The 144,179-nt window shown below is 43.6% G+C and overlaps 7 protein-coding genes across 10 annotated transcripts in view; 6 read left to right on the forward strand and 1 right to left on the reverse strand.

Moving 5' to 3' along the window:
* The first annotated feature begins 1,751 nt into the window (after positions 1-1,751).
* On the forward strand, positions 1,752-45,286 carry LOC106610017 (protein FAM193A). 2 transcript variants are annotated; one of them, XM_082978385.1, is made up of 23 exons: positions 1,752-3,001; positions 5,093-5,167; positions 5,552-5,806; positions 7,019-7,203; positions 16,062-16,229; positions 16,791-17,022; positions 22,804-22,928; positions 23,104-23,251; positions 23,574-23,648; positions 23,875-23,949; positions 24,070-24,182; positions 24,604-24,858; positions 26,003-26,150; positions 26,561-26,704; positions 26,904-27,188; positions 31,073-31,289; positions 32,113-32,397; positions 33,468-33,774; positions 38,060-38,246; positions 38,612-38,917; positions 39,264-40,137; positions 42,261-42,342; positions 44,293-45,286. In XM_082978385.1, the coding sequence occupies exons 1-23, from the start codon at positions 2,783-2,785 to the stop codon at positions 44,384-44,386; spliced, it is 4,854 nt and encodes a 1,617-aa protein (XP_082834511.1). In that variant the 5' UTR covers positions 1,752-2,782; the 3' UTR covers positions 44,387-45,286. The 2 variants fall into 2 exon arrangements, with proteins under 2 accessions (XP_082834511.1, XP_082834510.1); XM_082978384.1 differs by having other exon boundaries at positions 1,764-3,001; positions 32,113-32,442.
* A 6,466-nt stretch (positions 45,287-51,752) lies between these two features.
* Positions 51,753-61,689, reverse strand: tnip2 (TNFAIP3 interacting protein 2). Its single transcript, XM_014209115.3, has 6 exons — positions 60,129-61,689; positions 59,161-59,466; positions 56,894-56,983; positions 55,899-56,231; positions 55,446-55,568; positions 51,753-53,552 (listed from the first exon to the last, which is right to left on the reverse strand). Exons 1-6 carry the CDS (start codon positions 60,468-60,470, stop codon positions 53,259-53,261), a joined length of 1,488 nt encoding a protein of 495 aa, XP_014064590.1. The 5' UTR covers positions 60,471-61,689; the 3' UTR covers positions 51,753-53,258.
* A 17,579-nt stretch (positions 61,690-79,268) lies between these two features.
* On the forward strand, positions 79,269-81,259 carry LOC106610036 (glycoprotein hormones alpha chain 2). Its single transcript, XM_014209152.3, has 4 exons — positions 79,269-79,350; positions 79,482-79,594; positions 79,834-80,009; positions 80,208-81,259. The coding sequence occupies exons 1-4, from the start codon at positions 79,286-79,288 to the stop codon at positions 80,283-80,285; spliced, it is 432 nt and encodes a 143-aa protein (XP_014064627.1). The 5' UTR covers positions 79,269-79,285; the 3' UTR covers positions 80,286-81,259.
* A 37,363-nt stretch (positions 81,260-118,622) lies between these two features.
* On the forward strand, positions 118,623-127,154 carry LOC106609991 (uncharacterized). The gene is made up of 9 exons (XM_082978171.1): positions 118,623-118,631; positions 118,707-119,861; positions 120,160-120,271; positions 120,720-120,841; positions 122,217-122,337; positions 122,578-122,714; positions 123,524-123,672; positions 125,152-125,300; positions 125,541-127,154. The coding sequence occupies exons 1-9, from the start codon at positions 118,623-118,625 to the stop codon at positions 125,567-125,569; spliced, it is 1,983 nt and encodes a 660-aa protein (XP_082834297.1). The 3' UTR covers positions 125,570-127,154.
* Positions 127,155-127,743: 589 nt separating this feature from the next.
* On the forward strand, positions 127,744-133,311 carry LOC106610035 (uncharacterized). Of its 2 annotated transcripts, XM_014209150.3 has the most exons (9): positions 127,744-127,801; positions 127,977-128,030; positions 128,318-128,353; positions 128,605-128,712; positions 129,032-129,211; positions 129,330-129,401; positions 129,564-129,623; positions 131,649-131,702; positions 132,793-133,311. In XM_014209150.3, the coding sequence occupies exons 2-9, from the start codon at positions 127,986-127,988 to the stop codon at positions 132,913-132,915; spliced, it is 678 nt and encodes a 225-aa protein (XP_014064625.1). In that variant the 5' UTR covers positions 127,744-127,801; positions 127,977-127,985; the 3' UTR covers positions 132,916-133,311. The 2 variants fall into 2 exon arrangements, with proteins under 2 accessions (XP_014064625.1, XP_045579178.1); XM_045723222.1 differs by lacking the exon at positions 127,744-127,801 and having other exon boundaries at positions 127,812-128,030.
* A 3,734-nt stretch (positions 133,312-137,045) lies between these two features.
* Positions 137,046-139,831, forward strand: LOC145881498 (uncharacterized). Its single transcript, XM_082978309.1, has 7 exons — positions 137,046-137,322; positions 137,570-137,716; positions 137,950-138,012; positions 138,366-138,437; positions 138,569-138,619; positions 138,804-138,891; positions 138,998-139,831. The coding sequence occupies exons 1-6, from the start codon at positions 137,311-137,313 to the stop codon at positions 138,864-138,866; spliced, it is 408 nt and encodes a 135-aa protein (XP_082834435.1). The 5' UTR covers positions 137,046-137,310; the 3' UTR covers positions 138,867-138,891; positions 138,998-139,831.
* A 3,161-nt stretch (positions 139,832-142,992) lies between these two features.
* The window catches only part of LOC106610034 (uncharacterized), a 2,964-nt gene continuing 1,777 nt past the window's right edge, over positions 142,993-144,179 (forward strand). For both annotated transcript variants that reach the window (XM_014209148.3, XM_014209149.3), the window contains exons 1-5: positions 142,993-143,073; positions 143,216-143,281; positions 143,374-143,418; positions 143,576-143,635; positions 143,957-144,179. The exon at positions 143,957-144,179 is cut by the window's right edge and continues 20 nt beyond it. In XM_014209148.3, coding sequence (XP_014064623.3) covers positions 143,222-143,281; positions 143,374-143,418; positions 143,576-143,635; positions 143,957-144,179 — 388 coding nt within the window. In that variant the 5' untranslated portion in view covers positions 142,993-143,073; positions 143,216-143,221. The remainder of the gene's footprint in view (positions 143,074-143,215; positions 143,282-143,373; positions 143,419-143,575; positions 143,636-143,956) is intronic.

Genomic DNA, 144,179 nt, shown 5'->3' on the forward strand with positions numbered 1-144,179 from the left:
TACTTTAAGACATACATTATATTAGGACCATTTAGACTGAAGAACTGAACTTGATTTCTATTCTTTTTGCAGAGCTCTGGGCAGGCCAGGCTGGCGGACCCCAACCCCTCTGTAAGTCATTGTCATGTCAGTGAGGAAACTGAAATCCAAAAATACACACCTAAAATGTCTGCATGTCGGTCTGTTTCACAATATGTAGACATACAGTATATGTGCACCCAAGGAAAGAAAGCTAAGAGCAATTGAATTGTCTCTCTCTCTCCCTCTTTCTACAGGTCTGTAAGATGCAAAGAGGCACCCCTTTCAAGCTAAGGCAGCGGTGAAAAGCAGGCTGCTGCTGAAGCTGCACCACCTGCTGGAAAATAGTCAAGTCAAGGTTTTGAATGGATGAAGGACATATAGTGCCATCGGAAAGTATTCAGCCCCCTTGACTTATTCCAAATTTTGTTAGGTTACAGCCTTATTCTACAATGTATTAAATTGTTGTCTCCCCCCATCAATGTACACACAAGATCCCATAATGACAAAGCAAAAACAGATTTTAGAATTTTTTGATAATGCATAAAAATGTAATATATATATATATATATATATATATATATATCACATTTACATAAGTATTCAGACCCCGTTACTCAGTACTTTGTTGAAGCGCCTTTGGCGTGGGTATGATTCTACAAGCTTGGCACACCTGTATTTGGGTAGTTTCTCCCATTCTTCTCTGCAGATCCTCTCAAGCTCTGTCAGGGTGGATTGGGAGCGTAGCTGCACAGCTATTCTCAGGTCTCTCCAGAGATGTTCGATCGGGTTCAAGTCCGGGCTCTGGCTGGGCCACTCAAGGACATTCAGAGACTTGTCCCGAAGCCACTCTTGCGTTGTCTTGGCTGTTTGCTTAGGGTCATTGTCCTGTAGGAAGACAAACCTTCGCCCCCAGTCTGAGGTCCTGAGTGCTCTGGAGCAGGTTTTCATCAAGGATCTCTCTGTACTTTGCTCCGCTCATCATTGCCTCGATCCTGACTAGTCTCCCAGTCCCTGTCACTGAAAAACATCACCACAGCATGATGCTGCCACTGCCATAATTCACCGTAGGGATGGTGCCAGGTTTCCTCCAGATGTGATGCTTGGCATTCAGGACAAAGAGTTTAATCTTGTTTTCATCATACCTGAGAATCTTGTTTCTCATGATCTGAAAGTCTTTAGGTGTCTTTTGGCACACTCCAAGTGGGCTGTCATGTGCTTTTCACCGAGGAGTGGCTTCCATCTGACCACTAAAACAAAGGCCTGATTGGTGAAGTGCTGCAGAGATGGTTGTCCTTCTGGAAGGTTCTCCCATATCCACAGAGGAACTCTAGACGAAGGCCCTTCTCCCCCGATTGCTCAGTTTGGCCGTGTGGCCAGCTCTAAGGAAGAGTCTTGGTGGTTCTAAACTTCTTCCATTTAAGATTAATGGAGGCCACTGTGTTCTTGGGGACCTTCAATGCTGCAGACATTTTTTGGCACCCTACCCCAGATCTGTGTCTCGACACAATTTTGTCTCGGTGCTCTACGGACAATTCCTTCGACCTCATGGCTTGGTTTTTGCTCTGACATGCACTGTCAACTGTGGGACCTTATATAGACAGATGTGTGCTTTTCCAAATCATGTCCAATCAATTTAATTTACCACAGGTGGACTCCAATCAGGTTGTAGGAACATCTTAAAGATGATCAATGGAAACAGGCTGTACCTGAGCTCAATTTCGAGTCTTATAGCAAAGGGTCTGAGTACTTATGTAAATAAGGTATTTCTGGTTTTCATTTTGTATAAAACCTGTTTTCGCTTTGTCATTATGGGGTATTGTGTGTAGATTGCTGAGGATTTTTTAAAATCCATTTTAGAATAAGGCTGTAATGTAACAAAATTTGGAAAAGGTCAAGGGGTCTAAATATTTTCCGAAGGCAGGGTAATGGATGAGGAGAGGAGAAAGGAACAATAAGACCTAAGCACAAGGACCTAATAACCAATATTCTGGCATTTGAGCAAAAAGTGAAATGGGAGCAGAACTAATCTTTAGAGCTGGACTGGACTCGGTACATGGCCAGGTTCTCAGACCAGTGGGCCCAGCAGGAGAGGGTCTGAAAGAGGGAGCGGGGAGAGATGACGAGGAAGATCTACTGCTCAGTGCTCACCACCAGAGATATCCAGGATACTCATGAGAAAGTGTAGAAAGAGAAAGCTGAGATGTGGGTAAGAGCTGTAAGGATGCAGAAGAAGCGCGCCTCCTTAAGCGCGCCTCCAAGCAGACCAAGGCTGAGAACGCAAGGGCAGAGACGGAGAAAGCTTAAAATTATCAATACTTGCCCACTCCCCCTTGAGGACACATAATTGCATATACCTGTAGCATACAAATTGCCACTTGCATTGATGAACAGGAGTGGTTATGGTTATGAATGGGATCATGAATGGTCACTTCTGGTGTTTTTCCCAATTTTGGGGATACAGTCAGAAAACCAGTTTGTCATTATCCATCTCACCAGCACTAACGGAAAAAACATCATTTCCCATGAATCCTCAAAGACAGATGGGGGGACGTACTGTTGAAACGCAAGCTCGAGCAGCCAATTCCTGTCCAGTGGCCATATTGAAATCTCAAATCTATTAGGACTCTAAAGGTACTGGGTGGCTGTCTAACTGGAAGTCTTTAAAATATCGTATTTTTATAACAGAGGGATTTGAGCCAGACATTCCACCTGAGACTCTGCCTGTACTGGACGGCAAGTTGTCTCTGACTTTTGTTGGAAAATGAGTCCAACCGATGCTAAAAGAGGAGCTAAACGCAGAAAGAACAAGCGGGGCGGTGGCAGCAGTAGCACTGTCTGCAGTACCAGTGGCAAGGCCGGGGTTTCAGCCACGGCCCTGAGTCCTCAAGCCACGGCAACACCCGTGTCTGCCATGGGCTTTTTGACACCAGGGAGCTCTGGAAATGGGCACATGGTCTCTATAACAGGCCTGAATGGAGAGGTGAGAATATACAGTCGACGTGTTGAACACTAACGTTAGAGATCGCGTTTACACATAATCGACAGACATTTGAGGCCTGACATTCTTCAGTAACGTTAGCTAAGCCACTGAGGTAGATAGCTAGTTAGTTAACGTTAGCAAACGTTAGTTAACTCGGGGAAATGGCAACCTGACGTTGACAACAGCCAACAAGTTCGTTTAGCTGGCTAACTACGTTAGTAAACTTTCTAGATAAGGTAACGCGTTAGTTATAACGTTAGCTACTTGCTCAACTTGAACATAAACTAGCCTGGCTGACGTTTCTAGCCATCTTGTTCTAACTACTCGACAACCACAATGTTGACAGCCCGAAAATAGCATAATTTGCTTACTCGACAGTCGTTATCTTATTAGCTTATTAGCTAACTGTTTGCGACGTTGTGTGAGTGGATGTTTGTTACTTGCTAGATGGATAACTTCGTTTACACGCTAGATAGTTAGCTAACGTTAGCTATGACCAAGCTCACCATCGACACTGCACTGTGCCCTTAAACTGAATAGTCTCTTGTAACTGACTAGCAACTAGTTACAGAATGCAGCTAGCTAACAATTTCGCATCAATTTGTACAGCCAGTTGGCCGTTCATTTCTTGTCTGATGTTTTCATATTCACAATTTTAGCAGGAGTAGTGGCTCACCAGACTAACGTTACAGGAAGTCTCAGTCGTGTCTGCCAGAGTCATCGGATTTACCTGCCAAGTAACAGTAGGCCTATAGTTTGTTTACTCGAACCAATTATTTAATAGGTAGGTCATTACTAGTTAGGTCGTCCGCTGCGTTTACAGACAAGAATAATGTGTAAGATAACTGCAAGTCTACTGTCACACAGCCAAGCGAGCCAAATAACTTTCACAACCACGATCCTGCAATATACCAATGGCATAGCTAACATAACAACATTACATACTTTGCTGTGAAATGGCATATTGAGTGTCTTGTTTTATTCTAGATTTCTTACCACCTCTCCATATATTGTAGCTATGCCTTTGTCAGTCTCTCTATGTCACAACAGTAGCCAGGGAAACGACATCCACTAATCACCAGACTAGGCCTATCATGTGTACGTCACATTGGCTACTACTAGGTTTACCATCTTTAGGGCTGAAGGACTTTCTCATATGATGAGCCAATATTCCCAAACAAGTCCATAATGCAGACTTGTTAATAACTTGCATACCTAGTCACTGTCTTAGCAAATCCAAGGAAAGTCTGATTTGAGCAAAATGCAACGTATTGCACTCACTCATTCAAAGATTGAGTTTCATTAGAATAACTAGCCTATATGCCAGACATTTTCTCCATTATATACATTCAGTAGGCACCATCTCTTGCAGGACCAGTTATGGATCAAATGATTCATCTTGTTGGTTGTGTACTCAAGGAAAGAGAAAGACAGCTGCCAAGAGATGCTGGGTAGTGTACTTACTTTACATGGCATCTGCTGCCTGTCTTTGGGAAGGTTTGGGGTCAGTCCCACTAAAGACAAACAAAGCAGCTAGGCCAGGCTACTAATTGTGGAAGGAATTTGCGTAGATCTGCTCAGCATTTACACTAGTCAGGACTATTATTTTCATCTAAGAAGTAATATAATTTTCTCATAACCTTTTGTTTACCTCATCAATGTCTTTTGATTCATTCTTCAGATGTTTACAAAGTCTTTGCATAGTGCATACATACACTGCATTTGATCTATCAACTCCAAATTGAGACTACACTCTGCATATGTAAAGATCAGCTGTTGAAGACAGAAACAGCAGGTGAACTTGCTGGCTGCGTCAATATACTGCTGCGCTGAGCATTAATATGAAACGTAATATCTGCATATGCTCCTTGCAATATCGCCAGGACACATCATCAACTGCTTTGTGTTTTATTTGTAGTTCAAATAACATAATTTGGAGACAAACCTTAATTGTGTGTGGCCAAGTAGCCCCCAGCCAGGTCAAGTGCTAACATGCTTCAGATGGCCTTGTAATTGACGCTTGGCATCGGTGCTAATGAGAGGGGTGACTCCGGAGGTGTTGGTTCATGTCGGGCCCTTTGTGTCCTCCAGGTCCCTATGAACGGTAACGTTACACCACAATTTTCGGAGGGGCCGGTGAATTCCGACTTCTCTGGAGTCCTTCAGGTAATACATCACTCACTGTCTCTGCAGCTACTCATGTTAGGCCTACGGTAACATAGATCAGCATCAGTTTATCTGCTATGAGTATCACTGTCTGTGTGAACTGAAAAGCCCCGGGGTGGCGTTCAGTATGCGCAAAATGTATGAAAAAAATGGAGATGGCCCATCCTAAACTTTAGGACCAATAATAACTCTACCAATCAGTTTCCAATAAAAACAAATGTTCTACCTGTTTGTGCTTACTGCTCGTGACATTGTCTTAATTAACTTTAGAACCTGCCTGTGTAGGCTTCATATTGGAGGACTAGTTAGTAGCTACTGGTTACTGCCACTACAGTAGTGCTACACACTCGTCTAACTGACATCCACTCCGTCTCCAACCACCAGACCCCGTTCACATTTGGCCTGAGCCAGAGGGCCCCATACTCCACTACCGGTGACCGCTGCCTCCTGTGCCGGAGTGAGCGCAAGCCAGACAGCACCCTCTATCCTGACACGGGGCTCCCCGGGGCGGGGCAGAATGGTATGGCGCAGTCCCCCAAGTCCCCCAGCGCACTGCATCTTCCCCTGTGGGTGTGCTCTGACTGCCGGCGCACGGTAGAGAAGGAGGACCGCCACTCCTCCCTGGAGCAGTCGCTGGTGGTGAGTCACCACGGGCTGGTGGAGGGGTGTGGGTGGATGGAGGGAGAAGTAGGGTGGTGAAAAGGTGATGCTGGACCAATGAACTGAATGACAAAGGCTGTTTAAATGGATATTTGTGTGCACACGTTATGTTTTCATGTTGTGAGTGTGATATGGGGGTATAGAAATTTTTATAAAGAAAAACTTTTATAAACAATAGCAGACAGTTCCATGTTGATCTGAGCTTTGCTGTTAGAAAACCACCACAGTGTCCGACTTTCGGCTGTCGCAGATACCTTCCCCGACTTCACTCGCTGACTTTCGTCTACTGTCAGCTTTGTTAGCGTTACTGCTCGAACGCATCCATAGAGCTGGCGCAAATACGTGATGGCATACTAAAGGTAGAGCACAACAAGGAATAAAGAGGTAAGGAGACAGTGGGCTTGCAGGCGACTGCCGACTGACTGATCTACACATTTCCTTGCCATAAATAACTACTCATTATTATTTGTAGATTAGTCAGTCACCATTTACCCAAATGCATGACAGATTTGATGATGTTGGAAACGGCCAGAGAGAGAGAGACCGACCCGTACCACACAGACGCGTAACACACACACAGAGAAAGCGGGGGAAACAGGCAAGCTACAGGTGGAGTGTAACAAGGAGCAGAAACACCTGAGTCCTGAACAAGCACACATTGTATAACATTACAGATTCCCTCTGTCTGATGACTCAGCATTATAGAGGCTTTAGCTCCTCCTTTCCTATCAGCGGGAGATAATGACCTAAGACAGAAAGCCACACCAGTGTTTAGACGTCTCTTGCTAATGACTTCATGTTAATGGCTGTTCCTCGTACACTGTCTTGCCTCACTCGTAAGAGCCACTCTGTTGGCGACGTCTAGCGGCTAATTGAATTTTGAAGTTGGGGAGAGCCCGACAATTCCTGGAGTGCCTTCTGGCCTGGAATGTGCTTGTTTTTCTTTCCATCTCGTTTTCTGCTATTTGCTTGATTACGTTCTCTAATTTCCCTCCTGTTCTGGAATTTTGTCTCTAGTCAAGTATAACGAGCATCGATTTCTATGTGCACTTTGCTGCAATGAAATAGTTCAGAATACAAACCTAAGGTGACAGCTGGTAAAGTTATGTATGTCACTTTATGGTCACGCTTGGTTGCATTATCACTGCTGTTTTGCACTTTCTGATGCCATGTAATTTCTCATTCCCCCAGAGCCAAGACTTCCTGTTACAAATGCCTGTGGGTAATGGAGGCTTGGGCCAAGAGCTGCCCACCACAGGGGGCAGACTGACCAATGGTGGCACACCCCCAACCCTCCCCACTCTCCCCATCCCAGACCTCACCACCCCTATGACCGCTGACACCGTGTGCAGTTGTGAGGCCTGCAACGAGAGACGGTGAGCTGGATGGACGCATTTAGTGGTGGTCATGAGACAACCACACTAGAAAGGGCGAAAGTGTCTATCGTTTCACATATTGAGCTAGCTTAGTATATCAGCTATGTGTTCAGCAAGTTTCAAGAAGCCGCCACCTGTGCTACCATCCTTTCTAGCATTGTCAGATAATGACTTATCTAGTCCACCAGCCGGCTCTCTCTGTCGAACAGTCTGGAGTGGACGACCAATCCGCTGGTTTTATTGGTTGATCTGTCCATCAGCATCTTGTTTTCTTTTTCTTTCAAATACTTTAACTTCACTTGATTGATTACCTGTTTGCTAAAACTCTAATAGTTCACCTAATTTCAGTTTGTGACAAAATAAGCTAAACTCAGCAAAAAAATGCAGTCCCTTTTCAGGACTCTCTTCTTTCAAAGATAATTCGTAAAAATCCAAATAACTTCACAGATCGTAATTGTAAACGGGTAAACACTGTTTCCCATGCTTGTTCAATGAACCATAAACAATTCATGAACATGCACCTGTGGAACGGTCGTTAAGACGCTTACAGACGGAATGCAATTAAAGTCAGTTATGAAAACTTAGGACACTAAAGAGACCTTTTTACTGACTCTGAAAAACACCAAAAGAAAGATGCCCAGGGTCCCTGCTCATCTGCGTGAACTTGCCTTAGGCATGCTGCAAGGAGGCATGAGGACTGCGGATGTGGCCAGGGCAATACATTGCAATGTCCGTACTGTGAGACGCCTAAGATAGCGCTACAGGACGGCCAGCTGATTGTCCTCGCAGTGGCAGACCACGTATAGCGAGGCCTGTACTCTGGAGCGGTGTCGATTTGGAGGTGGAGGGTCCGTCATGGTCTGGGGCAGAGTGTCACAGCATCATCGGACTGAGGTTGTTGTCATTGCAGGCAATCTCAACGCTGTGCGTTACAGGGAAGACACCCTCCTCCCTCATGTGGTACCCTCCCTGCAGGCTCATCCTGACATGACCCTCCAGCATGACAATGCCACCAGCCATACTGCTCGTTCTGTGCGTGATTTCCTGTTGGATTGGAGGGTGAGGGCTTGGGGCTATTTCCCCCAGAAATGTCCGGGAACCTGCAGGTGCCTTGGTGGAAGAGTGGGGTAACATCTCACAGCAAGAACTTGCAAATCTGGTGGAGTCCATGAGGAGGAGATGCACTGCAGTACTTAATGCTGCTGGTGGCCACACCAGATAATGACTGTTACTTTTGATTTTGACCCCCCCCCCCCCCCCCCCCTTTGTTCAGGGACACATTATTCAATTTCTGTTAGTCACATGTCTGTGGAACTTGTTCAGTTTGTCTCAGTTGTTGAATTGTTGTTGTTGGTCATGTTCGTTTCATATAAAGCAGTAAAAAAGTAATATGTGCTCAGTACTTGTACGGTTTTAAGCCGAATACTTCTCTATGCTGCCTGCAGCATAATCTGTTTTCTATTGCGCACATATGATAGACAGTTGTTGGTCTGAACACGTCTCTGGAGCCACTGAGACAGAGGAGCATGTATCAATCCTTCACTGCAATTCATTGATTTACTGCTGGCCGCAATAAATCAATGAATTGCAGTGAAGGATTGATACATGCTCCTCTGTCTCAGTGGCTCCAGAGACGTGTTCAGACCAACAACTGTCTATCATATGTGCGCAATAGAAAACAGATAAACAAAATAATAATGATTCTCAAATCAGTCGAGTCATTTAAAAAAGAACGACTCGTTCGCAAACTGCACATCACTACCACATATTTCCCTGTTACCTCTTCGGTCACGGTGATCTGGCTCTGCTGTGGTGGCTGTTCGGACCAGAGTATGTGAGCGAAGCTGGAGCGGATCGAAGAGTGGAGCGTGCCCAGTTTGACTGGCGCAAGATTCCCAAAGGCTGGAGCGTCGGCCTTCTTTCCAGCTCCAATTTCGCTGCAGTAGCGCTCACTTCACGAACTCAGGGCATGCCCAGCCCAGGATGCATTTGTAGTCTCCTTGTGTGCTGCTGCTATAGCCCCTTGCTTTAGCTACTGTGATGGAGTTCACTAAATATTTTCATAAAGAAACTGATAAGTCAAGGTGACTTACAAAGATGAAAGAATCTTTGTTGAATCTGAGAAGACACATCCCAAAAGCATGATAGTGTACTTACGTGTACACAGTGGTGGAAAAAGAACCCAATTGTCATACTTAAGTAAAAGTAATGATGCCTTAATAGAAAATGACTTTAGTTAAAGTCACCCAGTAAAATACGACTTGAGTAAAATCTAAAACTATTCGTTTTTAAATATACTTAAGTATTAATCATTTCAAATTCCTTATATAAAGCAAACCAGACTGCACCATTTTTCTTCTTTCTTTTTAACCAGGGGTATACTCCAACACTCAGACATAATTTACAAATGAAGCATGTGTGTTTAGTGAGTCCGCTAGATCAGAGGCAGTAGGGATGACCAGGGATGTTCTCTTGATGGTTCAATTCACGCACTAACATTCAGAATGTAATGAGTACTTTTGTATGTCAGGGAAATTTATGGAGTAAAAAGTACATTTTATTTTCTTAAGGAATGTAGTGAAGTAAAAGTTGTCAAAAATATAAATAGTAAAGTACAGATACCCCCCAAAAAACGACTTAACCTGTTGGGGCTAGGGGGCAGTATTTGCACGGCCGGATAAAAAACGCACCCGATTTAATCTGGTTACTACTCCTGCCCAGTAACTAGAATATGCATATAATTATTGGCTTTGGATAGAAAACACCCTAAAGTTTCTAAAACTGTTTGAATGGTGTCTGTGAGTATAACAGAACTCATTTGGCAGGCCAAAACCTGAGAAGATTCCTTACAGGAAGTGGCCTGTCTGACCATTTCTTGCCCTCCTTGATCATCTCTAACAAATACAGGGGATCTCTGGCATGACGTGACACTTCCTACGGCTCCCATGGGCTCTCAGAAGGCGGGAAAAAGCTGAACGATGTAATTCCATCCCCAGGCTGAAACACATTAGTGCGTTTGGCAAGTGCTCTATCAGAGGGCCATTAGACTGAGGCTCGTGCATGAGGGGATAGCATGCTTTTACTTTCACTCTCTTTGTAATAAAAAACGATTTTCCGGTCGGAATATTATCGCTTTTTTTACGAGAAAAATGGCATAAAAATGGATTTTAAACAGCGGTTGACATGCTTCGAAGTACGGTAATGGAATATTTAAAACATTTTGTCACGAAATGCGCCATGCTCGTCACCCTTATTTACCCTTTCGGATAGTGTCTTGAACGCACGAACAAAACGCCGCTATTTGGATATAACAATGGATTATTTGGGACCAAACCAACATTTGTTATTGAAGTAGAAGTCCTGGGAGTGCATTCTGACGAAGACAGCAAAGGTAATAACATTTTTCTTATAGTAAATCTGACTTTGGTGAGTGCTAAACTTGCTGGGTGTCTAAATAGTTAGCCCTGTGATGCCGGGCTATCTACTGAGAATATTGCAGAATGTGCTTTCATCGAAAAGCTATTTTAAAATCGGACATATCGAGTGCATAGAGGAGTTCTGTATCTATAATTCTTAAAATAATTGTTATGCTTATCGTGAGTAATTTAGTAAATTCACCGGCAGTGTTCGGTGGGAATGCTAGTCACATGCTAGTCACATGCTAATGTAAAAAGCTGGTTTTTGATATAAATATGAACTTGATTGAACAAAACATGCATGTATTGTATAACATAATGTCCTAGGGTTGTCATCTGATGAAGATCATCAAAGGTTAGTGCTACATTTAGCTGTGGTTTGGGTTTATGTGACATTATATGCTAGCTTGAAAAATGGGTGTCTGATTATTTCTGGCTGGGTACTCTGCTGACATAATCTAATGTTTTGCTTTCGTTGTAAAGCCTTTTTGAAATCGGACAGTGTGGTTAGATTAACGAGAGTCTTGTCTTTAAAATGGTGTAAAATAGTCAAATGTTTGAAAAATTGATGTTTTTGCATTTTTGAGGTATTTGAATATTCAGCTTTGATTTCTTTCATCACATTCCCAGTGGGTCAGAAGATAAAAACACACAGGTGTATTTGGTTGCATTGATTTTAAATTGTTTAACTTGGGTCAAATGTTTCAGGTAGCCTTCCACAAGCTTCCCACAATAAGTTGGGTGAATTTTGGCCCATTCCTCCCGACAGAGCTGGTGTAACTGAGTCAGGTTTGTAGGCCTCCTTGCTTGCAGAAGCTTTTTCAGTTCTGCCCACAAATATTCTATAGGATTGAGGTCAGGGCTTTGTGATGGCCACTTCAATACCTTGACTTGGTTGTCCTTAAGCCGTTTTGCCACAACTTTGGAAGTATGCTTGGGGTCGTTGTCCATTTGTGAGACCCATTTGTGACCAAGTTCTCATTTACAACTGCGACCTGGCCGAGATAAAGCAAAGCAGTGTGACAAAAACAGCATAGTTATACACAAACACACGTACAGTCTATAACACAAAAGAAAGGAAAATAGAAACATCTGTGCAAATGTAGAGGAGTAGGGAGGTAGGCAATAAATGGGCCCTAGAGGTGAAAATAATTACAATTTATTATTAATACTGCAAGTAGAGATACTGGGGTGCAAAAGGGTAAGTAATAATATGGGGATGAGGTAGTCAGGTGTGCTATTTACAGATTGGCTGTGTACAGGTACTACGGTGATCGGTAAGCTGCTCTGACAGCTGATGCTTAGAGTTAGAGAGGGGGACTCCAGCTTCAGAGATTTTTGCAATTCGTTCCAGTCATTGGCAGCGGAGAACTGGAAGGAAAGGCGGCCAAAGGAAGTGTAGGCTTTGGGGATGACCAGTGCAATGTACCTGCTGGAGCGCGTGCTACGGGTGGGTGTTGCTATGGTGACCAGTGAGCTGAGATGAGGCGGGGCTTTACCTAGCAAAGACTTATCGATGACCTGGAGCCAGTGGGTTTGGCGCCGAATATGTAGTGAGGGCCCGCCAACGAGAGTGTACAGGTCGAAGTGGTGGGTAGTATATGGGGCTTTGGTGACAAAACAGATGGCGCTGTGATAGACTACATCCAGTTTGCTGAGTAGAGTGTTTGGGGCTATTTTGTAAATTACATCACCGAAGTCAAGGATCGGTAGGATAGTCAGTTTTACGAGGGTATGTTGGCGGCATGTGTGAAGGAGGCTTTGTTGCGAAATAGGAAGCCGATTCTAGATTTAATTTTGGATTGGAGATGCTTAATATGAGTCTGGAAGGAGAGTTTACACTCTAGCCAGACACCTAGGTATTTGTAGTTGTCCACACAGAGCCGTCCGGAGTAGTGTTGCTAGTTGGGCGGGAGGGTGCAGGCAGCAATCAGTTGAAGAGCATGCACTTAGTTTTACTAGCAGTTAAAAGCAGTTGGAGGCTACAGAAGGAGTGTTGAAGCTCGTTTGGAGGTTTGTTAGCACAGTGTCCAAAGAAGGGCCAGATGTATACAGAATGGTGTTGTCTGCGTGGAGGTGGATCAGAGAATCACCAGCAGCAAGAGCGACATCTTTGCTATATACAGAGAAAAGAGTTGGCCCGAGATTTGAACCCTGTGGCACCCCCATAGACTGCCAGAGGTCCGGACAACAGGCTCTCCGATTTGACACACTGAACTATCTGAGAAGTAGTTGGTGAGGCAGTCATTAGAGAAGCCAGGGCTGTTGAGTCTGCTGATAAGAATGCGGTGATTGACAGTCGAAAGCCTTGGCCAGGTTGAAGACGGCTGCACAGTACTGTCTTTTATCGATGGCGGTTATGATATAGTTTAGGACCTTGAGCGTGGCTGAGGTGCACCTATGACCAGCTCGGAAACCAGATTGCATAGTAGAGAAGGTACGGTGGGATTCGAAATGGTCGGTGATTTGTTTATTAACTTGGCTTTCGAAGATTTTAGAACTGCTGGGCAGGATGGATACAGTCGGGGGGGAAAAAGTATTTGATCCCCTGCTGATTTTGTACGTTTGCCCACTGACAAAGAAATGATCAGTCTATAATTTTAATGGTAGGTTTATTTGAACAGTGAGAGACAGAATAACAACCAAAAAATCCAGGCATGTATATGTGCTTTCTTGAGCAGGGGGACCTTGCGGGCGCTGCAAGATTTCAGTCCTTCGCGGCGTAGTGTGTTACCAATTGTTTTCTTGGTGACTATGGTCCCAGCTGCCTTGAGATCATTGACAAGATCCCCCCATGTAGTTCTGGGCTGATTCCTCACCGTTCTCATGATCATTGCAATTCCACGAGGTGAGATCTTGCATGGAGCCCCAGGCCGAGGGAGATTGACAGTTCTTTTGTGTTTCTTCCATTTGCGAATAATCGCACCAACTGTTGTCACATTCTCACCAAGCTGCTTGGCGATGGTCTTGTAGCCCATTCCAGCCTTGTGTAGGTCAACAATCTTGTCCCTGACATCCTTGGAGTGCTCTTTGGTCTTGGCCATGGTGGAGAGTTTGGAATCTGATTGATTGATTGCTTTTGTGGACAGGTGTCTTTTATACAGGAAACAAACTGAGATTAGGAGCACTCCCTTTAAGAGTGTGCTCCTAATCTCAGCTCATTACCTATATAAAAGACACCTGGGAGCCAGACATCTTTCTGATTGAGAGGGGGTCAAATACTTATTTCCCTCATTAAAATGCAAATCAATTTATAACATTTTTGACATGCGTTTTTCTGGATTTTGTTGTTCTGTCTCTCACTGTTGAAATAAACCTACCATTAAAATTATAGACTGATCATTTCTTTGTCAGTGGGCAAACGTACAAAATCAGCAGGGGATCAAATACTTTTTTCCTTCACTGTACCTGGTAGGTTCCTTGATGATTTGTGTGAGATTGAGGGTATCTAGCTTAGATTGTATGACGGCCGGGGTGTGTAACATGTCCTAGTTTAGGTCACCTAACAGTACAAACTCTGAAGCTAGATGGGGGGATCAATTCACATATGGTGTCCAGGGCACAGCTGGGGGCTGAACGTGGTGTATAACAAGCGACAACTGTGATAGACTTGTTTCTGGGAAGGTGGATTTTTAAAAGTAGAAGCTTGAATTGTTTAGGCACAGACCTGGATAGTGGGACAGAACTCTGCAGGCTATCTCTGCAGTAGATTGCAACTCCGCCACCTTTGGCAGTTCTATCTTGTCTGAAAAAGTCATAGTTAGGGATGGAAATTTCAGGATTGTGTGCTAAAGCAGTGAATAAAACCAACTTAGGGAGGATGCTTCTAATGTTAACATGCATGAAACCAATGCTTTTACGGTTACAGAAGTCAACAAATAAGAACGCCTGGGGAATGGGAGTGATGCTGGGGGCTGCAGCGCCTGGGTTAACCTCCACATCACCAGAGGAACAGAAGAGGAGTAGGATACGAGTACGGCTAAAGGCTAAAAGAACTGGTCGTCTAGTGCGTTCAGAACAGAGAGTAAAAGGAGCAGGTTTCTGGGCACGGAAGAATAGTTTCAAGGCATAATGTACAGACAAGGGTATGGTAGGATGTGAGTACAGTGGAGGTAAGCCTAGGCATTGAGTGACGATGAGAGAGTTGTCTCTAGAGGCACCATTTAAGCCAGGTGCGGTCACTGCATGTGTGGGGGGTGGAACATAAGTGCTAGCTAAGGCATATTGAGCAGTGCTGGAGGCTCTACAGTGAAATAAGACAAAAATGACTAACCAAAACAGCAATAGACAAGGCATATTGACATTAGGGAGAGGCATATGTAGCCGAGTGATCATAAGGTCCAGTGAGTAGCTAGGCGAGCTGGAGGCACGGCGATTCAAACACCAGTCCCTCCTGCTGACTCATTTTACTGTGGGGATTTGGATACTTTTGTACCTGTTTCCTCCAGCATCTTCACAAGGTCCTTTGCTGCTGTTCTGGGATTGATTTGCACTTTTCGCACCAAAGTACGTTCATCTCAAGGAGACGGGACACGTCTCCTTCCTGAGCGGTATGATGGCTACGTGGTCCCATGGTGTTTATACTTGCGTACCATTGTTTGTACAGATGAACGTGGTACCTTCAGGCGTTTGGAAATTGCTCCCAAGGATGGACCAGACTTGTGGAGGTCTACAATTTTTTTTCCTGAGGTCTTGGCTGATTTCTTTTGATTTTCCCATGTCATGCAAAGAGGCACTGGGTTTGAAGGTAGAACTTGAACTAAATCCACAGGTACACACACCTCCAATTGACTCAAATGATGTCAATTAGCCTATCGTTGTGCTGGTGTTCCAGCACAAGGTTGCACAGAGTGCAAAACAATTTGCCCCCACTTTCATGTAAAACATTTTTAAATAGTTTTGCACGGCCTTTAACTATGATTTTTGTTGGCAAATGAGATGGTTTCCTGTTCATTGTTCTGCCTGTCAGTCGTTATCTGTCAGTAATCAACCATAGGCTTTACACGCTTACCTGGGGTGGGGGGGTAGAGTTTGTTGTTTGCTTGGGCTGTTTTCCATGGTAACAGTGAACATAATTGCGAACCCTCTTTTGATTGGACACTTGTGCGGAGATTGGTCAAAATAGCGAGCTCACGCATAAATGCGTTGCATTCGTTGATTTTTGTGTTGAATTATGCAATCACAGAATAGTGGAATCCTGGAGGGACTGGATATTAGCCCTTTAAAAGAGGAACATGGATGCACAGAATCACTAATACTTCTACTATATTGGTTGTATTCGTATAGTAAATTAAGTAGGAAACGCTCATTTTTGTTTTCTGTTGCATAATGTTTAACTGTTGCTTGCCCTAATGAACATGACCCTGGGTCCCTTGTCTAAGAGCACCCAGTGACCTCTCACTGATGCATCACAATTACCTCTTTGACCTTCACCCCCTCCAGGGAGATTTCAGCTGAGTCAGAGCGCGAGTCCCAGCTGCTGCAGAACCATTGGTCGGAGGTACGCTACCTAGTGCGGTGCATCTACCGCCAGACAGGCACGCCGCTGGCCGACGACAACGACCATCCCCTGGACCGCGACAAGGAGGGCATGAAGGAGCTGGTGGACAGGTAAGAAGACCCAGCTAGAAAAAAGGCAGCATGTCTTCCACCCTCTTTCCCTCAGTCTGTCTCTGCCTTCTTCCTTTCTCCCCTCTTTCTATTCCTTCCATCTTTCCTTCCCTCCTACTTGACTTTACACACTTCCTACCTTCCTACCCTTCATCTCTCGCTGCTTCCTGCCTCATTCCTTTCTTTCCTTTTGCCCTCCATGCTCTCTCCCATCCCTACCATCCTCTTTTCACTTCCATCTTCAAGGTGATCAGTTATCTGACAAGAGTACCGCAGTAATCATTGAGGAGTGGTTACCTCACTTTCCCTTATTCAATTTTGCCAGATAAGAGATTACCTTCAGAAAATGGTAAGTCATTTCAGAGGCTAAATCTTCCTCTGCTACTACTTGGGTCTAGACCATTTGTTACGTCGTTCCAGGAAAATTAAATCAAATTCAAGTCATTTGAAAGTGTTTGAGATGCATTTGACCCAGGACTGACCACCATAGATAATCACTACAAGTATTAGCATATTGTACGCTGGGTCTTATGATATCCATCTTACCCACCTCCTGTTCAGGCTGTGCGAGAAGGACCCGTATCAGCTCTACCAGAGGCTGGAGCAGCAGGCCCGCGAGTACGTCCTAGAAATGAAGGTGTGCCTGCTCAAGCACCTGTCGACCGGCTCCAAGGCTGCGGCGGCCGCCGCCCAGGGCCCCCCACAGGCCCACCAGTTCGTCTCGCTGCTCCTGGAGGAGTACAGCGCCCTCTGCCAGGCTGCGCGCACCATCAGCAGCTTCCTCCTCACCCTGGTGAGTCTTCCGCTGTTAGCGATAGCATTAAAGATACCATCACATTAGCAATAGTATAGTCTTAGACCAATGGGCTTTTAAACAGTCTTGCTCAATAATTTTCAGGATTGGCATTTCCGCTAGCCTTAGTGTTAGCCTTAGTGTTAGCTTGTGCGTTAGCCTTTATCAAATCAAAGTTTATTTGTCACGTGTGCCGAATACAACAGGTGTAGACCTTACAGTGAAATGCTTACTTACAGGCTCTAACCAATAGTGCAAAAAAGGTATTAGGTAAACAATAGGTAAGTAAAGAAATAAAAACAACAGTAAAAAGACAGTGAAAAACAGTAGCGAGGCTATATACAGTAGCGAGGCTATAAAAAGTAGCGAAGCTACATACAGACACCGGTTAGTCAGGCTGATTGAGGAAGTATGTAGATATAGTTAAAAGTGAATATGCATATATGATAAACAGAGAGTAGCAGTAGTGTAAAAGAGGGGTTGGGGGGCGCACACATTGCAGATAGTCCGGGTAGCCATTTGATTACCTGTTCAGGAGTCTTATGACTTGGGGGTAATAGCTGTTGAGAAGTCCTTTTGTCCTTTGTCCTTTTGTCCTCTCTACTACCGGTTGCCATGCGGTAGTAGAGAGAACAGTCTATGGCTGGGGTCTTTGACAATTTTTAGGGCCTTCCTCTGACACCCCCTGTTGTAGAGGTCCTGGATGGCAGGCAGCTTAGCCCCAGTGATGTATTGGGTCGTGCGCACTACCCTCTGTAGTGCCTTGCGGTCGGAGGCTGAGCAATTGCCGTACCAGGCAGTGAAGCAACCAGTCACAAGGCTCTCGATGTTGCAGCTGTAGAACCTTTTGAGTATCTCAGGACCCCAGGCTTTGTCGTGCCCTCTTCACGACTGTCTTGGTGTGTTTGGACCATTCTAGTTTGTTGGAACTTAAAGCTCTCAACCTGCTCCACTACAGCCACGTCAATGAGAATGGGGGCGTGGTCGGTCCTCCTTTTCCTGTAGTCCACAATCATCTCCTTAGTCTTGGTTACGTTGAGGGAGAGGTTGTTATTCTGGCACCACCTGGCCAGGTCTCTGAACTCCTCCTTATAGGCTGTCTTGTCGTTGTCGGTGATCAGGCCTACCACTGTTGTGTCGTCTGCAAACTTAATGATGGTGTTGGAGTCGTGCCTGGCTGAGTACAGGAGGGGACTGAGCACGCACCCCTGGGGGGCTCCAGTGTTGAGGATCAGCGTGGCAATTATGTTGCTACCTACCCTCACCACCTGGGGGTGGCCCGTCAAGAAGTCCAGGATCCAGTTGCAGAGGGTGGTGTTTAGTCCCAGGATCCTTAGCTTAGTGATGAGCTTTGAGGGCACTATGGTGTTGAACGCTGAGCTGCAGTCAATGAATAGCATTCTCACATAAGAGTTCCTTTTGTCCAGGTGGGAAAGGGCAGTGTGGAGTGCAATAGAGATTGCATTATCTGTGGATCTGTTTGAGTGGTATGCGAATTGGAGTGGGTCTAGGGTTTCTGTGATAATGGTGTTGATGTGAGCCATTACCAGCCTTTCAAAGCACTTCATGACTACGGACGTGAGTGCTACGGGTCTGTAGTCATTTAGGCAGATTTCCTTTTGTGTTCTTAGGCACAGGGACTATGGTGGTCTGCTTGAAACATGTTGGTATTACAGACTCAATCAGGGACATGTTGAAAATGTCAGTGAAGACACCTGCCAGTTTGTCAGCACATGCCCGGAGCACACGTCCTGGTTACCTTTACTGTTGCCTTTGTGTTAGCCATTTTGTTAGCATCAGACTAGCACAGAGGGACAATGCTTGGTGCTGCTCAGTGTCTCTTTAGCGATTTAGCCTGAATTTTGGCGACAACATGAGCTATACTAGACTTGCCCCCAGTACGCGAAGGCTAATAAGTGACGTTGCCTCAGTAACTCGCACAGGATTAACATGGGCTTTAGAATCTCCACAGAACTCCTGGACAAGCCAAAGACGGTGTCACAGAATGACTCATACTTTTCGGAAGCAGCACAGATGTTTGTCTGAAAGTTGTCACCTTAGATTAGGGACAATTGTCATCAGCCTAGACAGCTGCCACTGCTGTGGTTCTGGAATACGGGGTAGCAGCCATTTAGCCACCTGACAATGGTGTCGCTCCAGTTAAATTATACATACACACAGTGAGGTCCAGATTATTGACAGCCTTGATAAAGATGATTTAAATACTGAGCTATATTTTATGCTCAAAGAAATTTGGTAAATTATTTTATACTAATACAATTGCTCAGAGAAAGCGATTTTTGTTTATCAAGTAATAAAAAAAATTCTCTCAAAGGTAGAGGTCAAAATTATTAATGTTTCAATGCTTCACCTTTTGAGAATAACGGCACTGAGCTGAGATGACCATTGCAAAATGTAGATTTTGTGACCAATTTAAGCATTTCTTCGTGGATTTTGATGTGTGCTTGAGCATAGAATATAGCATAGTATTTGGATTTTTCTATAGTCATTTTTGCTTATCTTTATCAAGGGTGTCAATAATTTTGCACCGCACTGTATATTTAAGAATTTTCCGAATAATTATTATTATTATTTTATTTTTAAAAAAGTGTTAACTTAATCGGGGTAGGGGGCAGTATTTTGACGTCCGGATGAAAAGCGTGCCCGTAGTAAACTGCCTGCTACTCAGGCCCAGAAGGTAGGATATGCATATTAGTAGATTTGGATAGAAAACACTCTGAAGTTTCTAAAACTGTTTGAATGATGTGAGTATAACAGAACTCATATGGCAGGCAAAACCTGAGAATAAAATCTAACCAGGAAGTGTGGAAATCTGAGGTTTGTAGTTTTTCAAGTGATTCTCTATCCAGTATACAGTGTCTGTGGGGTCATTTTGCACTTCCTAAGGCTTCCACTTGATGTCAACAGTCTTTAGAACGTTGTTTCATGCTTCTACTGTGAATGGGGAGAGAATAAGAGCCATTGGAATCAGATGACTGAGAAAATGACATGAGCTCAATCGCGTGCGCTCACATGAGAGTTAGCTGTGTTCTTTTTCATTTCTGAAGACAAAGGAATCGTCTGGTTGGAATATTATGGAAGATTTATGATAAAAACATCCTAAAGATTGATTCTATACATCGTTTGACATGTTTCTACGAACTGTAATATAACTTTTTTGCGCGAGCACAGTGGCTTTGATTACTCGACTGAACGCGCGAACAAAATTGAGGTATTTGCATTTACATTACATTTTAGTCATTTAGCAGACGCTCTTATCCAGAGCGACTTACAGTAGTGAATGCATACATTTCATACATTTTCTGGTACATCGTACTGGTCCCCCGTGGGAATCGAACCCACAACCCTGGCGTTGCAAACACCATGCTCTACCAACTGAGCCACACAGGACCCGTTGAACTTTATCGAACAAAACAAACATTTATTCTGGAACTGGGATTCCTGGGAGTGCATTCCGATGAAGTTCATCAAAGGTAAGTGAATATTTATGTAATTTGTCATTTCTGTTGACTCCAAAATGGCGGTTATCTGTATGGCTTGTTTTGATATCTGAGCGCTGTACTCAGATTGTTGCAAAATTTTCTTTTGCCAAAAAGCTTTTTTGAAATCTGACACAGCGGTTGCATTAACCTGTTAGTGCTAGGGGGCAGTATTGACACGGCCGGATAAAAAACGTACCCAATTTAATCTGGTTACTACTCCTACACAGTAACTAGAATATGCATATAATTATTGGCTTTGGATAGAAGACACCCTAAAGTTTCTAAAACTGTTTGAATGGTGTCTGTGAGTATAACAGAACTCATATGGCAGGCCAAAACCTGAGAAGATTCCATGCAGGAAGTGGCCTGTCTGACAAATTGTGTTTCATCTTGGCTCTTTTTATTGAAGTCTGAGGATCTTTGCAATAACGTGACACTTCCTACGGCTCCCATAGGCTCTCAGAGCCCGGGAAAAAGCTGAACGATATCGAGGCAGCCTCTGGCTGAAACACATTATCGCTTTTGGCAAGTGGCCGATCAGAGTACTATGGGCTTAGGCGCGTGCCCGAGTCGACCGAATGCTTTATTTTCTTTCGTCTGTTTACCTAAACGCAGATTCCCGGTCGGAATATTATCGCTTTTTTTATGAGAAAAATGGCATAAAAATTTATTTTAAACAGCGGTTGACATGCTTCGAAGTACGGTAATGGAATATTTAGAATTTTGTCACGAATTGCGCCATGCTCGTCACCCTTATTTACCCTTTCGGATAGTGTCTTGAACGCACGAACAAAACGCCGCTGTTTGGATATAACTATGGATTATTTTGAACCAAACCAACATTTGTTATTGAAGTAGAAGTCCGGGAGTGCATTCTGACGAAGACAGCAAAGGTAATAACATTTTTCTTATACTAAATCTGACTTTGATGAGTGCTAAACTTGCTGGGTGTCTAAATAGCTAGCACTGTGATGCCGGGCTATCTACTGAGAATATTGCAAAATGTGCTTTCACCAAAAAGCTATTTTAAAATCGGACATATCGAGTGCATAGAGGAGTTCTGTATCTATAATTCTTAAAATAATTGTTATGCTTTTTGTGAACGTTTATCGTGAGTAATTTAGTAAATTCACCGGCAGTGTTCGGTGGGAATGCTAGTCACATGCTAATGTAAAAAGCTGGTTTTTGATATAAATATGAACTTGATTGAACAAAACATGCATGTATTGTATAACATAATGTCCTAGGGTTGTCATCTGATGAAGATCATCAAAGGTTAGTGCTACATTTAGCTGTGGTTTGGGTTTATGTGACATTATATGCTAGCTTGAAAAATGGGTGTCTGATTATTTCTGGCTGGGTACTCTGCTGACATAATCTAATGTTTTGCTTTCGTTGTAAAGCCTTTTTGAAATCGGACAGTGTGGTTAGATTAACGAGAGTCTTGTCTTTAAAATGGTGTAAAATAGTCAAATGTTTGAAAAATTTATGTTTTTGCATTTTTGAGGTATTTGAATAACGCGCCACGGGATTACACTGGCTGTTGAGTAGGTGGGATGCAAGCGTCCCACCTAGCCCATAGAGGTTAAGGAGAAGTGTATCTATAATTCTTTGAATAACTGTTTAATATTTTATCAACGTTTATGATAAGTATTTCTGTAAATTGATGTGCTCATTCACCGGAAGTTTTGGAATGCAAAACAATTCTGAACATTACACGTCAATATAAAATGGGTTTTTTGGATATAAATATGAACTTAATCGAGCAAAACATGCATGTATTGTGTAACATGAAGTCCTATGAGTGCCATCTGATGAAGATCATCAAAGGTTAGTGATTCATTTTAGCTGTATTTCTGGTTTTTGTGACGCCTCTCCTTGCTTGGAAAATGGCTGTGTGGTTTTTGTTGTCTTGGCGCTGTCCTAACATAATCTAATGTTGTGCTTTCACCGTAAAGCCTTTTTGAAATCGGACAATGTGGTTGGATTAACGAGAAGTGTATCTTTTAAAATGGGATTTTTGTTGTTTTGAATTTTCCTCCTGCTATTTCACTGGCTGTTGAATAGTGTGTCCCGCAGGTGGGACGCTGGTGTCCCACATACCCCAGAGAGGTTAACAGATAGTGAAAGAGGATGATAATGGGGAAAGACATCGAGGTTGTGTCAAACGGCCCTATGCGAACACAGTAGGCGTGTGCCTGAGGCTGCGGCATTACCGCTAGACCGGCCAGGACGCATGAACTTGGTTTCTAACTCTTTTCTTGTCTGGGTTCCACAGGAGAACGAACACTTACAAAAGTTCCAGGTGACGTGGGAGCTGCACAACAAGCACCTTTTTGAGAACCTGGTGTTCTCTGAGCCCATCCTGCACAGCAGTTTACCTGCACTGGTTGCACAGCTGAGGTAAGACGTTATTAAAGTGTATACTTCATATAATCCCTTTGTTTTGTTTGTTTTAGTATAGCAACATCATTAAACCTGGTCTATCCTCAAACCTAAATAGGCCATTGGTATGATAAACTGGTCTAGCTGTGTGTTTCCAATGTTTTCTTAAAAAAATTATGCGATTTCTGATTAGGCACGGCACGGCCTCCCACGACTCGTACAACGAGGACATGTACAGGACCCTGCTGGAGCGCTACCAGCAGCTGGAGCAGGAGATGGCCGCCGTGGCGGCCGAGTGGCAGGAGTGTGAGAAGAGGATTGACGACTACGTCGACGAACAGGTACACACACACACACACACACACACACACACACACACACACACACACACACACACACACACACACACACACACAGACAGACAGACAGACAGACAGACAGACAGACCAAGAGAAACACATCAAATACACACACAATATCCCTGTCTCTGCTACACTCCACGGGCTGTTCCTTGTGTGTTACAATGGAACTTAAATAAGTGTAATTTACATATTGTTATGTCCTGAAGGTTTTTAACAAATGCATCTCCTTTGAATGGTTTCTTTTGAATGGTTTTCTTTTGGTTTTTCTGATGCTTAACAACTAGTTTTCTCTTTCTGGCAGCTGCTTTTTAAGGTGGAGGGCCAGAATCTCACAAATCAACGGACAGAACCACATAAGTCCTTAATTAGCAAAAATGTAAGTAGTTTATCGCACAACTCAATTTCAAGTCATTTAAGACAATTACTCTAGGTATCAGCATTGGCTATCTTTTCATTCCCTAACCATTACCCCTTTTATTTATGTCATATTATTTATATAGTTCAACAGAGAAAAGGTGGATAAGTGCTCTAACTTATTAAAAAGCCGACACATTTCGACCTCAATCTGTCAAAGCTCATAATTAATGTCTACCCGTTTCCAGACTTTGAAAACAAAACAACGGATGCTGAAGGAAGACTGGGAGTTCTTTAAGCAGAGGAGGTTTATAGAAGAACAGGTATGATGAACAAACAGTCTATAGAAATAGTCGTTTTCTTTGGGTGAAACTGGCCGGACAGATTTTGATCGTGTACGTTTTTAAATCTGCTGTACGTGAATTTTATTTTTCTCTTTGCAGTTAACCAACAGTAAGAAGTCTTTAGCTGGTGACAGTAACTTTACAGACACGATGAGAATGCTCTCCTCTCGTCTCAGCATTCCAGACTGTCCAAATTGCAATTATCGAAGAAGGTGAGTTTGGAGGATTCATTTTGCTTGCGATTTACAGATGGTGCGTTTGTTTCTTTGTAACGTGTAAGGTAAAATACTCATTTTTTTATTTATTTTTTAATTCTATTTTTTTTTAATCTTTTTTTTTTTTACCTATGTGTGTACTGTACGACACAAGTTCAATAAGACGTTCAAACTTGTGTGCAAGTATGTTTTTAATCATCATTTATTAACCCAAAGTAAAACAAACCGATGTTTCTAACCAGTACCCAGTGTTATTCAGTGACCTGAAAGGAAATGGGGTATAAAAGTGTTTAGCATCTCATGAAACACATCAATATATCAACCACAAAAACGATGACCTGGAACACCACCACTGGCCACCTGCGACCCAACCTTTGTGAAACCACCTTTTAATTAACAACCATCGCTCCTCTCCCAGATGCACCTGCGACGACTGCAGCCTCTCCCACATCCTGACGTGCGGCATCATGGACTCGCCCATTGCCGAGGACCTCCACATCAAGCTGCCGCTTCAGGCCACGGAGCCCCCACAGCACCGTGACTACCTGGCTGAGGTGCACACCCCCAGCCTCTCCTCCGGGGGCAGCTCAGCCTCCGCTTCGGCCTCCAGCTCGCCCATCACCATACAGCAGCACTCGCGCCTCATCCTGCCAGAAGGGGTCGCCACCACCTTGTAAGTCCACCAGGGGTGGCGTGTTCTTTGTTGTAAAAATATGTATTTATTTATTCAGCAGATTATAGCAAATTTATTTTCAAAACAAGACCTAAGTATATCATGTAAAGCAATAAAATATCACAGGAAAAAAAACATACAAAAAAGCAATACATTACAATAATGTAAAAATATTTATATATCTATCAAAGATACACATTACTAAAATGAACAAAGAACAGGCTTATGAGTTCATGCTAGTGCTGGGACGATCAACTGAAAATTATCAACACTTATCGTGGATGTTATGCTGATATCGTTAATTACGATAAATAACCTATAGGGCCCTACTAGGCTCGGCAGGTAGCCTAGAGGTTAGCGTTGGTCAACCGGAAGGTTGCTGGATTGAATCCCCAAGCTGACAAGGTAAAAATCTGTCGTTCTGCCCTGGGTGCCGAAGACGTGGATTTAAGGTTTAAATGCGGAAGGCACATTTCAGTTGAATACATTCAGTTGGACAACTGACTAGGTATCCCCCTTTCTCTAGAGAATTATTTTACCTTTATTTAACTAGGCAAGTCATTTCAGAACAAATTCTTATTTACATTGATTATTTACAATGAACCTGGCCTAACCTGGACGATGCTGGGACAATTGTGTGCCGCCCTATGGGACTCCCAATCACAGCCGGATGTGATGCAGCCTGGATTCGAACCAGGGACTGCAGTGACGCCTCTTGCACTGCGCCACTCGGGAGCCCTTAAATGTGAAGTATGAAATTAGTTTGCTAATACGGGTAGTTGTTAATGGGACAATTGATAGCTACAATATTCAAAGTAGGAGTTTTAAGGGTAATATTACAAAAAAATAACTGTTGCACATTGTTATAAAGTTATTGTTCAATTTATTTTGTCCACATTGCCCAGCTCTAGTTCATGCTACCAGCAGGATTTATCCCAATATCTAGTTGTTATAGATGTATTTATTGTGGTTATGGTTACTCTTGTGGTATATGTAGTTATAACTCCTTGTTATCAGGTATGTGCTCTCCAATCATGTAATGTCATTTCCTATAATAATTTTATCATGTTAACAGGGCCACTCCTGTTTTGGTATTCACCTTCATTATTTTCTCTTTCCCTATCTCTCCCTCCTCGCATGGTAGTGACGACAATGAAGTGCCTCCACTGTTGGGCAAGTTTGCGGACATCTACCCCATGGGCGGCTATGAGGACCCAGGGGTGGTGGCCGACATGAACGGCCTGCACAGCGAGCTCAACGGTGGCGGGGAGAACATGGCGCTCAAAGATGAGGTGTGTGGGTGGTTGACGGCTCCGGGGTGTAGTTTACCCTAGGTACAGATCTAGGATCAGCTTCCCCTCCCCCAATCCTGACCATAACCATTAGTGGGGGAAATGCAAAACTGGCCCAAGATCAGAATCTGGGGCAACTTCACCATACACTGTGAGTGATGGTGCCCTTGATGCAAGTTTAACACATTTCACTGCTGAATTGCTCTGTCCAAGTTCCTGGACTGGGAAAGATTTGATTGAGGAAATGTTCTTTGACTCTTAGTTATTCCTGCTTCCTTTCTCTCTCCCATCTCTATCCTCCTCACTCTCCTCTCTCCCTCTGTTTTCTCTCATCCTCTGCCCACTTCCTCCCATCTCTCTTTCCATTCCCCTCACTCTCCCCCCTTCCTCTAATTTCTCTCTCCCCCCAGTCTCCTGGAGGGAGCAGCAGTAGTTCGTCGGAGGGCGACGAGGAGGAGGCTGACGAGGAGAGCTGCGGGGAGCCTCCGGGCCAGCGGAGGGAGCATTCCCCAGGGAAGAGCAACAGCCCTCCGCCCTACTACCAACAGCAACAGGTACAACCACACTACACAACTAGGGCTTGAGGAAGAATTGGAATCAGGTTAACCTACTGAGATATAGAATACCTAGAGAAAGATTCTATTCAATTTGAATAGATTCCAATGCATGGGGAACACAGCCTCCACATAGCCGATTGTATGTCGCCGTCTAAGTAAAACTCATGGTAGGCATCTTGTTTCTCTCTCATTCCAGGTGGAACAGCACGCCTGTGAGTGCCACGTGTGCAACCAGGACCTGTCCTCCTCCCTCCCCCCCCTTGGCCCAGCTCCCCCCCTCTCCCCCCGCCGGATCCACACTCCCCCCTCCGGCCACCACCATCAGTTCTTTACTGAGGGCAACAACCAGACCCCCAGCCATTCAGCCCTCCACCTCTACCCCCACATCCACGGCCACCTACCCCTGCATAACCTCTCCCACCTGCCCCGGCCCCTGCTGCACCCCACACTCTACCCCAGCCCCCCCCTTTCACACAGCAAGGTGAGTGAACACACACATACCACCAACAAGGGTTAAGGGTAGATGTTACCCTTAACCTCTCTGGGCTAGGTGGGACGTTAGCGTCCCACTCTATTCAACAGCCAGTGGAATCGCGTGGCGCGAAATACAAATACCTCAAATGCTATAACTTCAATTTCTCAAACATATGACTATTTTACACCATTTGAAAGATAAGACTCTCGTTAATCCAACCACGTTGTCCGATTTCAAAAAGGCTTTACAGCGAAAGCAAAACATTAGATTGTCAGAGTACCCAGCCAAAAATAATCACACAGCCATTTTTAAAGCAAGCATATATGTCACAAAAACCCAAACCAAAGCTAAATGCAGCACCAACCTTTGATCTTCATCAGATGACACTCCTAGGACATTATGTTATACAATACATGCATGTTTTGTTCAATCAAGTTCATATTTATATCAAAAAACAGCTTTTTACATTAGCATGTGATGTTCAGAACTAGCATACCCAACGCAAACTTCCGGTGAATTTACTAAATTACTCATGATATATGTTGACAAAAAACATAACAATTATTTTAAGAATTATAGATACAGAACTCCTTTATGCAAACGCTATGTCAGATTTTAAAATAGCTTTTCGGCGAAAGCACATTTTGCAATATTCTGAGTACATAGCTCAGCCATCACAGGCTAGCTATTCAGACACCCGCCAACGTCGGGGCAACATAAACTCAGAATTACTATTAGAAAAATTGGATTACCTTTGCTGTTCTTCATCAGAATGCACTCCCAGGACTTCTACTTCAACAACAAATGTTGTTTTGGTTCCAAATAATCCATAGTTATATCCAAATACCTCAGTTTTGTTCGTGCGTTCAGGTCACTATCCGAAGGGTAACGCGCGAGCGCATTTCGTGACAAAAAAAAATCTAAGTATTCCATTACCGTACTTAGAAGCATGTCAAACGCTGTTTAAAATCAATTTTTATGCTATTTTTGTCATAAAATAGCGATAATCTTCCAACCGGACAATGTTGTATTCATTCAAAGATTGAAAGAAAAAAATGGCGATGTCTCGTGGACGCGCATCTCCAGTCTCACTGTCCCCAGGCAGACCACTTACAAACTCTGCTGCTGTACTTTGCCCAGAGACAGGAGACGCGTCATTCCGCTTTCTGAACGCTTTCGAGCGCCAATGGAAGCCTTAGAAAGTGTCACGTAACAGCACAGATGCTGTAATTTCGATAGAGAATGCAACAGAAGGACTACAAATTGTCAGACAGGCCACTTCCTGCATGGAATCTTCTCAGGTTTTTGCCTGACATATGAGTTCTGTTATACTCACAGACACCATTCAAACAGTTTTAGAAACTTTTGTGTTTTATATCCAAATCTACTAATTATATGCATATTCTTGTTTCTGGGCAGAGTAGTAACCAGTTTAAATCGGGTACGTTTTTTATCCGGCCGTGAAAATACTGCCCCCTAGCCCAGACAGGTTAACCACAAATCTAAGGTCAGATTATTACCCTACTTCCAATACTGACCTGGGGTGTCCGAGGGGGCTGGGTGAATGAAATCTGACCCTGTGTCAGTGGTTAGGGGCAGCTTATATTAACTCCTGAATGCTCAACTGATACAGGCTGTGCACCAATAGTCTTGAAAGGCTTCCTTTACTTGTGTCCCTTATTGATCTTACCACTGCTCTGTAAGGGTGTTGATAGGTGAAAACCATTTCAAAGGTCTTGAGGTAGAGGAGACAACGAATGGAAGTCATTTATGGGTATTGGGATACAGCCATAGTCACTTACAGATATGGCTAGCACAGTTATTGTATAATCAGTTATGGACAATGACCATGAACAAAAAAATGATAATCGTATTAGTACATTCATTTTAGGAGAATGGGGGAATGAACTATGTATAGTTTACCCAATAGCAGTTTTTCATTTTTACATGAATTGGGTAAAGTTGGTAATCATTTTACGAGAGGTCGGTCGGAGAAGCTGAATTTCCAAAAGTTCCAAGCAGTCAAAACTATTTGTTTTTGAGACAGTGGTGTCACCAAAGCTGTGTTATATTCATTAGGTATGTTGTAGCAAATTTTAAAAGATTTATTATAAGCTCAAAACATTTCAACAAAACGACAACTGAGTAACCGTGGTCATTTGCATGACAATTGTTACCAAAAATGCCATTGTCACAGCCCTAGTTAGACACTTTATTGGCTATACTTTGTCTAGAAAACTGATGGGGATTTACATTATTTAAGTTTAAGGATATGATTTGAGTGGTAACACCTCTCATCCTCTTAACTGGTAATTTTGGGTGTTTTCACCTTTGGAACTTTTCATTGATGGAGTTTGTTTTGCATGGCCCGGTGCCCCGGGTGGGTGGAGTTTTTGCATTTTAGAACATTCCATTGGTCCTTAAGTGAAATCTCCACCCAACCGGGGCACCGGACCATGCAAAACAAATTCGCCCATTGATGCATTCCCTTCAGGGGATTTACATCATCACAAGGAAGTGATTCAACTCTGTTATACCTTTTTTTTTTGGTTGGATGTTTCACTGTAATTGCATGGATATGCCACAAGGTCGCACTGTATCAAATGAGCTCTTAACTACTATGAGGGATTGCAGCTTGGTTATGCCAAGTGTTGCTGTAAAAAGCTGTCACTATTGAAAATATCCTGTGAGACTAAGGGTCCAAGCAAATACAGTTGGTTCTGTGTCCTTTATTGCATTTATTGGCATTACTTTGGCTGTTTTTTTCACAGACACAGAATTAATATGGGCTGAGGGTCCAAGCACCAAGGGCCAGTTTCCCGGACCCAGATTAAGCCTACTCCTGGACTAAAAAGCAAGATCAATGGAAAATGCTTTTTAGTCTAGGACTATCAATCACATTTATTTGGTTAGGGAAAAACTCTCTCGAAAGGCAGAACCCTAAAGAGGAGCTAGGCTGGAGTCATCAGGCACACAGGACAACAGATAAGACAGGATAATTACACCAGATAGTCTGTGCCAGGTTCAGTCTATCCTATCGCAGCATAGATACTGCACCCGTCCTAGGGACGGCATGGTGGACCACTAGTAAGCCAGTGACTCAGCCCGCGTAATATGGGTGGAGGCAGAGAATCCCAGTGAAGAGAGGGGAGCCAACCAAGCAGAAACGGCAAGAGCGATTCGTCACTCCAGTGTCTTGCCATTCACCTTTGCACCCCTGGGCCAGACTACACTCAATCATAGTAAATAAGAATTTGTTCTTAACTGACTTGCCAAGTTAAATAACAGTTCAATAAATAAAAAATTGGACCTACTGAAGAGATGAGTCTTTAGTAAAGACTTAAAGGTTGAGACCGAGTCTACGTCCTTACATGGATAGGCAGCATTCCATACAATGGAGCTCTATAGGAGAAAGCTCTACCTCCAGCTGTTTCCTTAGAAATTCTAGGGACAATAAGGAGGCCTGTGTCTTGCAACTGTAGCCTACGGTTGGAGCAGTAAAATCTTGAAATCAGCCCTAGCCTTAACAGGAAGCCAGTACTGGAGTAATATGATCAAATGTTTTGGTTCTATCCAAGATTCTAGCAGCCGTGTTTGGCACTAACTGAAGTTTATTTAGTGCTTTATCCGGGTAGCCGGGGAGTAGAGCATTGCAGTAGTCTAATCTAGAAGTGACAAAAGCATGGATTAGATTTTCTGCATAATTTTTGGACAAAAAGTTTTCGATTTTTTTACGAAGATGGAGAAAAGCTGCCCTTTAAAATATTCTTTATGTTCTTCTAAAGAGAGGTCAGGGTCCAGAGTAACGCTGAGGTCCTTCAGTTTTATGAGACAACTGTACAACCATCAAGATTGTCAGATCAAACGGAACTATTCTATCCTGTTCCTAGCCTCTCCCCCCTTCCCCCACATCGAGCCACACAGGGCCCAAGCAGCAGGCCTTCAGCCCCTCCCTACCGGACCACGTCTACCAGAACTGCTTTGGCGGCGGCGTTGGCGACTGGAACAGCTCGCTGCAGTGCCTCTCGCTCAAGTTCGAGAACATCTGCGACGCTGCCATGATGAAGAATTGGAACCCATCAGTGCTGCTGCAGGAGCCCCTGCCAGGTGAGAACATACCTCTTCATCTAGCCCACGGACGACCAACCTTCCTCCTGGAGAGCTGGAGGGTGAAATCGCCCCTTGGCTGGTACTGGGTCCGTTTAGTATTTTCTGCACTAATGGTTACAGTTAAGATTGGGGAGGGAAAGCTGATCCTAGATCTGTGAGGGAACTTGTCCACGGAGCTAGCTAATCTACTGCAGACTTTCACTACAAAACCTAATATAGCCCGCCTGATTCTACTAATCAGCTGCTCTCACAGAATAATTCATCTTAATTAGCTAAATCAGGTGTGGTACAATGGGGGTGGAGCAAAAGCCTGCATACCAAGTAGTTCTCCAAGAGAAGGATGATTCTGCCATCCCTGATGTAGGCTAAAGGAGGGGCACATTTTATTTCAGCTCCCAGCTCCATTGCCTTCAACTACATGCCTGATCTTGTAGTAAGAGTCCCATTCCACTCCCATTTCAGCCTCCTTCCCCCAGCTCCTCCTCCTTCTGACTTGGTCTCTGTAGTTACACAAGGATGGGTCCCGACAAGGTTAAGTGTTCATTCTACTATAGTAGAATTGTTCCACCCTTGTGCCATAGAATTCAATGTACACTTGAACTTTGTGTGCGGTTACAGCCATCCTTATTGTTTGTCCGACGTTCTTTCTCACCCATCTAAATCTTTAGACTTACACAGGATCTTACACATGCGGCGAACTCTTGTTTTTCAAATGTTTTTCGCCAGGCCATCCTTGTAAATAAGAATTTGTTCTTAAGTTACTTGCCTGGTTAAATAAAGGCGAAATAAATACAAATAAAATGTTTGTCTTCATCTCCAGGGGACATGCTTGGATCACCCCACCACCCCGGCGTGCCCCTCACCCCGCCCTCCTCCGGCTATGGGGACCATGCCCACACCGCCTCGGCCGAGTCCACCCCCCTTCACCTCCCCCCCCCCTCGCCGTCGGAGCAGCAACAGCCCCTGCCCAGGGAGAGGAAGAACACCGCCAAGAAGAAGTGTCTCTACAATTTCCAAGATGCCTTCCTGGAGGCCAACAAAGTGGTGATGGCCACCTCTGCCTCCACCGCCTCAGTCTCCTGCACGGCAACCACTGTCCAGTCAAGTAATAATCACATCCAAGTTTCATCTAAAAGACCCAACTCCTTAGGTAAAACTTAGGTAAAACTGAAGAGGAGGAGGAGCACAGCTTTGGGCTAGCCCAATGGCACACTGCTACGCTCCAATATCCATACTAACACACCACCACATGCATATGTTTGGTTAATTCTAAAGGCGTCAGCATGCATAACCGAACTAGTGTGCTCGCGTACTCCCTTAAAAGATCTTCGCTTGAAAAATTTGATAAAAGCAGCAGTAGTACTGTTTGTCCATTTTGAGACACTGTAGTCAGAATTAATCTAAGAACTCAAGAAATCAGTCCATTCATTTTGACGAGAAGATCCTAGTCGCGCAATTTTACATTTAACTAAGATGTTTGGTGCAGCATTTCTCAATTTAAAAAGTATGTCGTAAAAGGACAACAAAGTCTATTGAAGAATATCTACTGTTGACCAATCAGCAACGGAGGGGCGTAGACTTCGGCTACCGACTTCGTTTTGCCTCAACCCAAAAAAATTGTGCCCAAACAAACAATATCACAATGTCTTCATAATAAACTCTTCGGAACTTTTTCAGTTGGGATGCATGCAGAAGCTTTAAGAAGTATGCTAGTGTGGGTATTGGAGCAGAGCCATATCTGTATAGTCTAAAGTCGCTTCATCTCCATGTCTTCTTGATCTGTACATATGTGACAAAATTGGGGGGGTGCTTACGGTTAGCAGTCACTAGCCCCAAGGCTGCGTCTCAATGGCCTGAATTAGCTTCTTCTCATTGACATCTCCTTGATCTGTACTGATGTCACAGGAAAGCTGCCTGAGAAAGGGAAAGTGTTAAGTGTTTGCAGTATTGATTGTCATTTAACATGTTCCAAATACACAATAGACAAGCAGAGGTCAGAATATACCCGATGACCCAAAAACATGGGTGTGACTTAGTGTTGATAGATTTGTAAATGTATTTCCTCCATTGAGGCATTTGAGATGACTTCATGTAAATTGTCTCCGATCTTCACTGACCAACTGCTGAATGTGCATAATTTCGTATGCATTCGTTTTTTTCTTCTGTCTCTGCCAGGTGACGTATTTCACAATATAGGTAAAGAGGACCATAGGCAACAACCTGGCCCCATCGCCCCTAGGAACAGCCCCACGGGCCTGCCCTCCCTCCCTCCCCTCTCGTCTGGCCCAGCCCTGCCACCTGGCCCTGGCAGCACCGCCCAGCACCACTACCCCAGCATAGGCTCGCAGTCCTTCCTAACGACAGCCACCCCAGCCCCAGGCTTCATGGAGGCCCACCACCAGGGCTTGTGCCTGTCCCCAGCCGAGCCGCCTGCCGCTGCCCCAGCCGACGGGGCCATCAGCGCCCCGCCCAGCGTGTGCAGGTCATTCCCTTGTTTAAGTTTCCTTTTTATCACAAATCTAAGATCAGATTAACCTACTCCTGATACTAACATTGACCATTAGTGATGAGAAAATATCAAGGCTTGAGCGTACTGCAAGCTTTATTTTCAAAGCCTTTTACATTTTAATTCAGCTCGTGTCATGCTAATTTTGCTTTTTGCGACCTGCAGAAAACAACTTGGAAGACGATGACCAAAAAATGTATAATCCTCAAAAGTTTCAGCGAGAAAGCTACACTACTGTCAACAGAGCTCGTTGCTTATAATCGGAATTATTAGGTTACAAAATCTGGCGTTTTGGATATAATGATAGTGTAACGACCCTGGGTTTATAAGCGCGGATATCGACTCTGCCGCTCGAGCATGCTTTTGCGGCACAGTCGATAGCGCGCTGGACTTCGGGCTAGAAGGTCAAGGGTTCGAGACCTGCTCTCTGCTGTTTCATTACGTTGGTGTCAGAAGTGGGATTGGACCTTGCATCCACGACAGTGCGTGTACTTGGCTGGTGAGCGCGTTCCTATAAGACGTTGAGTCGCAGGCTAGCGCGAAGACGCGCTCTTTGAAAGGAGGGAATAGTGTAACGACGTTGGGTTTATAAGCGTGGATATCGACTCTGCCGCTCGAGCATGCTTTTGGGGCACAGTCGATAGCGCGCCGGACTTCGGGCTAGAAGGGTGAGGGTTTGAGACCTGAACCCTGCTGTTTCATTATAATATGTTAGAGAAAGAACCCACAGAACGATTCAGAACAGGAAGGATCATATTTGTCTTGGTAAACTGTAAAGAAGGCAAATGTCATCACCAAAGTGAGTTTTCACATACTCTGGGCAGAGTAGGTGGACACCCTAGCCTGTATCAGTGGTTAGGCATTGGCATGTCAGTCTTTTACAGTTTCGTTTAACCACCACAGCTCTGGGATTAGATTAACCTATTCCCGATACTAATATTGCCCATTTTTAATTAGTCTTATCCTGTATCAGTTGATAAAGCAAAACTTCTTCCTGCTACCGCTCCATGACTATATGAGAGCATTGAATTGTAACCACCCACTGATGCTTTGAGTGGGCTTCAACACAACTAGGTTGGAAGCCCATCGCTCCCTTCTATACTTCATAAAATGGATGAGCTACATGCCAACGTTAAGTTCCAATGGGCATACTGAGAGGCCAACCAGATCTGTCTTACTGAAACATGGTTAGATGACACGTCATTGACTCAGAACTGAGCTTTGCTGGATTCGGCGCACCATACAGGCATGACCTAGACATGGGAAAAGCACAGAGGTGGTACATTTCTATGGCAACGAGTCATTCAGAACTGACTAGCTCCGGGTCAGGCAAACTCCATTTACCTTGAATGAAGTGTCTGAGCTGTGGTTTGAGGACCAATGAAATCATAATCCTTCCCTCTCTGAAAGATTGTCATCATCCCCTTTAATTGAAGAAGATGACTGAGTAAATATTGTATTTATTATTATAATTATTTTGTTAACTATAGTAATGTTAGAATACCTAGCACATACATTTATTACTGACAAAATGCCTTTGAAACTTCACACACCTTTGTATCACTAGGCTAATACAATTATTTTAGGAGTGGGGAAAAAAGCTGCTGTTGCATTGATTAGCACACCAAAGACGACATTAAAGCTACGTAATAAAAGAGACAGCACTTCTAATGGCCTATTTCACACCATAGCCTGCTGAATTTGCAAGATAACTCGAATTTCATTTTGATTTGGGCACAAATAGAAATGTGGCACTGACTTGCCCATCGATTTTTAGATTTTTCAGCATTGTCTCAATCAAGAATTCAGTGTTCGACTCGCCACGTGCGACATGCACGCCCCACTACAAACCTCATAGAGTTAGCGACAGGCATACGAGCAATATCCACTGTCGTAGTACGAATGAAGTCTCAGCTGGAGTGTGAAGCTAACTGACGTTGGCTAGCTTTATAAAAGCCTGAGTAGATCTAGCTTGCATTGTAGTATATTGTACCACTCCGGAATCGCACTGCTCATCAGATGTGGCGCTACTATCCCTCTCCTTCAGACCAAAATCACCGGCCTCCCCGATTTTAGTAAAACTGTGTGATTTCAACAGCTGTACTCTCAAAATGACTCTTCCTTATCAGCAATATGTTACATGTGCAACAAGGGGTAGTAAAACACCAGTCTATTCATTAGGCTCCTCTAAGCACTGCGGCTCATAATGCAGTACACCTCATTCCAGTCTACCGAACTAAACTACAGAGAGGGGGAATGGTCTATAAATCAGTCAAACAGTGGAATGAAACATCCAGGGCAGTGCTGCGAGACTGCTTTGACAGTACAGATTTGGACTGTTCTCAGAAAATGTCACGCTGGATGAGACTTTAGAGGCTTTGTCTGATTATATACATTTTTGTGAGGAAACACTGGTGTCTTCAACAAGTGTTTTCATATAATATGCCCTGCATTACAAAGGAACTGAAAACGACATTAAATTAGAAAATAAATAGCATTTTCCTCTGGTAATAGGGATGTAATCAAAGCGTATTCAGCTGCAGCTGAACAGACCAATAAAATAGGCAAAAAGGGTTATAAAGAGAAGGGTGAAGGACTATTCCAGGATGGAAAGATGAGAGGTACTTGGAAGGGCCTAAAACCTCAATGTCCAATCAGCTCAATGTCCAATCAAAGAACATTGCATTGAGTTTTCCAAGAGTCTGAACACTTTTTATTCTAGGTTTGATAGTCTGGACTTCAGTACTGAGGAGGATGAGCTGTTGTGTGAATTTGTATCTTTAGCACAAGGGAAGCTGATTTGGTTATAGAGGAAGCATACGTTGATAGGGTGTTAAATCTAATGTCAGTAAACAAAGCCACTGCCCCAGATAACATCAGCAACTGAATTCCTGCCACAAGGAATTGTCAGGTGTGTTCTGTGAGCTGTTCAATCGCTCACTGAGGGAGCATACAGCACCAGCCCTGTGGAAATCATCCATCGTACTTCCGGTGCCCAAGAAGATCCGCTCTGCTGTCCTCAGCGATTACCACCTTGTTACATTAACGCCTGTCATAATGAAAAGTGGACAATGTTCTTGTGTTCCTACTGTACTACACCTTGCTAAGTCCTATGCCTGGATGGTGTTTGTGGCCTTTTCCAGTGCTCAGAAACTTTTGAATATGAAGTCCAAAACTAATTCTGTGGATTTTATATTTTTTGTCAAATAGACCACCATTGGTGAGCTTCAACTGTGAGTGCAGCATAGGGCTCAATCATCTGTCCTGGTTACACTATACGGATGACTGTAGGAGCACCTGCCCTGAGAGAACATACAGTACATAAAATACTCAGATGACACTGCCAATCTTGGCACTTCTGATGACCTGATTCAGTCTACAGTGGACAAGTTTGACCTCTGGTGCTGAAATCCAAAGACCTAATCATAGACTTTAGGAAGCGGCCGTCGAGCTGATTGCTCCAAGTCAATCACCATCAGTACAATAGTAAACAACAAGCTGAACTTAGGAGCCAACTTTGGGCCAGTGTTATCTAAATACCAATCCAGACTGTACTTCCTTCGTAAACTTAGAAGGCCTGATGTAAATCTGTTTGTCCTTTTACAGATTGTTTTATTGAGGTTGTCTTAACATTTAGTCTAGTTGCCTGGTTTGGCTCCCTCACATGGGCAAGTCAGAATACCCTAGAGAGAGTTGTGCAGGTCAGTGGTAAGATTGTAGGGAGAAGGTAAAAGGCTCTCCTATATTTACAAAGAGCAGCGCACACATAAGAAGGGTAAAGAAATCATTTTGGATCTTACACATCCACTGGACAACCAATATGCAGTACTGCCATCAGGGAACAGGCTCAGGTCTTTTACTTCTTAAAACCAAGAGCGCTACTAACAGTTTTGTATCGGTATCAGTACGGCTTTTAAGTGAAAAATGTATTTGTGACTTACAGTATGTTTTACATGTATAGCACAGCTCTTTAATGAAGTAGATATTTGTGTCCCACATTTATCTTGCGTATACCTTGTAAGCATTTGTATCAGTCATGTGTGAATGTTGCTGGTTATATGTTTACTATAGATCTTTGTCTTATCCGACTTGTCACAACTGAAGTTCCTTCTGGAAAAATAAATGCATTCAATTGGAAGCGCTTTATTTGACAGTACAGAAAGTTCAGATATTTATTGGGTGAAATTCACCTACCGGGGCTTCAACTACTACATATTGGCATGACATTGACATTTTGACCTTGGCGTTTGACCCCTTCTAGTGACCCTGAGTGTGAGGGCCACCGATGCGAGGGAAACGGGGCGTACGACCACCAGGGCTACGACGGAGAGGAGAGCCAGGACGAGGACAGCTGCTCGGAGCACAGCTCCTCCACCTCCACCTCCACCAACCAGAAGGAAGGGAAGTACTGCGACTGCTGCTACTGCGAGTTCTTTGGCCACGGCGGGGTGAGGCACGCACGCACGCGCATATACTCATGTACTAATATGAGTATATTACTATGTATCAACTTGCAGAAAAGTCAGAAACAGAATTCTGTAATAGTGTTTAGTGATATAGACTGACATTATGTAGAATACAATATCTAAATCTTTACTAGAATGGCCTGTTGGACACTGACTAACCAGCAGCTGAACGGGCCTAGTCTAGAGAGCTGGCACTTTCAATAGAACTTTTGATTAGGTCCCCGACACATTTTATATTGTATGGGGGTAACTCACCCCAGATAGTATTGAGGGCTCTGATATTCAACACACAATTCAACTCGATCTACTAGAATAATCTAACCCTATTTCCTTGTTTCCTCCCCTAGCCCCCGGCGGCGCCCACCAGCCGCAACTACGCGGAAATGCGCGAGAAGCTGCGCCTACGTCTGACCAAGCGGAAGGAGGAGCAGCCCAAGAGGGAGGAGCAGCCAGCCGTGGTGGAGCGTGACAGCGCCGCCGACGGGGTGGAGGACCCCCGGCGGGTGGAGGACCCCCGGCGGGTGGAGGACCCCCGGCGGGTGGAGGACCACCGGCTGGTGGAGGACCTGCTGCAGTTTATCAACAGCGCCAGCGACAACAGGCCCGCCTCCAGCTCCAAGGCCGCCAAGCGGGCCCGCCACAAACAGAAGAAGGTAGTGATTTAAAGAGTTTTACAACATTTTGAAGGTGTTTCAAGTGTTACCCCTTTTTGTTTAGACGACAGTGTTGTCATTAAAGTGCACTTTAAAGTAATAGTTCACCCCAGGCATTTTGATCTCAAAAGTGGTCTATAGTTGCGCTGATAATCCACACATATGATATGTTTTAGTATTTGATTTTGGGCTGAACTAACCCTTCAAGGTTTAATTTTAACATTGGTGCAAAGGAATTAGTTGAAAAGGGGAGTTGGTTCAAACCATTGTTTTTTTTTGTTGTTACTAAATGAAGCAAAGGACCAACTGGATATGAACTGTGTCTGTCTGTCTGTGTGTGTCTCAGATGGAGGAGAAGGTGCGTCTGGAGGCGGAGGTCCGCAAGCAGCAGGAGCGGCGGCGTCGGGAGGAGGAGGAGGCCCTCCAACGGGAACTCCTCCGGCTGCAAGAGTTACAGCACCTCCGCGCCGCCAAGAAGAAAAAGAAGGCCAAGGAGCTCGCCACCCCGCTCCCTGCCCCCGTACCTCAGAACAACCCCCAGCCCCTCAAACAGACGGCCCAGAACGTCCTGGAGAACCTCCGCAACGGCAAGAGCCAGCTCCTGCACAGCCTCATGCGCCTCCCTGGCCACAAGGATCCTCGAGTGGAGCACCGACCCCAGCCCCGGCCCCAGCCTCCCCCCTCACAGCACAGCCCAAAGAGCAGCAGGGAGAAAGCCCCTACTCCGGCCCTTTTCACCCAAAATGCCCCCAACTCCCCAGCCCCCTTCCTTCTCAACGGCTCCTCTGCTGCACGCCAACCGACAGAGGCCAATGGCAAAGCCAAGCCAAAACAGCAGCAGCCAATCGGGCAATCCGCCAGCGAGACAACGATGGTCAAGAAAACACCAGAGGCGACCACCACCAACGGTACACCACAACAACCACCAGACGTCAAAGTGACCCGACCCAGGCCTCCCGCAGAAGATCCAGTCGCCCCTCTGGCACCGGGACCCAGGAAGGAGGAGAGGAGCAACGGGAAAAGGCAGCACCATCAGCAGTCGGCGAGCCAGGCGAAAGAGGAGAGGAGCGGACCCTTGATGGAGCCCTCCCCACCCCCTGCCTCGCAGACGGAGCAGCCCCAGATGAACGGCAAACCCCTCAGTTCAGAATCCCCCCAGCCCAAGGCCAAGTCCAAGAAGAACAAGAAAAAGAAGGCTGACAAGATGAACAACTCAATAGGTCAGCATGCTATGCTCTGCTAGGTTATTTCTTTATTTATTTCACCTTTATTTAACCAGGTAGGCAAGTTGAGAACAAGTTCTCATTTACAATTGCGACCTGGCCAAGATAAAGCAAGCAGTTTGACACATACAACAACACAGAGTTATACATGGAGTAAAACAAACATACAGTCAATAATATAGTAGAAAAATAAGTCTATATATGAGGTGAGATAAGGGAGGTAAAGGCAAAGAAGGCCATGGTGGCGAAGTAAATACAATATATCAAGTAAAACACTGGAATGGTAGATTTGCAGTGGAAAAAAGTGCAAAGTAGAAATCGAAATAATGGGGTGCAAAGGAGCTAAATAAATAAATACAGTAGGGGAAGGGGTAGTTGTTTGGGCTAAATTATAGATGGGCTATGTACAGGTGCAGTAATCTGTGAGCTGCTCTGACAGCTGGTGCTTAAAGCTTGTGAGGGAGGTAAGTGTTTCCAGTTTTAGAGATTTTTGTAGTTCATTCCAATCATTGGCAGCAGAGAACTGGAAGGAGAGGCAGCCGAAAGAGGAATTGGCTTTGGGGGGTGACCAGAGAGAGAGACCTGCTGGAGCGCGTGCTACAGGTGGGTGCTGCTATGGTGACCAGCGAGCTGAGATAAGGGGGAACTTTACCTAGCAGGGTCTTGTAGATGACCTGGAGCCAGTGGGTTTGGCGACGAGTATGAAGCGAGGGCCAGCCAACGAGAGCGTACAGGTCGCAGTGGTGGGTAGTATATGGAGCTTTGATGACAGACTGCATCCAATTTATTGAGTAGGGTATTGGAGGCTATTTTGTAAATGACATCGCCGAAGTCGAGGATTGGTAGGATGGTCAATTTTATGAGGGTATGTTTGGCAGCATGAGTGAAAGATGCTTTGTGGTGAAATAGGAAGCCAATTCTAGATTTAACTTTGGATTGGAGATGTTTGATGTGTGTCTGGAAGGAGAGTTTATAGTCTAACCAGACACCTAGGTATTTGTAGTTGTCCACATATTCTAAGGCAGAACCATCCAGAGTAGTGATGCTGGACGGGCGGGCAGGTGCAGGCCACGATCGGTTGAAGAGCATGCATTTAGTTTTACTTGTATTTAAGAGCAGTTGGAGGCCACGGAAGGAGAGTTGTATGGCACTGAAGCTCGTCTGGAGGGTTGTTAACACGGTGTCCAAAGAAGGGCCAGAAGTATACAGAACGGTGTCGTCTGCGTAGAGGTGGATCAAAGACTCACCAGCAGCAAGAGCGACATCATTGATTTATACAGAGAAAAGAGTCGGCCCAAGAATTGAACCCTGTGGCATCCCCATAGAGACTGCCAGAGGCCTGGACAACAGGCCCTCCGATTTGACACTGAACTCTATCGGAGAAGTAGTTGGTGAACCAGGCGAGGCAATCATTTGAGAAACCAAGGCTATTGAGTCTGCCGATGAGGATGTGGTGATTGACAGAGTCGAAAGCATTGGCCAGGTCAATGAATACGGCAGCACAGTATTGTTTCTTATCAATGGCGGTTAAGATATCGTTTTGGACCTTGAGCGTGGCTGAGGTGCACCCATGACTAGCTCTGAAACCAGATTGCATAGCGGAGAAGGTGCGGTGGGATTCGAAATGGTCGGTAATCTGTTTGTTGACTTGGCTTTTTAATACTTTAGAAAGGCAGGGTAGGATAGATATAGGTCTGTAGCAGTTTGGGTCAAGAGTGTGTGTCCCCTTTGAAGAGGGGGATGACCGCAGCTGCTTTCCAATCTTTGGGAATCTCAGATGACACGAGAGGTTGAACAGGCTAGTAATAGGGGTTGCGACAATTTGGGCTGATAATTTTAGAAAGAAAGGGTCCAGATTGTCTAGCCCAGCTGATTTGTAGGGGTCCAGATTTTGCAGCTCTTTCAGAATATCAGCTGACTGGATTTGGGAGAAGGAGAAATGGGGAAGGCTTGGGCGAGTTGCTGTGGAGTTGCTGTGCAGTTTTATTTATCCCTGTAGGATGGTTAGTTTCAGGGCTGCAGAAGTGCAACATCCAGTCATATTGAGACGGGGACAATGTGAAACATACATTTACAATTGTTAACTTGGCATTTTGTGACCGAGTGTTCTCTTATTGCAGATGACGTTTTCCTGCCCAAAGACATTGATCTGGACAGTACTGACATGGACGAGACTGAGAGGGAGGTGGAGTATTTCAAAAGGTACGGGCCTAATTCTATTCACTCAAATGACTCTTGCTTTGCATTGACTCCATAAAGCTTTGTTTAAAGAAAAAAATGCTTAAACCATCCATCCGAAAGCTTAGCTGCGAAGTATTTTTAAATTGAATCTGTCTTGAAGTGAAGCTGGATGGTTTATATACTCAGCAAAACAATAAACGTCTTCACTGTCAACTGTTTATTTTCAGCAAACTTAACATGTGTAAATATTTGTATGAACATAAGATTCAACAACTGAGACAATCTGAACAAGTTCCACAGACGTGACTAACAGAAATGGAATAATGTGTCCCTGAACAAAGGGGGGGGTCAAAAAGTAAGTCAGTATCTGGTGTGGCCACCAGCTGCATAAAGTACTGCAGTGCATCTCCTTGTGGACTGCACCAGATTTGCCAGTTCTTGCTGTGAAATGTTACCCCACTCTTCCACCAAGGCACCTGCAAGTTCCCGGACAATTCTGGGGGGAATGGCCCTAGCCCTCACCCTCCGATCCAACAGGTCCCAGATGTGCTCAATGGGATTGAGATCCGGGCCCTTCGCTGGCCATGGCAGAACACTGACATTCCTGTCTTGCAGGAAATCACGCACAGAATGAGCAGTATGGCTGGTGGCATTGTCATGCTGGAGGGTCATGTCAGGATGAGCCTGCAGGGAGGGTACCACATGAGGGAGGATGTCTTCCCTGTAACGCACAGCATTGAGGTTGCCTGCAATGACAACAAGCTCAGTCCGATGATGCTGTGACACTCTGCCCCAGACCACGACGGACCCTCCACCTCCATATCGATCCCGCTCCAGAGTACAGGCCTCGGTGTAATGCTCATTCCTTCAATTATAAACACGAATCCGACCATCACCCCTGGTGAGACGAAACTCGTCAGTGAAGAGCACTTTCTGCCAGTCCTGTCTGGTCCAGCGACGGTGGGTTTGTGCCCCTAGGCGACGCTGTTGCCGGTGATGTCTGGTGAGGACCTGCCTTACAACAGGCCTACAAGCCCTCAGTCCAGCCTCTCTCAGCCTATTGCGGACCGTCTGAGCACTGATAGAGGGATTGTGCGTTCCTGATGTAATTCGGGCAGTTGTTGTTGCCATCCTATGCCTGTCCCGCAGGTGTGATGTTCGGATGTACCGATCCTGTGCAGGTGTTGTTACACTTGGTCTGCCACTGCGAGGACGATCAGCTGTCCGTCTTGTCTCCTTGTAGCACTGTCTTCGGCGTCTCACAGCGCGGACATAGCAATTTATTGCCCTGGCCACATCTGCAGTCCTCATGCCTCCTTGCAACATGCCTAAGGCACTTTCACGCAGATGAGCAGGGACCCTGGGCATCTTTCTTTTGGTGTTTTTTAGAGTCAGCCTCTTTAGTGTCCTAAGTTTTCATAACTGTGACCTTAATTGTCTACCGTCTGTAAGCTGTTAGTGTCTTAACAACCGTTCCACAGGTGCATGTTCATTAATTGTTTATGGTTCATTGAACAAGCATGGGAAACAGTGTTTAAACCCTTTACAATGAAGATCTGGGAAGTTATTTGGATTTTTACAAATTATCTTTGAAAGACAGGGTCCTGAAAAAGGAACGTTTTTTTGTTGTTGCTGAGTTTATGCATAATCTATTATGTGAATACATTTCTCATTTAAATCCCCCAAAAATATTAAGAAATGACTTATGCTTGTGGGTGTGGAGAGGACTACTCGTGCGCCCCAATAATATCAATTTTCCCCTGAAGTGTGCACTTGTTCACTACTTCCCATAAATACATAAATATAATACCTTTCAAATCAGTGAAGGGAAGTGAACAAATGCATACTTCAGGAGGAAGGAGAGATAATTGGTAGTTAGCTTGAGTGTACTTCCCTCCTCCAAATGCCCCTAGTGGAAAACGTTGCATAGAGTAGATCTTTAACTCCCCATCTCTCTCCCTCCCTCCCCAGGTTCTGCTTGGATTCCGCCAGGCAGACCCGACAACGGCTGTCCATCAACTGGTCCAACTTTAGCTTGAAGAAAGCAACGTTCGCCGCCCACTGATTGGACCTCCCGTAGGGCAAAGAAAAAGAGACTGTGGCAGGAAGCAATCAGCCCCCCCAATGCAAACTGCTATCACGGACCCCGTCATCACCTAGCCCTGCTGTGCCCACCCACGCTGCCTTGTTCCTTGTGTCTGTGCGGTTCTACCATGAACCCATCCTCTGGTCTGATCCTCAAGCATAACTCTTGAGAGAGAATTTTATTTTATTTTTTTCAATTAAATGACACAAGAAAAATTACAAAATGCTACTCTCTACCTGGTTTTGTTTTTATTGCTTGTTTGTGTGCTTTTAGTCTGAGGGGCATTTCTCTTGACTTAAAGCCATGTTCTGAAATTCATTTTCTCTTTTTTTTTGTTGTTGCTGATTCGTAGTCAAAAGATGCTTACTATGTATGCCTTCTGAAAACAGACACACATGGAAAAAATTTGGAGAAAAAGAGATATATCTAATGAAGTAAAGCCTTTCATTCAGTTACTGTGGCTTACTATCCCCTTGTTACCCACGATTCCTAGCACGGCATCTCATTCAGTTAACTGACAAGGGAATGGGCATGGTCTGCCGCACTCTCCCCTCTGCCCCAACAACCTTCACTTCACTGAGAGGAACTTGGCTTAATACTTGACAATGTTCTTTTTTTTTTCAGTTCCATTTAACAAAACCGGTAAGTAAAAGTGTACCAGTTAGTTTTTTTTTTCCCTTCTATTTTTGACTTGTATCCAGCTTGTATCACAATACTTTCAGAATGAAATTGAAGAAAAGAACAATGCACACTATCAATCTGTTATAGAGTGTATATTGTATTAACACTGAAGCCAAACTGGCTACCTTTTAACATATTGTTAAGTAATATTAAAATCTTATCTTTCTTTTTTGAAAGATGGAATACAGTAGTATGGCAGGATGTGTGTCTTGTCTGTGCTTATTTCCTTGGTGGTGCATCTTTAATGCAGTGTGTGTGGGGGGGTATATTTAGTGTAGTTTAATTTAGGAGTATTTATTTTTTTGTAATTTTACATTTTCCCCAAATGTATAGGGGGGTTCCATTCTCACCTTCGTACCTGGATGGACCTCCTCTGGTGGAGATTGTAAATCATGTCCATCCGTACATTATACACCAAAATAGATTCTACAGACTATCATCCCCTCGATACTAAGTGACTAACTGTTCACCATTACCGTCCTCATCAAGGTGATTCATATTTACTGGTTGTGCTCTCAGGGAATGTTTGGCATATAAAGACATCACTGATGCTTCTCCATTTGAGGTGTGCAGCCACACTAGACGACGGGACACTGAGTCACGTGGAGTACCGTGTGCTTTCCTGGATCTTTACCACTGATTGTATCAATCAGTAGTGGAGCTATGACTGAGTCCTGTGGGACCCCATGTTCTCGTAGCAGTGACTGATAAGGTAAGGGGCTGACTTGACTATCATGACAGTCAGTGGTGAAATGTGAGTCTGTGTTATTTGCCCTCAGTCCTCTAGAAGAACATAAGTCGCTCTGGCTCCTCGATACTCACAGAACTCTGGGGAAAACGTGGTTGATGACGGGGTTATGAAATTGAAGGTTTTTTCTTGGACGGTAAATGGGTGATGTGTGTTTGTGGAATGACGTGGTAGTCTGGTAGAAATGAAGGTCCTAGATGCCCACATACCAAACTAATGTATGACACTGTTGGCGTTGTCTGACCCTCTTATTATATTCTTATTAAATTGTATTTACTCTAAATGTAATCTGTGAACGTGCCTTCAGAAAGTATTCACACCCTTGACTTTTTACACATTTCATCCTGAATTTAAAATTGATTAAATTTAAACAAAAATTGTCACTGGCCTACACAAAATATCCCATAATGACAAAGTGGAATAGTTTTTGGAAATGTATTACAAATTAATTAAATGAATAGCTGAAATATCTTGAGTCAAGTATTCAACCCCTTTTTTATAGAAAGTCTAAAGTTCAGGAGTAAAAATGTTCTTAATTTGCATGGACTCACTCTGTGTGCAGTAAAAATAAGTGTTAATTGCTCAAGGATTTCACCATGAAGCCAATGGTGACTTTAAAACGTTTAGAGTTTAATTGATGTGATAGAAGACTGAGGATGGATCAACAACATTGTAGTTACTCTACAATACTAACTTAATTGACAGAGGGAAAAGAAGGAAGCCTGTACAGAATAACACATATTACAAAACATGTATCCTGTTTTAAACAAAGCACTAAAGTAATACTGCAAAAGATGGCAAAGCAATTAACTTTTTGTTAATACAGTGTTTGTGGTGATTCCAGTAACACATTACTGAGTACCACTCCATATTTTCAAGCATAATGGTGGCTGCATCATGTTATAGGCATGCTTGTAATTGTTAAGGACTGGGGAGTTTTTCAGGATAATAAAATAAACAGAATGGACCTAAGCACAGGAAAAATCCTAGAGGAAAACCTGGTTCAGTCTGCTTTCCACCAGACACTGGGAGATGAATTCACCTTTCAGTAGGACAATAACCTAAAACACAAGGCCAAATCTACACTGGAGTTGCTTACCAAGAAGACAGTGAATGTTCCTGAGTTAGTTTTAACTTAAATCTGCTTGAAAATCTATGGCAAGACTTAAATTGTCTAGCAATGTTCAACAACCAATGGTTGTCAAACAAGGGCACTGCGTTCATCCACCTCTGGCCTGCTGGCCTCCCTACCTCTGAGGAAGCACAGTTCCCGCTCAGCCCAGTCAAAACTGTTCGCTGCTCTGGCACCCCAATGGTGGAACAAGGTCCCTCACGACGCCAGTACAGCGGAGTCAATCACCACCTTCCGGAGACACCTGAAACCCCACCTCTTTAAGGAATACCTAGGATAGGATAAAGTAATCCTTCTAACCCCCCCCCCCCCCCCCCCCCCTTAAAAGATTTAGATGCACTATTGTAAAGTGGTTGTTCCACTGGATATCATAATGTGAATGCACCAATTTGTAAGTTGCTCTGGATAAGAGCGTCTGCTAAATGACTTATATGTATGTATGTATATGTTGTCTAGCAATGACGGAGCTTGAAGAATTTTGAAAAGAATAATGGGCAAATAATGTACAACCCAGGTGTGCAAAGCTCTTAGAGACTTATCCAGAAAGGCTAACAGCTGTAATCACTTCCAAAGGTGATTCTAACATGTATTGACTCAGGGGTGTGCTAATTTGCAAAAATGTATAAACATGTTTTCACCTTTGGAAGTGTGTATTGTGTGTAGATGGGGGAGAAAAAACAATTTAATCAATTTTGTATTAAGACTGTCGCACAACAAAATGTGGAATAACTCAATGGGTATGAATACTTTCTGAAGGCACTGTATGTTCAGTTTAACATACCTAAAATGAATGCAGTGCACATTCATATGGGTCCCAGGAGGATGTGCTCTTGAAATGACAAACCACATGATTTTTAGCCCCCAATGGCAACCCCCATTCATTTTATTTTCTCTTTCAAATGACACCTACAAAAAGGGAACTTTTTGAGGCTATCTGTCATCTTCTAAACTTCCTTTGATTTTTGTTTAGCATCCTGCCAAGCGCCACAGTGCGCGGTTGAGCAAGCACCCTCGATGTCACATGACACCAAGCGAGATGAATTCAACAGTGCTTGATCTGAGCTCATTTCCATATGAATAGCTAGACAAACTAGTTAGTAGGTAGAATAGCTCTCTGTTTTACTGTATGAGGTACTGCACATTTACACTAAGGGTTCACACAGGAATGAGGTCAGTCACACAATAACCAGTATGTACTTCCTGTGAGGCAGACTTCCTGTGAGGCAGACTAACACCTACTTAAAACTGACAGGTATATGGCTTTATAACTTGTTATAAGCGTGTATGAGCCTTTTTGTCAAACTTTGTAGCAAATTTTCAACTGCCTCAAATGACTAATGGACCATACATGTTTATGACAGGTCTTACAGTGCATTATAACTGCATTATAATGCATTGTAAGTAAAGTGTTTTCATAACATTACATAATCAAAAATTGTTTTTTTCCCCATGAACTTAACTCTTAAAACTACCTACCTCTTTAAAGAGTATCTTAAATAAATCCCACAGCACTTGTCTTTTCCTACTTTGATGATAACTACTTTGTTGAGGGTAAATGTACTTGCTAAGATTGTCATATGTTGTCTCACCTAGATTAAGATTAATGCGCTAATGTAAATCACTCTGGATAAAAGCGTCTGCCAAGTGACTAAAATATAAATGTAAAACAAGTTGGAGTGACTTAATCAAACATTTCAAGAGAGGAAGAGGAATTGAGTAACAATGACCTTAACTGTAGGACATTCTCCCTTATTGCTTGCTTCCTCATATTTTTCGAGGATCAACTGTTTTTATCACAGATGGGTTTCACAATGAATAGTCACTATTCATACACATTTGTCGGATGAAAGAAATGCGGGAAATTTTCATCAGAGAGAAGTAAAAACATTATGGATTGAAGAGACAGCACAGCTGAAATTAGTCATTGTTTATTTCTGTAATGAATAGCTGACCAACTGACTGCCTGCCTGTACAGTGTGTTTGCTATCAGTCACCAACGATGTAAGAACGGACATCTGCTTTTGAATAAGCGAGGGCATACAAGAAAGACTACCTGAACTAGACAAGGACATTAACATTTGCTCTGGTATTTGTGAAACATAATTAAACATTTTGTAAATTATACATGAATACATTGATGAAAGTATTATTTATTTCCTTTTACAGGAATCCCTCGGTGTCCAAAGTTAATGAAAATGAACATGTATGATACATAATATATGCCATTTAGCAGACCCTTTTATCCAAAGCAACTTACAGTCATGGGGCGGCAGGTAGCCGCCCCAAGAGGGGATCAGACCTGAAGGTTGCCTGTAGCTTGTAATCAGTAGGGAGGGGATTCATTTTTATACTCCACAATGGCGTTTTGTACCAGCAAGTGGCAAACCACTCTAAGCCAATGAACTGGCCTTTCTTATAAAATAAACGAACAAAGGAAAGTGGCAATAATACAAACCACCTCCACCCCCCTATAACTAATAATGATCTACAGCTCCCAAGTATAGAGCTGCCACGCTCCACTTTCAAGTGAACCAGAGAGCATCGCATACAGTGCGTGTTGGGAATTCCCTTTATGGGAATTTCCCATTCTTTTTGGATACACATGAGATTAAAGGCCACTTTTATCCATTCTGTAGTCTGTCTAGATAAGTGTCAGGCTAAGTTTTCCCATTGCTGAAAAAATGCATGACTTGGACAGATCTCGTAGACACCCGGTTAACGGAAACATAGTGGCGCCAGGAACTATTTTACCACGTCATCTGACTTGAAATTCATGGATTTGTAAATGTAGGTAGTCAGCCATTGTTTCTATTAAAAGGTCGCTGAGTATAGCAAAAGGGATTTGTGACACCACATTTTTCCACTCCATACAGGTGGGCGTGTGTGTGTGTGTGTGTGTGTGTGTGTGTGTGTGTGTGTGTGTGTGTGTGTGTGTGTGTGTGTGTGTGTGTGTGTGTGTGTGTGTGTGTGTGTGTGTGTGTGTGTGTGTGTGTGTGTGTGTGTGTGTGTGTGTGTGTGTGTGTGTGTGTGTGTGTGTGTGTTCACATATAGACCAACCGTACAGTTGTGTAGGTGTTTGGGGGGGGAATTCCTGTCAACCCCAACCATAGCTTATTTGGGGGCCGTGTGTGTGACACTATGTGTGTGTGGGTCTTATGCAACAGTCAAATAAGGATTGCTGTACAAAGCTACAATCTGAAACACAACCAATTGAATTCTTGAACTAAATTTGTCATAGAATCACCCTCTTTTTTACTGAACAGATGTAAATGTGTGAGAATGATAGGAACTGGTCCAACCGCAAACATCTTCCCCAGACTGCATATGAGTATGTGAGCATGCGGCATGCTATGTCATCTCAAGACTGTGGCTGAGTCTCACATGACACTCTATTACCTATTTAGTGCATTAATTTTGAGGGAATAGTGCACTATATAGGGAATAGAGTGCCATTTGGAACATAGTCTGTGACTTAGCTCTTCGGAGGACTTTGAAACTTCTGATGGAGTTTCTATCTCTTTCAGCTGCTATAGTCCCTTGACACAATTAGAGAGGCCTTTCTTGTAGGAAGTCACAGTTCCTATAAGTGAGGCCCCATCTGCATCTGTACAGCAAGAGTGACCTCGTGTCTGTACTCTACTTCTATATAGGATATAGTTATTAAAGGCTGTTAAAAGGACACTTTTTAGAGTTTAGAAGTTTAGAATTTAAAATCCTATTGAAGTGTCATTGTACAATGTTACAACAGTAATACCTATTACAGACTTAAAAAACATATTGTATATACTGTATGTGACACTATAATCCTCCGTAGGCAGTCATAATACACTATATCAATATCATCCATAATACACTAGCCTAATCGTCAATACAAATATAGAAAGGTACAAAAAAAACAAAGTAACACCTATACCTCTTTGAACTGCAAAATAATTGAGTAGGTTTTTAAATTGTGTTCTAATCATACCAGAACACAGAACAGTGTGACATGGAACTCTCTCTCTTTCAAGATAAACTGGGACTCCAATAACAATGGAGCTCTGCAATATTAAAGCTGATCTACCCACTAAATAAAAAAACAAGCAATGGAGCTTAATGATCCAGGGATCTGCTACTTTAGTGTCTCTAACACGGAAATACATGGACAATACACACACACACAAAGACCTTGTTTGGTTCTTCATCTGCCACCCCTTTAAATAACGACTTTCTAACTGGGAATGTCCAGTTCCCTGCGACCATATTGTACCTGTAACAACTGGTCCTGTACTTGTGTTGTTTAGCGCAAAATGATTTAATTGAGAACTAGTCAAGACAACTGATCCCAAATCAGTAGTTAGGAGCAGGATGTAACCAGAGCCCCTGTCTCACTGGTCTCTAGTCCCCTTGCTGTGTTCACTTCAGCCACACAGGACAGCTGGGAATGTGGCACTGACACACAGGACAGCATGCCCATTCAGGCTACTCTGGGAAGGGGTTTTCCAAAGTGTGTACAAACATACACACAGTCAGACAAGGAACGTACACAGTCACACAAATGCACACATATGAGCGTGCACATGCGCACACACACACACACACACTTGGGTCCTGTGGGACCTGAGTTTCAATGGTTAATCTATGGTCAGAGCCTCTCACTGTCTCACACTCTCACTCCTCCTGACTCTGCACCCCATACTATAATTTGACAAGCAGTTATCCACCAAGCAAACAAAAATCCAACAAAAGTTCCTCAAGCTGAGATGTCTGGTTTGTATCACAAACACTCCACATGATTGGTCAACCAATTTTTAATTTTTTATTACAAAAATATCCTTTCCATTAAACAGGTTAAAACAGATAATCACATGTTGATGTTTATAAATCAATGGCTTCTAGAAAAATAAAACTTGTGTCAGTTCGGAGGTAATTTATACTAATGTAGTTTCAAATGTCAGATCTGAAATGGCACTTTTTTTAAGGTGCCATGTTATGGAGAATTTGTCTCCCACACTGTCTTATCTTACCAGGATGTGAGAAACATACTGCTTTTGTGTACCAGGATTCAGACGACACCTCAAAACGTGATGGCGATGTTCATTTTGACCCAGCACTGTAAAGATTTGCCCATTTGAAAAAGCCCCACTAATAGCAAATAAATATTCAATCGTATATAATACTGTGAATACATATTTCCAGGCACAAAGATCATAGGTGAATATATATAGGTTCAATTGAAAATAGATTACTTACACAAAACATGTCAACAACATCAAAATATACAGTACAACAAATAGCACCATAGTAACGAAAGGCAACGTTCATACATTATCTTCAACCAGAAAGAAGCTTATGTATTTCAAATCCAATAAATGCATCTGTGCATTAACGATTACTTTGGTAAACAGGTTAGGAAAGTGCAACAGATTAACAATTTGATGCCGGAATATTGAATTGAGGTTTGTGACATTCAAATATTGCAATTAACATCCAATTTCCCATCTAGATTTTCTACAGACCACGCAATCAACCATCTCCACACAGAAACACACCCATGCAGTATCATGTGATAATTGATATGGATCATGTAGTCAAACATGAGTGGCTTTGCACTGGGAATCGCTTCGGCTTGCCAAACCAGAGCTATTTCACAAAAACGTTATTTTACACACTTACTTTTTCCACTGGTATTTATCAGGTATTTACTAGGAACTCAACCCATTCAAATGGTGGCCAGTGGTGTTTGTTGTTACAAATCCGAAAGAAACAAACAGGTAATTCAAAGTCATTACTGTGTTATCATTTTACCATGTAGTTTCCTGGTAAATACCTGGTCTTTTATGTACTGTAAAATAAAGTGCTACTGCTATTTCTCCCACTACGACCACCAAGCTAGTACTGACACTCCAACTCTGCATCGATAATCTATTCGATTCTGTCCTTTAACAACCAAAAAACATGGTAGCGTCTGAAGTCCAGGTAGTACCTCCCTGTTTCAGACTTTTTTCTTCCATTTAGTGCCTAATGAACACAACCCAGTTGAACTCAGTTTTCTAAGCTCCCCGGTCCCAACCCTTCTTAGGGTGCATGTAGTGCTTTTTTTCAGTGCTCAATTATCATCAGTTAGCGATATTTGTCTTAACACCCCCGTGGGGTGGGCGGGATAGTAACTCTCATTGCTTGGGAGTAGGGCAAAGTTGCCCCTAGACACTGATCTTGGGTCAGTTTTGCATTTTCCCCACTTTATGGTTTTGTTTCGGGAACGGAAGCTGATCCTATATCTGTACCTAGAGGAAACTTCACGCCGGAGCTCATAGTCTGGCACACTCCTCGCAGTGATTGAGGTACTCCACCGTATGTGCGTCATCATACGTGGTGAAGCATCTTGGGCATTGGAGTTCCGACGAACCCTGGCACTTTGTCCAGGTGGGACTGGGTGCTAATACCGCCGTCGCCACCCCAGGCGATGTCCCGCTTTGAAGTTTTGCCGCAGGTGGATCAACGCTGTTCCTCAACAGTGGTTCGGCTGTGTCCGTGCTCATACGTGGGGAGATCCGGTGTCCCATATGAACTCGGAACGTGGAGTCGACATCTCTAGTAGGGCTCTGGAAGAGAAATGAATGATGATCATGAGTAAAAGTGTTCCTTCCCATAGCCAAACTGGGCATAGTAGCACTTTGAGGATAATGTATGAAACACTCCATACAAATAAATGATCACTATATCATTATTATTATTTTAGGAAAGTGCCGTTTGTTGTTCCCTAATGTGATGGATGACCAATCAACCTGTTACCAACCCTTAGTAAACTTTTTGAAAAAAATGGTGTTTGACCTGATACAATGCTATTTTACAGTAAACAAATTGACAACAGACTTCCAGCACGCTTATAAGAAAGGACATTCAAAAAGCACAGCAAAAAGCACACAAATGACTGATGATTGGCTGAGAGAAATTGATGATACAAATATTGTGAGGGCTGTTTTGTTAGAATTCAGTGCTGCTTTTGACATTATCGATCATAGTCTGCTATTGGAAAAACGTGTGTGTTATGGCTTTACAACCCCCTGCTATATTGTGGATAAAGAGTTACCTGTCTAACAGAACAGAGGTTGTTCTTTAATGGAAAGCTCTCCAACATAATCCAGGTAGTCAGGAATTCCCCAGGGCAGCTGTCTAGGCCCCTTATTTTTTTTCAATCTTTACTAATGACATGTAAAGCCAGTGTGTCTATGTATGCGGATGACTCAACACTATACACGTCAGCTACTACAGCGACTGAAATGACTGCAACACTTAACAAAGAGCTGCAGTGAGTTTCAGAATGGGTGGCAAGGAATAAGTTAGTCCTAAATATTTCTAAAACTAAAAGCACTGTATTTGGGACAAATCATTCACTAAACCTCTACTAAATCTTGTAATGAATAATGTGGAAATTGAGCAAGTTGAGGTGACTAAACTGCTTGGAGTAACACTGGACTGTAAACTGTCATGGTCAAAACATATTGATACAACAGTAGCTAAGATGGGGAGAAGGCTAAAGTGCTGCTCTGCCTTAACAATACTATCAACAAGACAGGTCCTGCAGGCCTTAGTTTTGTCGCACCTAGACTACTGTTCAGTTGTGTTGTCAGGTGCCATAAAGAGGGACTTAGGAAAATTACAATTGGCTCAGAACAGGGCAGCATGGTTGGCCTTTAAAATCACACTGGGAGCTAACATTAATGATATGCATGTCAATCTCTCATGGCTCAAAGTGGAAGAGAGCTTGACTTCATCACTACTTGTTTTTATAAGAAGTGTTGACAACATCAATGTACCGAGCTGTCTGCTTAAACTACTAGCACACATCTCGGACACCCATGCATACCCCACAAGACATGCCACCAGAGGTCTCTTCGCAATCCTCAAGTCAAGAACAGACTATGGGAGGCGCACAGTACTACATAAAGCCATGACTACATGGAACTCTATTCCACATCAGGTAACTAATGCAAGCAGTAGAACCAGATTTTAAAAAACAGGTACAAATACACCTTATGGAACAGCATGGACTGTGAAGAGACACACACAAAGGTACAGACACACGCATACGCACACACAAGCGCTAGCACACGTATATTGTAATATTGTTGTATGGTGGTATTATACATTTTGTATTGTAGATATGTAGTGGTGTAGTAATGTTATATGATGTAATGTTTTATCTTTGTTTTATATGTAATGTAAGTGCCTTAATGTGTTTGGACCCCAGGAAGAGTAGCTGCTGCCTTCGCAACAGCTAATGGGGATCCCTAATAAATACAAATACTATATCTTACTAGCCGTTAGCGAACTGTATGAAGAACATGTCTGTCAAAACATCATTGTATCATCAATCCTCAATAAATGGCAAATAGGGGACGGACATAAAAGCTTCCTTTTCATGGCTATTTTTTGTCTCCTGTAACACATTTGTATGTGATGTATTATAGTAGTGACTGTGTGTGTGGCCTTACTTGTGCCTGTCTGTGTAGCTGCTCTTGTAGTTGAGATACTTCCTCTTGCAGGTCCTGGATCCTGCCCTGCGCTCTCTCCCTGTCTGCCCGCTCCGACTTAAAGTCATCTGTGTAGATGAGAACCTTTGAAGGAGAGAGGGAAAGGGTGAGGGTGTGTGTGAGAAAGAGAGGGATATGTTTCTGATTCAACTGAATAGGGTAGAACTGTATGTGAGAGAGAAGAGAGAGAGGTTTCTGGATTCAATGGGGTTTTCTTTAAAGACTGTGCTATGTGATGCATGGATTCATGTGTATGTGTCAGAGAGAAAGAGAAGGAAGAGAGTGGAGAGACAGGGGGAGAAACAGACAGAGAGATAGAAAGAGAAAAAGAGAGAAAGAGAATGTGAGAGAGACAAAGAGAAAGAAAGAGAAATTGAAAGAGAGAGGAGTCAGACGATCCTACACCACACTAACCTGTTGCTCTAGCGTCTGGATGCTCTCCTGGTATCGTCTCCTGTTCTCATCCAGCTCTCTCCCCAACCTCCCACAGTCCCTCATCTTTTCCTCCAGTAGGCTGTTGAGCCTGGCTATCTCCTGCTGGAGCAACCCAGCGTTGGCTGAGGCCAACTCAGGTAACAAGCCCAGGCCAGCCCCAGGCTCTTGTGTAGGCCTGGGCCCTAGCCTAGGCCCCACACCTGGAGCAGGGCTGAAGGCAGCACTAGACTCATTCAGCCTCTGACACAGGCTCCTCACAAACTCTTCCCTGCTCGAGTCATACTTTTGCCATTTGGAGTTCAGACCTTCCACCTGGGAAAATGAAGGGGGGAGGGGAAGAGGGAGACATTAGTCACAAACATGTACACACACTTGTGCACACACAGCTTCTCACACACACACACGGCTGTTGAACTTTGGTTCTTTCAAAAAAATATAAAATATTTAACCTTTATTTAACTAGGCAAGTCAGTTAAGAACAAATTCTTATTTTTACAATGACAGCCTACACCGGCCAAACCTGGACGACGCTGGGCCAATTGTGCGCCGCCCTATGGGACTCCCAATCATGGCCGGTTGTGATACAGCCTGGATTCGAACTAGGGTGTCTGTAGTGACACCTCTAGCACTGACATGCAGTGCCTTAGACCACTGCAGTGCCTTAGACCGCTGCGCCACTCGGGTTCTGATAGCCCAATTGCTATGACAATGTTGGATTACTACAGTCTGCAAAAACACTACAGTAATTACTATAGTATACAACAGTTTACTACTGTACATACTACAGTATACTACAGTCATGTATATTAAATACTACCGTATTCACTGTTGTGTTTTTGCAGACTTTAGTCCATAAAAACACTACAGTGAATACTCCAGTAAAGTCTGCAAAAACACTACAGTGAACACCATAGTATACTATAGTATTTTTTCATGTAGGTAGAAGGGAGTTTCTACAGTGTGTTCCTGCTTACATATGCCACTCTTTGTTTTAGCTGTTGGTTCTCTTCTTGGAGTTTGCTGACCAGAGTGTCACCACGACCCGCTTCCGTATTAGCCGACATCTGACCATGAAAAGGGGAAACAAGAGCTCAAAATGATACTATCTGTTTAGAAATACAACAGAAACAGAAACAAACACTAACAACTTGGCTGAAAAGCACATAATGGCAGAGAGACAGAGAGATTCCAAATGATTTAGTACACACACACACACCTCTTTTTCATTACTTAAATGTTTTGTTTTGAAAGACAGTTACAGTAAAAAAGCTTTTCCCAGTGAGCACATACGTATTTTCAATGTATTTTGCTGATGGGGATGTAGTTTGGATGTAGCCACTGCTGTTCCAATCTCTCAGTTGGAGTTCAGTGCCTGTAACCCCAGGATTGTGGGCTTTTGGGTTCGATTCCCGCATAGGCCACATATACTGAATATAACATTCAGTATATACAGTTTGTGGATATGAGTTAGCTCTTTACACTCGTACCCTTCTATGTGTTCAAAATAGTGGATTTGGGTGATGATAAACACATAAATTGGAATGCAGCGGCTGTACACTAACATGCTACATGTGACGTCAAAGCGCAAGGTCTCTGCTTCCCAACGCAGTATTGGTTTTGACTGACTGCGGTTCTGAACATGAACAAGAAGTTACCCCCATATCTCCCACAAATTGTGTTGTCTGAGTGAGGGAAATGCTGTCAATAATGTGGACTCTTATGTACTTTGAAAGATGAGACGCTGACGATTATAATACCACTTTGGTGTCACACAAGCAAGCCAAACACCCATTAGTTCAAATGTGCACTTCCCCATTTCATATCACAAAACTCATGTAATATACAGTGCCAACGTTTATGATCACTATGCTTGATGTACAGTTACAAGATGACATGGTGTATTGTGAAGACATTTGCTGGGAACTCGTGATTGTATTCTAGTCGCACCAAAATGACAATTTGCTTTTCTGAATTGCCTTGTGAAAGCCTAACACCGTAAGATCGTATTTCGTACCTTAGCTAGCCATGTTCGCAATAGAACACGCTTTCAAATGATGCCCACCTGACCAGATTGTGATTTTTAATGGACCATTTTTGGAATGCGTAAACAACAACAGTAATTGTGTGAAGGCGGAGATCCAGGGCTGTGTTCCAAAGAAAACAACTACTGTACAAGTCTGCTTGCTCTAGTTCCTCAACGGTACTCAACGGTACAGCTAGGAGCGCTCAAAATAGCACCTTATAGTTGAAGACTCTTCTTTGAGTCATAGAAGTGCACTGAAATTAAGTAGGAACTGTGCACATTTTGGAGAGGTGTGTTGCCACATGGAGACACCAGTTAGACCTCTCACTTGTAATTTCTTTGTCTTATGTTGCCCCTACCCCAAATGATCATGAATATTCTTATCATGCTACCAGAGTATTTTCAGAGTTCATTTTATTTAACCTTTATTTAACTAAGCAAGTCAGTTAAAAACAAATTCTTATTTTATTTGACAGCCTAGGAACAGTGGGTCAACTGCCTTGTTCAGGGGCTGAATGAAAGAAATCTACCTTGTCAGCTCAGAGATTTGATCTAGCAACCTTTCGGTTACTGGCCCAACGCTCTAACCACGAGGCTACCTGCCACCCCCAAATGTGGCAAACAGAACAGTAAATGTAAAATACACATAAAAATCAACACAATAATGTTTGGAGTCAGTCTTGTGTCAGATTAACTGTTTTGTCCTCACCTTTAGTCTAATAATTATTTTCCCATAATCTCCAAACTGTTCCCTTTTGATTGCTACCATGGTTATGCATATGCTTTCCATATTTCTTCTGTAAGAAACATTTCAATTTAGCCCTATCTATATAGGCCAATTCCTATGAGTGTAAGGGGTAAATTGTAATTTGCATTGGATAAAAGCGCTTGATAACCATGCTACTACACACTTATTATAAACTGGGTGGGTCGAGCCCTGAATGCTGATTGGCTGACAGTCGCGGTATATCAGACCGTATTCCACAGGTATGACAAAACATGTATTTTTACTGCTCTAATTACGTTGGTAACCAGTTTATAATAGCAATAAGGCACCTCGGGGGTTTGTGGTATATGGCCAATATACCACGGCGAAGGGCTGTGTCCAGGCATTCCGCGTTGCGTCGTACATAAGAACAACACCTAAGCCGTGGTATATTGGCCATATACCACATCTCCTTGGGCCTTATTTCTTAATTATACAACCTTCATACACACCTCTTTTGCCTTCTGCTGCATTTTTACCTCCTCCGTCACTCTCTCTCCTCCCTTCTTCTCTCCCTCTAGTCGGCCCAGTAACTCTTGACACACCCTGACTGTGGCTCCCAGTTGGCCCCGGAGCTGGTCGGCCTCTTCAGCCAGTGAGGTGCACAGGACTGCACGGGTGGCCTGTGCTCGGTCCCTCTCGGCCAGGGCAGAGCGAAGCCTCTGGATAACCTGGTCCTTCTCGTGGTCCGGTTGATGGGTCACACTCTCCAGCTCTCGTTCCTTCTCCCTCAGCTGCTGTCGCAACCTCTTTATCTCCTTCAGGGGTGAGAGAATAGAATAGAATAGGCTTGAGTGTCAAATGCCGAAGATACTTTTTCAAATTATTATTATTATTGATGGACAATATAGCTTTTTGTAATGTTTAATTGTATTGAATTATGACTTTTATGTGATACAGATGTGTTTGTTTCGTGAAGTTAAGGCGAAACAACACTGACACCTGCACCCCACCACACATTGAAATGGAAAAGATAGGTTATTGCTATAGCAACATCCTCTATGCACTGCAAGGTGGTTTTAAAGCAGGGACATTTCATCAAGCCTGGTTGGCAAGCTTGGTGGTTGGTTAGGCCTACACTAGTAGTATTTCCAATAGACCTCAGTTGTGAACTAGTGTATGGTTAGGGTTATCTCAAACCAAGTGCATATAGGCATGGTGTAGGCTAGTGGCTATTTTCAGAGAAGACCATTTACATACAGTAGGCCTAAAATACCCTTCTTTCATAATGTGCAAATTGAAAATGAAAGAAAGAACATATCTGTCACAAAGGATCGTTTTTAATAATTGACGTTGAAATTTCAAGTAGGGCTATAACCTAATGTTAAAAGGCACAACTATGTTTCACTGGGTTAGTGTAAATATTAAATTCCACATGATACACATTTAGAACACATTAAATTCAGTAAATTCTACTCACTTCTTTGCTCAACTCTGCTTGCTGAGCCGTATTCATTTCTGTGTCTTTCCATTTTTGCTTCAGTTTGCAGATTTCTTTGCATAAACTTTCCAGCAAAGATTTGGACGGTGCTATGACAACATGGTCATACCCTTCCACATTGATCCAGGTATTCTCGTATTTGCCCAACCTAGCCTTTAAATCTGCGATTAAATTGTCCCTTTTATAGATTTTCTTACTTAATGTGTCAATCTCCAGCAGAGTTTCGTGGTAGAAAGTATTCAATGTATTGCAGCTCCGTATCTTTGCTTTCAGTGTATCATTATCCAACTTGACATCCATCGTGTTCCTTATTCCAGTCATGTTCTTTATTCCAGAGGTAACACTTTTGCTTCTGATAGATGGGGATTGGGAAAAATCTTCAATATTCCATCAGCTTCTTAAATTATTATGCTTATTGGTTCGATAGAGTTTGTGTTCGTAGGTTATGCAACATGTCTTCAAAATTTGACTGAGGAGGATGTCAACTATGTAGCCTAAAGGATGTGTCTCATCTGAATTTGGAAAGAAATAATTCCGACAACTACAGGGGATTTCCTAGAGGGACTTCCCCTAAACAATAGGCGGACTTTTCTTGTACTTTACTTTTTAACAACGTCGGGTAAATTGACAACTCCTTTCCGAGTTGTTCAATCATCCATTCCAGTAACGATCTAAATAATATGATTTCGTTAATTTTCTAACAATAAAGTAAACTGGACTAAATTGACACAGGAGTAAAATAAATAAAAAAACGCAGCTGCTAGAACTATTTGCACATGCGTACAACATTTCCGGTAACATACCAGGCTACCTCCCTCTTGTGACTTGCGTAAATTCACAGATCATGCAATTCTGGGTTGACGGTTTCTAAACGTATGGCCTTTGCTTGAGTAATCCGCCTTGGTAAAAATCCGTGAAGCAACTCTGTTTTATCGGATGCAATGTAAAATGAGTTACCGGTAGCTCTATTTTCCTGAATGAATGACAATTCCGAATACTTTCATGAAAGGTTGTCTGCTATTATGTAGCCAGCAATGGAATATTGTAGTATTTAAAGCAAACATGTATGTATCCATTCTGCAAGCCCAGTTCGTAATGATACGTTGCAACAACGGCCAGGTCGCACCAGACGCGAAACAAATCATGATACAAAAACAAATCGGTCGCCAATGTCACATTTATTTTCCTTGTCGATGTAGGCCACTGCCCTAAAGAAAGTAAGATCTGAGTGGGTAACAGTTCATCACAATTTTCTAGCCACTGCGGGCCTTAAGTACTTTTAAGTAAAACTACTTTGAAGTACTACTGAAGTAGTTTTTGGGCGTATCTGTACTTTACTTCACTGTTTGTATTTTTGCCTACTTTTACTTCACTACATTCCTAAAGAAAATAATGTACTTTTTACTTCATACATTTTCCCTGACACCCCAAAAAAAGTACTCGTTACATTTTGACAGGAAAATGGTTCAACTCACACACTTGTCAAGAGAACGTCCCTGGTCATCCCTACTGCCTCCGATCTGGCAAACTCATTAAACACAAATGCTTCGTTTGTAAATGACGTCTGAATGTTGGAGTGCGCCCCTGGCTATCCGTCAATAAACATGAAAACAAATTGTACCATCTGGTTTGTTTAATATAAGGAATTTTAAATGATTTATACTTTTATATTTACTTTTGATACTTAAGTACATTTTATCAATTCCATTTACTTTTGATACTTAAGTATATTTAAAACCAAATACTTTTAGACAAGTAGTATTTTACTGGGTGACTTTTACTTGAGTCATTTTCTATTAAGGTGTCTTTACTTTCACTCAAGTATGACAATTGAGTACTTTTTCCACCACTGCCCAAGGCCATGAACTGAAATAAACACAAAAATGAGTCAAGCATCTACAATTGGTTCAGACAACAGACAGATTTATTTAATTACCCTTATTATCAGGTAAGATGACTGAGAATTTACTATCTTTTACAGCAACAACCTGGGGAAGAGTTTCCACTGGAAGGAGAGGGGATGAATGAGACAATTGGAAGCTCAGGATGATTAGGAGGCCATGAGTGCCACATTGGGAATTTAGCCAGGACACCAGGGTTAATACCCCTACTCTTAGTGTAAGTGCCAAGGGATCATTAGTGACCACAAAGAGTCAGGACACCCGCTTTAAAGCCCCATCCGAAAGACTGCACCCTATGCATGTCATGCAACTATAACATGCAGGAGGGGTGAAGTCAGGCGCAGGAGACTAAGGTACGTGGGAAAAAAATACATGTTTAATAAACACCAGTCCAAAAGTGCCGTAAATACAAGGCAGGGTACAAAAATCCAGCAACAGGCAAGAACCCTCAAACTGAGTCGGGACGCAGCCCAGCAAACCCGTATGCCTAAACAACCGAACGGCAGAGGAAAACACAAATCCCCAACCTACAATAAAATGACACAAATAATCCTGCACAATCCCAAACCAAAACAGACAGTTCATTAGTGGGGGTATTTAGTCTAACTCAAAACAGGTGCTAACATAAAACAAACATCACCAAATGAAAGTGAAAAGGAGATCGGTGGCAGCTAGTAGGCCGGCGACAACGCCCGCCGAGCGCCACCCGAACGGGTAGAGGCACCACCCTCTGTAGACGTTGTGACAGTACCCCCCCCCCCTGATGCGCTGCACCCACAGCGCGCCGACGCCGGCCTCCAGGACGACCCGGAGGGCGAGGCGCAGGGCGATCCGGTTGGAGGCTGTGGAATTCCCGCAACAGTGATGGATCCAAGATGTCCTCCACCGGTACCCAGCACCTCTCCTCCGGACCGTACCCCTCCCAGTCCACGAGGTACTGCAGGCCCCCTACCCGACGCCTGGAGTCCAAGATGGACTGGACTTTGTACGCCGGGGCCCCCCCGATGTCCAGGGGTGATGGACCGCTCCTCGGAGTCGTGGAGACAAGACAGTGCGTAGGCCTTGGTGTTCCGGGAACCTGGTATGTACGAGATAGTGAACTGGAATCTCGTGAAAAACATAGCCCACCTGGCTTGGCGAGGGTTCAGTCTCCTCGCCGCCTGGATGTACTCCAGATTACGGTGATCAGTCCAGATGAGAAAAGGGTGTTGCGCCCCCCTCAAGCCAATGTCTCCACACCTTCAGGGCCCTGACCACGGTATTTAGTCTAACTCAAAACAGGTGCTAACATAAAACAGACATCACCAAATTAAAATGAAAGGGTTATCGGTGGCAGCTAGTAGGCCGGCGACGACGACCGCCGAGTGCCGCCCGAACGGGGAGAGGCGCCACCTTCTATAGACGTTGTGACAATGCAAGGCAACGTCAACTTCACTACCCTGAGGCATTGGGTTGTCCTGAGACCAGAGGGAAGAGCGCCCCATACTGAACCTCCAACACCACATCCAGCAGCATCTGGTCTTCCATCCAGGCACTGACCAGGACCGACACTGCTCAGGTTCAGAGGCAAGCCTGCAGTGGGATGCAGGGTGGTATACTGGTGGTTAACGCCAAATCCCACAAGTTGTTTATCACAGGTTATAGGCCTACCCTACTGGTCTAGGCTTATATTCTTTGGAAGTGGAGAGAATCATGGCATCCCAATGCTCTTTAATGCAGTTAAGTTTATGCAAGAACACTGATGGATTGGTAATTAATTGTATTTTAAATCAGTGATTATTAGATAAATTACACAATAATATCAACACCATTCTGATTACAGTCCAATACAATTCGAAAATTGCATTTAAAATACAGAAAATATAACAAAATACAACTATACAGTACCAGTCAAAAGTTTGGAGACACCTACTCATTCAATGGTTTCTTTATTTTTAAATAGTAATAATAGTGAAGACATCAAAACTATGAAATAACACATATGGAATCATGTGGGAAACAAAAAAGTGTTAAACAAATCAAAATATATTTTATATTTGAGATTCTTCAAAGTATCCACTCTTTGCCTTGATGACAGCTTTGTACACTCTTGGTATTCTCTCAATCAGCTTCATGAGGTAGTCACCTGGAATGCATTTCAATTAACAGGTGTGCCTTGTTAAAAGATAATTTGTGGAATTTCTTTCCTTCTTAATGCGTTTGAGCCAATCAGTTGTGTTGTGAGGGGTGGTACACAGAAGATGGTATTTTACCAATTAGGACTAAGTTCATATTATGGCAAGAACAGCTCAAATAAGCAAAGAGAAATTACAGTCCATCATTACATTAAGACAAGAACTTCTAAAGTTTCTTCAAGTGCAGTCGCAAAAACCATCAAGCGCTATGATGAAACTGGCTCTCATGAGGACCGCCAGAGGAAAGGAAGACCCAGAGTTACCTCTGCTGCAGAGGATAAGTTCATTAGAGTTACCAGCCTCAGAAATTTCAGCCCAAATAAATGCTTCACAGAGTTAAAGTAACAGACACATCTCAACATCAACTGTTCAGAGGAGACTGTGTGAATCAGGCCTTCATGGTCGAATTGATGCAAAGAAACCACTACTAAAGCACATCAATAAGGAGAAGAGACTTGTTTGGGCCAAGAAACACGAGCAATGGACATTAAACCTGTCGAAATCTGTCCTTTGGTCCGATGAGTCCAAATTGGAGATTTTTGGTTCCAACCGCTGTGTCTATGTGAGACTCAGAGTAGGTGAACAGATGATCTCCACATGTATGGTTCTCACCGTGAAGCATGGAGAAGGAGGTGTGATGGTGTGGGTGCTTTGCTGGTGACACTGTCTGATTTATTTAGAATTCAAGGCACACTTAACCAGCATGGCTATCACTGCATTCTGCAGCAATATGCCATTCGATTTATTTTGCGCTTAGTGGGACTATCATTTGTTTTTTAACAGGACAATGACCCAACACACCTCCAGGCTGTGTAAGGGCTATTTGACTAAGAAGGAGAGTGATGGAGCGCTGCATCAGATGACCTGGCCTCCACAATCACCCAACCTCAAACCAATCGAGATGGTTTTGGAGTACAGAGTGAAGGAAAAGCAGCCAACAAGTGCTCAGCATATGTGGGAACTCCTTCAAGACTGTTGGAAAAGCATTCCAGATGAAGCTGGTTGAGAGAATGCCAAGAGTGTGCAAAGCTGTCAAGGCAAAGGGTGGCTATTTGAAGAATCTAAAATCTAAAAGTTTCAAATTGTTTTGGTTACTACATGATTCCATATGTGTTATTTCATAGTTTTGATGTCTTCACTATTCCTCTACAATGTAGAAAATAGTAAAAATAAAGAAAAACCCTTGAATGAGTAGGTGTGTCCAAACTTTTGACTGGTACTGTATATACAGTTGAAGTCGGAAGTTTACATACATTTAAACTCACTTTCATAATTCCTGACATTTAATCCTAGTAAAAATTATCTGTCTTAGGTCAGTTAGGATCACCACTTTATTTGAAGAATGTGAAATGTCAGAATAATAGTTGAGAGAAGGACTTATTTCAGCTTTAATTTCTTTCATCACATTCCCAGTGGGTCAGAAGTTTACATACACTCAATTAGTATTTGGTAGCATTGCCTTTAAATTGTTTAACTTGGGTCAAACGTGTCAGGTAGCCTTCCACAAGCTTCCCACAATAAGTTGGGTGAATTTTGGCCCATTCCTCCTGACAGAGCTGGTGTAACTGAGTCAGGTTTGTAGGCCTCCTTGCTTGCAGAAGCTTTTTCAGTTCTACCCACAAATATTCTATAGGATTGAGGTCAGGGCTTTGTGATGGCCACTCCAATACCTTGACTTTGTTGTTCTTAAGCCATTTTCCCACAATTTTGGAAGTATGCTTGAGGTCATTGTCCATTTGGAAGACCCATTTGCGACCAAGCTTTTAACTTCCTGACTGATGTCTTGAGATGTTGCTTCAATATATCCACATAATTTCCCCTCCTCATGAAGCCATCTATTTTGTGAAATGCACCAGTCCCTCCTGCAGCAAAGCACCCCTACAACATTCACGGTTGGGATGGTGTTCTTCGGCTTGCAAGCCTCCCCCTTTTTCCTCCAAACATAATGATGGTCATTATGGCCACAAAGTTATATTTTTGTATCATCAGACCAGAGGACAAAAAGTACGATCTTCGTCCCCATGTGCAGTTGCAAACTGTAGTCTGGCTTTTTTATTGTGGATTTTGAGCAGTGGCTTCTTCCTTGCTGAGCGGCCTTTCAGGTTATGTCGATATAGGACTCGTTTTACTGTGGATATAGATACTTTTGTACCTGTTTCCTCCAGCATCTTCACAAAGTCCTTTGCTGTTGTTCTGGGATTGATTTGCACTTTTCACACCAAAGTACGTTCATCTCTAGGAGACAGAACACATCTCCTTCCTGAGTGGTATGATGGCTGCGTGGTCCCATGGTGTTTATACTTGCGTACTATTGTTTGTACAGATTAATGTGGTACCTTCATGCGTTTGGAAGGATGAACCAATTGTTTTGAGTGAAATTTTATTGGTCACATACACATGGTTAGCAGATCTTAATGCGAGTGTAGCAAAACGCTTGTGGTTGTAGTTCTGACACTGCAGTAATATCTAACAATTCCCCAACAACTACCTAATACACACACATCTAAAGGGGGGAATGAGAATATGTACAGATAAGTACATGGATGAGCGATGGCCAAGCGGCATAGACAAGTTGCAATAGATGGTATAAAATACAGTATATACATGTGATATAAGTAATGTAAGATATGTAAACATTATTAAAGTGGCATTATTTAAAGTGGCATTGTTTAAAGTGACTAGTGATCCATTTATTAAAGTGGCCAGTGATTGGGTCTCAATGTATGTGGCAGCCTCTGAGTTAGTGATTGCTGTTTAGCAGTCTGATGGCCTTGAGATAAAAGCTGTTTTTCAGTCTCTCGGTCCCAGCTTTGATTCAGCTGTACTGACCTTGCCTTCTGGATGGTAGCGGTGTGAACAGGCAGTGGTTCGGGTGGTTGTTGTCCTTAATGATCTTTTGGGCCTTCCTGTGACATCGGGTGCTGTAGGTGTGTCATGCAGGGCAGGTAGTTTGCTCCCGGTGATGTGTTGTGCAGACCACACCACCCTCTGGAGAGCCTTGCCGTACCAGGCTGTGATACAGCCCAACAGGATCCTCTCAAATGTGCATCTGTAAAAGTTTGTCAGGGTGTTGGGTGACAAGCCAAATGAACAGGGAGTACAGGAGGGGGTGTGAACAGGGAGTACAGGAGGGGGCTGAGCACGCATCCTTGTGGGGCACCAGTGTTGAGGGTCAGCAAAGTGGAGATGTTGTTTCTTACCTTCTCCACCTGGGGGCGGCCCGTCAGAAAGTCCAGGACCTAATTTCACAGGGCGGGGTTGAGACCCAGGGCCTTCAGCTTGATGACAAACTTGGCAGGGTACTATGGTGTTGAATGCTGAGCTGTAGTCAATGAACAGCATTCTTACAGTGCCTTGCAAAAGTATCCATCCACCTTGGCGTTTTTCCTATTTTGTTGCATTACAACCTGTAATATAAACTTATTTTTATTTGGATTTCATGTAACGAACATACACAAAATAGTCCAAATTGGTGAAGTGAAATGAAAAAAATAACTTGTTTCAAATTTGGAGAAAAAAATAAAAGTGGTGCGTGCATATGTATTCACCCCTTTGCTATGAAGCCCCTAAATAACATCTGGTGCAACCAATTACCTTCAGAAGTCACATAATTAAATAAATAAAGTGCACCTGTGTGCAATCTAAGTGTCACATGATCTGTCACATGATCTCATACACCTGTTCTGAAAGGCCCCAGGGTCGGCAACACCACTAAGCAAGCGGCACCATGAAGACCAAGGTGCTCTCCAAACAGGTCAGGGACAAAGTTGTGGAGAAGTACAGATTAGGGATGGGTTATAAAGAAATATCAGAAACTTTGAACATCTGTCACAGAGTTCGTTGGGTTGTACAGACCAAAATACAGCCGGGATGTGAATGCTCATCTTATTATTTAATAGAATAAAGAGAACACGGAGAAAAAACAAGAAAACAAATAAAGACTAGTGACAGTTTTACAGGCAGAATAAACGCAGTGCAAAATACAACTACCCACAACCTACCAAACAAACACACACCTACTTATAGGACTCCCAATCAGAGGCAACTAGAAACACCTGCCTCCAATTGAGAGTCCAGCACCCAAAACTACACATAGAAAAACAAACCTAGAACCTATACCAAAACTAACACACCCCACTACACCACACACAAAACCCCACAATACAAAACAAATATACCTCTGCCACGTCCTGACAAATAATAATACAAATAATAATACAAATAATACCTAAATATTGGTCAGGACGTGACATTAACCCCCTTAAAGGTGCATACACCGAATGCACCAACATAAAGAAAACCCAATACAAAAATAAACCCCCTAAACTAAAGGGAGGGAAGGGAGGGTGGCTGCCGTCAACGACGGCACTGTGCTACACCCCCCCTCCCCAACCCACCTATATTGGAGGTGGCTCCGGCCGACTCTTTCGGTTCCAGGTCGTAGGCCGACTCCTTCGGTCCCGGGCTGTAGGCAGACTCATTACATTCACAGTTAATTAATTATATTTTGGGATCGGAGCCAGACTCACCCGGTTCTGGGTCACAGCCAGATTCCCTCAGTCCCGGGTCGCAGGCCAACCCCCTTGGTTCCGGGCCGCAGGTAAACCCCTTCTGTTCCGGGTCGCAGGCAGACCCCTTCGGTTCTGGGTCACAAACAAACCCCTTCGGTTCTGGGTCACAAACAGACCCCTTCGGTTCCGGGTCACAGGCAGACTCCGGACATGCGGGCCACTCTGGCGGCTCCGGGCAGACGGGCCGCTCTGGCGGCTCCGGGCAGACGGGCCGCTCTGGCGGCTCCTGTCTGGCGGGCGGCTCTGGCGACTCCTGACTGGCGGGCAGCTCTGGCGACTCCTGACTGGCGGGCGGCTCTGGCGCCACCTGACTGGCGGGCGGCTCTGGCGACTCCTGACTGGCGGGCGGCTCTGGCGACTCCTGACTGGCGGGCGGCTCTGGCGACTGCTGACTGGCGGGCGGCTCTGGCGGCACCAGACTGGTGAGGCTGGGTTGACGCACTAGATGCCTGATGCGTGGGCTGGTACAGGATGTGCCAGCCTAGGCACACGCACCTTAGGGCTAGTGCGGGGAGCGGGAACAGGCTGAACAGGACTAGGCTGACTCTTGAGAAGCTTGGTCCGGTTTGCTGGTACTGGTCGTGCCAGACTGGGGGTACTCACTTCCGGGATACTACGAGAAGCAGGAACCGGAAAGACTGGGCCATGGAGGCGCACAGGTTGCCGTGATCGCACCGCCTGCACAACCCGTCCTGGCTGGATGGAACTAGTAGCCCTGCACAAGCGGGGTGCTGGTACAGGGCGGACTGGGCTGTGCGTGCGTATGGGCGAGATAGTGCACACCTCGGCGAAACACGGTGCTCTCCACCTTCTTCGCTCCTTCCTGCACTCACGGGTAGCTGGCTTATGGCTCTTCCGACGCCCAGCCAAACTACCCGTGTGCCCCCCCAAAACATTTCTTGGGGGTGCCTCTCCGGCTACCTCACCAGCGCGTTCATTGCTTCATAACGCCGCCTCTCAGCCTTCGCCTCCTCGATCTCCTCGCGTGGGCGACGGTATTCCCCAGCCTGATGCCAAGGTCCAGCCCCGTCCAGAATCTCCTCCCAAGTCCATTCGTCAGCATAGTCCATATACTCAACCTGCAGCTCCTTTCTCCGCTGCTTGGTCCTGTTGTGGTGGGTAGTTCTGTCACAGAGTTCGTTGGGTTGTACAGACCAAAACGCAGCCGGGATGTGAATGCTCATCTTATTATTTAATAGAATAAAGAGAACACAGAGAAAAAACAAGAAAACGAATAAAGACTAGTGACAGTTTTACAGGCAGAATAAACGCAGTGCAAAATACAACTACCCACAACCTACCAAACAAACACACACCTACTTATAGGACTCCCAATCAGAGGCAACTAGAAACACCTGCCTCCAATTGAGAGTCCAGCACCCAAAACTACACATAGAAAAACAAACCTAGAACCTATACCAAAACTAACACACTCCACTACACCACACACAAAACCCCACAATACAAAACAAATATACCTCTGCCACGTCCTGACAAAATATAATACAAATAATACCTAAATATTGGTCAGGACGTGACAACATCCCACGGAGCACCCTTAAATCCATTATTAAAAAATGGAAAGAATATGGCACCACAACAAACCTGCCAAGAGAGGGCCGCCCACCAAAACTCACGGACCAGGAAAGGAGGGCATTAATCAGAGAGGCAACAAAGAGACCAAAGATAACCCTGAAGGAGCTGCAAAGCTTCACAGCGGCGATTGGAGTATCTGTCCATAGGACCACTTTAAGCCATATACTCCACAGAGCTGGGCTTTACGGAAGAGTGGACAGAAAAAAGCCATTGCTTAATAAAGAAATAAATAAGCAATCACGTTTGGTGTTCACCAAAAGCCATGTGGGAGACTCCCCAAACATATGGAAGAAGGTACTCTGGTCAGATGAGACTAAAATGTAGCTTTTTGGCCATCAAGGAAAACGCTATGTCTGGCGCAAACCCAACACCTCTCATCACCCTGAGAACACCATCCCCACGGTGAAGCCGTTGGATTGAGGTCTGGGCTTTGACTAGACCATTCCAAGTCATTTAAATGTTTCCCCTTAAACCACTCGAGTGTTGCTTTAGCAGTATCCTTAGGGTCATTGTCCTGCTGGAAGGTGAACCTCCATCCCAGTCTCAAATCTCTGGAAGACTGAAACAGGTTTCCCTCAAGAATTTCCCTGTATTTAGCACCATCCATCATTCCTTCAATTCTGACCAGTTTCCCAGTCCCTGCCACTGAAAAACATCCCCACGGCATGATGCTGCCACACCATGCTTCATGGTGCCAGGTTTTCTCCAGACATGACGCTTGGCATTCAGGCCAAAGAGTTCAATCTTGGTTTCATCAGACCAGAGAATCTTATTTCTTATGGTCTGAGAGTCCTTTAGGTGCCTTTTGACAAACTCCAAGTGAGCTGTCATGTGCCTTTTACTGAGGAGTGGCTCAGTGGTCTAAGGTGCAGCGGTCTAAGGCACTACCTCTAAGTGCTAAAGGCGTCACTACAGACCCTGGTTCGATCCTGGGCTGTGTCACATCCGGCCGTGATTGGGTGTGCCATAGGACGGCGCGCAGTTGGCCCAGCCGGGTTTTGGTTTGGCCAGTGTAGGCCACCATTGTAAATAAGAATTTGTTCTTAACTGACTTGCCTAGTTAAATAAAGGTTAAATAAAACATTGTTAAAAAGAAGGAGTGACGTGATTAAAAATGGCGCCGGAGGGGATGGCTGCCGTTTTATCGGCTCTTAACCAACCATGCTATTTTATTTATTTTTTTGCGTTGTTTGTAACTTGTTTTGTACATAATGTTGCTGCTACCGTCTCTTATGACCGAAAAGAGCTTCTGGACATCAGAACTCCCTTTTCCTTCCGTCCTGCTAGCTAATGTTCAATCGCTGGAAAATAAATAGGAGGAACTGAAAGCATGTATATATTCTACCAACGGGACATTAAATACTGTAATATCTTATGTTATGCCTTATTATATCTTATGCGTTCTTATTATGTATGACATAACATGACACAGGATATTATGACAAGTGCATTGCATGACTAACCTTTCGGCGACATTAAGAACATATAGCTCGCGGGTTATACACTCTATCGGCAGGATAGAACAGCAGCCTCTGGTAAGACACGGGGCGGGGGCCTATTCATATTTGTAAACAACAGTTGGTACATGATATCTTAGGAAGTCTCTAAGTTTTGCTCGCCTGAGGTAGAGTATCTTATGATAAGCAGTAGACCACACAATCTACCTAGATAGTTTTTGTCTGTATTTTACATACCACCACAGACCATAGACCAATGCTGGCACCCGAACCACCCAGTTTATAATATAGTCTTTTTTCATGTGGGAAGGATAATACTGGAGTAGGAATACTGTTGTTGTCACTCACCTCTGATTTGTATTCCAATAAATCAGACTCTGAACTCTAAAACCAAATTTAACAAGGATTGAATATTCAAGATTAGAGCCACTTGATAAAGGAGAACAAGGGCGACATTATCAAGCGTATGTATCAAGCGTCTGAGAGTATGCTGATCTATGATCAGTATTCTATCTATGATCCTAATGAATAAGATTACATGGACAATGGGGACATGATCCTCGAACAGCAATACAGCTCTGAAACGCTGTGTGAATACGGCCCCAGATACATTCTAGGCATTGCTTGTATGGTCAATACTTTTGAGTAGAAAAGAATAAGCCTTTTTTTAAAGATGAACTTACTTGGTCCTCTGAGGTACTTTCTTCAGAGCTCTATAAGAAAATAGATTATTATAAACATTTATATGCATTACAATTAATAAGCATAGTACATTTATGAATATTTAAAAAGTATAAATAATGGCTTATTCATGGAAGTAATTATAAAGTGTAATGGATATGTGTTAGATAAAGACCTATTCTGATTTTCGCTAATGCACTCACACTTGTATGTTTTACATTCTACACCTGGTGACATTTTAATATTATTCCATTCAACCCACCTCGAGCTCTGAAGTGTCACTTTGATCCGAAGATTGCGAGGCAGATGAACTTAGCCTTTGTGTTTGAGTCTGAAACACAATGCCAGCAGAAAACCGCAATGCATTTAATGACAATCTGTGTGCCATCATCGACAATCAAATCAAATCATCGTGCTCATTTAAAATCTTAACAAGTCCACCATTGCCCAAACAACCCATTGTAAGTAGAGAATATGGGTGTATACAGTGCAATGAGCTCTACCTCGAATGCAATCTAAACTTGAGGTTTGGCACAGGAATGATGAACTTCCGTAACTGTCAGATTTTCTGACTTGGACTGCGTGATTGCAGTCAACAGGCTTGCGTTTGTGTGCATTTTTCAGACCCACACCCCAACACAACAATCAAACTGCAGATACTTTTGATTGCTATTTTGATAGCACTTACCACGTTTGATGATTCCAGTTCACTCTGGTCCAAAATAACTTTGTACAGAATCTGTCAAAAAAAAAAACATACAGTAGGAGAACGCAATATGTGAGAATACAAAAATAATACAAAAGTCTGATGTGTTAAATCTATATCAACTCATCATTTACATTTTATTGTGAATAAATGAAGATTGTTCAATAAAAAAACAAGGGTACTTACTGGGTTGTTGATTTTAGTAACTGTGGATTGATGCATTAGCCCTACTGGAATTTAAAAAAATATTTCTAATAACATGAATCAAGCTTCTAAATAAAACCATTGCTATTTGTCGTAGGTGTGCTGTTAAAAGAAAAGAAAAGCATAAAAATGTTGCCAACCCAAACAAGTGAGACAGTCTCTTAGGCAGTGCAATTCATTTTCCACATGCAGTTTTTTCATATACATTTTATATACTATAGCTACATTCACTCTATATACTACAACTATACACACTCCAGTGTATAAATTCTGTGTTAAACCTGTGTATTGTGTATGCGTTAAAATCAACTACGGTCCTTTACCTTTTCCCCAGTTCCACCAGAATCAGATGCTTCTAGCTGTAAACCCAAATCTGCCAATGGTCCATGTACTGTGTACAGTAGTAGTGTCATAATCCGTGTATGTAGGTGGCAGGGAAGTCAGGCGCAGGAGAAACCAAAATGGTTAAAAATTTAGTATTTATTAAAGAAAACTAACTCCAAAACCAACATACTCAATAATCCGGGTAAACAATAACCTGTCGCACACCGATACATAATCAACACGTACATAACATAACAAACAATCACCGACAAGGATATGAGGGGAAACAGAGGGTTAAATACACAACATGTAATTACTGGGATAAGAAACAGGTGTGTAAGGAGACCAGACAAAACCAATGGAAAATGAAAAACTGATCAATGGTGAGTAGAAGACCGGTGACGTCGATCGCCGAGCACCACCCGGACAAGGAGGGGCATCGACTTCGGCAGAAGTCGTGACAAGTAGTTTGGAACGCCAGGCACTACTATCCCACTGGATGTTGAGACAATAAGAGCGGGATTAAGTGGATGTGGTGAGTTGAGGAGACAGACAGGGCTATATAGTAACCAGAACCCTCAATTGACATGATCGCCTCACTTCCTCCCAGCTAACTCAGCTTCACCACACTTTTTGTGAAAGTGCATTGGTGCCGGATACCAAATGCACACACACATAAACACACACCCACACACACCACACGTGATTCCAAGAGCATGACCACATCGACCACACCATCTTCTCCACCTTTATGGCCTTCTACATCCTAATGGCCTCATCTTCATTTTCTACTACAGGATCTTCATCGCGGCCTGGACCTTGTAACACAAACGAAGCTCCTCAGGGACCCTGTGTAAGAGGAGAGCCAGCATCCACAACTACCTCAGTTGCTGCCGTGTCACACCAATGCTTTCGATGGCTATGTCTGGACTGATTGTTAATCGGGCTGTAAACAATGTATTAAAGATGCAATGCTCTACCATAGAAAATGTTAACATTTTTGGGGAATAAAAGCGGGTTTCATTTGTACTGAGAAAATTGTAGATTGCCTTTATCCAGAGCGGCGTTAGAGAAGAGTAAATAACACATAATTTACAGAATGTTACCAGTAGTGTAGTGGAGGGTAAACGCACACAAATGCTGTTCATGCACATTTTTTCAAATCAAATCAAATTTTATTGGTCACATACACGTGATTAGCAGATGTTATTGCGGGTGTAGTGTAATGCTTGTTTTGCATAAGCGTTTACCCACCTTTTGCAGAAAAATGCATTGACAGTAAAGGGAGTATTACTTTACTCACACTGACTGGCTGTCACGGGCTGGCTCGAGGAACAACAGGAGAGGTAGAGTCAGGCGCAGGAGACAGAGAGAGTTCGTGACCACCCTTCTTTATTTGAAGCACTGTACGTGGTCGACAAGGTATAGGGGCGCAGCCCTGAACGATTCTGCGGTGGTGTACACAAAATAAAAGAAACCACTGGCAGAAGGAAAAACTAAATACACGTTCTTACGAACACACAAAACCCGGACAAGCAACACAATCACGTACAACCACATACATCCTACGCTAACCTAAATAACCCCCCCTTACTAATGACTAACCCAAAACAGGTGTGTGCCTACCTAGACCTAACCAAACGAAAGTGAAACAAAAAGGGATCGATGGTAGCTAGTAGGCCGGCGACGACGACCGCCGAGCTCCGCCCGGCCGAGGAGGGGCGCCACCATCCGTCACTGTCGTGACACTGGCGATCAGTGTTGACCCACATATTTTTTTACCACTACATCATTGCATGTTACAATAACAAAAAATGTACTGTGCTATGCATTTAGCTGACAATATGTTTTCATCTTTCGTCTTGTTAATGAAAACATCAATAATAAAACACCTTAGCAATTAGTCTTAATGTTTTACAGTACAATTACCATTTTGAGTGGAGAAATACAATGACAGTAAGAGTGCAGGATTGAAGAACAGTTATGGCTCATGACATGGTTGCACCATAAGCCTTTAAATCTCTGCGATTTAATGTGCCATCCTCCATGCATATTGAGTTACATCTGCCAGGGCCTAGTCTCCAATGCAACCAAGGTCGGGAAATTTTAAAACACAGGTAAACGGAAGGTTGAAAAGATACTGTGTTGTAGCTGTTCTTACACTGAACAAAAATATAAACGCAACATGTATTTGTATTTCGTATTTATATTTATTAAGGATCCCCATTAGCTGCTGCCAAGGCGGCAGCTACTCTTTCTGGGGTCCAGCAACATTAAGTTATATACAGTTTAAAATATTACATGACATTACATTTCATAACACTTTACCCAATACATTTACTGTGTTCCCTCAGGCCACATATTTACATATTTACAATACAACATCCATGTGTACGTGTGTGTAGAGTGTGTCCCTTATCATGTATAAAGTGTTGGTCCCATGTTTCATGAGCTAAAATAAAAGATCCCTGAAAATGTCCATACGCACAAAAAACGTATTTCTCAAATATTTGGTGCTCACATTTGTTTATCCCTGTTAGTGAGCATTTCTCATTTGCCAAGATAATCCATCCACCTGACACGTGTGGCATATCAAGAAGCTGATTTAATAGCATGATCATTACACAGTTGCAGCTTAAGCTGGGGACAATAAAAGGCCACTCTAAAATGTGCAGTTTTGTCACACAACACAATGCCACAGATGTCTCAAGTTTTGTGGGAGCGTGCAATTGGCATGCTGACTGCAGGAATGTCCACCAGAGCTGTTGCCAGAGAATTTAATGATCATTCCTCTACTATAAGCCGCCCCCAACATTGTTTTAGAGAATTTGGCAGTACGTCCAACTGGTCTCACAGCCCCAGATCATTATTCCTCCTACACCAAACTTTACACTTGGCGCTATGCATTGGAGCAGGTAGCGTTCTCCTGGCATTCGCCAAACCCATATTCGTCTGTCGGACTGCCAGATGGTGAAGCGTGATTCATCACTCCAGAGAACGCGTTTCCACTGCTCCAGAGTCCAATGGTGGCAAACTTTACACCGCTCCAGCTGATGCTTGACATTGTGTGAGGCTGCTCGTCCATGGAAACCCATTTCATGAAGCTCTCAACGAACAGTTTTTGTGCTAACGTTGCTTCCAGAGGCAGTTTGGTAGTGAGTGTTGCAACTTAGGACAGATTATTTTTTCGCGCTACTCGCTTCAACATTCGGCGGTCCTGTTCTGTGATTTCCTAGACGTTTCCACTTCACAATAACAGCACCGTCCTCACAACTGCAGACCATGTGTAGTCACGCCGGCCCAGGACCTCCACATCTGGCTTCTTCACCTGCGGGATCGTCTGAGACCAGCTACCCGGACAGCTGATGAAACTGTGAGTTCGCACAATCAAAGATTTTCTGCACAAACTGTCAGAAACCATCTCAGGGAAGCTCATCTGCTTGCTCGTCGTCCTCACTAGTGTCTTGACCTGACTGCAGTTAGGCGTCGTAACCAACTTCAGTGGGCAAATGCTCACTTTAAATGGCCACTGGCATGCTGGAGAAGTGTGCTTTTCACAGATGAATCCCAATTTCAACTGTACCGGGCAAATGGCATAATTCTCTACACTGTACTTGCTTGTTTTGTCACATAAACTGAAATTAGGCCAACTAAGAATCTTAGCAACCAGAAAATGGCAGAGCGATTTCCACATGGTGAACATTTAATTTAGAGTGCACATTCATTAGCATACATCTCATTTAATTGAGGATACACTGACTCATTAATGTTATTACATGAATATAAACATATCATTGAAATGCATCTCTGAGGTAAATACAGTACCTGGACACCTGCTCATCGGACATCCCATTCCAAAATCATGAGCATTAGTATGGAGTTGGTCCTCTTTTGTTGATAAAACAGCCTCCACTCTTCTGCAAAAGTTTTCCACTAGATGTTGGAACATTGCTGCGGTAACTTTCTTCCATTCAGCCATAAGAGCATTAGTGAGGTCAGTCACTGATGTTGGGCAATTAGACCTGGTTCACAGTCGGTGTTCCAATTCATCCCAAATGTGATCGATGGGGTTGAGGTCAGGGCTCTGTCTAGGCCAGTCAAGATCTTCCACACCGATCTCGACAAACCATTTCTGTATGGACCTCGCTTTGTGCACGGAGGCACTGTCATGCTGAAACAGGAAAGGGCCTTACTCAAACTATTCCCACAAAGTTGGAAGCACAGAATTGTCTAGAATGTCATTGTATGCTGTAGCTTTAAGATTTCCCTTCACAGGAAATAAGGGGCCTAGCCCGAACCATGAAAACAGCCCCAGACCATTATTCCTCCTCCACCAAACTTTACACTTGGCACTATGCATTGGGGCAGGTAGCGTTCTCCTGGAATTCACCAAACCAGATGGTGAAGCGTGATTCATCACTCCAGAGAACGCGTTTCCACTGCTCCAGAGTCCAATAGCGGCAAACTTTACACCGCTCCAGCCGACACTTGACATTGCGTGAGGCGGCTCAGCCATGGAAACCCATTTCATGAAGCTCCCAATGAAATTTTTTTGTCCTAACGTTGCTTCCAGAGGCAGTTTGGAACACGGTAGTGAGTGTTGCAACTGAGGACAGATGATTTTTACGCGCTACTCGCTTCAGCGCTCGTCGGTCCTGTTCTGTGAGCTCCTAGACAATTCCACTTCACAATAACAGCACTTACAGTTGACCAGAGCAGCTCTAGCAGGGTAGAAATTTGACAAACTGACTTCTTGGAAAGGTGGCATCCTATGATTGTGCCATGTTGAAAGTCACTGAGTTCTTCAGTAAGGTCATTCTACTGCCAATGTTTGTCTATGGAGATTGCATGGATGTGTGCTCGATTTTATACACCTGTCAGCAACGGGTGTGGCTGAAATAGCCGAATCCACTAATTTGAAGGGGTGTCCACATACTTTTGTCTATGTAGTGTATCTGTTTGGTTCTCTGAGAGGATAACATTATTTCATATACCGTATTCATTGCTTTCACTCATCTTAGCACTGCCCCAGATGATAATAAAGCATGGCCAGGGACTAGTCCTCCTGGTTTATATAAGAAACCCCATGTATTTCATGGTAAATCTTTAACTTTTTTGTGTAGTTTACATATTTACTTATTTTGGGGGGTTATAATCCAGCATGGAAAGATGAATCAGATATTCAAAGTATTAAAAATGTCTTTAGATGTATTGATTTACAAGGCAAAAGATCATGAACATAAGTTAAACTAATGAACCAATGACCCTGCCTCGTCTTCCACACGACAGAACAGCCGTTACCTAACAACATCCCACCTGTTTAAGGGATTAGAAGCTTCCATCCATAGTCAAGATGGAAGTGTGTTTTGACTTTCGACTACGTGTGCAGTTCCTTTTTTCATTTAAAGGATTAGAGCAGGTAGCCAAGTGGCCAATGCCTCACAGATATCACTGATAAGGTTGTAGGGGTTTACCTAATCCCGGTCGAGCACATGGGCAGAGGGACAGCGGTATAAAAGTTCATGGAGGAAGAAGTAGGATCTACACTGAACACTGAACAGGCTTCCACCAAGAGAAACATACACAGGTAATGCTTTTTCCATTCACTATGTTGTGTTTCCAATGTAGTGTTTCACTGCTATTTTTTGTGTTCATGAGTTTTCTACTTTTGAGATGAATACGCTGGTTTTGAATGATTTTGTTCATGTTTCCTGTCAGGATATTGCCACCTGTCACTAAAATGTGCTTGTTGAAGTCAACTGGAGTATCCCTCATCCTGTCCATACTTCTATTCATCGCAGACTCTTACCCAAACAGCGACAAGACAAACAGTAAGTTTTACGTTACAAGAACTGTTTTTGTTGATGGTTTATGTGTTCTGGAAACAAAATGACCAGTGAGTTGTTCTGTTGTCATTATAGCGAGAGAATAGAAATTGCTATATTACCTCCTTATTCCCAAGCTGTGGGCTTACAAGGAAGAGAGCCACACATTGGTGATACATAGCGCAGCTTAAAATCAGACTATTCAATAGATTCTCAATTAATTTATGTCTTCATTATCTTCACAGTGGGCTGTGAGGAATGCACACTGAAACCGAACACAATATTCCCCAACATCATGCAGTGTACAGGCTGCTGCTTCTCCAGAGCTTATCCAACCCCACTACGGTCAAAGCAAACCATGCTGGTCCCCAAGAACATCACCTCTGAAGCCACATGCTGCGTTGCAAAAGAAGGGGAAAGGGTAAGACAATATAACTAATAAGGTAGTTGGGATTGATATTCTCTGCTACACAAAGTTTGATCATCTGACATGATGACATTCCTAGTATAACGCACATGACATCTAAATGTAAAATTTAACAACTCAAATTAACCTGAATGTTTTTATTTTAAACCATCTATCTCTCACTTCATTCTTTCTCTCCTTCTCCTCTCTCAGGTCACCACCAAGGATGGCTTTCCGGTGACGAACCACACAGAGTGTCACTGCAGCACCTGTTATTACCATAAATCATAAACTGTCTGTAAGGGCTGGAAATCTCCTCGTCGTAGAAGTAAAAGGTTGGCAAAAGATTATATATTTTGCACTACTTATTACTGAAGATCCTTGTGTTTTAAGAGAAATCCCATATTAGGAAATCATTGTGATCCAGAAAAGGATAATATTTATAGTGCTCTTATGGTTGCAATGATAGAAAGCTGTATTCCTGTACTGTGTTAATTAAATGTAGAATTTACTGCCAATTAACATGATTGCTTCACTTCCTCCCAGCCAACTTAGCTTCATCACACTGTATTGGTGCCGGATGCTGAATGCACACACACACACACACACACACACACACACACACACACACACACACACACACACACACACACACACACACACACACACACACACACACACACACATACACACGCACACACACACACACACACATACACACGCACACACAGTCTTTCTTCTTCTTCCTCCTCCCCCTTACTGACTTAAGTCAATTTAATTTAGGATTCTAAACTATAGGGTGTGCAGCCTCTTGTAAAAACAAGCGTGCCCACTCCAGGAACAGAAGATGGAAGGTCAAATAAGAACATGTCTCCTTCCTGTGAAACTTTTCAATTTCTTCAAAGAAATACAGGAAATACACACTGAACATACACAGATCATCATTCCAGCCATGAGCCTGTCCTCCTCCTTTCTCCCACCACTGGCCTGCACTGGTTGTAAGTGAGTGAAAATGTACCTTTCAATCGTTCATACATGCATATTGTTCGTTAAGACGAGGATACCAAAAGCATAATGCACAGCTCAGAATTTTTGGTCAGACGATTTTGCTTTAAGTTTATTGTTTTCTTTCTGAATGTCGATAGTACATTATTCAATGCTTATAATATGAGTCATACCCCGTAATATGAAGGATATGAGTGAAATTCTTATGCTACTAACATAGCACTGTCTAAATACTGACTACAGTCACTTTCTTCTAGAAGCTCATGTAATAAATTGTTTCCTGGATATCCAAATTTGTCTCATCCTAAATCGGCCTATGGTCGACTGATTCCCAGAACAGTGCACTACTCTGGGAGAAGGCCTTTTGTCTCTCACCACACTGTGTGTGTTTGTGCAAGCATTTGTTTGTGTGTGTGTGGGTGTGGCTTGTGTAGGCAATGTGGTTTAGTTTAGGGTGTGTGTGTGTGTGTGTGTGTGGGGGGGGGGGGGGGGGGGGTGTAACATGTGGCTAAAGACAAAAAAAACACAGCTCACACATTTTTTGTTGTTGTTGGTCTCTTTGGTAAACAACCTAAACATTTTAGATAAACATGTCACCACATATCCTTTTGGAAACAGTTATCTTATTGTAAGATTTTGTTTTTACCCTCGTTAATTACACATATTGACCAACCCCATTTTGAGAAAAATCGACTTTATCTATTTTTACGGACCCCAAAACTACAGTGAGGGAAAAAAGTATTTGATCCCCTGCTGATTTTGTTCGTTTGCCCACTGACAAAGAAATGATCAGTCTATAATTTTAACGGTAGGTTTATTTGAACAGTGAGAGAGAGAATAACTACAAAAAAATCCAGAAAACACATGTCAAAAATTGATTTGCATTTTAATGAGGGAAATAAGTATTTGACCCCCTCTCAATCAGAAAGATTTCTGGCTCCCAGGTGTCTTTTATACAGGTAACGAGCTGAGATTAGGAGCACACTCTTAAAGGGAGTGCTCCTAATCTCAGCTTGTTACCTGTATAAAAGACACCTGTCCACAAAAGCAATCAATCAATCAGATTCCAAACTCTCCACCATGGCCAAGACCAAAGACCTCTCCAAGGATGTCAGGGACAAGATTGTAGACCTACACAAGGCGGGAATGGGCTACAAGACCATCGCCAAGCAGCTTGGTGAAAGTGTTGTGGTCAGATGTCACCAAAATGGAGCTCTTTGGCATCAATTTAACTCGCCGTGTTTGGAGGAGGAGGAATGCTGCCTATGACCCCAAGAATACCATGCCCACCGTCAAACATGGAGGTGAATAAATTATGCTTTGGGGGTGTTTTTCTGCTAAGGGGACAGGACAACTTCACAGCATCAAAGGGACGATGGACGGGGCCATGTACCATCAAATCCTGGGTGAGAACCTCCTTCCCTCAGCCAGGGCATTGAAAATGGGTCATGGATGGGTATTCCAGCATGACAATGACCCAAAACACACGGCCAAGGCAACAAAGGAGTGGCTCAAGAAGAAGCACATTAAGGTCCTGGAGCGGCCTAGCCAGTCTCCAGACCTTAATCCCATAGAAAATCTGTGGAGGGAGCTGAAGGTTCGAGTTGCCAAACGTCAGCCTCGAAACCTTAATGACTTGGAGAAGATCTGCAAAGAGGATGGGACAAAATCCCTCCTGAGATGTGTGCAAACCTGGTGGCCAACAACAAGAAATGTCTGACCTCTGTGATTGCCAACAAGGGTTTTGCCACCAAGTACTAAGTCATGTTTTGCAGAGGGGTTATTTCCCTCATTTAAATGAAAATCATTTTATGACATTTTTGACATGCGTTTTTCTGGATTTTTTTGTTGTTATTCTGTCTCTCACTGTTCAAATAAACCTACCATTAAAATTATAGACTGATCATTTCTTTGTCAGGGGGCAAACGTACAAAACAGCAGGGGATCAAATACTTTTTTCCCTCACTGTATCACATATTGATTGTTGCCGCTATCACCAAATGAAGATTGCACAAAACTAATTGCTTAATTATATGAAATGGGATGTAAGGACACTTTTTTAGCTGACCACTTACTTTTGGGGTGACTGAGAAACTTGATACAGATGGACATCTAGTGGTGCAAAATGGCAACATCAACACTTCATCCTTGCTATATGAGCCATGTTATAATTCCCTGGTGTAGGGTGTTTGCCTTTCACGTCAGCGACCTGGGTTTGCTTTCCTGCCCAGCTGTTTGCTACTTTGGTGTCAGAGTGGGATGCACCTTCTCTGTTCGGAGGGGTCAGTTTAGGAATGTTTGCTATTTGAGCCACGTTACAATTCACACAAAGTGAGTTAACCCTATTGGTGTGATACATAGGCTGTTTGCCTTTCCCACCAGCCACCTGTGTTCACTTCCCTGCTCTGCTGTTGATTGCAGTAGGTATAATACATGAGTTTAACACAACTTGAGTTGAAACAAGGGGACAACAATCAGCATAGAGCAGAACTCCAGTTGTTCTTTTGTTAACCTCCAATAGAATGGCGTAATACAATTGTTATGGAATCGACTAGACCAGTGGTTCCCAAAGTTTTATTGTCCAGTACCCCTTCAAACATTCAACCTCCAGCTGCGTACCTCCTCTAGTACCAGGGTCAGCACACTGTCAAATGTTATTTTTTCCCATCATTGTAATCTTGCCACACACACACTATACGATACATTTATAAAACATAAGAATGAGTGTGAGTTTTTGTCACAACCTGGCTCTTTATTTCACCGTATTACATATAAACCTTTTTTGTTCATCGAAAATTGTGAATAACTAACCACAGGTTAATGAGGAGGGTGTGCTTGAAAGGATGTTCATAACTCTGCAATGTTGGGTTGTGTTCGAGAGAGTCTCAGGCTTAAATCATTTTCCACACACAGTCTGTGCCTGTATTTAGTTTTCATGCTAGTGAGGGCCGAGAATCCACTCTCACATGGTACGTGGTTGCAAAGGGCATCAGTGTCAGCGCGATTTGCCACGGCAGTGTCAGCCAGATTTGGCAACAGCGCGATTTGCCAAGGCAGGATACTCTGAGCACAGCCCAATCCAGAAATCTGGCAGAGGTTTCTGATTAAATTCAATTTTCACAGAACCGCTTGTTGCAATTTTGATGAGGCTCTCTTGTTCAGATATAAGTGGAGTAAGTAGAGTAAGTGGACTGGAGGCAGGGAATGAAAGGGATAACGAATCCAGTTGTTTGTGTCATCCATTTTGGGAAAGTACCTGTGTAATTGCACACCCAACTCACTCAGGTGCTTCGCTATATCACATTTGACATTGTCCGTTAGCTTGAGTTCATTTGTTAATGCAGACAGAGAAGAGCTCCAACTTCTTAATCATAGCCTCAATTTTGTCCCACACGTTGAATATAGTTGCGGAGAGTCCCTGTAATCCTAGATTCAGATCATTCAGGTGAGAAAAAAATAATCACCCAGATAAGCCAGTCACGTGAGAAACTTGTCATCATTCAAGCAGTCAGACAAGTGAAAATTATGGTCAGTACAGAAAACTTGAAGCTTGTCTCTCAATTCCAAAGAAACGTGCCAATACTTTGCCCCTTCATAACCAGCGCACTTCTGTATGTTGTAAAAGCGTTACATGGTCGCTGCCCATATCATCGCATAGTGCAGAAAATACACGAGAGTTCAGGGGCCTTGCTTTAACAAAGTTAACCATTTTCGCTGTAGTGTCCAAAACATCTTTCAAGCTGTCAGGCATTCCATTGGCAGCAAGAGCCTCTCAGTGGATTCTGCAGCGTACCCAAGTGGCATCGGGAGCAACTGCTTGCATGTGCTTTACCACTCCACTAAGTCTCCCTGTCATGGCTTTTGCGCCATCAGTACAGACACCAACACATCTTGACCACCAAAGTCCATTTGATGTCACAAAGCTGTCCACTACTTAAAAAATATCCTATCCCGTTGTCCTGGTTTCCAATGGTTTGCAGAAGAGGATGTCTTCCTTAATTGACCCCCTATAAACATAACGAACATATACCAGAAGCTGTGTGTTGACTCATCCAGCTGTAATGCATAGAATTCACTGGCTTGTATGAGAAGCAGTAATTGTTTCAAAACATCTCCTGCCATGTCACTGATGCATCGTGAAAAAGTGTTGTTTGATGAAGGCATTGTCTGTATAGTTTTTTTAGCATTTTGCCCCAGCATTGTCCCAGCCATATCTGCGGCGGCAGGAAGAATTAAGTCCTCCACAATAGTATTGGGCTTGCCTGTCCTAGCCACTCCGTAGCGCACCATATAAGACGTTTCTAGCATCTTCTTAGTAATGGAATCTCTTGCTGTAATACATGTCTTACTACTCGAAAGTCAAAGTGAAGGTTTCATCGAGTTGTGAGATAGTACTTTTGCATGTATAACACACTGTGGCTGAGGAAAGGCACTATTCCCAATATAAGTGAACCCTAAATCAATGTAGTTCTCATCATATTTGTGCCTATTCGATGGTCCAACGTCCCTGTCTGTTGTTCGGTGCTTTCCCGGGTAAGGGGGCAGTAGCTCTTCAGCTGCATCAGATTCACAACTGTCAGTGTCCATGCTAGCTGAGCTAACAACAAATGTAGAATTACTGATGCTCACATTGGATGTGCTCGTGGAAGCAGAACAACTTGTGTCGTCAACAGGTGCTCATACCCCAGTATGGGAATACCTGGACTAGACAAACCTATTACACCATACTCGTGAAGTCTATGGTCTCTACACTCTAAAAATTAGGGGTCCAGCAAGGGTTCTTCTAAGATCCTAAAAGTTCCTCGAAGAACCTTGACATCAAATGGTTCTTCTGTTGGGGTTCATCGAGGAACCTCCTTAGTTGGTGGGGGTTCTTGTAGGAACCTAACTGCCCAACTGAAACATTTGGATTTGAATTTGAGATGACAGCAGGTGCAGGCACTTAACTGAAAAATTGAAAGATCGCCTCAATGTAAGGTAAGGTTTCTCCCTTGTATGATCTAAATTGATATTGTTTTAGGATGATACCATCTATATTTTTATATTTGTACAAATGGTAGTGTTGTTTGACACTTTCTCCCTTTTAAAATGATTTCTTAAACAGAATATAGACACAATTCAATAGATATCAATCAACAAAGAGGTAAGAATATGTTTAAGGCTATAGCTGCATTGGGTGCAGATGACTGAACTGCTCACTTTTGTGTGTGTCTGAGTCTGCAGGTATACTGACCAGGAGGCACACAAAGGTATGCACAGTTTGTATTGTCCGTTATTTTGGTTTCTCTAAAACCTTATAGGACTCAGTCGCAGCAGCCTCCCTTACCTCGTCAATAGAAATCCCTGAGGCCTCTACATTATGGACAAGGTATTTGTATGAAAAACATTATCAAAAGTTTTTTTTTTCATTCACATTTTAATCATCTGTATAATTGCAGTTTTTTTTATTCACACACGTCACCCTCCCTACACCTCTGATGAATATAACAGGAAACCTGTTTGATCACCATACACTGCAAAATCATTCTGGCTATGGATACGGAGAACATCAACACATTAACATCAACAAGCGGCAGGTAGCCTAGTGGTTAGAGTGTTGGACTAGTAACCGAAAGGTTGCAAGCTCGAATCCCTGAGCTGACAAGGTAAAAATCTGTCGTTCTGTCCCTGGACAAGGCAGCTAACCCACTGTTCCTAGACTGTCATTGAGAATTTGATCTTAACTGACTTGCCTCGTAAAATAAATTAAAAGCAAGAGGATATATGCTTGGCTGGGAGTTTACCTCGTCTTTGCTTTGCCACTAAAATCATAATAAACACTGACAACTGAAATATTGTGTTATTGTTGTTATTGTTATGCGTATTATTATTAATAATAAGGGAGGGGGGAGTTAAAAAATGTACCCAAAACGGTTATTCAAAAGGTTCTTCGAGGATCCATTAAAAGGGGTTCTTTGAATAACCATTTTAAACGGTTCTTCGAAGAACTTATAGAGGTTACCCCACAGTTTCAATTTGAAGAACCCCTAAAGGATACTCCAGTGTAGGCTTGCCTAGTTGTCCGGTAAACTGACTAAGTGTGTGCATTGACGTGAAAGTATTAATTGGAGGTCGGTGTTAAATGTGGGTGTACCTGGGGGACAGCATGTTTGCTTCCCGGGGATTCAGGTGGACAGCTCTGGCGTGACACTGTGGTACATGTCACGTCTTCTCCTGCTCTCCCGCTCTGGCGCTTGTTGTCATCGGTCTACTAACCACCAGTCCTGGCAAGCCACATTGCGCACACCTGGCAACCATCATTGTGCACACCTTCTCCCCATCATTAAGCACACCTGGACTTCATCACCACCCTGTTTACTCTCCCTTCATATTGCGTTCAGTAAGCCTCAGTCATCAGGCAGTATTGGTTTTGGTTACATTCAGTACGCGTCTCCTGTTTTGTATTATCTTCATGATTGTTATCATTAAACTCAGCTTCTGCACCTGTTTCCTGACTCCCTGCGTATGCGGTACAGAACACTGCCTCTTCAAAAGAATGGAAGCAGCAGAAGATAAGGACATCTCTCAGATGGTCGCCGAACAAGGACACCTAATCCGCCAACATCATGATCAGCTCTCGTAACTGGATGAGGTCCTCCGCGTCCTCCACCGTCTCGATATCACCCGAGAAGATTCACCTCCAACTAGCGGAGGGCATTCTACCACGAGTCATCCTAGTGAGCCAATACCCCAGCCTACCAGTCTGTCCAGGCCAGTGATTCCCAACTGTCCGTACCGGACAAGTATGACGGGACAATCATTTCTCTGCTGACTGGGCGGGCGTTGGAGTTGGCTATGGCTGTCTGGGAGAGAGGAGAGGAAGAGCTGGGTTCCTACGAGGGGTTCATGGCTCTATTCAGGGCAGTGTTCGACCATCCACTGTAGGGCAGAGAGGGAGGTGAGCGACTACTCCAACTCGGGCAGGGTGCCCAGACCGCTGCGGAGTACGCCCTCACCTTCTGGACCGTGGCAGCCTCCAGTGGATGGAATGAACTGGAGCTACACACCCTATTCTGAAAGAGGACTGTGCGAGGAGGTCCAGATGGAGTTGGCGTGCAGAGACGACAACCTTTCCCTGGATGCGCTCATCGCGATGGCCATCTGTTTGGAAAACCTTCTTTGGGAGCGCCGGCGCTCTCAGAGTTGAACCCATGGAGATAAGGGTCACACACCTCCCCGCGGCAGAGTACCGTCACCGGAGACAGATGGAGTTGTGTCCCTATTGCGACCAGGAGGGGTACCGTCTCCAGCGGTGTACGATGCGTCCCAACCCGAAGTCCACTGGGGCAGAGGGATGGCCCTGTGATCATCCGTCTCCCAGGGTAGGCATGAGGATTCCTTCATCATCGTTTTCCGCCAAACCCTTCCTGGTTTCCATTTCACTTGCTGGCTGTCCCTCAGTCATTGTCTCTACAGCTCTAATGGACTCTGGTGCCACAAGGAATTTTATCGACTAGGCCCTCGTCTCCTCTCTGAACATCACCATGTACCCACTCTTCTCTCCAAGCCCTGGATAAACAACCATTGGGATCAGGCACTATCACACACATTACAGCACCACTTACCCTCACCGTGGAACCCATGCACCAAGAAAGCCTTCCCTTCCTCACTGCTCCTGTACACAAAGTCATCCTCTGCCTTCCGTAGCTACAACATCATGACCCCACAATCTCCTGGTTGAGGATGAAAATCATAGCCTGGGCACCCGGATGTCGGAAGACCTGCTTTCCTTTACCTTGTCGTTCCACATCGGTTGAGAGTCCTGTGAGTGTCCTCCAGCCCATCATTCCATCCTCCCATATCGTTGGCCTCGTGTGGACATCCGCCAGTTTCTGGAGAGGGAACCCGCGCCTGTTACCTGCCCTCCTGAGCGCATCTATGTTCCCATAGAGGTGAGGGATCGGCTGTTGACCTTGGTGCACACATCCCTCGCCACTGGACACCCAGGTATCACCCGCACTATTCAATCCATCTCTGCTATGTCAATTCATGCTCCGTTTGTGACCAAATAAAATCTCCCCGGCACGCTCCATCGGGAAACTCCTCCCCCTTCCTGTGCCTCAGTGGCCTTGGTCCCATCTTTCCATAGATTTCGTTACTGATCTCCCTCCGTCTGATGGTTTCACCACTATTATAGTTGTTGTGGACAGATTTTCTAAATCCTGACATTTTATACCTCTTTCTGGTCTCCCTAACACTTTCCATGTTGCTGAGGCACTGTTCCAGCAGGTCTTCCGGCACTATGGCCTTCCAGAGGACATCGTCTGCGACCATTGCCCCCAATTCCCGTCACAGGTATAAAGAGCCTTCATGGAGAAGTTGGGGGTCAAGGTCAGCCTCACATCCAGGTACCGGCCTCAGTCTAACGGGCAGGTGGAGAAGACAAACCAGGAGCTGGGTAGGTTCCCAATGAGTCACTGCCAGCGGCCCGGTTCCTTCCTTGGGCGGAATACACCAGAACTCACTTCGTCACTCCTCCACTGGGTTGACTCCCTTCCAGTGCGTCCTGGGAAGGATGAGCCGGACCGCCACCAAAGTGAGGCTCCTGTGTTCCATCCTGGTGATCGCGTCTAGCTCTCCACCAGGAACCTTCCGCTCCGACTGCCCTGCCGGAAGCTGAGCCCCTGGTTTGTAGTGCCCTTAAAGGTACTTCGAAGGGTCAACAAGGTGACATATAGATTACAGCTCCCCACTAACTACCGGATCTCACCCTGTTATCATGTTTCCCTTTTCAGGCCGGTGGTTCCTGGTCCCCTGGCTGATGCCGTCCCCCACGACACCCCTCCGCCTCCCCTGAACATCGAGGGAAGCCCCGCCTAATAAAGTTATGATAATTGGCGTGACCTTATATAAAAATATATATATAATAAAGTTGGGGTCTTGGAAAGGAAATTAGCTGATTGTTTTTACAGCCACCCCAAAATGTGTTGTACATATTTACTTCAGCTGACAAGCAAGTGTCAGTAGCTTCTTGAGGAAGGGCAGGCAGCTGGATGAGTAGAGTAGCAGGCCTGAAGTACGTTCTGTCGTTGACCTTGATTTTTGCTGTCCTCACTTTCCGATCTGCTCCAGCAATAACTGACTTGACAGTTCCAACTTACCAGAGTGCCCTAGGAGACTGATCATCCATGATCATCATAACGTCCCAACTACAAGGTCTTCCTTATCCTTGTGCCACTTATGGTGTCCTTAAAGTGCAGGTAAGTAGTACTGTGTGAAGCAGTGCCAGAAATGGTTGGCTAGAACCTGGCTGTGTCTCCATCTTTTGCGACTGAGCAGTTCAGACTCTGGGTAGATCACCTGTCGTAGTGACGAGTCTGGCCATCCCATGAGAAGAGTTAGGAGTGATTGGATCCAGTTCCACAATGTCTGACAACACATCCCAAGGGCTTAGAGTTCAAGATCCCTTCTATTTCGATTAGGACAGTCCTCAGCACCTCTTCGGAGATTGTCTGTGCACAAAGAGTGGTTTGCAGGGCAGTCTTGATGGATCTGATCTCCTTCTTCCAGCATCCTCCAAAGTGTGGTGCACTTGCTGGGTTGAAGGTGAAGCGAATCTTCTGACTGGCTAACTGTTCCTGGAGCTGTGGGTGGAGAGTCATGAAGGCCTCCTGTAGCTCTTGTTCTCCTCCCTTGAATTTTGTTCCTCAATTGGACAGGATCTCAAAGGGCTTTCCTCTTTGAGTGATGAAGCGTCTCAATGCCCTTAAGAAAGAATCGGAATCCATGTCCGTCAGTAGATCCACGTGTGGTTATGCACTGAAAGATGATGGCCCATCTTTTTGCATTTCTTCAGCCAATCTTGATGATATACGGTCCAAGGCAGTCTGCGCATGTAGAATAGAATGTGGGCTTGTGGAGTTGCAGTCGGCCTAGAGGCAGGTCAGCCATCCCAGGCACATCTGGCTGGCCTCGCCACTTCCTGCATTCAGTGCAACCAAGCTGAAAGATTTGAATAGCTGCCCTCCCTCTCAGAATCCAGAACCTTAGACGTAACTCAGCAAACACCCTCTCTGGGCCCGGGTGCCTCAGCTACTCATCATATTCCTTGATCAGCAACCTGGTGAGCGGATGACCTGTGTCCAGTACCACTGGGTGAAGAACATTAGTGCCCAGCAGGTCACACCTCCAAATGCGACCTCCAACACGAATCAGTCATTGTCATAATCTGGGGCCAGCATCACCATTCGGCTGCTCAGAGGGCTTAACTTCCTCTATTAGGGACAGGTCTTAGTTGTCTACATAGAAACAGCGTTCTACAGAGAAGCGCACATCTTCTTTTGGGTCACTGTGATCGAACACATGCTTCTGAAGGGCAAATGTAGCACAGCTGGGGCTACATGTCGTCCCAAAGGGAAGAACATGCCACTCATAGACATCAGGGTAATCATCACAGTTTAGGTCTCACCACAAAAACCGGAGGTCTTCGGGTAGCAGGCGGACTTGATGGAACATCCCCTTAATGTCACTGCTGCTAGCCACAGAGTGTTCCCAGAAACAGACGACTCCAAGCAGAGTAGCTCCCACGGTAGGTCCGTGAAAGAGTTGTTCGGTCAAGCTCTAACCCTGTAGTTGAAGGGACAGTTGAAGACGACTCTGTTTTTCCCATTGACTCTGTTTTTCCCATTGATGGGGAATGTACCAACCTTGGTATTCTTCGACTGCTACTGGGGATACCTTCTTGACATGGCTGGACTCCACCAGCTTGTGTACTTTTTGAGTTGTACACTGCTACTTTCTCTGGATCCTTGGACAGACGCTTCTGTGTCCCTTGCAGATGAGCCAGTACTTTTTATTTAATTTTGTTAAAATGTAACTATGCAAGTCAGTTAAAAACAAATTCTTATTTACAATGAGGGCCTGCCAGGTAACAGTGGGTTAACTGCCTTGTTCAGGGGCGGAATAACAGATTTGACCTCGTCAGCTTGGGGATTCGATACAGCAATCTTTCAGTTACTGGCCCAATGCTCTAACCACTAGGCTACCTGCCGCCCCAAAACTGCCTCCTACAGAGCTTCCAAGGGAGGAAGGTTCTTCTTCCACAAAAGGGGAGTGGCGTACCTTTTGAACCCCTTCCACTTCGACCCTGCCTGTCTTCTCTTCCAGTAGATGCATGGCTTCTACACCTTGTCTGGACCGTGTGACGAGCTTCTCACTTCTGTACCGTAGCGATACCAACTGCCAGAGCTTCTCTACATGGCTGAAGAGCTCTGCAGATGGACGAGGAACTTTGAAGTGTCCATCCGAGCTGAGTCTTGGTCGAAGCAGGTCCGCCAGGGGGACCCAAATGCACTGGCTCTGTACAGGTGATTAGATGGGGATAGTCTGATCCGATGAGCAGTAGAGGCTGCGCCTGATCCAGCGGTTGAAGGGGAAGGTCCTCAAGGTACCGATACCTTTTCTGAAGGGCTTTGACAGGGTAGGTATGCGGTGCAAGGCCCAACTCTTCAGCTGTGAAGGCTCTGTGGATGTCAAAGGACGTGTTTGGTTGAGTAACAGGGGCCACAGAGAATGACACTGAAACTCCATGGATGACTTGTATATCTTGACGCACTGTACGAAGTGCCAAGTCCTCGGGGTTGCTTTGGAGGCCAAGCTGCTCTGCTGCTTCGTGTAGAAGTATAGTGCTCTCCAACCCGTCATCTAACAGGGCGTACGTGTCAAGTGACTTGTTGCCGCTCCGTAAGATGACTCGACTCATCTTCAGTAACACCTTGCTGCTGCCAGAAGGTCAACGTAAAGGGTATTTGCAGTGGAGCTCACTAGCAAATGCTCTCTGTTGGCGCCTTTGTTCTGGCGGTCTTCATACTCTTCATGCTAGCGTTCTTTGTAGCAGTCGGGCTAGTGTTGACCTCGAGGAGAATCTTAAGATACTTCTTCTCGAACTTCTTGCACTTAGCCTTGAGAGTGCACTGAGCTGCTTGGTGTTCGCGTCCACAGGAGCTGAAATCTGGTGCATTGATTCATGTAATGCTGCGTGGTGTTGCAGAACGGAAAATGCTTATTTGGCATCTCCCGTGACCTTCCCTCCGGAGGCTGGTTCTGTGCAGAGACTTTGGCTTTGTCCTTTCTCTGCTCACCTCTGTGGAGGATGGTGGTGGTCTTGGGGAAGGATTTGGCTTTACGCTGATCTTGACGTGAGCAAGGGTGGTCCCTTAATGCAGCTGGTGGCCACACCAGATATTGACTGTTACCTTTGATTTTGACAACCCCCCCCCCCAGCCCTTTGATCAGGGACACATTATTCCATTTCTGTTTGTCACATGTCTGTGGAACTTGTTCAGTTTGTGTCTCAGTTGTTGAATCTTGTTATGTTCATACAAATATTTACACGTTAAGTTTGCTGAAAATAAACGCAGTTGACAGTGAGAGGACGTTTCTATTTTTGCTGAGTTTAGAAGTGACTGACTGACATTGGCATAATTGAGCCATAATGCTTTTGTAGCTTGTGCATGGACAGACCACATCTTAGAAAGAGTTTTGTGGGTTTCAATTCAACTGTTTTCATTTGGTTGTAAACCTGATGTAACAATCTGCCATTGCCAAGTGGATTTGGAGCAAGTAAATATTGACTGCACAAGCGTGAATCTGCCTCAAGGCAGCACTAATCTGTCTCAAGGCAGCAGTTTGCAGTATTTACCCCAACCAAATTCAAAGTATGTGCAGCTCAAGGCACCCACTCTGCCAATGGGTTGATCTTTCATATGCTTGATTGCAGGAATTTTGGTTGTCGTGCCTTTGTGTTAAGCAGAAAAATAACCAGTCAGTTTGAGTATTGTTTGTTTAAGTTGTTGCTCGTGCTGTTGTTTTATTTTCTGCTTTCTGATTGGATTATGAATGACACATGACTCACACAATTGACCAGTCACATGTACTTATTTTGCAGTTTATTTTTCTAAACTTTTTATTAATAAGTTACCCAATCAAGGCAGGACCCCCAGTTACCCACGTGGGCCTCTAACTCCTCTCCTTCCCCCCATCGGATGATTAGCAGAGCAGCAGCAGGCAGCAACAGGCTGTCAACACTCATTGAGAGTGGGCTCCTGAGTTCTTCGGTGGTTGGCAGTTGCAGTAAAAAAAAAAAAAGTATATATATATATATATATATATATATATACTGCTCAAAAAAATAAAGGGAACACTTAAACAACACAATGTAACTCCAAGTCAATCACACTTCTGTGAAATCGAAACTGTCCACTTAGGAAGCAACACTGATTGACAATAAATTTCACATGCTGTTGTGCAAATGGAATAGACAACAGGTGGAAATTATAGGCAATTAGCAAGACACCCCCAATAAAGGAGTGGTTCTGCAGGTAGTAACCACAGACCACTTCTCAGTTCCTATGCTTCCTGGCTGATGTTTTGGTCACTTTTGAATGCTGGCGGTGCTTTCACTCTAGTGGTAGCATGAGACGGAGTCTACAACCAACACAAGTGGCTCAGGTAGTGCAGCTCATCCAGGATGGCACATCAATGCGAGCTGTGGCAAGAAGGTTTGCTGTGTCTGTCAGCGTAGTGTCCAGAGCATGGAGGCACAACCAGGAGACAGGCCAGTATATATGGAGACGTGGAGGAGGCCGTAGGAGGGCAACAACCCAGCAGCAGGACCGCTACCTCCACCTTTGTGCAAGGAGGAGCAGGAGGAGCACTGCCAGAGCCCTGCAAAATGACCTCCAGCAGGCCACAAATGTGCATGTGTCTGCTCAAACGGTCAGAAACAGACTCCATGAGGGTGGAATGAGGGCCCGACGTCCACAGGTGGGTTTTTTTTGCCACTGGTGCCCTGTGCTCTTCACAGATGAAAGCAGGTTCACACAGAGCACATGTGACAGATGTGACAGTCTGGAGACGCCGTGGAGAACGTTCTGCTGCCTGCAAAATCCTCCAGCATGACCGGTTTGGCGGTGGGTCAGTCATGGTGTTGGGTGGCATTTCTTTGGGGGGCCGCACAGCCCTCCATGTGCTCGCCAGAGTTAGCCTGACTGCCATTAGGTACCGAGATGAGATCCTCAGACCCCTTGTGAGACCATATGCTGGTGCGGTTGGGTTCCTGCTAATGCAAGACAATGCTAGACCTGATGTGGCTGGAGTGTGTCAGCAGTTCCTGCAAGAGGAAGGCATTGATGCTATGGACTGGCCCGCCCGTTCCCCAGACCTGAATCCAATTGAGCACATCTGGGACATCATGTCTCGCTCCATCCACCAACGCCACGTTGCACCACAGACTGTCCAGGAGTTGGCGGATGCTTTAGTCCAGGTCTGGGAGGAGATCCCTCAGGAGACCATCCGCCACCTCATCAGGAGCATGCCCAGGCGTTGTAGGGAGGTCATACAGGCACGTGGAGGCCACACACACGACTGAGCCTCATTTTGACTTGTTTTAATGACATTACATCAAAGTTGGATCAGCCTGTAGTGGGGTTTTCCACTTTAATTTTGAGTGTGACTCCAAATCCAGACCTCCATGGGTTGATAAATTGGATTTCCATTGATTATTTTTGTGTGATTTTGTTGTCAGCACATTCAACTATGTAAAGAAAAAAGTATTTAATAAGATTACTTCATTCATTCAGATCTAGGATGTGTTATTTTAGTGTTCCCTTTATTTTTTTGAGCAGTGTATGTGTATACATATATAATAAATACTGAGTATATATATTTGTTGCTGTCTCCTGGGCAGAGGGGCTTCAGTCCCGGTAAACCCCTACATTAACCTGGCCCTGACTGTGGCCTTCCCCTCTTACCCACCTACTACATAACACAATGCATATGTGTGTTCACACCACAGGAGGCTGCTGAGGGGAGGATGACTCATAATAATAGCTGGAATGGAGTGAATGGAAAAGTACACTATATATAGCAAAGTATCTGGCTCCCCTTTCAAATGAGTGGATTCGGCTTTTTCAGCCACACCAGTTGCAGACAGATTATAAAAGTGAGCACACAGCCATGCAATCTCCATAGACAAACATTGACAGTAGAATTGCCTTACTGAAGAGCTCAATGACTTTCAACCTGGCACTGTCATAGGATGCCACCTTTCGAAGAAGTCAGTTGGTCAAGTTTCTTCCCTGCTAGAGCTGCCCAGGTCAAATATAAGTGCTATTATTGTGAAGTAGAAACGTCTAAGAGCAACAACAGCTCAGCCGCGAAGTGATATGCCACACAAGCTCACAGAGCAGGACTGCAGAGTGCTGAAGCGAGTAGCACGTAAAAATCATCTGTCCTATGTTGCAACACTCACTAGCGAGTTCCAAACACCTCTGGAAACAACATCAGCACAATAACTGTTAGTCGGGAGCTTCATGAAATGGGTTTCCATGGCAGAGCAGCCGCACAAGCCTAAGATCACCATGCACAATGCAGTGAAAACACGTTCTCTGGAGTGATGAATCACACTTCACCATATGGCAGTCCAACGGAAGAATCTGGGTTTGGATGCCAGGAGAATGCTACCATCCCCAATGCATAGTGCCAACTGTAAAGTTTAGTGGAGGAGGAATAATGGTATGGGGCTATTTTTCATGTTTTGGGCTAGGCCCCTTAGTTCCAGTGAAGGGAAATCTTAACGCTACAGTATACAATGGCATTTTAGATGATTCCATCGACCACCTTTGGGATGAATTGGAACACAGACTGCGAGCCAGGCCTAATCGCCCAACATCAGTGCCCGACCTCACTAATGCTCTAGTGGCTAAATGGAAGCAAGTCCCATAGCAATGTTCCAACATCTAGCAGAAAGCCTTCCCAGAAGAGTGGAGGCTGTTTGGGCAGCCATCGGGGGATCAACTCCATATTAATGCCCATTATTTTGGAATGAGATGTTCAACGAGCAGGTGTCCACATACTTTTGGTTATGTAGTGTATCAAACACATGGGAACCATCTGTTTGATGTGTCCTATACTATTCTATTGATTCCATTCCAGACATTACGATGAGCCCGTCCTCCCATTTTTAAGGTGCCACTGGCCTCCTGTGCTTCACGCGTCAGTGTATCATCCATTCTTGTGATTGTAAACCATTTTGGGTTTTTTAGTTGACCATCACACTGCACACTGCCCTAACCCATCTGGACAAGAGGAATACCTATGTAAGAATGCTGTTCATCGACTACAGCTCAGCATTTAACACCATAGTACCCTCCAAACTCGTCCTTAAGCTCGAGACCCTGGGTCTCGACCCCGCCCTGTGCAACTGGATCCTGGACTTCCTGACGGGCCACCACCAGGTGGTGAGGGTAGGAAACAACATCTCCACCCCGCTGATCCTCAACACTGGGGCCCCACAAGGGTGTGCGTTCTCAGCCCTCTCCTGTACTCCCTGTTCACCCATGACTGCGTGGCCATGCACGCCTCCAACTCAATTATCAAGTTTGCAGACGTCACTACAGTGGTAGGCTTGATTTCCAACAACGACAAGAAGGCCTACAGGGAGGAGGTGAGGGCCCTCAGAGTGTGGTGTCAGGAAAATAACCTCACACTCAACGTCAACAAAACAAAGGAGATGATCGTGGACTTCAGGAAACAGCAGAGGGAGCACCCCCCTATCCACATCGATGGGACAGCAGTGGAGAAGGTGGAACGTTTTAAGTTCCTCGGCGTACACATCACGGACAAACTGAAATGGTCCACCCACACAGACAGCGCGGTGAAGAAGGCGCAACAGCGCCTCTTCAACCTCAGGAGGCTGAAGAAATTCGGCTTGTCACCAAAAACACTCACAAACTTTTACAGATGCACAATCGAGAGCATCCTGTCGGGCTGTATCATTGCCTGGTATGGCAACTGCTCCGCCCACAACCGTAAGGCTCTCCAGAGGGTAGTGAGGTCAGTACAACGCATCACCGGGGGCAAACTACCTGCTCTCCAGGACACCTACACCACCCGATGTCACAGGAAGGCCAAAAAGATAATCAAGAACAACAACCACCCGAGCCACTGCCTGTTCACCCCGCTATCATCCAGAAAGCGAGGTCAGTATAGGTGCATCAAAGCTGGAACCGAGAGACTGAAAAACAGCTTCTATCTCAAGGCCATCAGGCTGTTAAACAGCCATCACTAACATTGAGTGGCTGCTGCCAACATACTGACTCAATCTCTAGCCACTTTAATAATTAAAAATTGGATGTAATAAATGTATCACTAGTCACTTTAAACTATGGCACTTTATATAATGTTTACATACCCTACACTACTCATCTCATATGAATATACTTTACTCTATACCATCTACTGCATCTTGCCTATGCCGTTCGGCCATCGCTCATCCATATATATTTTTATGTACATATTCTTATTAATTCCTTTACACTTGTGGGTATTAGGCAGTTGTTGTGAAATTGTTAGATTTCTTGTTAGATATTACTGCATGGTCGGAACTAGAAGCACAAGCATTTCGCTATACTCGCATTAACATCTTCTAACCATGTGTATGTGACAAATAAAATTTGATAGGAAATAAGAGCTTGCGCATAAAATCCGCATTACGGGTTTGATTGAATTAGCTCTCTCTCTCACTTCCCTGCTTGGCTATACTCAGTTGACCATCTCCTTTGCTGTGGTCCACTGTCCACTGTTTCCTTTGACACAGAAGGCACAAAAGACGAGGTGTGGTGTGTGTGTTGCTGGACGACGCGTCAGTGTGCAAGGGACAGTGTGTGCACTGTCTTGGGTGAGATAGTACATTGTGTGTGTATGTGTGTTTGCATCTGTGTGACCCAGTCTCAGACCTCTCCTTGCAGCTGCCAACATCAGGTAACAACTTTATCTTCTTCTCTCTTAGCTACATCCACTTGAAATTATCATTTTAAATTCCTTGACACATTTTCTCGTCACAAAAACAAAACCCTCTAAATGTATTTATTGTCTTACTGAGGAAATTGATACTGGGGATGTGGTGGTTATATATTGCAATGAGAAGAGTGATTTTGTGTTATGTTCACTGCAAAATCAATCTGCTGAGATGCGTATTTTTTGGCCTCATTGAGTTGCATAGGGTGCTTCTGCAGGATTGTATTAGATGTTATGGACGTTTCAGACATCTATAACTTTTTTTTTACTCTACAAAGTTTGACCAAAGAGTAATCCCATTACCTTATGTAGCTAGTAAAACTGACAAAGACAACATTCACGTGATATTTATACCATTAGGCTAAAACAGAATCATCCCGTTTCAATCTTTTCCAAGTGATTTATCATTTTTGACATGCAATATCCCCCCCCATGCTTTAGAGAGCATTTCATTAAATTACTTGGTAAAAAAAAACTTTAAAATCTCCACAAAGTTTGACCAAAGAGTAATCCCATTACCTTATGTAGCTAGTAAAACCAACAAAGACAACATTCACGTGATATTTATATTACACGTGATATTTTATATTTTATGGCTAAAACAGAATCATCCCGTTTCAATTTTTTCCAAGTGATTTATAGTTTTTTGCATTTTTGCCCCTCCAAGTCTCCAAACCCAGAGACAAAAAAGTTTGTGGACTTAGTCGACTCTTTCCTATCTAGTAGCTTCTGGTGTTTGCTTTAGCGTCCGCTGAACTCTCAATGCGACTTTTGAGAGACTGGCACATCTCTGGAGAGCTTCACACTATGGTAACTGAGAGGAGGCGTGGGAGGTGGGTCAAGATTTAAATGTTCTAGAGTTGGGGAAAATGGTTTGTCCATTGGTTTTGAATGATTGCATAATAAGGGATTGTCATTATCAGATACCAAGGTGTACAGCCCTCATGTCTGTCTTTGACATACAGTATGATAAAAGCGTTTGAATGGCCCATTTAAATCCATAAAGGGGCAATCTGCAGTTTGAACAATAACAAAGCGTTTACCCTGCCACTGATTTTGTAAACAGCAGAGGAATGGGGTTTTAACCATGTTTTAACAATTACATTGTGTACAAACATTGGAGTAAAAATGATAATCATATTTTTGGTTCTGAAGGGGTATTCTTCAAGAGTCAATGGGTATATGACATTAATATAAAATTACAAAAATGTACAGTTGAAGTCGTAAGTTTACATACACTTAGGTTGGAGTTATGAAAAGTCCTTTTTCAACCACTCCACAAAATTCTTCTTAACAAACTATAGTTTTGGCAAGTCGGTTAGGACAGATAATTTTACTTATAATTCACTGTATCACAATTCCAGTGGGTCAGAAGTTTACATACGCTAAGTTGACTGTGCCTTTAAACAGCTTGAAAAATTCCAGAAAATTATGTCATGGCTTTAAAAGCTTCTGATAGGCTAATTGACATCACTTGAGTCAATTGAAGGTGTACCTGTGGATGTATTTTACGGCCTACCTTAAAACTCAGTGCCTCTTTGCTTGACATCATGGGAAAATCAAAAGAAATCAACCAAGACCTCAGAAAGAAAATGTAGACCTCCAGAAGTCTGGTTCATCCTTGGGAGCAATTTCCAAATGCCTGAAGGTACCACGTTCATCTATAAAAACAATAGTATGCAAGTATAAACACCATGGGACGACGCAGCCGTCATACCGCTCAGGAAGGAGACGCGTTCTGTCTCCTAGAGATAAATGTACATTGGTGCGAAAGGTGCAAATCAATCCCAGAACAACAGCAAAGGACCTTGTGACGATGCTGGAGGAAACAGGTACAAAAGTATCTATATCCACAGTAAAACAAGTCCTATATCGACATAACCTGAAAGGCCACTCAGCAAGGAAGAAGCCACTGCTCCAAAACTGCCATAAAAAAGCCTGACTATGGTTTGCAACTGCACATGGGGACAAAGATCGTACTTTTTGGAGAAATGTCCTCTGGTCTGATGAAACAAAAATAGAACTGTTTGGCCATAATGACCATCATTATGTTTGGAGGAAAAAGGGTGAGGCTTGCAAGCCGAAGAACACCATCCCAACCGTGAAGCACAGGGGTGGCAGCATCATGTTGTGGGGGTGCTTTGCTGCAGGAGGGACTGGTGCACTTCACAAAATAGATCATGAGGATAGAAAATTATGTGGATATATTGAAGCAAGATCTCAAGACATCAGTCAGGAAGTAAATGCTTTGTCGCAAATGGGTCTTCCAAATGGACAATGTCCCCAAGCATACTTCCAAAGTTGTAGCAAAATGGCTTAGGACAACAAAGTCAAGGTATTAGAGTGGCCATCACAAAGCCCTGACCTCAATCCTATAGAAAACTTGTGGGCAGAACTGAAAAACCATGTGCGAGCAAGGAGGCCTAGAAACCTGACTCAGTTACACCAGCTCTGTCAGGAGGAATGGGCCAAAATTCACCCAACTTATTGTGGGAAGCATGTGGAAGGCTACCTGAAATGTTTGACCCAAGTTAAACAATTTAAAGGCAATGCTACCAAATACTAATTGAGTGTATGTAAACTTCTGACACACTAGGAGTGTGATGAAAGAAATAAAAGCTGAAATAAATCATTCTCTCTACTATTATTCAGACATTTCACATTCTTAAAATAAAGTGGTGATCCTAACTGACCGAAAACAGGGAATTTTTACTAGGATTAAATGTCAGGAATTGTGAAAAACTGAGTTTAAATGTATTTGGCTAAGGTGTATGTAAACTTCCGACTTCAACTGTATGTACTAATTGCACTTTGCCGCTTTAAAGGACGAATACAGCTGTTTTTATCTCAATATCAAAACATTTCTTGGTAAATATGAAGTACCTTACTGTAATAGTTTTCCATCAAAAATAACTAAGAAATGATTTCTCAAGCAAGACTTTTGCTAGGAAATTCTTGCTTGGGGAGAGAGGGTTCCCTTTCAGTCTGCACTCTCGGTACAACACAACTCACTTTCGCGACTTCGATTGAAGAACTGCAATCATGCCTGACAAGGCTAATGAAATCTGTGCCTTTCTGAAAGCCCTAACCTTCCAAAGGTGATAACGATAACCCTGAGTCTCGAATTCATTCCTGCAATTATTTCACTCTTCACCTCGATGTGAGCAGGAACAATTCACGCTTCTACAACAACAACAAAAAATACCGGAACATGAGACTATCTGACTTTGTGCCAACTAAACTGTCGTGTTCACTTGTTGTGTGCTGGGGTTTGTATTTGTTCTCAGAGTTTTCTTGTCACAAAAAATGTGTTATTCTTCAATATGCTTCAGCAATGAGTACGACGGCAAAACATTTGACCGAGACGATGAAGGGAAAGTTGGGTTCGGGTTCGCGACCATGCTTCCAGTCATGCGGTTGTACTATTTATCCCATAGATACTCATGATTTCTTTTGTTCGGCTTAGAACACCCTCAGGAGGCACTCTTTCAAAACCAGTCCAGCGGCTGCATGCAAACTCCTTAGATAGACATATAGCATTCTTGAGAAAGCTTTGGGTTAACATTGGCGACCTTCCTCTGCTGGATGCCGGTACCTGCCAAGTTGCAGGACGTGGGGAGGGATTTGGGGCTGTGGTCAAAGCAAATAGAACTAGCCTCCCAGCAGGGCAATAGTGAACTGGCTGATTCGGTCTCCCACAGTGATTCACTGGGCCCAAGTTCGGATGACGACATGTTGTCTCTGGCGGGCTCAGGGGGGTTCTTGGTTGAGGACTTAATTCCGGGGCAGCTACCTCCTCACGCTAGTGATCGTCCTTCCCCGCAGAAGTGACCGTCCTTCCTGCAGAAGAAATCTTCCACCTACCTGCCCCCTATGATTGCCGCAGTCAAGCACCACCTGCCTCTTTTTCTGGATTTCGGCACGGAAGTGACAACAACCTGGTCCAAGCCACATTCTCTTTCGTCCGTCACTATGCTGCAGTTCTACCAGACCGAGCTGCTGGCGGAGTACGACGCAAATTTGACTGCCAGGTAGCCCCACACATTTCATTCTGCTCATGTCCCGGTGCACTGTTCTGTTGCTCAGGGAAAGTATGGGAGCTACTGTGGTGGCAAAGTGTCATCTTTAGCTGACTCTCTCGGAGGTGCCAGAGAGGGACCGATAGATGTACTTTGATGAGAAGATTTCTCCGACGGGATTGCTCGACCCGGTTTGAGGCTAAAAAGAAGCAGGAATAGGCGCTGCGTGCTTTTCTCACTCTGAGGTCCTTTGGGGCTGACTATGGAGAACCTTCCCACAAGGTGACAGGTGGAGCCTTGCCAGCTAAGCGGGCTGTCCAGCTCAGACACACAGTTGCTGAGAGTGGTAGAAATAATAAAGAACCAATCCATCCCAGTCCACGAGAGGACATTATGCCCCCTCAGATGACACTTTACGGGAGACTCACTGCCTGCTCCGACCAACGTTGCACATGCGCAGTGTTACCCTGGATCATGTGAACAGTGACTTCAGGATGCAGGCTGCAAGATGTTGCCGAAAGATAGGGCAGCTCTGCTTCTAGCTCCTAAGCAACATTGCAGTATTTCATTTTTTGTGTTATTTCTTACATTATTAACCCAGGACATTTTTTGTGTTATTACATACAGCTGGAAATAACTTTTGGATATCAGAGCGGCGGTAACTCAACAGTATTACGACCGGGAATACGACTTTCCCGAATTGGATTCTTTGTTCGTACTCAGGAGGTGCGCACACCATTCACCACATCCGAGTATATTACTCACTAATGTTCAGTCTTTGGATAATAAAGTAGATGAGCTCAGGGCAAGAATCTCCATCCAGAGAGACATTAGGGATTGTAACATACTTTGTTTCACGGAAACATGGCTCTCTCGGTATATACTGTCTTTGTCATACAGCCAGCTGGGTTCTCAATATATTGCGCAGAAAGGAATAAATAACTCTCTGGGAAGATGAAAGGCGGGGGTGTATGTTTCATGATTAACCACTCATGGTGTGACTGTGATAACATACAGAAACTCACATCCTTTTGTTCACCAAAAGTAGAATACCTCACAATCAAATGACCGTATTTCATCCAAAGAGAATTTTCTTCAGTTATAGTCACAGCCGTGTATATTCCCCCTCAAGCCGATACCACGACGGCCCTCAAAGAACTTCACTGGACTTTATGTAAACTAGAAACTACGTATCACGAGGCCACATTTATTGTAGCTGGGGATTTTAACAAAGCAAATTTGAGGAAAACTCTACTGAAGTTCTACCAACACATTGACTGTAGCACTTGCTCTGAGAAAACATTAGACCACTGCTAATCAGCTTTGAAATGCCTACAAGGCACTCCTCTGCCCTCCCTTAGGCAAATCTGATCATGACTCCATTTTGCTCCTCCCTTCCTATAGGCAGAAACTCAAACAGGAAGTACCTGTGCTAAGGACTATTCAACGCTGGTCTGACCAATCGGAATCCAATCTTCAAGATTGTTTTGATCATGTGGATTGGGATATGTTCTCGGTAGCCTCTGAGAATAACATTGACAATTCCACGGATATATTGACTGTGACTATTAAAACCTGTGACTATTAACACCTACCCTAACCAGCAACCGTGGATTGATGGCAGCATTCACGCAAAACTGAAAGTGCGAACCACCGCATCTAACAATGGCAAGGTGATTGGGAATATGGCCAAATACAAACAGTGTAGATATTCCCTCCATAAGGCAATCAAAGAGGAAAAATGTCAGTATAGAGACAAAGTGGAGTCTCAATTTAACGGCTCAGACACGAGATGTATGTGGCAGGATCTACAGACAATCGCGGACTACAAAGGGAAAACCAGCCACATCGTGGACAAGACGTCTTGCTTCCGGACAAGCTAAACACCTTCTTTGCCTGCTTTGAGGATAACACAGTGCCACCGACGAGGCCTGCTACCAAGGACTGTGGGCTCTCCTTCTCCATGGCCGATGTGAGAAAGACATTTAAGAGTGTTAACCTTTGCAAGGCTGCCGGCCCAGACGGCATCCCTAGCCGCGTCTTCAGAGCATGCACAGACCAGCTGGCTGGAGTGTTAACGGACATATTCAATCTCTTCCTATCTCAGGAAATGTCCCCACCTGCTTAAAGATGGCCACCATTGTTCCTGTACCCAAGAAAGCAAAGGTGGCTGAACTAAATGACTATCACCCCGTAGCACTCACTTCTGTCATCATGATGTGCTTTGAGAGGCTAGTTAAATGTGGATAGGGGGCAGTATTTTCACGGCCGGATGAAAAAACGTACCCGATTTAAACTGGTTACTACTCTTGCCCAGAAATGAGGATATGCATATTATTAGTAGATTTGGATAGAAAACACTCTGAAGTTTCTAAAACTGTTTGAATGGTGTCTGTGAGTATAACAGAACTCATATGCAAAAACCTGAGAAAAAGTCAACCAGGAAGTGGAGGATCTGAGAATTGTAGTTCTTCTTTCTAGTCCCTTTCGAAACTACAGTATCTGTGGGGTTACGTTGCACTTTCTAAGGCTTCCATTGGCTGTCTAAAGCCTTCAGAATGTGGTTTTAGCCTTCTCCTGTCACTGGGCAGTGTATAGGAGCTCAGTTACTGAGTGGTCTGCCTGGCAACAAAGGGATTGGATATGCGCGGTCTCGCGAGCACGCTGTTTTTTCTTTTTCTCCTTGAATGAATACGCTATCGTCCGGTTGGAATATTATCGCAATTTTACGTTAAAAATACCATAAAGATTGATTTTAAACAGCGTTTGACATGCTTCTAAGTACGGTAATGGAACATTTTGACTTTTTGTGTCTCGGATTGCGCTCGCATTTCTTGTGGAAGTAGCAGTCCTGGGAGTGCATTCTGACGAAGATCAGCAAAGGTAAGAGCATATTTCTAATACTAATTCTGAGTTTAGGTTGCCCCGAACTTGGCGGGGGTCTGTATAGCTTTCTGTGATGACGAGCTATGTACTCAGAATATTGAAAAATGTGCTTTCTCCGTAAAGCTATTTTAAAATCTGACACAGCGGTTGCATAAAGGAGTTCTGTATCTATAATTTTTAAAATAATTGTTATGTATTTTGTCAACGTTTATGATGAGTATTTTTGTAAATTCACCGGAAGTTTTTGGTGGGAATACATTTTCTGGACATCACACGCCAATGTAAAATGCTGTTTTTGGATATAAATATGAACTTGATCGAACAAAACATACATGTATTGTGTAACATGATGTCCTAGGAGTGTCATCTGATGAAGATCATTAAAGGTTAGTGCTTCATTTAGCTGTGTTTTGGGTTTTATTGACACATGTCCTTGCTTGGAAAATGGCTGTGTGATTATTTTGGTCTATGTACTCTCCTAACATAATCTAATGTTTTGCGTTCGCTGTAAAGCCTTTTTGAAATCGGACAATGTGGTTGGATTAAGGAGAAGTGTATCTTTAAAATGGTGTAAAATAGTCGTTTGTTTGAGAAATTGAAATTATTGGATTTTTGAGGTTTTGTATTTCGCGCCACGCTGTTCCATTGGATATTGGCTAGGCGTTCCGCTAGCGGAAGGTCTGTCCTCAACAGGTTTTAAGGATCATATCACCTCTACCTTACCTTACCTTACCTGACACCCTAGACCCACTTCAATTTGCTTACCGCCCCAATAGATCCACTGACGATGCAATCGCCATCGCACTGCACACTGCCCTATCCCATCTGGACAAGAGGAATATCTATGGAAGAATGCTGTTCATTGACTATAGCTCAGCATTCAAAACCATAGTACCCTCCAAGCTCATCATTAAGCTCGGGGCCCTGGGCCTGAACAATGCCCTGTGCAACTGGGTCCTGGACTTCCTGACGGGCCACCCCCAGGTGGTGAAGGTAGGAAACAACACCTCCACTTCGCTGATGCTAAACACAGGGGCCCCACAAGGGTGCGTGCTCAGCCCCCTCCTGTACCCCCTGTTCACCCATGAATGTGTGGCCACGCACGCCTCGAACTCAATCATCAAGTACAACAGCAGTAGGCCTGATTACCAACAATGACGAGACAGCCTACAGAGAGGAGGTGAGGCACCTGGGAGTGTGGTGCCAGTAAAATAGCCTCTCACTCAATCTCAACTGATTGGACATCGTTGTCTTATTTCATTTAACTAAGAGGTCAAATTGCCAGACTTACCTTTTTCAAATGGACATTTTGAATAATATCCAAATTGATTGGTTTCTACAAATGAGACAATTTAAACTTTTCCATGTTAACCTTGATACAGCTACGATTTCAGGTTAATTAAAGTTTAATTCCAAAATAGCCTATACAGGTTTGATTAATCATTATGATTGACTAATCAATTCAATTTGCTTTTAAGAGATAATTGGAACCAAACCCCCAGTACTGATCCAATATTGACAGAAGTCCCGCCTTCGCGGGAATCCCATGTGGTTTCAGCCCTAGGGACCCTGGTGGTGAATGTACCCTACATTTATGATAATCCAGCCAATCTCAATTGATTGGATATTATCGTCTCATTCAATGTAACAAGTTAAATTGTCGAACATACCTTATCAGGTTCTTCAAATTAAATGAGACATTTTAAACCTTTCCATATTAACCTAGATGAACCAACTTCTCAGGTTAATTTAAGTTTAATTCCCAGATAGCCTGTCCTATCCATCATTATCATTGATTAATCAATTAAATTTGCTTTTGCAAATTCATTCACATCCAACTCCCACATTACTGATGCAGTATTGATGGTTCATTAACGTCTATAAATAGATTAACATCGTTTTGCCGCTCTCCAACGACTCAAAACCCAAACTTTAAAAAAGAGTACTCGCTCCTACCGGTGAGCCTGTTTTTTTTTAAAGGACAAGAGAACACGAAATTATCAATAGTCCCGCAATACAGACAACTCTTTGTGTCGATGCTGTATTGCCGTTCCGCTGGCGACAGCCCAGCTCTGCCTAGTGGCATAGGCTCAGGAAGCGGTAACTTGTCCATCTTCGGCAGCCCTTGGGGCAGGTCGGGAAGCTTCAGGTTCTCTCGGCAATGAGACCGTCAGGAGCTTCCGGGATGACTCGGAGGCAAGGTGGGAGCCTTGGGCATGCAAGCAAAATCCAATTTCCTCTGCCTCCGTCGTTCCCATAATCGCCCATCGATACAGATGGTCAAAGAAATGAGGGAATCGAGCTCCGTAGGTAACTCCCGTGCTGCAAGCTCGTCCTTGACCTCCTCCGAGACGCTGTGCAGGAACATATCGAACAGTGCCTCTTGATTCCAAGCCCTCTCCGCTGCCAACGTGCAGAAATTCACTGAATAATCAGCTACACTGCGGGAGTCCTGCCGAAGCTGGATCTGCTTCCGGGCGGCTTCTCGTCCAGAGAACGGGTCATCAAAAACCTTCCTCACTTCTCTCACGAACCCCTCACGAACCCCTCACGAACCCCACGAACCCCGGCTGTTGTTCCCACATGGCAGTAGCCCAGGTGAGAGCCCTCCTGAACATCAGCGTGATGAGGTAGGCTATCTTCGAGCGATCCGAGGGAAAGGAGGAGGGGCTGAAGCTCGAAGACGAGGACACACTGAGCTAGGAACGCCTGACAGGTGCTCGGCTCTCCATTGAAGTGTTCTGGAGAAGGTAAGCGGGGCTCCCGAGAAAGTGGAGTGACCGATGAGACGGCGCTGCTAGCAGCTGAGTCACTGAGGAGCTGTGGGGTTACCACCGTGGTAGGCAGCCTCCCAGACAACCCATGGAATTGCTCCAGTGAACTGTCCAATGCCTGGTCATTGCGTTCAGCCAACTTTTGGACCCCCTCCACAAGGCCACGAAGCAATTCCTGGGTCGAGATGGCATTGCGCAGCTGGACCAGATCTGCTGGGTCAGTCATAGCCAGAAGAGAGATTGGGAAAAGCAGGAGCTGAGAACAAAAACGCTGGTTGACTTGACAAACAAGACGAACTGGCAACGGACAAACAGAGAACACTAGATATAAATACACAGGGGATAATGGGGAAGATGGGCGACACCTGGAGGGGGGTGGAGACAATCACAAGGACAGGTGAAACAGATCAGGGTGTCACAGATATTCTATAAAGAATCTGCCGTTTACAGCTACAATAGTCATTTACAACAATAACAATGTCTATACTGTATTTCTGATCAATTTGATGTCATTTTAATGGACAAAAAATTTGCTTTTCTTTCAAAAACAAGGACATTTCTAAGTGACACCAAACGTTTGAATGGTAGTGTACATTTTACAGGCACAGTATATTTTACATTTGTTATCTTCTTGTTATTAGTCCCACCCTTCAGCTCCATTCAACTCCTCCCATCTATCTCTTAAAACCATCCATATTGGATTTATTTTTGCATTATATTTTTCAAATGTGCTGTGATGCTTTAGAAAAGTTCTGAACCTTTCTATTCTCAACAGATTGTAAATTAAAGATAAACATTTTTGAAAAAAGTATTATTATATTATTGATCAATTGGCAATTACTTTTCAAATCACCCAGCATTGCTATCTGCAGCGTTAGCTCCAGGTAAATGTTGCAATTCTTCAGCCATTCCTGGACCTGTGACCAAAAACAAGCTACATATGGACTGTACCAAAATGAATGAGCTAATGACTCTGTTTCTTCGCAGTAAAATCTCCAGAGCTGGGAAGGTTGTATCCCCCATATATATGACATTCTTTTGGTTGCAAGAGTATTGTATAATAATTTAAATACAAAAATTCTAAATTTTGAATCCGGCATCGTTTTGCCTTTCAGTTCATGAACCATGTGCCATGGATCAGTACATCGAAAATCTCTTCCCAACTATTTTGAAATATACACTACCGGTCAAAAGTTTTAGAACACCTACTCATTCAAGGGGGTTTCTTTATTTTTACTATTTTCTACATTGTAGAATAATAGTGAAACATCAAAACTATGAAATAACACATATGGAAACATGTAGTAACCAAAAAAGTGTTAAACAAAACATTTTTTTTTATATTTGAGATTCTTCAAATAGCCACCCTTTGCCTTGATGACAGCTTTGCATACTCTTGGCATTCTCTCAACCAGATTCACCTGGAAAGCTTTTCCAACAGTCTTGAAGGAGTTCCCACATATGCTGAGCACTTGTTGGCTGCTTTTCCTTCACTCTGCGGTGCGACTCATCCCAACCATCTCAATTTGGTTGAGGTCGGGGGATTGTGGAGGCCAGGTCATCTGATGCAGCACTCCATCACTCTCCTTCTTGGTCAAATAGCCCTTACTCAGCCTGGAGGTGTGTTGGGTCATTGTCCTGTTGAAAACAAATGATAGTCGCACTAAGCCCAAACTAGATGGGATGGCGTATTGCTGCAGAATGCTGTGGTAGCCATGCTGGTTAAGTGTGCCTTGGATTCTAAATAAATCACAGACAGTGTCACCAGCAAAGCACCCCCACACCATAACACCTCCTTCTCCATGCTTTACGGTGGGAAATACACATGCTGTCACAACTTCTGCCGAAGTCGGCTCCTCTCCTTGTTCGGGCGGCGTTCGGCGGTCGACGTCACCGGCTTTCTAGCCATCGCCGCTCCATTTTTCATTTATCCATTTGTTTTGTCTTGTTCCCTGCACACCTAGTTTTCATTCCCCAATCACACTACATGTATTTATTCCTCTGTTCCCCCTCATGTCTTTGTGTGTAATTGTTTGTGTTGCGTGTCAATTTTGACACGCTAGACTGGTGTTAATTTTTTCCATGTTTTATTCACGAGGTATGTTTATTTCTTTGAACATAATTATTGTGACTGTTTGCGCGTGTTGCACTTTTGCCAGTTGGCTGGAGGATTCGACGCATTGGCCTCCGTCTGTTGGTTTCTCCTGCCTAAGTAAAGTGTGCGCCTGTTCACAACTCTCTGCTCTCCTGCACCTGACTCCACTCCCAGTACGCACACCATTGACACATGCGGAGATCATCCGTTCACCCACACCGCATCTCACAAAGACACGGCAGTTGGAACCAAAAATCTCCAATTTGGACTCCAGACCAAAGGACAAATTTCCACCAGTCTACTGTCCATTGCTCATGTTTCTTGGCCCAAGCAAGTCTCTTCTTCTTATTGGTGTCCTTTTGTAGTGGTTTCTTTGCAGCAACTCAATCATAAAGGCCTGATTTAGACAGTGTCCTCTGAACAGTTGATGTTGAGATGTGTCCGTTACCTGAACTTCTGAGGTTGGTAACTCTAATGAACTTATCCTCTGCAGCAGAGGTAACTCTGGGTCTTCCATCCCTGTGGCGGTGCTCATGAGAGCCAGTTTTATCAAAACTTCTGCCAGACTTATATGTGTCATTTCCAGTCACAACTTGCAGACTTGTTTACGTGCTGCTGTGCGTTTTGTTGTCAACCTTACTTTGCTACCTGACAACTTTACGGTTTTTACCTTTTAATTACCGTTTATATTTTTAGTTTTTCCCTCACTCAACTTTTTTTCATTAAACTTTTTCACTCCGGACGCTTTATCTGGACATGGTTCATCAGGACCTCGAACAGCCGAAGCTAAGTAGTAATATTAACATGATGCCTTCTAATTGCGGTCGCTGTACTCATAATATACGGGAGAACGATCGCCTTACGGCGAGGGTAGCTGTGCTGCAAGCCCAACTTCAGACGCAATCGTTAGGCAAGGGTCATTTCAGTGTAGGAAAGGATGAAACAGCGTCTGTGCCACCAGTAAGTACAGATAGTAATGTTAGTATAAATCCCCTCGCACGGTCCCCGCAGCCGGACAACTTTCTCATGGCTTCTGGAGGGAAATGCTGTAGGAATGCTCAACAGGTGTTGCTCATTCAACTGACAGAAACTTTCAACGGGGTTCTCCTCATTAAGCAACGAGTCGGAGTCAGAGGCCGAGCCTTCTCTGGTCTCTACTTCTCCCGTTACGAGGTCTGAGACGCCGAAGCCTCCCACCATTAGCTCTGACAAATTGAAAACCCTAGTCATTGGCGACTCCATTACCCGCAGTATTAGACTTAAAACGAATCATCCAGCGATCATACACTGTTTACCAGGGGGCAGGGCTACCAACGTTAAGGCTAATCTGAAGATGGTGCTGGCAAAAGCTGAAACTGGTGAGCGTAGAGAGTATAGAGATATTGTTATCCACGTCGGCACCAACGATGTTAGGATGAAATAGTCAGAGGTCACCAAGCACAACATAGCTTCAGCGTGTAAATCAGCTAGAAAGATGTGTCAGCATCGAGTAATTGTCTCTGGCCCCCTCCCAGTTAGGGGGAGTGATTAACTCTACAGCAGAGTCTCACAACTCAATCGCTGGTTGAAAACTGTTTCCTGCCCCTCCCAAAAGATAGAATTTGTAGATAATTGACCCTCTTTCTGGGACTCACCCACAAACAGGACCAAGCCTGGCCTGTTGAAGAGTGACGGACTCCATCCTAGCTGGAGGGGTGCTCTCATCTTATCTACGAACATAGACAGGGCTCTAACTCCCCTAGCTCCACAATGAAATAGGGTGCAGGCCAGGCAGCAGGCTGTTAGCCAGCCTGCCAGCTTAGTGGAGTCTGCCACTAGCACAGTCAGTGTAGTCAGCTCAGCTATCCCCATTGAGACCGTGTCTGTGCCTCGATCTAGGTTGGGCAAAACTAAACATGGCGGTGTTCGCCTTAGCAATCTCACTAGAATAAAGGCCTCCTCCATTCCTGCCATTATTGAAAGAGATCGTGATACCTCACATCTTAAAATAGGGCTACTTAATGTTAGATCCATCACTTCAAAGGCAGTTATAGTCAATGAACTGATCATAATCTTGATGTGATTGGCCTGACTGAAACATGGCTTAAGCCTGATGAATTTACTGTGTTAAATGAGGCCTCACCTCCTGGTTACACTAGTGACCATATCCCCTGCGCATCCTGCAAAGGCGGAGGGTTGCTAACATTCACAATAGCAAATTTCAATTTACAAAAAAAACAACGATATTTTCGTCTTTTGAGCTTCTAGTCATGAAATCTATGCAGCCTACTCAATCACTTTTTATAGCTACTGTTTACAGGCTTCCTGGGCCATATACAGCGTTCCTCACTGAGTTCCCTGAATTCCTATCGGACCTTGTAGTCATAGCAGATAATATTGACATTTTTGGTGACTTTAATATTCACATGGAAAAGTCCACAGACCCACTCCAAAAGGCTTTCGGAGCCATCATCGACTCAGTGGGTTTTGTCCAACATGTCTCCGGACCTACTCACTGCCACAGTCATACTCTGGACCTAGTTTTGTCCCATGAAATAAATGTTGTGGATCTTAATGTTTTTCCTCATAATCCTGGACTATCGGACCACCATTTTATTACGTTCGCAATCGCAACAAATAATCTGCTCAGACCCCGACCAAGGAGCATCAAAAGTCGTGCTATAAATTCTTAGACAACCCAAAGATTCCTTGATGCCCTTCCAGACTCCCTCTGCCTACCCAAGGACGACAGAGGACAAAAATCTGTTAACCACCTAACTGAGGAACTCAATTTAACCTTGCGCAATACCCTAGATGCAGTTGCACCCCTAAAAACAAAAAACATTTGTCATAAGAAACTAGCTCCCTGGTATACAGAAAATACACTAGCTCTGAAGCAAGCTTCCAGAAAATTGGAACTGAAATGGCGCCACACCAAACTGGAAGTCTTCCCGACTAGGTTGGAAAGACAGTACGGTGCAGTATTGAAGAGCCCTCACTGCTGCTCGATCATCTTATTTTTCCAACTTAATTTAGGAAAATAAGAACAATCCGAAATGTATTTTTGATACTGTCGCAAAGCTAACTAAAAAGCACCATTCCCCAAGAGAGGATGGCTTTCACTTCAGCAGTAATAAATTCATGAACTTCTTTGAGGAAAAGATCATGATCATTAGAAAGCAAATTACGGACTCTTCTTTAAATCTGCATATTCCTGTGTGATAATAGGTTGCTTCTTGTGTAAATATTTTCTGTCTGGATTTTAATGATTTGTATCAGTTGTCCTAAGTCTGCACAACTCTGCCAGGACCTAGGATCAAGGGAGACACTCAATTGTTTTAGTACTATATCTCTTGACACATTGATGAAAATAATCATGGCCTCCAAACCTTCAAGCTGCATACTGGACCCTATTCTAACTAAACTACTGAAAGAGCTGCTTCCTGAGCTTGGCCCTCCTATGTTGAACATAATAAACGGCTCTCTATCCACCAGATGTGTACCAAACTCACTAAAAGTGGCAGTAATAAAGCCTCTCTTGAAAAAGCCAAACCTTGACCCAGAAAATATAAAAAACTATCGGCCTATATCGAATCTTCCATTCCTCTCAATTAAAAAAAAAAAGCTGTTGCGCAGCAACTCACTGCCTTCCTGAAGACAAACAGTGTATACAAAATGCTTCAGTCTGGTTTTAGACCCCATCATAGCACTGAGACTGCACTTGTGAAGGTGGTAAATGACCTTTTAATGGCGTCAGACCGAGGCTCTGCGTCTGCTCCTAGACCTTAGTGCTGCTTTTGATACCATCAATCACCACATTCTTTTGGAGAGATTGGAAACCCAAATTGGTCTACACGGACAAGTTCTGGCCTGGTTTAGATCTTATCTGTCGGAAAGATATCAGTTTGTCTCTGTGAATGATAGCACTAAATTAACTTCAGTTAGTGCTAAATACGGCTGCTAGAATCCTGACTTGAACCAAAAAATGTGATCATATTACTCCAGTGCTAGCCTCCCTACACAGGCTTCCTATTAAGGCAAGGGCTGATTTCAAGGTTTTACTGCTAACCTACAAAGCATTACATGGGCTTGCTCCTACCTATCTTTCCAATTTGGTCCTGCCGTACATACCTACACGTAGGCTACGGTCACAAGATGCAGGCCTCCTAATTGTCCCTAGAATTTCTAAGCAAACAGCTGGAGGCAGGGCTTTCTCCTATAGAGCTCCATTTTTATGGAATGGTCTGCCTACCCATGTGAGAGACGCAGACTCGGTCTCAACCTTTAAGTCTTTATTGAAGACTCATCTCTTCTGTAGGTCCTATGATTGAGTGTAGTCTGGCCCAGAAGTGTGAAGGTGAACGGAAAGGCACTGGAGCAACGAACAGCCCTTGCTGTCTCTGCCTGGCCGGTTCCCCTCTCTCCACTGGGATTCTCTGCCTCTAACCCTATTACAGGTGCTGAGCCACTGGCTTACTGGTGCTCTTCCATGCCGTCCCTAGGAGGGGTGCGTCACTTGAGTGGGTTGAGTCACTGATGTGGTCTTCCTGTCTGGGTTGGCGCCCCCTGTGTTGTACCATGGCGGAGATCTTTGTGGGCTATACTCGGCCTTGTCTCAGGATAGTAAGTTGGTGGTTGAAGGTATCCCTCTAGTGGTGTGGGGGCTGTGCTTTGGCAAAGTGGGTGGGGTTATATCCTGCCTGTCTGGCCCTGTCCGGAGGTATCATCATATTTATGCTGCAGTAGTTCATGTGTCGGTGGGCTGGGGTCAGTCTGTTATATCTGGAGTATTTCTCCTGTCTTATCCGGTGTCCTGTGTGAATTTAAGTATGCTCTCTCTAATTCTCACTTTCTTTCTTTCTTTCTCACTTTCTCTCTTTCTTTCTTTCTTTCTTTCTTTCTTTCTTTCTTTCTTTCTTTCTTTCTTTCTTTCTTTCTTTCTTTCTTTCTTTCTTTCTTTCTTTCTTTCTCTCGGAGGACCAGAGCCCTAGGACCATGCCTCAGGACTACCTGGCATGATGACTCCTTGTTGTCCCCAGTCCACCTGGCCGTGCTGCTGCTCCAGTTTCAACTGTTCTGCCTGCGGCTATGGAACCCTGACCTGTTCACTGTGATTACTATTATTTGATCATGCTGATCATTTATGAACATTTGAACATCTTGGCCATGTTCTGTTATAATCTCCACCCGGCACAGCCAGAAGAGGACTGGCCACCCCTCATAGCCTGGTTCCTCTCTAGGTTTCTTCCTAGGTTTTGGACTTTCTAGGGAATTTTTCCTAGCCACTGTGCTTCTACACCTGCATCGCTTGCTGTTTGGGGTTTTAGGCTGGGTTTCTGTACAGCACTTTGATATACCAGCTGATGTAAGAAGGGCTATATAAATACATTTGATTTGATTTGATCATAGAGCTTGATGTTTTTGCGATTCCACTTGAAGAAACATTCAAAGTTCTTGAAATGTTCCATATTTACATGTCTTAAAGTAATTATGGACTGTTGTTTCTCTTTGCTTATTTCAGCTGTTCTTGCCATAATATGGACTTGGTAAATAGGGCTATCTTCTGCCACCTTAACAGGTCGCTTCGATTGTCCCCGGCATGCCTGCAGGCGCTGGCCCAGTGGGGTACTGTCGCAAGGGGTGCTCATGGGACAGGTGTTTTTCTGCAAGGTGGTCATAATAGACGTGTTCCCCTAAGTGTGGGGCACACTGTGAGATGGCTACTCGAATTGGAGGTATGGACGGTGGACAGAATGCCCGACATTTCAATTACCTGGAGCTTCCGAGGATGTATTTAGCGTTCAGGCACCTCCTCCCACGTTTGATGGGCTGGTATGTGCTGGTCAGTGGAAGCTATACCCCTGGGTGGTTCCCCAGATATGGGAGAGGTTAGGCAGGGCCGACGTAGATCTTTATGCAACGCAAGAAAACGAAAGTTCTTGCGCACCAGTGGTCTTGGACCCTGCTGTACCTATTGCGCACACATGGGATTTAGCTCTGGTTATGGAGGCATTGTGTGCTGCCCCCTTTGAGCCTCTGGAGTTGGTGGATCTGAAGATCCTCTCCTACAAGAGCTCTCTGCTCATGGCTTGGGCCTCGGCTAAATGTGTTGGGGGCCTCCACGCCTTATCCTGTACTCAGTTCACCCCTGGTGACTCTAACGTGACATTGTGTCCTAATGTAGCCTTCATGGTTATGACTTACATGTCTTTAGCCTTTGAGCTTATTTCCCTTTTCACCTCCTCCTTTTGCTTCTGAAGAGTAACAGAGGTTTCATGCCCTGTCCAGTACTAGCTTTATGCACGCACTTTGAGACGCACCTGAAATAACCAGTTATGTGACCAGCTTTTTGTCTGTTTAGCTAATCCAGCTCGTAGCAGGGCGCTCTCTAAGCAACGTCTATCCTACTGGCTTGTGAAGGCTATCTCCCTAGTATACTGCAGCAAGTGGTAAGGGTTATTTAGCGGTGTACCTGCCCACTCGACCATGGGCTTGGCAGCGTCTTGGGCATTATTTAAAGGATTGACTGTAGGGGATATTTGCGCTGCGGCAAGTTGGGCATCACCACACACATTTGTGAGGTTTTATAGCTTGGATGTCACTGCTCCCAGTCTAGCCCACGGTGTGCTTACAGCTGGGACAGGAGAGGGTCATTAGGCAACGCACAGTGTGCACAATACCCAGACTACCTTGTGGGTGGAGGTCTGGGTGGTCTGCCATGGGCCATTTCAGTTGGTATCCATTGGGGCCGGCTTGGGGCGGGATTTGAATTCTCCATAGTTGTGTTGAACCGACAGGGTTTGGTAGGTTACTTTCTAAATGGAAATCATTAAAGTTACTAGTTACCTGTCCAAACGTATATCAGTAACGTCATTTTTTGGATTACCCAAACTCAGTAACATAATCTGATTACTTTCCTATTAAGAGGCATTAGTAGAAGACACAAAGGAATAGTACCAATTGAACAACATCTATTGCAGAATCAATCAATGTTAGAGTTTAGCTGGCCATAAATGGATGTTGCATTTTTACTTTATGGGTTAGGTATATTTCTAACCCATTGCTTTCTACTTCAATACAGATAATAATACAATTAGGCTATATCTTTATATTAAAAAACTAAGTCTGTCAGATTTATAGTCATTTCAGTTGATTAAATACCCCTTGATCTTCAATAATATGACTTGGAAATATTGATTAGAAAAATATTTTTATCTGAACATAACCCAAAAACGAAGGACTTATTAGCCTACTCTGTTTATATTTTTGTTGTCAAGGAGGACTGATAAGGCCCATTGCTTCAAAACATTGTTGAAAAAGAAATGCTGCTGTCATGGAATGGCATGCCTTGAGCACTTCCCGAAAATGGCTATTTGCATGTGAAAAATGATCGCCCGGCCTATTGTTAAAAATTTAGTTGGTGACACTTTGATATCTCGATAATTTCAGTCAATTAAAAGTGCACAAGCATGTGAGCATGTGTCCGTTAGGCCAATGGAAAATATTAAATCATCTCAAATTAGATTGAGCAATAAAAAGTCCCACTTGTGGTATTCAAAACAAAGGAAAAAAATATTTTGACTGCACTGGTCCTTTAAACTTTACACTCAATTATAAATACTAATAAATAATATATTCCATTTAATTTGATGTCGTTATAGGTATGAAGACCCGTTTAATATTCCTTTGGCTATTGGCCTCAGCATTTCCTGTGTCTGTAAGTACTGATAAATCCACTCTTACTTTATGAACAGCTTTTTAATAAAAATGTATGATGCCAATCATTGTAGCCCTGTTGAATAACCCCAAGTCTAATGATATTTTATCAAGAATTATTTGCTATTCCCAAGGTCAAAGGCAAACCTCACGACAAACATCAAGCTTTATCCAAGTCCTCACACATAGCTAAAGAGAAGGTAAAGTGCATCCAACTCCTGTATTTGAAATAAGTTCCATACTGTAAATAAACCCCATCTCTATAAAAACAGAATACATTGACAAGGATTCTCCAGAAACTTTACCTTTCATTATATGAATGGCAAAAGTTTGTCCAGAAGCTATATCTTTTGTTATATTTACAAAATGTTTTTCCAGAAAACTTTTCATTTCGTTTTCCAAGGACATTGTTCCAGATGAGGTCAATGAGGGGGAGGTCCTGCCGACCTTCATGACCTTTGAGTCTAGCAGTCAGGAGCAGGAGGACGAGGACATGAGCTACGAGGACAATGCTAGTGCTAATGTGGGTCCCTCCAATGAGGAAGGGGTGTTTGAGGTGTCCGACAGTGGTGAGAGGAGCACCCCCGTCCTGCTGAGCGATAAGGCACTGGTGGACCTCCTCCAGGGGGAGTCAGAGGAAGAAGAGGTGGAAGAGGAGGAGGAGGAAGAAGAAGAGGAGGAGGGAAAGATTGAGTCTGAGGAGACACAGTCTGAAGAGGAGGAGGAGGGAGAAGAAGAGGTGGGAGACTTGGAAAAGGAGGAGGAAGATGAGGAGGTGGTAGAGGTGGAGGAGGAGGTGGATGTGGAGGCAGAGAAAGAGGTGGAAAAGGTGAAGGCGATGGAAGATGAGGAGTCAGTTGAGGATGAGGAGAAGAGAGAGAAAGAGGACGAGGAGGAACATGTGGTCGGGGACAGAGGAGTAGAGGAAGAGGCTCAAGTCGAAGAGACGGACAGCAACACCGAGCCTGAGATTCCAGAGGATCTGGACTACGCCAGCGACAGCGACAACCCAGAGCCCCTTGAAACCGAACCTGAGGAAGGGAAACCCCTCGCCGAAGACGCCCAGCTCCTTTCAAATAAGAAAGAGGAGGCCAAGGTCGAGGAGAAAGAAGAACAAGCTAGCAAGGAAGACAAAATCCCCACTGCCACTGATGACTATGAGTCCCAGCACGACATACAAGACGCCGAGGCCTCTAAGAGCCAGGAAGTGCAGTACAAGGACGATTCCCAAGAAAAAGGGACCAATACAAAAAACGCAGACAGAGACACTGAACACCAAGAGACAAAAAACAGTGTGGATCTTGACGGGACACATCTTTCTGTAGAAGAGGGAGAAGAGAAGGAGGAGAAGAACATAAACAAGAGTGCCAGTCACACCAGAGGCAAAGCCAGGAAGCAGAGGAAGAACCAGAGAGTGAGGAAGCACCCCCCACAGAGGGATGAGGCCCCACCAGGAGAGGGAGTCCCAGACCACCAGGGGGATGAGGGCGTGAAGGAGCACTACCGCACCACTGACAGTGCTGTCTACAAGCCCAAGAGGAGAAGAGCAGGGAAATGGGTAACACTCATCACATACCGCCCGTTAGCTATAATGCAATGTCATCCTAAAACTTCAACCTACACTGAACCATGTAACCCCTATATAAAGCTAGGCCCTTTTCGGCGGGTGACCTATTTGAAATTAAACCGATGATCCATGGATGGACCTACTCTATTCCCAGAGCTTCCCAAAATGTGTGTACTATACAATATAGGAAATATGATGTCATTTAAAATGCAGCCCACATCTTATCCATTAACATCTGTGGGTGGTTTGTTGACCTCTATTGTGATTTCACCTTCTGTTTCCTACCCAGGCTCCTCTGGTGGGAATGAACCCGGTCCAGATCAAGGCGACAGTGGACCTCTACCCCAGCGCCAGGCCCTCTTTGGCGGCCAGCCTATACAGACCCCAAGCCTCTGCTGCCGGTAAAGTGTCAATCTCAGCAAGGCACACACACACACACACACACATACACACTAGGAATCTGCTGACTGGGCCCTTTCACTAACACTCCCAGAAGAATAGTGCCACGCTACCAAAACAAACCCCCTCTCGCCTCCACTGGATTAAGGGGTCAATGAGAGCTCATGTTGAATTCGAGCACTGTACAAACTCAAATGGCAATGGAATGCAGGGGGTAATGGCTGTGGTGGTAGTGCTGGGGTTTCCATTGACATCTATAACCACTGGAAAGTACATACTTGTAAATCATGATTAAGACATGATTAAAACATTAATAACACATGAACAAAGCATAAATACAATGACTTAGTGAATCTAGCAGAAAATAAACCAAAAAAATTCACATCAATGTTCCACTGATATAAAATTATAGGGCATGAGTGTGTTTAGGTAATTTCTTTTCTCTTTTAGACCCTTGTGAGAACTTCCGTTGTAAACGTGGAAAGATCTGTAAACTCAACAAGGAGAAGAAGCCTATGTGTGTGTGTCAGGAGCCTTCTGCCTGCCCACAGAGTGTCACTGACTATGATCATGTGAGTATGAACAGTGGTCATTGGGGTGGCCTGGTGGGGTTCAGAGTTTTAAATCGTTGCCTCTGAATCAAATATACTGTAATGAAACAGGCAGGGAGCAAGTCTCGAACCCTCGACCTTCTAGCCCGAAGTCCAGCGCGCTATTGACTGTGCCCCAAAAGCATGCTCGTGCAGCAGAGTCGATATCCACGCTTATAAACCCAGGCTCGTTACACTACTCCCTCCTTTCAAAGAGCACGTCCTCGCGCTAGATTGCGACTCTACTTCTTATAGGAACGCATTCACTGGCCAAGCACACGCACTGTCGTGGATGCAAGGTCCGATCCCACTTCTGACACCAATGTAATGAAACAGGCAGGGAGCAGGTCTCGAACCCTCGACCTTCTAGCCCGAAGTCCAGCGCGCAAAAGCATGCTTGAGCGGCAGAGTCGATATCCGCGCTTATAAACCCAGGGTCGTTACAATACTATGCAGTATGTACTGCTGCGAGTATGGGTTGAACCTGGCCCACTGCTCTAGCACTTTCTCTCTATCCTGTCGAATAAACATAAACAATACGAAAGGAGTTCCTTTAAAAACATTTGGGAAAAGTTGCTATTAGGGTCAGGAACTGTAAACCATGGAAATTGATGTCACGTTGGTATGAAGAGATTCGGTAGACAGGCTCAGGAATGCAAATTATGGCGTGCCGTGTAAAGGCACCGGGACGAAGACCAAACAAACAAGAAACAAAAATACAGGGTTGAAACCCCCCAAAAAGAGCGGGGAGTACCTCAAATAAATACCACTAACGCACAATGATAATCAAACGGGACAAGACCCGTAATCATCTGAGCAATCCACAAGGGCACGAAAGCCCAAAACACACAGCACAGGTACTCACACGCACCAACAAACATTGTAACAATAATCGACCCCACTATGGTGAACAAAGGGCACAGATATACAAATACAATCAGTGGGAATAGGGGCCAGGTGTGCGCAATGACAGTTCCAGAGGTATCCATGGCAATTGATAACATCGGTACCAAAGAACTATGCCTCTATAAAAGTTAAGATTTGGATAGGTATTCTGATCCTACATCTGTATTTCGAGGAAACTTGAAGGAAACATGCCACGAATCTAACAATGGTAGGTACAACCCTGACATGATATTCTATCAACATTGGGGAGCTGTTGGTTCTGGCTAGAATTGTATTTGCAGACCTCTGTTCCTAAGACAGGTGCGCTAGCCTCAGTTCCAATAGAGTTCACTCTATTGGAACTCTGTGATGCTTAGTTGCTTACCAAGAGCAGGATCACTACAATGTCTTTATCTGAAGCATTTTCTTTTGTTACATCCATAACTCATGAAGTCATTTTTCTTTCATGCAGGTATGTGGAACTGACAATGTCACCTACGACACGTCCTGTGAGCTCTTTGCCACTAAGTGCAACCTGGAAGGCACCAAGAGAGGCCATAGACTTCACCTGGACTACACTGGACCCTGCAAATGTAAGACAGCTATAGTCAGACCACCTCTACAGTTTCTGACCAATACAGTAACTAACATGAAATAGCTACATAAAGTATAACACATTTTTGTACATTTCTTCTACTCCCTATCTTTTTATTTCTCTCTCTCATCTGTTTCTCACTCTGTATTTAATTCTCAATTCTCATCTTACCTTGTCTCTCCCTCTGCTCTCTTTCTCACTCTCTCTCTTTCTTCCCCTACCTTGCTCTCTCTGTTAGTCATAGCACCGTGTATGAATGCCGAACTGGTCCAGTTTCCTCTGCGTATGCGCGACTGGTTGAAGAACGTCTTGCTGCATCTCTATGAACATGACTCTATGTCCCCTGGCTTCCTCATCCCCAAGCAACGCATTAGAGTGAGTAAATATATTTTTTTATTTGGATTTCATTTTTATGCATTTTTATTTAATTGAATATCATTGGATCCCTAGATTTGAAAAAACCCTCGTATGGACACCCTTAACTATAAGCTTAAAATTTGAGGGTAACACTTCACATTAGACATACCATCTATAAAGGGGTTATATTAGTTCAATTATTTATATTTTCTAAATAATTCATATTCATTTTGTCATGGCTGTCGTAGGAATGAGCGGACCAAAGTGCAGCGTGTGTGTCGTTCCACATTTTATTTATACTGTGAAACTATGCAATACATAAATAAACTGAATGACAATAAACAACAAACCGTGACGCAGAGGTGAAACATACACTACTCAAAATTAATCTCCCACAAACCAAGGTGGGACAAACACCAACTTAAATATGACCTCCAATTAGAGACAACGATGACCAGCTGCCTCTAAATGGAGATCATCTCAAACAAAGCCCAACATAGAAATACAACAACTAGAACAACCCAACATAGAAATACAAAACTAGAACATAACAAGATAGAAAAACTAAACTAGAAAACCCCCCCTGTCACGCCCTGACCTACTCTACCATAGAAAATAACAACTTACTATGGTCAGGACGTGACACATTTAAAGGGGCTTTATGAAGTTTAACCAACTGCATTCTTAGTGACTGATAGTATTACATAAAGACATAAAATCACCAGCGCATCACATCTGATTTTCTTCTTAGCACATATTCATATTCAATTCAATAAAACTTTATTATTCATGTGTGACCATAAATGATGATGATGTCAATCTCCCAGGTGAGAAAGATCCACGAGAGTGAGAGGCGCCTCCATGCCGGCGACCACCCCATCGAGTTGCTGGCCCAGGACTTTGAGAAGAACTACAACATGTACATCTATCCCGTGCACTGGCAGTTTGCTCAGATGGACCAGCACCCTTCTGACAGGTACAGTACTTCATGAGAAAGATGCATTTTTTTGTTGATGTCATTATCATGAAAAAGAACCAGAACATAATTTTACACTGAGAAGCAAGAGCCTCTTGCGGAGCCTCTTGCTTACGCCAAGCTTCCATTGAAATTAATATGAGCATCTGTAAAAAGTTACACGCCTAGTGCAGTGTAACAGTACTCTTCTTGCGTTGTGTACAATCAATCATCGGCACAAACTCCAACTTGTAGCACCAGTCATGGAGCTTTATTCTGATAGGAACAGCACAAAATTGCACGGCTCACCATCCAACTCTGCACTCACGCAAGTGCTTTGCAACCAACAACCTACCGCTGGTTTGGTGCTTGTTCACTGGGGAATGTAGTTATCAAAATAATACAATTACAATATAATATCTTTAACATGTACCTGATAGGAACAGCACAAAATTGCACGTCATGCAATGCACGGCTCACCATCCAACATCCAATACTTATTTCCCTCATTAAAATGCAAATCAATTGATAACATTTTTGACATGCGTTTTTCTGTAGTTTTGTTGTTGTTATTCTGTCTCTCACTGTTCAAATAAACCTACCATTAAAATTATAGACTGATCATTTCTTTGTCAGTGGGCAAACGTACAAAATCAGCAGGGGATCAAATACTTTTTTCCCTCACTGTAAGATAAAAAAATAAAAAAGTAAGAGATAAGAATAACAAATAATTAAAGAGCAGCAGTAAATAACAGTAGCGGGGACATATACAGGGGGTACCGATACAGAGTCAATGTGCAGGGGCACCGGTGTTGAGGTAATTGAGGTAATATTTACATGTAGGTAGAGTTATTAAAGTGACTATGCATAGATAATAACAGAGAGTAGCAGCAGCGTAGAAGTGGGGGGGGGCAATGCAAATAGTCTGGGCAGCCATTTGATTAGCTGTTCAGGAGTCTTTTGGCTTGGGGGTAGAAGCTGTTTAGAAGCCTCTTGGACCTAGACTTGGCGCTCCGGTACCGCTTGCCGTGAGGTAGCAGAGAGAACAATCTATGACTAGGGTGGCTGGAGTCTTTGACAATTTTTAGGGCCTTCCTCTGACACCGCCTGGTATGGAGGTGCTGGATGGCAGGAAGCTTGGCCCCGGTGATGTACTGGGCCGTATGCATTACGCTCTGTAGTGCCTTGCGGTCGGAGGCCGAGCAGTTGCCATACCAGGCAATGATGCAACTCGTCAGGATGCTCTCAATGGTGCAGCTGTAAAACCTTTTGAGGATCTGAGGACCCATGCCAAATCATTTCAGTCTCCTTAGGGGGAATAGGTTTTGTCGTGCCCTCTTCGCGACTGTCTTGGTGTGCTTGGACCATGTTAGTTTGTTGGTGATCTAGATGCCAGTAATGCACAATTAGAGACACTCATTTTTGTTTTCTGTTGCAAAATGTTTCAAAACGTTCTCCATTGCATAAGCTTATGAACATGACACTGGTGTTCCTATCCAGGTTCCTGTCCCACTCTGAGCTGGCCCCCCTGAGGGTCCCGTTAGTCCCCATGGAGCATTGTACCTCCCGCTTCTTCCAGGAGTGCGACGCAGACAAAGACAAACAGGTGTCCTTTAGGGAGTGGACCCACTGCTTCGGCATCAAGGATGGTAAGAGTGGCAGGCTTATACAAAGTGAAAGCAATTCAATGGCCAAAGAATGAGGCTTGCGTGACAATGTTGTGATAGTTGTAGTAGTTAGATGTGAGTGAATGAATGAATGCTGCATTACTATAGCTTACAGAAGGACCATGGTCATGTGCTTTCACACATGTTTAATAGTATGACCCTGCACTCTAAACTCTTGTAAAGACGTCATCTTTTGTGATTTTCCATTTTCCCCCTCTGCAGAGGACATGGATGTCAACCTGCTCTTCTGAGTCCAATCAGTACCTCATCCACCAACCAGCTTAAATAAGCATTTAACAAGATAACCTTCAATCATGGCAGAACCACATACCTTAATTCGAGAGTCACTTGTGTTGATTTCAACTGTATGTTTTTGGGATGTTCTGTAAAGTTAGCCTGGTGGAACCAGCCTGATCGCTGTGTTCACCATTCTATTTAACTTCACATATCAGTCTGGCATTGGTCCTTATTGAAACTGTTTGAGTCTATGTCTGTAATGAGAGGCATTATTCAAACCTAACTTGTCAGTGATGAGATCACCTTTAACCAATCAGAGGACGACCTAATTCAAAGCACAGGATTTTGGGGGTGAGTTTTCTGAGAGGACGCTGATTTGACCGGTCATTTCTTGGTTTGTCCAAAACTCCCATCTATTGGAGAAAGCCCAGATTTATATGTGCAGTAAAACAAAATGGTGAACACAGTAATCAGGCCGGTTCCACCATGCTACTGCAAAGTACGATTGACTAAAAAGTAAAAGTGAGGATGGACCACTGTCCTTCCATGTCTTATGTCATAGATGGAAGAGGAGGATAGTTCATGTTGTCTTATTACAGTGTAGCTATTACAGTGAAATAATACCATGCTATTGTTTGAGGAGAGTGCAGAGTTATGAACTTGAAAATGTATCAATAAACCAATTAGGCACATGTGGGCAGACTTGATACAACATTTTGAATTGAAATGCAACGGTTCATTGGATCAGTCTAAAACTTTGCATATACACTGCTGCCATCTAGTGGCCAAAATCAAAATTGCGCCTGAACTGGAATAATACATTGTGGCCTTTCTCTTGCATTTCAAAGATGATGAAAAAAATATGCTTTTTTCTTTGTATTATTTACCAGATCTCATGTGTTACATTCTCCTACATTAATTTCACATTTCCCACAAACTTCAAAGTGTTTCCTTTCAAATGGAATCAAGAATATGCATATCCTTGCTTCAGGTCCTGAGCTACAGGCAGTTAAATTTGGGTATGTAATTTTAGGGGAAAATGTAAAAAAAAAAAAAAGGTCCGATCATTAAATCAGACCAAGGTAGAGCAAATTTGGATCTATAAATATGTGGATGTTCTGTGATACTGTATGTAGATACTGTATAGCTGATAGTGGTACTAGTAGAGTAGGTGATGAGATTGTATTTTTTAAACAATTAACAATGATATCAGTGTTATGAACACATTCCAAGAGGGGGAAAGTTTACGAGTGCTTTTTGTAGATGACAGAAAACAAAACAAAAATTGACTTCTATGCAGGTGAAACCGATCACTTTACTTTTTGGCCAAAATATTACAGTATTTATTTTAAACATATAAAAGCTATAGTTGTATGTGGGAGCATTTTTTTGTATGGAAACCATTTATAATTGACTCTCAAAATAAATTGAGCTTGAATAGAGTATTTATTTCTATTATGTCAAAAGGAAAAATGTAAATGGCAGTAAATGTAGTAGAACATGTGATGTTGACAGAATTACTAAGAGTTGAATGCTGTAACTGTTTTTTATGTCTTGCCTGATATAGCTACTTCACTAACCATTCTAATAAACGTAATTATGACCTCATCGAATCTCATCACATTCCTGTTTGATTGTTTTACTTTATGCACAATTGAATTGAATGCAACTTTATTGATCCCCGCGAGGAAATTTTCATCGATAAAGTTATTTCATGCACTATGATAAATTGATACAATGAAGAGAAACTAGTCCAGTATTTAGTTTTTAGGTTACACTGAATTACACTCAAGCCTTCTTTTATATTCTTATTTGATCATTTGTACTGTACAATGACATAATAGGGAAGTAACTGTAATAAGTTGTGGTTGGTGATGTCACTTTTACGTCAGTGGTGATGCTTTGTCTCTTTTAGTTTGGATGAAAATAATAACCGGCATCTATTTTACACAGCCACCACAGGTGAACAGTTGACTCATCCAACAAAGGCTTATAATAAGGACATAATCGTAATATGATAATATGGTTCAGATTCCTGGTCTGGGTTTGCAATCCATGTGATTTTGAATAAGGCCCTCTTTGGGTCAGCAAGCCACAATTGTGAGATCAACATTTAGAGCTGTATTCTGATTGGACTGTTACCAGTGGACATGGAGGAAGTGGCTCTTTATAAGAGCGAAACTAGAAACAACATGTCATCTTCAGAAGTGTCTTTGTGAGCGGAAAAACTGCCGTCATTCACAAAGGTATGACAGATGACAACTTAACCATTTTCATGGAACAGCCTTCATGCAATTTAATCACATTTCAAGTATTGATTTTGTATTGATTGAAAATTCATGACACAGGGTTATTGCTCCTATCGGTTATATGTTTCCAACAATGAGATGCTTTTCTGACTTTCTTTTTTGTATGGTAAAGCAGAGCAACATGTTTTGTATGCTGTGGATCATCTTTCAGACAATGGCTCTCCTGGTAAGACACATTTTAATATTTATTCAATACTGTAGCTACCATAGCATCCAGACCTGGGTTCAAGTACTTGGACATCCTTTCGAATACATTGAGCTTTTGCTTGAGTTTGCTAGTAGTGCCTGATTTGGCACATTCAGATTCAGGGTTTCCAGTTTTGGGACTTTTTAAAGTTAATTTAACTACATGTAGGCAAGCTCAAACAGGCACAAAGTATATGAAATTATTTTTCAAGAATTTGAGACCCAGGTCTGATAGCGTCCACTGTGCTTTCCTGGTTTCATTTGTAGGTGGCGGCTGGAGGACAGTCTTCAGGTAGTGGCGAGGTATTGTGTGTTTCTTAAACATCTTAACAATACGACATTGTTGATAAAATTGTCTTAATATACATCTACTTTCTGAGCTTCTTTACAATCACTGAGAGTAACTTTTACAATAATGTTATACATAAATACAATATAATACATAGTGTATCAATACATATACAGTATAAATAAATAGTGTGGACAGTATGACTCAGTGAGAGAAGTTAAGGCGTTATGAGCTAAGTAATAGGATAATGTGCATTACTCCCCAGGGTGGTGGTGGGAATGGAGGAGTTGTGAATGGAGGCATGGTCGGTAATGCTGTTAACCCAGGGGTTATGAATGGGCTTGCCTTAAATGGGCAACCCTTTCTGGCACAGGTACGTATACAGTGTGGGTGGTTAAAAAGTGTCCCTGCGCTGCAGCACAGGTTAAAAAAAAAGCAAAGTGAATATAACTACACCATCAGTGGCATATTTCAGAAATATAACCTATATATTTAATTACATAGGTTTTTGTTAGATGATTGCAAGCAAACTTACTAGAGAGCCATAGACGATGCACCGGTGCTGCAGTACAGGCATTTTAAAAAGTAACTTTTGAACCAGCGCATCTGTACTATGGGCTACCTCTCTCACATGTCATATTTCTAATATAAACTGTTTCTCCAGGTCTAAACTATTCTTATTGGCAAAACAGGTGGTACCAGTTGGTGGATCATTACTTATTCAACAATCAGGTGCACTTGGTCAGGCTGCCATGCCCCAGCTGGTCCCCATTGGTGCTCTTCAGCAGGGTGGGGCACTTCCTGTAGGACAGGTGGGAGCATCCAATGGCATGCCACTACAACAGGGACAGCTTCCTCAACTAGCCAATGGGGTTTGTCTCCTTTGTCCAACTTCGCTTCTCTAACATTTACCAGAAGCCTAGAGATATCACGAGTATTTATTGAAAATAATCAGTGTTACAGTGTGACTGTTTAAACATATCTTTACAGGTTGTACCATTATTTGCAGTTCTGCCACAGGCAAATTGCATCGGAGGCCCCCAGGCTCCAATGTTGATGCAGGTATATCATTACTGTTGTATCAGTAGTATGTCTTGTAGTGTCGTACACCTAGATATCTTAATGCACCAAATTCATCCCATTTAAGTGTTCACACCTTGATGTCAATGACCCATGATGGTGATTCTGGCTCTCTCATCCTCTCCTCATAATCTCTCCTGTCAGATTATTCCTGTGGGTGGAGAAAACAACATCCAGCAGCCAGCTGGCAAAGCTAGAGTCAAGGTAACATGACGGGCCACCTCTACTCGTTAGTCATACAGTTGAGGGCACTAAAAAGTTCCCCAGGTTGACTGTGCAAAACGCAGATGGCGGAAGTATCCGGTGAATGAGATTTGGTTGTTCTGTGGTATTAGTAGAACAATTGCCACAATGCAAGCGTGTGCAACATGGCCCTAACATGTCCTAGCAATACATAAATACACTGCTCAAAAAAATAAAGGGAACACTTAAACAACACAATGTAACTCCAAGTCAATCACACTTCTGTGAAATCAAACTGTCCACTTAGGAAGCAACACTGATTGACAATACACTTCACATGCTGTTGTGCAAATGGAATAGACAACAGGTGGAAATTATAGGCAATTAGCAAGACACCCCCAATAAAGGAGTGTTTCTGCAGGTGGGGACCACAGATGCTATGCTTCCTGGCTGATGTTTTGGTCACTTTTGAATGCTGGCGGTGCTTTCACTCTAGTGGTAGCATGAGACGGGGTCTACAACCCACACAAGTGGCTCAGGTAGTGCAGCTCATCCAGGATGGCACATCAATGTGAGCTGTGGCAAGAAGGTTTGCTGTGTCTGTCAGCGTAGTGTCCAGAGCATGGAGGCACTACCAGGAGACAGGCCAGTACATCAGGAGACGTGGAGGAGGCCGTAGGAGGGCAACAACCCAGCAGCAGGACCGCTACCTCCGCCTTTGTGCAAGGAGGAGCACTGCCAGAGCCCTGCAAAATGACCTCCAGCAGGCCACAAATGTGCATGTGTCTGCTCAAATGGTCAGAAACAGACTCCATGAGGGTGGTATGAGGGCCCGACGTCCACAGGTGGGGGTTGTGCTTACAGCCCAACACCGTGCAGGACGTTTGGCATTTGCCAGAGAACACCAAGATTGGCAAATTCGCCACTGGCGCCCTGTGCTCTTCACAGATGAAAGCAGGTTCACACTGAGCACGTGACAGACGTGACAGAGTCTGGAGACGCCGTGGAAAACGTTCTGCTGCCTGCAACATCCTCCAGCATGACCGGTTTGGCGGTGGGTCAGTCATGGTGTGGGGTGGCATTTCTTTGGGGGGCCGCACAGCCCTCCATGTGCTCGCCAGAGGTAGCCTGACTGCCATTAGGTACCGAGATGAGACTCTCAGGCCCCTTGTGAGACCATATGCTGGTGTGGTTGGCCCTGGGTTCCTCCTAATGCAAGACAATGCTAGACCTCATGTGGCTGGAGTGTGTCAGCAGTTCCTGCAAGAGGAAGGCATTGATGCTATGGATTGGCCCGCCTGTTCCCCAGACCTGAATCCAATTGAGCACATCTGGGACATCATGTCTCGCTCCATCCACCAACGCCACGTTGCACCACAGACTGTCCAGGAGTTGGCGGATGCTTTAGTCCAGGTCTGGGAGGAGATCCCTCAGGAGACCATCCGCCACCTCATCAGAAGCATGCCCAGGCATTGTAGGGAGGTCATACAGGCACGTGGAGGCCACACACACTACTGAGCCTCATTTTGACTTGTTTTAAGGACATTACATCAAAGTTGGATCAGCCTGTAGTGTGGTTTTCCACTTTAATTTTGAGTGTGACTCCAAATCCAGACCTCCATGGGTTGATAAATTGGATTTCCATTGATTATTTTTGTGTGATTTTGTTGTCAGCACATCCAACTATGTAAAGAAAAAAGTATTTAATAAGATTATTTCTTTCATTCAGATCTAGGATGTGTTGTTTAAGTATTCCCTTTATTTTTTTGAGCAGTATATAAAGCCCTGTGTACAGGAGCACACCTAGATCCAGGTGCTGGTTTTGGCAGGAACAACAACTGTAATATCCAATAATATAGTTTGGCATAAGTATAGTAATAGTTTGTCACAAAAACATGTACCGTGGCACCAGATTATAAAAAGGTTTTAGTGCTCGCAATTGTAGATTGCACAGACTACATCGCAGTCACAAAGAAATGTATTATGGACCTTGATATACCTTTGCAAGTGTTTCACCTGCTCTCTCATTTTAAATCCCCTTCACAGCATTCAGTCCCTTTCCATGGAATGGCCACATCAACAAGAACAGATACTCCACTGGTATATTCTCACAGTTATTCCTCCTCTCCACTTCATTTCTGACAGTGTGATTGGCCTTATAACCCTCATCATGTATTTGAACGAATTGCCCTCAAATAAAGATGACTCATTTCCAAATTTCCAAGGCAGCTCTCAAATGAACCTTTATCCATTGTTCACGTTTTAATGACGTTTTCTCATGAAACATGAGGCAACTCAGTGGCCTTGTGGTTAGAGCACAGAGTTTCTAAATCCAGATGCGCAACATCGCGAGACATCCAGGAACACTTGCGAAACAGACCAAGCAGACCAGGGCGGGGTTTGGGGTTTGAGAAGTCAATGAGAGAAGTTTAAAAAAAAATTCAATTGCTAATTTTCTCTAAATGTAAAGGACAACCTAGATTCGAGCCAATTTCTTAAGTAGTTGAACATGTTATTACTCCAACCTAGTGGAAGTGACAATAGACACTTTTTCATTTTCGTCAAAAATAACTTTATATCGAAGGAGTGCCTTTGATTTGATGGCCTGCACATGCACAGTTCGACCACAGAAGGCTGTTAGACCTGATTACCTGTTTCTGAACATCAGTTTAGCTAGCCAAAGTCGCCATGACATTGCCTATTGGAGAAACAGTATCTGCCTATCTTTAATCTGTACTGTCTTCGATTAGAGTGTCCACTCTGAGATTGGAAGGGTGGGGGTTCAACCCACAGTCAAGTCATACCAAAGACTCTAAAAATGGGAACTGATGCCTCTCTTCTTGGCACTCAGCATTAAAGAGATGTATTGGGGGTAAGGCCTTGCGACAACTAATGTCTTGTACAAGCAAAAGACTAGCGCCTTGTACATCAAGCTGCCTCATGCTACAGAATCAAGACATACTGTAGTCTCCTGCCCCTATGGGCTGTTACGGCTCAGACAAGGCTTACTTGTCCAAGGTGTACTTCAAGAAACATGTATTTTCATGAAACATGCATTTAAATCCTATACGTCACTAATAAACTAAGGTTGTAGCAATACATTTGTTGTTAATATAACACTTGAGGTAACAATAACAAATGTACAAAGTAGCTAATAATGCTTCTATCTTGTTTCCATTCTGCCCATCAGACGAAGGTGACTGCTGGAGAGGTGGAAGAATCCTCTGGCTCTGACTCACCAGTGAATGCTGAAGTGAGGCTGAGCATCTCAAACCTGGACAGCATTCTAACTAGGGTTGCAAAATTCTGGTAACTGGGATGTGTGGAAAGTGGGAAAGTTAACAGAATTTTGCACCCCAAAATGAACTATATAACCTGTAATATCAAGTACCAGAATCTCGTCAAGCTGCCAATTCCAGATGACAAATTACCTCTACAGGCGGGGGTTCAATTCCTGGGTGCGCTAATATAACTTGCTGTGTTGCCTTCTTGTTTGTACCCCCTCTTACTTCAAAATCTATCTCTGAATACAATTTATGAAAGAAAAGTGTTATTCCAGTCTCCTTTGACAAAACTAAAACTAGATTAACAGGCATAGGTCTGACTGTATCTCGACTGTGTGTCCATATCCATGTTTTGTAACGGCGTTCCCAATGTACTGGAAATGATGTTATCACAGCTGATGTCTTTGAATAAATTATTAAATGGATGTCAATCTTTGCAGGTTCTATCTCTCCATGTCCTGCAATCTAATTGCTATTCATTCCCTATTAAACTATTGCGATTGATAATTACACACATAATTGACCATTGACCAGAAACAACTGCTTTCTTGGGAATATGGTAGAGATCTAGATAGATATTGTTCATTTGGTGTTGGAGAGGAAATTCCCCAAGACTCATTGATAGCTGAATGAAACACCACTGTTGTTTAAGCCCATCATAGATGCCTGGTTGATGAGGGTAACAACGTTACAGAACATTCAGATAGATAGAAATATATTCTATAGGTAGAAATATATTGTATAGATCAGAATGACTCAGCTATTTCGAGAAGAGTATTACAATGTCAGGTGGACCCTGATACAAATATTTCTCCCTTTTTTGGAACATGTACACTGCCGTTCAAAAGTTTGGGGTCACTTAGAAATGTCCTTGTTTTTGAAAGAAAAGCAAAAACAATTGTCCATTAAAATAACATAAAATTGATCAGAAATACAGTGTAGTCATTGTTAATGTTGTAAATGACAATTGTAGCTGGAAACGGCAAATGTTTTATGGAATATCTATATAGGCATACAGAGGCCATTATCAGCAACCATCACTCCTGTGTTCCAATGGCACATTGTGTTAGCTAATCCAAGTTTATCATTTAAAAAAACTAATTGATCATTAGAAAACACTTTTGCAATTAGAGCTGGCACAGATGGCTCCGGACTGGTGTCACGCTCTTCAGCACGCCTGCGCTGCAGCATACTCCTCGCCAAAGTAATTCTCTGATATCCCTCCTCACATTTCTCCATTGACTCCCAGGCGGGCTCTGGCTCTCTCCTTGGCTTGGCCGACCACCCCTCGCGCCCCCCCCCCAAAAAAAAAATCTTGGGGTTTCTGTGGCCGCGGTCCCCTGCGTCGTCGCTGTCCTTCCTAAGTCCTCTGCGACTCCCACCAAGGAAGGGTCTCGTGTCCTCCCATGATATCTTCCCAGGTCCAAAACTCCTTTACCTCCGTCACACACTGCTTGGTCCTTGCTTGGTGGGATATTCTGTTACGATTGTGATGAGAGACGTACCAAGGCGCGGCATGATTTGAGTTCCAAAGTGAAACTACCAAAACCATAAACAAACATAAAACAAACGCGAAAGCCGTATTGCTAAACACACTAACACAAACAATATCCCACAACACAGGTGGGAACAATGGAGAACTTAAGTATGATCCCCAATTAGAGACAAGGAACATCAGCTGCCTCTAATTGGGAACCATACCAAGAGCACCAACATAGAAATGAAAAGACTAGAACACCCCCTAGTCACACCCCAACCTACAACACCATAGGGAACCAAGGGCTCTCTATGGTCAGGGTGTGACATTATCCCCTTCTTATACAAAGGTATTGTTCAAGAGAGAGATTAGTGATATGCCTAATACAAGGGCAATTTGCTCAGCAGAATCTCTAAGAAACCTTGCAGGAATATTATCCAGGCCTGTGGCTTTGGAGCATTCAAGCTCTGCTAGCATACTGGCTACTTTGGCTGTTGCTACCTTTGCAAAAGAAAAAGAGTTTGGCTGAACCCCTAACTCGACATAATACTTCTTGACTTGGTCGTTTCCATACAAACCAGAACTGGTTGGCAGCTTGCTAACCAGCTTGCTGGCAACAGAAGTAAAAAAATAGTTTAATTAATTGGCCACCTCTGCTTTTCATATATCATCTCCCTCCTGATGTTCAGTCCAATACTGTTTAGTTTGTTTTTGGTAGTACTACTACAGCCTAGATCCTTAAATGATTTCCAAAGCTTTTTAGGGTCAAATTTGTTCTCAATGATTTTATGAGCAAAGTAACCATTTTGCTTCATTCATCCTGCCTTGTGCCTCCTTTCTGTGACGTTTATATTGGAGAAAATCAGACTGCTCTTGAGTATTTACATTTCTTAAAGGCCTTGCTTGAATAGATTCTAGAATCTCATGATTAAACCAAGGGCTAGATCTCTGCTTTACTCTGACCTGTGCAATGGGAGCCATCACATTCACCACATCAAGGAATCTATATTCAAAGGCTTCACAGGCACTGTCTACCCTTATACTATCCAGCACAAGTGACCAGTCAATTTTACCCTCTTGCTTCCTAAGCATTTTCTCACATTATGTTCTGAGTGCTCTAATTCGAACAGTTTTGTGGCACTTAAATAGTGTATATCTATAAAAACTCTCCTTGTGCAAAATGTTTAAAAATTATCACTGATTCCATAGAATATTACTCCTATGCAATGAACAAGCTGGACATGCTTTCGTACGACAGTGAAGTTCACATACTGCATTATGAACTTTCCCTGCCCATTCATTCATGAACCCACAAATATGTCACTAAAATGTTTCACATTTTCAGTAAGATGTTCAAGACAAACACAAGCCACTATGGATTCAACCATACTATGGGACATTTTTTAAACAAAAAACGTATTATATTATATAATATTTTGGACAAAAGTCTAACTATTTTTCAATGTGTGTGTATAACCGAAAAGGATGAGTCATTAGTCGTAACATATAATTAAAAAACAAAGTGGGGACATTTGGTCTCATACTTCACAAACGACATGAGATTCTATTATCACAATACAGCCGCAGACTCACCTAGGTGGTATTTACCTATAATACTGTAGTCTGATACACCAATCCCAGACAACCTATGAGCTGCATGACACCATTCCTATCCAACCACAATGGAGAAGTGTCGTAACTAAGCATGGGTCCTGTGAACATGTGCATACTTGTATGGCTGTTACAGCATGTGAAAGAAAATAGGCAGTTTAAGGTTTAACAATGTCACAAGTCCGTTCACAATCTCTTTAGGAAGCAATAAGTACAGTATGCATTTACCCTGCTTAAGGGTGTACATAAGGAGTACATGATTTGTTAAAACCACAACATTTGTGATAGTACATATAGTTAAATGTATACAGAAGCAATCTACAAGCATATTATGTTGATTTGCATTCTTAGATTCTTTACCCACATGGATTTCATGCTTTACTTAGGTCACGGGCCTCCAGGATTACAACCTGGTTGTTTAATCTGTTTATGACCTTTCAGGGTCCTACTGCGGTCACTAGTGGTCACTTAGTAATATTTGGAACAATGGACAATGGTCTTATTTTAGGGACCAGGTATTGGAGTCATTGAAGATTAAAACCACACAATGCCTTTGGCTTTATTTTAATTTGGTCACTTCTGTTATTATGTGTATTAGGTGACCAACATGATGATTTCTAATTTCTGGGCTCTGTTCTAATTGGTTGCTTTAGAAGATCTAACGTCAATAAAAGGCTATGTTCAAATGTCAGAGGGCAACTGAGAACACTGCTTGGAGGACAGCACCTGAAGCAAAACTATTTTCACCACCTTAAGGTCTGTATTTTTGCCTTCATATTCAAACATTATATATGATTTGATAATTTTGTTAGCAGCAAATAATCTAGATAATGTATATAGTACAGTAGCCCCAGTAGTTTAGCAACAGTAATCACATTTGTGGTCTGTCTGTCAATATTCCAGATTGCAAAATGAAGCTTCTTCTTTTTGTAGCCTTCATGGCCACCATCTTCAATGTGAGTATATCACATGATCATCGCACAACAATCTACATCATCCAATGTTAGCGTTCAAAATTACGCAGCCAATAATTTTTTTCTCAATGATCTCTTTAGGTCAATGCTGGCAAGGTAGGATGCTGGACACTAAAAACATATTTATCCTTCACCAATCCAATGCTATTAGGTTGATGGGAAGTATTGAATGAGAGCACACTTCAGAAGAAGCTGTTGATAGAATTCAAGGTCATATCATATCTATCTTTGCCGTTTCTCAGAAGCTGAGACTGCTGGCAGGTCTAAATGGTGGAGTTGTGTCTGGGGTTAACCCTGGACTGGTGGTGGGGGGCCTGAACCCTGGCGTCCTCAATGGTGGCACTGGGTTGATTGGGCAGCCTATGTTTGCCCAGGTCAGTCATCAATATCTCTGTTTGCAGTTTCATTCTATTTCAAGAAATGTATTATACAGTAACTGTTCACCTCAGGTGGATAAACAAATAAGTAACTGTTTTTAAACTACTTATACACCTTTTTATAAATAATTTCACATAACAGTTTATGCAACAGACAGTCAATTGCGTATTAGGGAGAGATGACGTGGAAGGGAAAACTAAGTGCTCAATAATTTGGCACGACTTTCTCCCCTCACTCATACAGATGGTTCCAGGTGTCCCCACATATGTCATGCAGCCCCAAGCTGTCCCCGCTGGTCCCTATGGTTTCCCAAATGTTGGGATGCAGCAGCCTCAACCGTTCCCTAACTTCCCTGGGCAGTACCAGTATCATGGCCCACCAGCTAATGGGGTATGACTCGAAATAAATACACTTTCATACTCTTATTCTGCTACATATATTATTTTTTGTTATTTTCATATTTTATGAGTTCTAAAAATGGGAAATACATTGGACACATTTTTGACCTGCATGTTGATATTGCACATTATGCGTTTGTCTTTTGGTGTTATTATAGTATTATATGAGAAGAAACAATGGGAAAGGCTTTGCAGTAATTAAAATGTCAATTCTCCCTTAAACAGCTGCCTTACTACATGGGCGTCCCTCAAACGGCAGGAATGAATCCTCCACAACAGCAAGTCATGGTATAGTCGACTCCATGTAGTCAAACTTATGCTGTGTTCATTTGATGTCGGAAACTGGGAAACTGGGAAAATTTCTAATTTGCTAACCTAGGCGGAAGAGCTGGAATGTGACTTTCCTACTTGGGAGGTATCAGAATTAACCAATAGAAAGCTCTACGCAAATAACTTATGTTAATTTTAACTCGGAGGTCGCGAGTTTCCGACGTGACGTGAACGCGACATGATCACCAGAGGGCGAGAGTGTATTACATAGCAGGAAAATACATGAATACATTTTTTTTTTGAACATTTTGAGCATTCCATCATTTACAATTTATAATAAATATATAATAATAACTCTTCCTTCTGGTTAGGGAGTCCAAGGTGCAGGTGGGATTCCCATGATGCAGGTTCCTCCACAAGCAGAGCCAGTGAGAAGATTCAAGGTACAGTAATGGTCACTGACTGTACAGTACATGTGCCTCATGGTCAATAGTGTATCTTAATATGTAATTAACTCTGTGTAAGGAAAGGAATCTAGCTAATGTGCATATGTTTATACGATTTTCACCTTTAGCGCTTTCTGATGAGGAGGGCTCACACCATGAAACCTGATTTGGACATTCAGGTACAGAATGATGCACATTTAATCTGATACATACAGTAGTTATGAAATGCTTAAGTACTGCTTATGAATGTGTTATGTATGGGTTATGAATGTGTTACGAACTTATAAACGACAAGATAGCTCCTGTTATCAGAAGGGTTTTAATGATTTGTATTTATACTTGTTGGCTATCCTTCTCATTCAGATTTCAACTGAGACAACCACAACTCCATCCCCAACTACTTGTTTAGACAATATTCAAGTTTAGAGTGGACAAATTGGAGTGGAACAAGGTATACATCAAAATACAAACAGTCTGCTTACATTTGTGGTACTGTGCAATATCCCATTATTGAAAAAAATGATAAGTAAGAACTATCTTGTGTCATTTATTTACAGGCGTCTGCTCTAGAACATGGACACGGGAATTTCACCAAACTGTCCACAGCGCTTGAAGTTAATCATATCAGATACCCTAGCGGTTAAGAGCTTTCGGACATTAACCGAATGGTTGCTGGTTCGAATCCCTGAGGCAACTAGGTGAAAAATCGGTCGATGTGCCCTTGAGCAAGACACTTAACCCTAATTGCTCCTGTTAATCGCTCTGGATAAGAGCATCTGCTAAATGACTCAAATGTAAAGGTATAATGTCTTCTAACATTGTATACATGCAGATCTTATTTGACTTATGCAAGTTAATTAAGAACAAGTTCTTATTTACAATGACTGCTTAGGAACAGTGGGTTAATTGCCTTGTTCAGGGGCAAAATGCCAGATTTTTTTTTACCTTAGCTCAGGGATTCGATCTAGCTTCCGGTTACTGGCCCAACACTCTAACCACTAGGCTACCTGCCTCTGTCCATGTATCTTTGTTAAAATGTCAATAAACATGACTATTAGTCTTCATAAAAGTTGTTTGCTTATTTGGTTTGAAATGGTTTTCCACCCCATGAAGGGGGTTGATTTTTGTCCCTTCCATGTTTATCATGCAAATGTATGGCATGTTGCCCTGATTTCTAGATTCTAATTTTGGCCTATATTGTCATCTAGTGGCAGAATGAAATGAATTTGAGTATCTAAAATATTATGAGCCCAGTTTAGCGGACTCAGATTAAGTTTACTCCATAAGAAGCACCTTCAATGGAGAATCTCCACTGAGCATGCCTTTTAGTCCAGGACTAGCTTGAATTTCTGTCCAGGAAACCAGACGTTTAATAATTTGTGAGGACTGGAGAAAGTGCAGAAACTGTTGGTGAAGAAGTACATAGACAGGCTACAAGTGACTGCAGGGCTCTATGAAGAACATTTACATTACATTTACATTTAAGTCATTTAGCAGACGCTCTTATCCAGAGCGACTTACAAATTGGTGCATTCACCTTATGATATCCAGTGGAACAACCACATTACAATAGTGCATCTAAATCTTTTAAGGGGGGGGTTAGAAGGATTACTTTATCCTATCCTAGGTATTCCTTAAAGAGGTGGGGTTTCAGGTGTCTCCGGAAGGTGGTGATTGACTCCGCTGTCCTGGCGTCGTGAGGGAGCTTGTTCCACCATTGGGGTGTCAGAGCAGCGAACAGTTTTGACTGGGCTGAGCGGGAACTGTGCTTCCTCAGAGGTAGGGGGGCCAGCAGGCCAGAGGTGGATGAACGCAGTGCCCTTGTTTGGGTGTAGGGCCTGATCAGAGCCTGAAGGTATGGAGGTGCCGTTCCCTTCACAGCTCCGTAGGCAATCACCATGGTCTTGTAGCGGATGCGAGCTTCAACTGGAAGCCAGTGGAGAGAGCGGAGGAGCGGGGTGACGTGAGAGAACTTGGGAAGGTTGAACACCAGACGGGCTGCGGCGTTCTGGATGAGTTGTAGGGGTTTAATGGCACAGGCAGGGAGCCCAGCCAACAGCGAGTTGCAGTAATCCAGACGGGAGATGACAAGTGCCTGGATTAGGACCTGCGCCGCTTCCTGTGTGAGGCAGGGTCGTACTCTGCGAATGTTGTAGAGCATGAACCTACAGGATCGGGTCACCGCCTTGATGTCAGTGGAGAACGACAGGGTGTTGTCCAGGATCACGCCAAGGTTCTTAGCACTCTGGGAGGAGGACACAAGGGAGTTGTCAACCGTGATGGCGAGATCATGGAACAGACGCAGAGCCATGAAAAAGTGACTAAGGGGCAGTTGAAATCGGGGAGGGGGCACAATTTTGGGGGGTTCTTGCAATGGAATCATATTGAATTCTGCTTATATCACGCTATACCACAATAAACAAAGTTCAAATGCTAAGACTCCGAGACCATTGATTGAGTGCAAAATCTGTAGCCTATCCCCACCGCACTGTATCAGAACAATGGACAGCGCAATACACACTAAAGCAATGACACTTTGGTAATGAATATAGGCTACACGATAGATAGGTTGTTTGTAATAGGTGTATGACCCTATGTGAATTCAGCCGTACACACAGCTGTCTTACCAAGATAATGCAACCCAAATGCTGAAAGTAGTAGGCTAGTTATTCATGCATGCATGCATGCAAAAAAAAAAACGTAACATTTTGGCTTAGAATATCGACACAACTGCGAATACGAACAAATGAATGTGAATAGAACAAAACAGTGGTACCAAGTAGGCCTAGTAGACAAAATATCAGATTGATAAAGGCATGACCCAATCTATATTTGGGCTAGTTATATTAACAGTTACCAAACACAGTAAACAAAAGGTGAATGGAGATCCTAATAACCAAAATATAGACTACAACCTACTACAGTGAGAAGCAGTCATGCAGCGCTGTCTTGCCCCCCAAAAAAGGCTTCAGACATGGAAAATCATGCCACTCATGTGTACAGCAACACGAGATATGGCACAATACACTTCTGTGGATTCAATTCGACCCAACGTAATCAATTAAGCAATGCCAGCCTACCATAAACATGTTTCCAATACACACAGTTCCGTTTACAACCACTAAAACCATAATAGAATGTATCTATTTTTATAATGAAACATACTGATATGTAACTATACCCAGGAGCATCATTTGGGTTCTTGCATTGGATTTACATTGAATTCTGCAGTAACCCAGTATTCCAGAAACTCTTCCTATGAACCAGATGCTATTTAATGAAAGTTTTTGGACAGAACCTGCAGCTAGGGTAGTATTCTAGATTAACCTGGGCTGGCTCTTCTGTTCCAAGATTGTCAGGAACAGTCGGAGGTGGAGGGGGGCTGTGGAGCCAATATCCTGGCAGTGCTTGTGGAAGGGTGGGTAGGCTCTGCCTGCGAAGCTAGCTGGAGATTTGCGGCATCATCGCTGCTGGGCTTGACGGTGGCCTCGGTGGTTTGATGCTGCAGCTGCTGCTCATCACTCTCCTTCTTCTTTTGGCTTTGTTTGGGTAGTTTGGCAGTGGCAGATTAGCTGGTTCAAGCAAGCCCCCCCCCCCCCACACACACACACATCCCATGCTCTCTCTCTCCGTTCTGCTGACACAGAACAGTGGAGATACAGATTTTGCACCAACCTGTCACTTAATCATTTGAACTTTTTTGGCTATTTTTATATAGGGACATAGAACTAAAACTGAGGGGGCACACGTTTCAACTGAAGGGTCTTAGCCCCCTTTTGCCCCCTCATGGAACTGGGCCTGATGAAGAACAAGGACAAGTGTTCTACTGTAGATGGCACTTCTCACACTTCCTCAATCTCTTTTAGAGATTGGTTTTATCCTAACCAAATGATGGCGGTTAGGATCTAAAACCAGCAGCCCTTTAGAGCCAGCAACCTTAAAGGTACCTGCCTATAATACCTTATGTACAGGACACAATCAACACTGAAAATGTCATTCAAAATACTTCCATTTACACATATCAACCCCACACCAGTCCACAGACTAATCATCTGTCTGAAAACTCTTAACCACCAGCAGCAAACTCTCTTGCAATGACACATAATAACCACAGGTCTCTATGAAAGGTTTACAAAAAATGCAGACTCATGGTCATCATAGGCATTGAGTTCAAGGGTCTTTTGGCTAATATAGGGAAAGTGATGTACAATAGGAGATTATGTATATATTGTGTAGGGGCAGAATACCCATTGAAATAAGGGGAGAAGGGTTGACTGTTGTCCACCTAGCGTGTGTCACATACTGTAGAGTCAACATAGACAACAACATTAGAATTGGAGTATGACACCCCTGATAGATGATGTCCAGCCATGAGATTCATTTTGACTTATGGTCAGTCCATAATGATACAGCTGTATATACCTGCACCGTAACTGTCTGAGTCTGAGAGTGATGTCATCTCGAAGAGCCTGTGCGTCATATTGACCATAGTCTGTGTGTGTCTGGGACATGACAGCTCAAACGGGAAGACAGAGATAGTTTAAAAGTAGGAGAGACACAGTAGGCTGCACAGAGATATAAAGAACACACAGGAAAAAAGGAAGATGGACTGAAGCTGGCGTTCTCTGATAAGGTAACACCGTCATGGACTATCACTTGCTTTTGTGTCAACAAAAACAGTTAAAAATAAGTATGTATCAAATACAATATGCTCAAGATGGTAACATGTATTGAAATGTCAGATATAAACAACATTTGTTCTGTCTTCATTGTAGGATATCATGAAGCTGCAGACTGTAACTGTTTTGGTCTGCCTTTTTGGTGCTAGCCTTTCACTTCCTGTGAGTTACACACGTTACTTGAATATTCCTTCATTTATAGCACTACACTTCAAAATGAATCATAACAATCTGTTTTTGTTGCTTTTTTAAAGTTATACCAACAGCAAATTGGAATCCTCGCAAGTAACAGCAATGAGGTACCTTGAATTGTCCCATATGTTTTTGTCTGCAACTCTTGACATTGCATTTGTAGTTCATGATTTTTCCTTTTAAATTGATGTTTAGTAAAATACAATGCAATGTAGAGTAATGTTTGTTAGAAACATTTTCTGACTGCTCACCCATCCTTTACAGATCTTGCGATTCAATGGACTGACCCTAACAGGTGTAGGCTTTGGGCAAACACAAATGCAGGTACTGAACCAATCCAATCAAACTCAATCGAGATAGAAATCATTAGCCATGATAATGCTATAGACATACTGTAGAACAAAAGATTGATATCATTAGCCACGTTTGCAGACAGCATAGTAGTTAAAAACGGTCTCCAGTAATGTATTTCAGGAGCAGCTTCCGTTCCCACTATACCTTGAACTACACTAATTTTCAGCATTGGCACATCAGCTGAATTGTTCATTCAGTTGCTCATCACCACTTGAACAACTTCGGTCAGCAAAGCTTTGAAATGATCTTAGGTCAGAGACAGATTTTTTTTACCCAACCTTGTTTGCTCAGGCGTCTCCGTTCATGCCCCAGTACGTGATCCAGCAGCAGCCTGAACTGGGTCTCCCCCAGATGGTGAACTTTAACCCCCAGGTGGGAGGCCCTTTCGGCCCCCAGATGATGTTCCCTACACAGGGGAACCAGCTGCCCCCCGTGCTGTACACCAATGCCCAACAGGAGCAGCCTGGGGCCCCCCAGGACCCCAACAACCACAATATCCCAAATAACCCCCAGC

The sequence above is a fragment of the Salmo salar genome, chromosome 08, assembly GCF_965601325.2.
Source record: "Salmo salar chromosome 08, fSalSal1, whole genome shotgun sequence".
NCBI lineage: Eukaryota > Metazoa > Chordata > Actinopteri > Salmoniformes > Salmonidae > Salmo > Salmo salar.

What these genes read in the sequence shown, in the direction of transcription:
- LOC106610017 (XM_082978384.1), top strand. Translation starts at nt 2,783, where the DNA reads ATGAGTCCAACCGATGCTAAAAGAGGAGCTAAACGCAGAAAGAACAAG. An exon ending in ACTTCTCTGGAGTCCTTCAG is followed by an intron (nt 5,168 to 5,551) that starts GTAATACATCAC and finishes TCCAACCACCAG; the next exon opens with ACCCCGTTCACATTTGGCCT. An exon ending in GCTGCAGGAGCCCCTGCCAG is followed by an intron (nt 31,290 to 32,112) that starts GTGAGAACATAC and finishes CTTCATCTCCAG; the next exon opens with GGGACATGCTTGGATCACCC.
- tnip2 (XM_014209115.3), bottom strand. Translation starts at nt 60,470, where the DNA reads ATGACTGGAATAAGGAACACGATGGATGTCAAGTTGGATAATGATACA. An exon ending in TAAAACAAAGAGTGGCATAT is followed by an intron (nt 56,232 to 56,893) that starts GTAAGCAGGAAC and finishes TCATTTTCCCAG; the next exon opens with GTGGAAGGTCTGAACTCCAA. An exon ending in AGCTACACAGACAGGCACAA is followed by an intron (nt 53,553 to 55,445) that starts GTAAGGCCACAC and finishes TTTCTCTTCCAG; the next exon opens with AGCCCTACTAGAGATGTCGA.
- LOC106610036 (XM_014209152.3), top strand. Translation starts at nt 79,286, where the DNA reads ATGGAGGAAGAAGTAGGATCTACACTGAACACTGAACAGGCTTCCACC. An exon ending in ACCAAGAGAAACATACACAG is followed by an intron (nt 79,351 to 79,481) that starts GTAATGCTTTTT and finishes GTTTCCTGTCAG; the next exon opens with GATATTGCCACCTGTCACTA. An exon ending in AAACAGCGACAAGACAAACA is followed by an intron (nt 79,595 to 79,833) that starts GTAAGTTTTACG and finishes TTATCTTCACAG; the next exon opens with TGGGCTGTGAGGAATGCACA.
- LOC106609991 (XM_082978171.1), top strand. An exon ending in GTGTCACTGACTATGATCAT is followed by an intron (nt 120,842 to 122,216) that starts GTGAGTATGAAC and finishes TCTTTCATGCAG; the next exon opens with GTATGTGGAACTGACAATGT. An exon ending in GACCAGCACCCTTCTGACAG is followed by an intron (nt 123,673 to 125,151) that starts GTACAGTACTTC and finishes GTTCCTATCCAG; the next exon opens with GTTCCTGTCCCACTCTGAGC.
- LOC106610035 (XM_045723222.1), top strand. Translation starts at nt 127,926, where the DNA reads ATGTTTCCAACAATGAGATGCTTTTCTGACTTTCTTTTTTGTATGGTA. An exon ending in GGCAACCCTTTCTGGCACAG is followed by an intron (nt 128,713 to 129,031) that starts GTACGTATACAG and finishes TTGGCAAAACAG; the next exon opens with GTGGTACCAGTTGGTGGATC. An exon ending in TTCCTCAACTAGCCAATGGG is followed by an intron (nt 129,212 to 129,329) that starts GTTTGTCTCCTT and finishes ATATCTTTACAG; the next exon opens with GTTGTACCATTATTTGCAGT.
- LOC145881498 (XM_082978309.1), top strand. An exon ending in AGCCAGTGAGAAGATTCAAG is followed by an intron (nt 138,438 to 138,568) that starts GTACAGTAATGG and finishes TTTCACCTTTAG; the next exon opens with CGCTTTCTGATGAGGAGGGC. An exon ending in AACCTGATTTGGACATTCAG is followed by an intron (nt 138,620 to 138,803) that starts GTACAGAATGAT and finishes CTTCTCATTCAG; the next exon opens with ATTTCAACTGAGACAACCAC.